The sequence below is a fragment of the Hyperoodon ampullatus genome (assembly GCF_949752795.1).
Source record: "Hyperoodon ampullatus genome assembly, chromosome: 5".
NCBI lineage: Eukaryota > Metazoa > Chordata > Mammalia > Artiodactyla > Ziphiidae > Hyperoodon > Hyperoodon ampullatus.
The window spans coordinates 9,053,847-9,155,346 of record NC_136918.1 but is presented as its reverse complement, the minus strand read 5'-3'; the positions used below and the strand labels follow the sequence as shown (position 1 = coordinate 9,155,346).

At 39.7% G+C, this 101,500-nt stretch overlaps 1 protein-coding gene across 1 annotated transcript; it reads left to right on the top strand.

The window, feature by feature from the left end:
- Nucleotides 1-8,093: 8,093 nt before the first annotated feature.
- GK5 (glycerol kinase 5) lies at nucleotides 8,094-94,287 on the top strand (the record flags this gene model as incomplete). Its single annotated transcript, XM_079704142.1, has 17 exons — nucleotides 8,094-8,255; nucleotides 18,225-18,318; nucleotides 20,042-20,117; nucleotides 48,126-48,219; nucleotides 53,123-53,254; nucleotides 61,388-61,463; nucleotides 62,033-62,094; nucleotides 62,557-62,630; nucleotides 62,835-62,895; nucleotides 64,262-64,388; nucleotides 65,690-65,794; nucleotides 76,895-76,989; nucleotides 83,239-83,342; nucleotides 84,206-84,265; nucleotides 84,631-84,764; nucleotides 88,502-88,838; nucleotides 94,148-94,287. 16 exons carry the CDS (start codon nucleotides 8,094-8,096, stop codon nucleotides 88,648-88,650), a joined length of 1,605 nt encoding a protein of 534 aa, XP_079560268.1. The 3' UTR covers nucleotides 88,651-88,838; nucleotides 94,148-94,287.
- Nucleotides 94,288-101,500: the final 7,213 nt, after the last annotated feature.

Sequence of the window (101,500 nt, the reverse complement as noted above, 5' to 3'; positions counted from 1 at the left end):
TAGACTTCTTCCAAGTGCTAAATAGGGGGACAGAAAACATGTAAACAAGGATAAAATTTATTTAGTCTAGAAAAATGAGTGCAACTAAGCTTTATACCAAAATCTCTTTTAAGAAAATAAGAGGTTCCTTGGCCTAAAGGAAAATTTATCTGGAGAATTGCCTTAGGGATGAGAAACAGGGCAAGAAAAAATGGACTCCTCTTTTGATCTCAGGAATCAGGGTGCACACTTGTTTCATTTAACATATTGGTACTAAATCAGGGAGAGGAAGGTCATAGTGACATATTTAGGTTGTTTGATGAACCCAAATTTTTGTGTTATAAAAATGTCAATCAATAAATCAATAAATGTAGAAAGAATGATGAAATGAAAAAAAATCACAATTTGGCAACCATCTTAATAATTGATTAAGGCAAGAATCATCAATAGATGCTAAAATTATTGGGTGAAATTTTGAAGAGTGATAGGATATTTACATAGTCTCAAAGTATCTCCCTATAAGACATTTATTAACTACAAAAAGAATTATAATATCTGCACAATGAAGAAATCTGGCTGACACCACCTTAATCAAGTGACCAACAGACATCATACTGAACTAATAGATACCACATACCTCCTAAGATGATGTACTGAGAAGCAGGGCTGGTACTCGGTTGAGGCAAGCAAGGCATTTGTAGCTTACCCTGTACCAGCTGAGAATGAATATCTCCTTAAATTTTGTGCACTGGGTACCTCCTATGCCTTATCCAAGGCCCAGCCCTGCTAAGAAGAGCACGTTGCTTTTGCGCTGTTCTGGCCCAAGGTGCATAACCACCTGAATCTAATTAAGAAGAAACATCAGTCAAACTTAAAATGAAGGACATTCTACAAAATGAGTAGCCTGTACTTTTCAAAAATGTCATTGTCACTAAAGACAAAGTGAGCAATGGTGCTAAGTGAAAGGAGACTAAGAAACATGACACTGAATGCAACACACAATCTGGGATTTTCTTTTTCTGTAAGAGACACTGTTGTGACAATCAGTGAAATCTGAATAAGAATTCTAGATTAGCTAACAGGATTGTGTATGATGATTATACAAGAGAATATACTTGTTTTTAGGAAGTTGTGACTCAAGTATTTTGGAGCAAATGGGTTCATGCCAGCAACTTACTTTCAAATGGTTCAGAAAAACATACAGGTAAATAGATAAATAGAAAAAGATAAACTTAATGTGGTAAAATGTTAGTGTTTGGGAAATCTGGGTAAAGGGTATATAGCAATTCTTTGTGCTACCTTGTAACTTTTCTGTAAGTCTGAAACTGTGTCAAAATAATTTTTTAAATCAAATATCTAATAGGAGAAACTAGGGAGGCTAGGAGGAGGCAACGTGTACAAAGCAGTACATTTTCCAGAACTGAAGACCCAGGTCTTCAGTCTGAAGGATAACCTAAAAAGAAGACCACACCTGTGAAGACCAGAACACGGAATCTGAATAGAAAATCTTAAAGGCAGGTGAGAGAAAAGACAAGAGTACCCACAAAAGAGTGAGAATTAGACTGGCAGCAGACTTCTCATTAGTAATTACAGCTAGAAGCCAATGGAACAATATTTTCAAAGTGCAAAAGGAAAAGCTGTAAACTTGTATTCTCTACCATGTCAAACTATCTTTTAAAAGTGAAGATATATGTGTAGATATTCAAAAACTGAGGAAGTTCACTCCCCAAGGATCCTCACTGAAAAGAACTACTTACTTGTATCATCTGAGAGAAAGGAAACTGGCTTAGAAAGATGGAAATTGAATGAGATAGGAAAGGCAATGCTGGGAAAATAAATTGATCTACATGTTGCTAAATCTAAATACAGAGACTTAGAGAGACAGAGAGATGTGCACATTCTCAGCTGAGCTCAAATAAGATGACATTCTGCCTTCTTCTTTCAGCCTTCATACTGTAAACAGATGTCCTTTCTACTGTCTATTTAGTGCCACATTTTTCACATGCTTGTGCTTTTTGTTGGTGATTTTGTGTTTAAAATGGCCCCGGCATAGTACCGAAATTCTCTGAAGTGTTTCTAAGCCCAGGAAGGGCACGATGTGCCCTGCAGGGAGAATACATGTGTTAGATAAGCTTTACTCAGGCATAAATTATAGCGCTGTCAGCTCTAAGTTCAATGTTGATGAATCAACAATATATATTAAGTAACATGTCTTTAAATAGAAACACATATTGAACAAGGTTATGTACTGATCAGTCGTTGGAAATGTGACCAGAGGCTGCAGGAGCCTAACCCTATATTTCCTCCAGCAGAAATGATTCGGTATTTGCCAATTGTGTTGGCCATAACTTTATAGAACAATAACTACTGCAAATAATGAGAGTCAACTGTAATTCTTTTTCAGTTAACTTAAAATCTACTGTTTTTTTATGGCTCTTTATTTCTAGTTTCTTTACTTTGTGTTCTGAATTAATTAGATTTTATTCTGAGTTTTATCTCCTTTATAGTTAAAGGATCTATCTTATTAATAAAGCATAATAGAGATTATTAAGGCACATTATCTAGAGCTACAATTTGTGAAATGCAACCTGTAGTAACTGTATTTCAAAACAGGGCTTTTCCTTCCTTGACAGGATAAAATGTAATCTTGCCAACTGAATGTTCTCATTGCTTAGAATCACTTCAAGTGGTGTGGATTTACTCAAAACATATAAAGGAACCAGAAATTGTCAAGCTATTACACTTAGCTTTATGTAAGCATGTCATTTGGTGAAAACCCCAAGTCCACAATCTGGCCCACATGTCACGAGGACCAAGCTCATTTACAGTCAGTCTGGAACGGGCAACTTCTTTTTGGGATGGGTTGCATCTAAAATTACTGAGATCAATCTGCTAAATTCAAGAGTTCTGAGTTACGTATGCAGATGACATCACCTGATGCTCATAGTAAAGGATTCAGAGTACTGTGTGCAAAAGGGACATTTTAGAGTGATGGAGATATTTTCTATATTAATGGTGGTGGTGATGGTTTCAGGGCTGCACATGTTTGTCAGAAGTCATAAAACTGTGCATCTCAATAAGTGTGACTTCAAGAAAAGAATTCTGTGGGATCTGGGGAAAAAATAATGCCAACAGGGGCTAAGCAATATGTAGGGAGATGTTTCCTTCTTTATTCTGGCTTATTCTTAGCCAAAAGGCTGAGACAGAAATCTTTATTTTTGAAAACTTACCTCAAATCTAGTAACAGCTACGTTTCTACATTTTCTTCCACAGTACCATTCTTTATTTGGGATTTAAAATTGCCTTCTACAAAAATTCAAAATTTTTCCTCAAAAAACAAAGTTTTATTTGTATCCATGAATTCAAAAGTGTTTTCAGCCATTCTCTAATGTGGTTTAAATCTTAACTCACAGAACTCATTCATTTGAGACTTTATAATGTCCCTAGTTGAATAAAGGCTTCTGACCACAAGTGACACAGGATGATTGGGATGAGGAGGGAGGTAGAATGCTCCTTTTAAGTCATGGCCTCTCTTCAGAACTTTCCAGCTACTGGGTGTTCACAAACATGAGAAACCTGAGAAACCACATAAGGCGTCTTCCCCTCCCACAATGTATACAGACAGGTGAGTGAAGGAAAAGATTTCCTGTCACTTAATCCACTTCAGGAGGGGAGAAGTTAAGACACGGAGCAATGAGCCAGCTCATGTTTCTGACACTGGATGCCTCAGAAGGGCATGGAGATGGGCAAATACCTGGGCAGGTGTGGCAGGTGTGGCTCTGGAAAGGACCCCAGCGGAACAATGGTGAGAAATGGGCAGGGTCTGGATCTTAAGTTGGCCCGGATGGAGGAGGCCAGGGCTTATACCATGATTACTCAGAGCTGTGTAGGCAGGACAGACTTCATCAGCTGATGACAGCATTCAGGGGGTTCCGAATGGTGAATTGGGGACGATGTTACCCAGAGTGCAATGCTGACAGCATTCCAGACACCACACTGGGATCCAGAGAGGAAGTCCTGGCTTTGAGGACTATACAACGGTGGGAAGGACTATGGTTTTTGGGTTTTTTTGAATTTTTATTGGCGTAGAGTCGATTTACAATGTTGTGCTAGTTTCAGGTGTACAGTAATGTGAATCATTCATACATATACATATATCCACCCTTTTTTTAAAGATTTTTTTCCCATATAGGTCATTATAGAGTACTGAGTAGAGCTCCCTGTGCTGTACAGTAGGTCCTTATTGGTTATCTATTTTATATATATAGTAGTGTGTATATGTCAATCCCAATCTCTCAATTTATCCCTCACCTGCCCGCTTTCCCTCCTGGTGGGAGGATTACGGTTCTGTGGGAATCGAAGCTTGTACAATTTGGAGGGCCCACTTTAGGAAAATAATGCAAAAAGAATCCACTTTTGCAAATGCCATAAAGCACAGGACGCTGAACAGTTTGCTAGGGCTCTGCTCAGGGCCTCGGTAGGGGCCCATGCAAAGTGGGGGACATGAAGACATACTACGGTAAGTCTACCCCTGTGTTGAGGCCAGGGCTGCAGATGCAGTCAGGAGTGGAGGTACAGAGCAGGAAGCCAAAGAGGGAGTCCAACCCAAGTTTGGCTGAGCTCATGGAATAAGGGTGAAGAGAAAGGATGTGGTTTGACGCTCACGTGGGGATCTGGGGCTCAGTCCTGATGTTCCAGGCGCCAGGCTCAGGGCAGGCAGCCTGACCTCCCTTCCACATCAGAAGGGCTGCATCGGTGGTCAGATGACAACAAGCCCAGATGAAAGCAGACGTTAGGAAGGGTTCACTGCCCTCTGGTCCTGCAGCCACGTCAGGCAGAAGGTAAGGTCTGATAAGGACTTGCAAACATTAACTTGTTTGTTCATTTAGTCATTCAGCAGTTACTTTGTGCCTCTTGGAGGAAAAATGACTAAGGCCCTGTTTCTGTCCTCAGGGAGCTCACTGTCTAAAAGCAGTGTCTGACACCTAAACATGAAGTAGCCAGCATCCCAAAGGAAGTCACCTGTGGACCCCAAGAGTCTCTGAGTGGTGAGGAGGACTGTTCTGGTTTTAGCATCGAAAGTCCTGTGTTTCAAGAAATTCCTCAGTCCCTGGCAAATAGGGACAGTTGGTCACCCTAGGAGGGAAGGACAGTGATTTGTTTCCTTGGAGGGAGGAGGGCATCGAGTGAGGTCCCTGGACTCAGCCTTGAAGCACCATCCATTTCCCTTCAGGGAGTCCCAGGGAATGCTGGCCTCACACGCTTTCTGATCCAGCCCTGAGTAACTGCATCCACGTTTCTCAAGAGCCTGGGAGGCTGGTGCAAGTTGTAATTCTGGGCCTGCTGCCAGAGGAGAAAGTGTAAGGGGAGACAGTGGTGGGGAATGAGCCTGAAAGAAAGCCTCAGTGGCCACCTCTGGGCCAAGCCCAGAATCTGAGGGGAGGCAGCAGCCAAGCCAGAGGCGGACCAAGGCCATCAGGTGATGGAGCTCAGAGCAGCAGTGGCCTCTGAATCAAGAACAATGAACCGACCCACTAGCAAAGGGACTTTCCGAGTTTCTGAGCTCTGTGCCCCGAAGCCACTTGCTCCTTTCCCTGAGGGCGGAGCAGGGTGAGAGGTGCTAGCAGAGAACAATGAAGGAGGAGGAAACACAGTATCCCTTTGTTCCCCCAGGCCTCTCCTAGGCAACAGTCTGTCCAGGTTAGGGAATTCACTCTGGATTTTTAATCTGAGATCTTCATGTTTAGTTTATCCCACACCCACCTGAAACCTCATGCCAAGTATTGTGTATGTAAGCATGTTCTTGGGAAGACAGCATCATCAGGATCTCAAAGTTGTTCAAGATCAGAAACAGATGAAAAAAACACTAGACTAAGTGTTGCTAAGCTCCCTGTTTTCACAGTCTATGATTCTTTGATAATACTCAAGATCACTTGATGCAGATATATAAAAAGAATCACAAAAGAAGTTACTGTAGGTGTCCAAGAAGCCCAAGAATTATCACTTTGGGAAATATGCTAAATGTTCATATCAGGAATACAAAACAGCTTTCTCTCTTGTGAAAGGGGACCTGTGATGGTTAATTTTATGTGTCAACTTGACTAAGCTAGTGGGCACACTGTGAAGGTGCCCAGCTGTTTGGGCAAGCACCAGTCTAGATGCTGCTGTGAGATATTTTTTAGATGTGATTAACATTTAAATCAATAGACCTTGAGTAAAGCAAATGACCCTTCACAATGTTGGTGGGCCGCATCCAATCAGTTGAAGGCCTTAAGAGCAAAGATCGAGGTTTCCCAAAGAAGAATTCTCCTTAAGATTGCAATATAGGAACCCTGCCTGCGTTCCCAGCCTACTGCCCAGCAGAATGTAGACTCAGACTGTAACATCAACTCTTACCTGAATTTCTAGACTTCCAGCCTTCCCTAGAGATTTCTGGGACTTGCCAGCCCTCACGAGCATGTGAGCCAATTCCTTAAAATAAATCTCAATCTCTATCCTATTGGTTCTCTTTCTCTGGAGAACTCTGGTCAGACTACATGACCCATTAGTCATTTATTTCAAAATTACAATACTGGGGATTAACATAGTATATATGACTCACCAAAATGGTCACCACTGGTGAAGGCAGTCCTGGGGCCATTTGGAACAAATGAGTACTATTAGAGAGGAACGGGGTACAAAGATTAAACACAAAAACAAAAAACATACTCTTCCAGGTGCTTGTTCCAAGTTTCAAGTAATATGGCCAAAGAACCATTGGCCACAGGCCGTTGGTCAAATGGGCTGAAAGCAAGTGGGTTAACATGACAATTTGTTCAAAAGAACGATTTGGCTCAAAATGAATATCCCTTGCTTTTTTTTCCCCTTACTTTTTAATTGATATACCACTCTGCACTGTGAAACTTTTTCACAAAGAGCACATATCCATGTTACTTTCATAATTTTACAAAAAGAAGACATTGAATATTTTCAGACACTGTTTTTTTTGTTTTTTGGGGGCGGGGGGAGTGGTTCGCGGGCCTCTCCCCTTGTGAAGCACAGGCTCTGGACGCGCAGGCTCAGCGGCTAAGGCTCACGGGCCCAGCTGCTTCGCGGCACGTGGGATCTTCCCAGACCAGGGCACGAACCCGCGTCCGCTGCATCGGCAGGCCAACTCTCAACCACTGCGCCACCAGAGAAGCCCCAGACACTGGTTTTTTTTGGAGTGCTGGTGTGGTGATGGTGGAAAGGTGGCTGAAGCAGGCATTAACGCCTCTGCACTCCCCGCCTATAAGGACCACCCCATGGGAATCCCCCTGGGCTCGAGGCTGGTGACCAGAGCTGCAGGAAACTCTAAATTTCCGCAGGTCTCCTTCCTGTCCCGTGCGTGGAAGAGCCCACGCTCTTTGGGCAAGAGTGAAAGGTAAAGGGCCCTTGAGGGACTTTCATGTTCCTGAAAAGGCAGTCGTTGGGGTGGAGCTTGATGGTAAAAACAGCCACCCCTGGCTTTGTCCCTTCTTCCCCACCAGAGGGCTGGGGAATGTCCAACTCATTTGAGTGTTTATTTCATTTAGCAAGTATTTTTTGATGTGTATTATATGTGCAAACCTGACCAGGTTTTCTGAGGACAGAAGTCTTGGGGGAAAACCCTCAGTTTATTAATGAATACCTTCGGCGGAATTTTGAATTTCTTTTCAGGTCACTTTATTTTTCTTAATAGAGATTCATAATATGTAATTGGGTTGAAAGAAATGCAGGCACTGCCGCAGGGTGCGTGGAGTTAGAAGGGAAATCACGAAAATTACGGGCCAGGGCAACGCTGAGAGCCGCCGGTGTTAGGAGAACCGGGCGGAACGGGTGACCCGGGACTCCAGGGACCCACCACCTTCCTGCTCGCCTCCACGCGCCCCACAATGCCGCCGGGACCGCGCTCGCTCCTGCAAAGGGTTCCTGCGCAGCCGTGACGTCACGGCGTCGGGGCGGGGCCCGATGCGGGGGCGGGGCCGTTCCCGGATCTCGCGGAGGGGGCGGGCCGGGGGCGGTGGCCCGGCGGGGAGCGCTCAGCCTCTGAGGTACGGGCGTTTAGAGCGCTCCCGCTCGGCTGGAGGCAGGTGCGGAGAGGCTTGGGGGTCGGGATGCCAGGGCCGCCCACAGTCCTGGAGCAGACGCGCCCCGAGCAGAGCGCGCCGGACCCGCGGCGCGCAGGCTTCGTTCTGGGGCTGGACGTGGGCAGCTCGGTGATTCGCTGCCACGTCTATGACCGCGCGGCGCGGATCCGCGGCTCCAGCGCTCAGAAGGTGACCGAGGAGCTGGCGTCGGGGCAGCGGGTCTGGGTCGCGCGGGGCACCCGGGATCGGGTCGCGGGGGGGCGAGAGGGCGGGACCTCCTCATCCGGCTTGGACGCAGCCACCTGGAGCACCGCGGGCCCTCCGACCTGAGCGGCGCGCCGAGACCGGCCAAGTCCCCGCATTCCGTCCCCGGGCAGGGTTGAAACCTGTGCGCCCTTCCTGTCCCGGCTGAAGACAGCAGGGGCTCGGTTTGTGACCTGGGGCCGCTCACTCCCTTCCGCTCACCTGAGGATTCGCCTCTCTGGCCTCACCTGGGTGGGACTGCGGTGACTCCCGGGGCAGGGCAGGGCAGGGCAGGCTGGCTGCGCGTATCCAGTCAGAGGGTGCTTTGTGACTTGCTTGGTTTCTCCTGTACTTCCTTGATAGGCGTCCAACCCTGTCTTTATTTACATTTAGGATTTTCAAATCTTGATGGAATTTAAGTTTATGTTCGTAATTCAGTTATCATCATTAACTGCTTCTCAAAGTGCTGAGCAACTGATTCCCAGAGATATGAGAAGTATTGGACAAGCTTTGAAGGCTGTGTTGTCATTACTTTTCTCATTTCCATCTTTGACAATTCATGAAAGTATCTTTTTTCTGGTTTGAGAAACCTATCAAGTCATTAGTTGTTATTAGTAAAGCAACTAACAGATTGGTATTCTTCTGTTCTCGTTTTAATGAAGTGTTGATTTCCACACAGTTGACAGCATGCCAAAAATAATGTTGACTCCATGTGATGTTTCTTATTTACTCTCCTTTCCAATACCAACATCTTTTTATGTTGGCGGTGTTGGGGGAACAGGAGCTATTAGTTACCTGACCCATTCCCAGCAGCACTGGACTCCCTCATTTGCTTGGTTCCCACCCTTTTCCCCATCCCCTTAGAAGTGTTTTTCAGCCGCAGGGGTTGCCCAGGAGCAGGTCCAGCCAAAAGACTGCTTTGAGCGTTTGTTTTCAGGACTTCCTCATTCTGGTTTCAGGACCAGGACAGGGAGCTGGGACTAGAGCAGCTCCCTGGTCCCTCTTCTGTTCACCTCTGCAGGAGCACTGCCCACCACCCACACACCCCATTCCTAAACCCACCCGAAAGGACAGCTGAAAGGCGGATTCTGCCCTTCAGCGACTATGTTCTCCGTATCTTTTTATGAGTCTTTATCAGAACACGATGATACTTTACACACAGTCTCCCTTAAAATTCTAGACACAAAGTACTTTTGTTTTAAGCAGTGATTTTTTTTCAAAGAAGTTGAAGTGTTTGAAACCGAAGGGATGCAGAAATTGTTAGAAGATCAAGTTTCACAGCTGCTATATAATTTGGGGGGAATCATTTTTTTAGAAATGAGGTAAGAATCTCAAAGATGAATCAAGATTGCTGTGAGCAGCATTAGACTAGAATGGTTTGGTCAGACTCAAAACTGTGGCAAAGGTGTCTAGAAAGGTATGTGAGTAAATAAAAATACAAAAATTCCTTGCCCTCAAAGGATGAAGCGCTATGTCTTAAATTAGGAGTTGAAAGCAGTGCCTCTCAACCTGTGATAGGAGTTTACAGCAGTGCTTCGGAAAGTGTGGCTCCCAGCTGCTGGGGTTGAGAGAGAGAAACTAAGATTTAGAAACTTGTGTAGCAACTTGGCAGAGTCATTTTATGTCTGTTGACCTCAATAATAAAACATTTGGGATTTTACTTTGTATGTTCTTTTTTCCTAGAAAGTTGTTTTAATTGTGTCTTAAAAATTGTTGGTTCACAATGAATTACAAATCAGAAAAAAACCCAAACAACAACTGGTCCTTTACTTCAGATGGCTTGAGTTCTTTGGGAAGAATGGTCTTGTTGGTCTACACTGCTTCTTAGCACCAAGATTATTACTTCGTGAGTACAGAATAACTGAATTGCATTTAATCAAAGTATTAGGAAATCAGTTTGCTTCATGGGACTCTATGGATTAGACACAGAACTTGTGTTTATTTACTCAAGTGAAAATCACACCTCTGCTAAATTATGTTGGAAAGAATATATAATAGTAACCTAAATGTCTTAGTATAGGATTTGATTGATATTGCTAAATAAATAGCTTAAAAAGGAGAGAAAGAAGAACTGAACAGATCACCCTTTAGAGATAAGAACAAAATAGGCTTTGTTGGTCTTTTAATTAAAATTGAAATCCCAAACAGGAACCTTTACATTAGAAGGCTAGTACTAGGTCTCTCAGAAGACTTTAATTTTATCTCTTATGGCATTCATTTTTTAATAGCAGAGGCACATTTTTAGCCTTTTTCTATAAGTTGTATTTAAAAAAAATCTTTCTATGGACTCTTAAATATTGGCGTTATATACTAGAGTAGTATTCACAGTTAGAAATCCCACATGTGAATATTTGATATTTTTAGTTTTTCAAAATGAAGAAAGTTCATCATGTTCCCCATTGAAACATCATGCCATTGTGAGAAACTGTAAAAGATGATAACATCTTGGTTGGAAGAACAGGACAGAAAGGCCACTCCAAAGAAAACAGTGGAGTCTCCAATACTGTGTACCCTCTGGACATTGTTGAAAAGCACTGGTTGTTGTCTTCTTGTCTTTTGTTTTTAATCAACAAAACACGTTTTCTTCTTGGCTTTGATTATATTCTTGATCTAATTTCGGTTTGGTCTTCTAAACTATTGTGACATGTTTAGGGATGGTGAGCTGTCTGGGTTGGTGGAGTTGGGGGAAGGGACCCTGAAGTGCCACAGACCCTGGTTTGTAGGCTTGACGCGATGATGGCCACGTTGAGTTTTTTGGTGTGAGGAAGTGTTTATTGCAGTTGAGCCATTACAGTCTGTGGTCATGAAAGTATTGCATGGAAAGGACAGAAATGTTGTTTGATAGAAGGGGAATAGATTTTGTTAAATCTGTTTGTTTCTAATGAGTTCACTGGGAATAATAGATTCTTTTTTCATATCATCCCCATGTCACCCTCATGCTCCCCACATTGTCACTGTTTTCTCACAGTTCTTTTTTTTTCTCTCTATTTTGGCCTTTTCTTATGTGTCAGAGGTTTTCCTTAAATGGTGATCTTTGGTTGGTTATCTGTTCATATTTTCAGTACTATGTCTTACTTTTCTCAGCTATATCTGGTACTTGCAAGTAAAGAACTTCCCTGGTTCAACCCCTCCAGAGAGTAAATCTCACACCTTCTGCCCGGTTAGGGAGGGGCAGCGGATCTGGCTGGACAAGGAGACCTGAGGATCCTTAGAAAGACTGAATCGATCCTCTGTTCAGCCCCATCTGGCCTCCCAGCCTTCTGAGGTACCTCTAATTTTCAGGGCTCTATCCTAGAATCTGCCAGGGGTTGAAGAGAGATGGTATAATCTGAGGAGCTACTGCGGTATCCAGTTTTCTCTCCTGTGCTTAGCCCTGTATAGTAAGTCCCCTACATACGAACCTTCAAATTGCGAACTTTCAAAGATGTGAACATGCGTTCGCATGTCCAGTCACATAAGTTAGTCCACGTGTCTGGTGTACATTGTCACTTGTGTACATCCTCTACAAGTGGTTGTGCTTTTGTGTACTTTACAGTACTGTACAAGCCCAAGTAGTACAGTATCTTTATTTCTTGCTTCTTTATTTCGGAAGTAAGTGTAAAAGCAGCGGTTATGTAGCGGTTACTGCTGAAGAACTGAAGAGATTCACAACGCAGGAAATGGCAAGGGGATTTTCTTTATTTGAGGAGGCACTGTTAGTTTTTGAGGCACAAGACCCGAACATAGAATGGGACGCAAAGGTTGCAGCTGTCGTTGAGAATGCAGTCCAGTGCTACCGGGTCACCTATGACGAGAAAAAAAGAGCTACTACCCAGACATCACGGGATCGTTTTTTCAAGAGAGTAGATAGAATTGAATCCAGCGAGGAACCAGAGCCTGTGCCATCAACGTCAAACGTGAGTGAAATTGCAGCTTGCCCTCCGTCTCCTATGGCTGACGATCCTTCAGCTCTACCGTCTCCCACCTCCTCTCCCTCTTCCAGTCAGTAACTCTTCTTGCCTGTTCACTTGATACCAGCCCCTGTATGCCAGCTGTTGTGCTGTACTACTGTACTTTTCACGCTACCATACTGTAAGATTAAAAATGTTTTCTTTATTTTTTGTGTTTGTTTTTCATGTATTATTTCTGTGAAAAGTATTATAAACCTATTACAGTACAGTACTATATAGCCGATTGTGTTAGTAGGATACCTAGGCTAACTTTGTTGGACTTCCTTTTTTTTTTTTTTTTTTACAACTTTATTGGAGTATAATTGCTTCACAATGGTGTATTAGTTTCTGCTTTATAACAAAGTGAATCAGTCATACATATACATACGTTCCCATATCCCTTCCCTCTTGCGTCTCCCTCCCTCCCACCCTCCCTATCCCACCCCTCCAGGCGGTCACAAAGCACCCAGCTGATCTCCCTGTGCTATGCGGCTGCTTCCCACTAGCTATCTGTTTTACATTTGGTAGTGTATATATGTCCATGCCGCTCTTTCACTTTGTCACAGCTTACCCTTCCCCCTCCCCATATCCTCAAGTCCATTCTCTAGTAGGTCTGTGTCTTTATTCCTGTCTTACCCCTATGTTCTTCATGACATTTTTTTTTTCTTAAATTCCATATATATGTGTCAGCATACAGTATTTGTCTTTCTCTTTCTGACTTACTTCACTCTGTATGACAGACTCTAGGTCTATCCACCTCATTACAAATAGCTCAATTTCATTTCTTTTTATGGCTGAGTAATATTCCATTGTATATATGTGCCACATCTTCTTTACCCATTCATCGGATGATGGGCACTTAGGTTGTTTCCATCTCTGGGCTATTGTAAATAGGGCTACAATGAACATTTTGGTACATGACTCTTTTTGAATTATGGTTTTCTCAGGGTATATGCCCAGTAGTGGGATTGCTGGGTCATATGGTAGTTCTATTTGTAGTTTTTTAAGGAACCTCCATACTGTTCTCCATAGTGGCTGTACCACTTCACGTTCCCACCAGCAGTGCAAGAGTGTTCCCTTTTCTCCACTTTCAAACAAATTGGACTTAACAACACACTCTCGGAACGGAACTGTTTCATGTGTAGGGGACTTACTGTACCCACTAACTGATCGTATTAAAAACATTCGTTAAAACCTGGTCTGAGCTTCCTTGCTCTCTTCTTGCATAAATCTTTTTCATGTTTTTATTTTAATGGAGTCTTGAGAGGAATTGGAGATAAAACGCTTATGTTCAAGCCATCATTTTAACTTGAAGCCATAGATTCTTTTTATTGTATTTTTTAAATTAGCGTATGGTAAAGTTGACTTTTTTTTTTTTTTCGGTATGTGGGCCTCTCACTGCTGTGGCCTCTCCCGTTGCGGAGCACAGGCTCCGGACGCACAGGCTCAGCAGCCATGGCTCACGGGCCCAGCTGCTCCGCGGCATGTGGGATCTTCCCGGACCGGGGCATGAACCCGTGTGCCCTGCATCGGCAGGCAGACTCTTAACCACTGCGCCACCAGGGAAGCCCTAAAGTTGACTTTTTTGGTGAATAAGTCTTGTGAGTTTTAGCACATATGTAGAAGTAACCCAGAAACTCCCTTGTGCTAGCCCTTTGTAGTCGGACCCTCCTCCCACACCTAATCTCTGAAAACCACTGATCTGTTTCCCATGACTATAGTTTTTTGTCTTTCTGAGAATGTCATATAAGAGGAATAATACAGTAAGTAGCCTTTGGAGATGAGCTTTCTTCAGCAGAATGCCTTTGAGATTCATCCATATTGTGTGTATCAATAGTTCATTCTTTTTTATTTCTGAGTAGTAATCCATTGTGTGGATGTACCATTTTCATTCACCTGTTGAAGTACATTCGGGTTGTTTCCAGTTTCTGATGATTTTGGATAGAGCTGCTATAAACATTTGTGTACAGATTTTAATGTGAATGTAAGTTTTCATTTCTCTGGGTTAAATACCTAGGGGTGGGATTGTTGGGTCACATGGTAAGTAAGTATTTAACCTAACAAGAAATTGCCAAATTCCAGAGTGCCTCTACCATTTTGCATTCCCACCAGCAATGTATATGAGTTCTGTTTGTTCTTTACCAACACTTGATGTTGTTAGTAATTTTTATTTTAGGCATCCTAATAGATATAGTGATATCTCATTGTGGTTTTGATTTGCAATTTGCTTAATTGCTAATGATGCTGAGTATTTCCATGTGCATATTTTCTGTCTGTGTATCTTCTTTGATAAAGTGCCTGTTCAGGTCTTTTGGCCATTTTTTAATTGAGTTGTTTTCTTACTGTTGAGTTTTGAGATTTTAAAAATATCTTCTGGATATAAATCTTGTGTTGAATACGTGATTTGCAGATATTTTCAACCGGTCTGTACTTGGTCTTTTCATCTTCTTAACAATATCTTTTGCAGAGCGAACATTTTAAATTTTGATGAAGCTCATTTTTTGAGTATTTTTGTTCATGAATTGTACTTTTGGTGTCATGTCTAAGAACTCTTCACCTAACCCCAAGTCACAAAGATTTTCTGCTGTGATTTCCTCTAAGCATTTTACAGTTTTACATTTTACATTTAGATCTATGATCCATTTTGAGTTAGTTTTTTGTGTAAGACATGAGGTATACGTTGAGGTTAATTTTTTTGCGTGTGGATGTCTGTTTCAACTCTTGAAAAAGCTGTCTTTTCCCCATTGAATTGCCTTGTATATTTGTCAAAAATCAATTAGCCATACTTATGTGGGTCTATTTCTGGATTCTCTTCTGTTTCATTGGTCTGTTTGCTATTTTTATGATTACACTATTTTGATTAATGATTACACTATTTTGATTACTATGGCTTTATAGTAAGTCTTGAAATTGCGTAGTGTGATTCCTCCAATCTTTTTCAACATTGTTTTGGCTATTTTAGTTCTTTTGCCTTTCCATATACATTTTAGAATCATCATATCTATATCTATTAAAAATCCTAGGATTTTGATATGGAATTGTGGATGGAAATTCTTTTAGCACTCTAAAGATGTTGAGCCACTTCCTCCAGGCCTTCATGGTTCTGATGAGAAAGTCCACAGTCATTCGAATCATTATTCTGTGTATGTAATCTGTCTGGTTGCTTTCAATTTTGTTTTGTTTTGTTTTCAGTTTTTAGCACTTGAATTATGCTGGATCTGGCTGTGTAGTGCTTTGGACTTATCCTGGTAGGAGTTTTCTAAGCTTCTTAAATATTTAGATTTTAAATCTTTCACTGAGCTTGGGAATTTTTTGCAGTATTACTTCCCTGAAGTAATTTTTTTCTGCACTGAACTCTTTCTTTTCTTCTTTGGGGCCTCTGGTGACATAAACATTGTCCCAGAGATCCCTGAGACTTTATTATTTTTTTCTTTCTGTTGTTCAGATTAGAGAATTTCTATTGATCTACCCTTAAGCTTACTGACTTTCTTCTCTTATCTCCATTCTACTATTGAGCGCATCCAGTATGTTTTTTATTTTAATTATTTCATTTTTCTTTTTTTAATTGATTTTTTTCCGGCTTTATTGAGGTATGATTGCCAAATAAAAGTTGTATATATTTAAGGTATATAAATTGCTGTTTTGGTATACGTATACATTGTTAATTAAATAACATAATGTTAATTACTCATCATGAGTATACAGATGAGGTACTCATCATCTCACATGGTTACCATTTGTGTGTTTGTGTGTGTGGGTGTAGAGAACACTTGAGAACTACTCTCTTAGCAAATTTCAAGTGTATAATACATTATTATTAACTCTAGTCACCATGGTGTACATTAGGTCTCTAGACCTTATTCATCTTATAACTGAAAGTTTGTATCCATTTCCCCCACTCCCCTAATAATTGTATTTTTTAATCCTGAAGTTGTTAGAATTTCTTTTTTCTTTTGTTTTTTTTGGCCATGCTGCTCAGCTTGTGGGATCTTAGTTCCCCGACCAGGGATTGAACCTGGGCCTTGGCAGTGAAAGCACCAAGTCCTAACCACTGGACTGTCAGAGAATTACCAAAATTTTGTTTTTCTTCATGTCTTTTATTTCTTTGCTGAGACTTTCTATCTTGTTTCAAAAGAATTCACCCTTACTTCTTGGAGCATTTTTATAATAGCTGCTTTAAAGTCTTTATCAGATATCTGTGTTATGTTGGTATTGGTGTCTATTATCTTTTCCCATGTAAGCTGAGATTTTTCTGATTCTTAATATACCTTGTAATTTTGGATTATATACTGGGCATTTTGATTATCATGTTATAAGACTCTGGGTCTTGTATAAAGTTTATGACAAATGTTGATATTTTTCTTTTAGTAGGCAGTTAATGCAGCTGTGTTCAGTCTACAAATGCTGACCAGCCTTCCCTGGACTTTGGTTTCAATGTTAATTCTGTTTTTAAGATCTTGGAGGTACTATTTGGATCTGCCCTGTGTAGTATGTGCCACCTAGAGGTCAGTCTGGGACCTGGGCAGTGGTCTATTTTTTCAGTTCTGCTTTTAACATCGTTGCTATGCTGTCTGGTATTATATTCATATACGTGCAGCTTCCAGGTGAGCCTAGGAATTCATCCACAGCTTTCTGGAGTAGCTTTCCCAAGCTCTTTCCTCTCTGAGATCTTCCTGGGATTTTTGGTTCCCTGAGCCTCCCCCTTTTGGGTCCTCTTGCCAGAAGCTGGAGCTTTCATTATCCCATTCTGCTGGATACTTCCTATGTCCACACCTGAGGCTAGGCATCAGGAGCACACAGAGAGAAAAAAGCCATGGGGGGTTCACCTTACCCTCTTGGGCCCCCAGCTCCTCTGATTAGAGAGGAAGTTTTACCTCCCTCAGTATTTTGGGTGCTTGTGGTTACTGCTGCAGCCACCACGATGGGATAGCCAGGATATAAAAGTATGGAGGTGGGGGGGATAAAAAAAAAAGTGAGGGATTTCTTGCATTCCCTCTGAGTGTTAGCAAAAACTCTACAGGTGTTTTCACTGCACCCTGATACCCACTTCTGGTTTTCAGGCTGTCTTGAGTCCAGGCCAGGGGGTACCAGAAGAAAAGTGGGAAACTCACCACCAGTTCAGTGATATTCTAATTCTTATCTTCTTCCCCAGTCTGCCTGCCACCGCATACTTTTTGCAGTCCACAGGTAGCTGCTCCATGCATTCTGTCCAGGTTTTATATCTGTGTTCAGTGGGAAAGAGGGGGTGGGGTGTGCTTACTCCATCATAGCTTGAAACAGAACTCAGTACTTTATTTGCTAATTTAAGGTTTTTTTTTTAGTTTGACTTTTTTTTAAATTACAAAAACAACACATCTTCATTGTAGAAAACCTGAAAAATAAAGGTAAACTTAGAAAATAAAATAAAGCTAAAATCTTCTGTAAACTTATGAACTGAAGAAAACTGTTATTTTGGTGTACCCTTTTTTATTTCGTGTATGTATTTTTTAAATTAATTAATTAATTTATTTTTGGCTGCATTGGGTCTTTGTTGCTGCGCGTGGGCTTTCTCTAGTTGTGGCGAGCAGGGGCTACTCTTCACTGCAGTGCACGGGCTCCTCATTGTGGTGGCTTCTCTTGTTGCGGAGCATGGACTCTAGGTGCGTGGGCTTCAGTAGTTGTGGCACGGAGGCTCAGTAGTTGTGGCTCGCGGGTTCTAAAGCTCAGGCTCAGTAGTTGTGGCACAAGGGCTTAGTTGCTCTGCAGCATATGGGATCTTCCTGGACCAGGGCTCAAACCCGTGTCCCCTGCATTGGCAGGCAGATTCTTAACCACTGAGTTACCAGGGAAGTCCCTATATATGTATTTTTTCCATGTTAACAATAAAAATGAATTAGGTAATAAATAAAATCTTGTTTTAAGTTATTTTAACCAGTAACCTTAAGACCCAGATGCTATTGACTTGATCTAATGTTGTTTATACTAAATCTTCTCTTTCCCTAAATAGGTAAAAAGTCTTCATCCTCAAGCTGGCTGGGTTGAAATTGATCCTGATTTTCTCTGGCTTCAGTTTGTTGCTGTAATAAAAGAATCTGTCAAAGGTAATTGGATTTATAGAAGTAAAGATAGGCAGTAAATATGTCTTGTGTGTAATAAAGAGTTTTCCTCAGGCGTCTGTAGAATTTTGTGGGTTTCCTAAGTTATACATACAATATTTTATTGGGGTCACAGTTTCCCAGCAGTTTGGGGGGGGACATTTGTGGTTCACACTGAACCACTTTGTCAAGGAAAGGTAACAGCAGCTCTGTCCTCTGCTTTAACTCTTTTTGAGCTGCAGTATTAAAGTCTCACCTTCCCTCTTGGTTCCCTGTTGTAGCTAGTGCCGATTTGATTTCCTGTTGTGTTTAAAATACCAGAGGGTTATAAACAAAGTTACAACACTCAGTTCCTGCTCTCAGGAGTTTACAACTGAGTTACCTTTATTGTAAAATAAGTTTTTGTTTTGTTTTTCCTGAGCAGCTTCTTAATGCAAAGTGCTCTCCTGGCACAGCCAGGGTCTGAAATCTTAGCTCCTTAAGAACATTTGCAGTGCAACCTTCTTTAAGAATATGGCGAAAGAGGACTTGTAAATTTGAAAAGGTCTTTTACTTCATTTTTCTGACTGAATTGCTTCTCCTTCTCACCTTTCTGGTTTGAAGTATTTCAAAACCTATAAAAAAGAGTTCAGAGAATACTACATTGAACAGCGTGTACTTTCTCCTAGATTCATATGTGTTTTACAGTGTTTACATTACCATCCTCTACAAACTTTTTTTCTTGTTCGCTGACCAAAGTGAGAGTTGGTTGTGATGTAATAACCTGTCATCTCTAAATACTTCATCATTACCTCCAAAGATAAGGAGTATTCTCAAATGGAAACACAATGCAGTTATCACACAGGAAATTTAACATTAACCCAGTGATATTTTCTAATACTTGGTCCTCAATATTCCCCTCTTATCTCAGTCTTGAGTAACTTTTTTTTCAATCCAGAATCCAACCAGAGATAAGGCATTGCCTTTAGCAGTCAGTCTGTTTAGTCTCCTTTAATCTAGACCATGTTCTTCATTACACTGAGAGTTTTCAAAACTACGGAACAGTTAAATAGACTGTCCTGCATTTGGAGGTTGTCAGATTATTTACTTATGATCAGGTTAGGTTAAATATTTTTGGAAGGAGTACTGAAAAAGGGGGTGATGTGTCTTCCTCATTGCTCAAATTGAAGTTGTCCCTAAGTTGCTTAGTGGGATAAATTGCTTTTTTAAAAGAATATCATGAAAACACTTGAGCTGCTGTATTTTAAGAAATTTGGACCTTCCAAAAATCCAAGTTTTTATTTGCATTCTAGCATCTGTTTGTGTGGAAAATAAGATCTGTGCTTCAATATTTACACTACTTTCCCTGAGGACTTTCTCTTGTTGCCATCAACCAGCTTCTATTGTGGCTGATCTTTGCTTAAATTAAGATCCAATTTTTTAGTATCAATATTATCAAGAAGAAAATACAATCTGACTTACTTTAAGTAGTGTTTGTTTTTTTCTAATCTTTAAAGCAAAAAGGCCATTTTATTATTATTAGATTATAACCTTTTTTCCCTTTAAGTAAAAAAATACTAGAAAATCATCCTGGTAATGCTTTATTTATTAGCTCCAATTGTGTTATTAAAATGCTAAACCCAGTTGTTTTTCTTAAAGATTATATTAAATGATTTCTTTTCCATATGATAATATTATAAAGAAAAACTTCCTGGGCTTTTAAATGTATCTTTTCTATCTTTATTTTTAGCTGCAGGACTACAGATGAATCAAATTGTCGGTCTTGGCATCTCAACACAGAGAGCAACTTTTATTACGTGGGACAAGTAAGTGCATTGTGCAATAAGAACTCTAATGCTAGGTTCATACCACGGTGAACACATTGCTGAGAAACCTGTTTGGGTAGTTTTAAATTTGTGAAGTAAGAACAGTTTTGCTTGGTTAAGAGGGATGAAAGTGGACCTACTTTCTGGCTTAATTAAATATGCTCGCTGCCAACATTGTTCTCAACGGTGAAAAACTGAAACCATTTCCACTAATATCAGGAACAAGACAATGTTGCCCACTCTCACCACTATTATTCAACATAGTTTTGGAAGTTTTAGCCACAGCAATCAGAGAGGAAAAAGAAATAAAAGGAATCCAAATTGGAAAAGAAGAAGTAAAGCTGTCACTGTCTGCAGCTGACATGATACTATACATAGAGAATCCAAAAGATGCTACCAGAAAACTACTAGAGCTAATCAATGAATTTGGTAAAGTAGCAGGATACAAAATTAATGCACAGAAATCTCTTGCATTCCTATACACTAATGATGAAAAACCTGAAAGAGAAATTAAGGAAACACTTGTATTTACCATTGCAACAAAAATAATAAAATACCTAGGAATAAACCTACCTAAGGAGAAAAAAGACCTCTATGCAGAAAACTATAAGATACTGATGAAAGAAATTAAAGATGATACAAACAGATGGAGAGATATACCATGTTCTTGGATTGGAAGAACCAACATTGTGAAAATGACTCTACTACCTAAAGCAATCTACAGATTCAATGCAACCCCTATCAAACTACCACTGGCATTTTTCACAGAACTAGAACAAAAAATTTCACAATTTATATGGAAACACAAAAGACCCCGAAGCCAAAACAATCTTGAGAAAGAAAAACAGAGCTGGAGGAATCAGGCTCCCTGACTACAGACTATACTACAAAGCTATAGTAATCAAGACAGTATGGCACTGGCACAAAAACAGAAATATAGATCAATGGAACAGGATAGAAAGCCCAGAGATAAACCCACGCACATATGGTCACCTTATTTTCGATAAAGGAGGCAAGAATATACAATGGAGAAAAGACAGTCTCTTCAATAAGTGGTGCTGGGAAAACTGGACTTCTATATATAAAAGAATGAAATTAGGGTTTCCCTGGTGGCTGCAGGTTGAGAGTCCACCTGCCGATGCAGGGGACACGGGTTCGTGCCCTGGTCCAGGAAGATCCCATGTGCCGCAGAGCGGCTGGGCCCGTGAGCCATGGCTGCTGCGCCTGTGCATCTGGAGCCTATGCTCCGCAACAGGAGAGGCCACAGCAGTGAGAGGCCTGCATACTGCAAAAAAACAAAAACAACCAAAAAATGAAATTAGAACACTCCCTAACACCATACACAAAAATGAACTCAAAATGGATTAAAGACCTAAATGTAAGGCCAGACACTATAAATGTAAGGCAGAACACTCTGTGACATAAATCACAGCCACATCCTTTCTGACCCACCTCCTAGAGAAATGGAAATAAAAACAAAAATAAACAAATGGGATCTAATGAAACTTAAAAGCTTTTGCACAGCAAAGGAAACTATAAACAAGGCAAAAAGACAACCTTCAGAATGGGAGAAAATATTTGCAAATGAAGCAACTGACAGAGGATTAATCTCCAAAATTTACAAGCAGCTCATGCAGGTAAATATCAAAAAAAAAAAAAACCCAATCCAAAAATGGGCAGAAGACCTAAATAGACATTTCTCCAAAGAAGATATACAGATTGCCAACAAAGTCATGAAAGGATGCTCAACATCACTAATCATTAGAGAAATGCAAATCAAAACTACAATGAGGTATCACCTCACACCAGTCAGAATGGCTATCATCAAAAAACCTACAAACAATAAATTCTGGAGAGGGTGTGGAGAAAAGGGAACCCTTTTGCACTGTTGGTGGGAATGTAAATTGATACAGCCACTATGGAGAACAGTATGGAGGTTCCTTAAAAAACTAAAAATAGAACTACCATATGACCCAGCAATCCCACTACTGGGCATATACCCTGAAAAAACCATAATTCAAAAAGAGTCATGTACCACAATGTTCATTGCAGCTCTACTTACAATAGCCAGGACATGGAAGCCACCTAAGTGTCCATTGATAGATGAATGGATAAAGAAGATGTGGCACATATATACAATGGAATATTACTCAGCCATGAAAAGAAACGAATTGAGTTATTTGTAGTGAGGTGGATGGACCTAGAGTCTGTCATACAGTGTGAAGTAAGTCAAAAAGGGAAAAACAAATACCATATGCCACCACATATATATGGAATCTAAAAAAATATATGTTCTGAAGAACCTTGGGACAGGACAGGAATAAAGACGCAGACTTAGAGAATGGACTTGAGGACATGGGGAGGGGGAAGGGTAAGCTGGGACGAAGTGAGAGAGTGGCATGGACACATATACACTACCAAATGTAAAATAGATAGCTAGTGGGAAGCAGCTGCATAGCACAGGGAGATCAGCTCAGTACTTCGTGACCACCCAGAAGGGTGGGATAGGGAGGGTGGGAGGGAGATGCAAGAGGGAGGAGATATGGGTATATATGTAGATGTATAGCTGATTCACTTTGTTATAAAGCAGAAACTAACACACCATTGTAAAACAATTATATTCCAATGAAGATGTTAAAAAAAAAAAGCTCGCTGCATGTCAGCTGGGCCTAACTTATATAAAGTAATAGTAGTAAAGACTGTTGCTTTCATTAAAATTCAAATAAGCATGGATTGAAGATCTGTAAAATTAGTTTATACCTAAAAAGATTCAGGAGAACCTGACAAATTTCAGAAACACAAGACTATATAATATGATTTATATTTTCAGTCTACTCCAAATTTAATACTGAGGTACCTACAGCATATGAGGTATGTATGGATTAAACACAATAATAATACCATAATGGCTACCATATAGTGATTACCTGTGATACTTCCTTCAGGTTCCAGTATCCTTACAACAAACCTGTTATTTAGTTGTTAAGTGTATTTTTACAGAGAAAGAAACTGAGACTCAGAGAAATAAGGAAGTTATTCAAGGTCACTCAGTTAATAAATCAAGCCAAGATTCCAAATTATCTTTTTGATCCCAAAGAATATGCTCTTTCCACTACCCCCATATTGCGTTCAACAGGTGTTTCTTGTCTTAAAAACAATAACAACAGAAATGCTGTAAAATGTTTCTCTGTTACAAAGCCCTAGATTCCAAAGGGCACCTTGAGCTTGGGGCAGTGGGGAAGAAAAGTGGTGGATGTAGGGGGTAAGGGTGAATTCATGCGGACTTGGCCTTTAATTCAGTGTTAGGAAAGCGGAAGAAATTTAAATTTTCCAGTATTTGACTGGGTGGGATCAAGATGGTGGAGTAGGTAGACCCTGAGCTCACCTCCCTCCACAAACACATCAAGACTACAACGACATATAGAGCAGCTCTCTCTGAGAACAGCCTGAAGACTAGCAGAATGGCTCTTCTACAACCAAGGTTATTAAGGAAAGTGGAGTCTGGTAGGAAGGAAGGAGAAGTGATCTAATCGGGACCCACACCCCTAGTGGGTGGACCAGAAGAGGAGGGGATATCATAGGCTTGGGCATCCTCCCTAAGGATCAAGGGGTTTGAGCCCCATATTGGGCATCCTAGCCCTGAGGTCAAGCACAAGGAAGATAAGCCCACTTGGTTTGAAAACCAGTGGGGCTTATCATAGAGCCATAGAAACTGAGACTCCAGTTTTGAAGAGTGTACACAGACTTGCCTGCTCCCAGTCCCAGTGCAGAAGCAGCAGATTGAAAACAACTCATGCTCTGTCCGTCCTTCCAGGAGTGCCCCAGCACACCTCCCAGCCCCACCTGCTCTAGTGCTGTTCCCAACCAAGGCAGTAAAAACCATTGCACCAGGGAGAAGCTGAGCTAGCTCACATTTGCAGCTCTCCAGCCCCTCGGGCCCCAGCCCTGCCTCTGACCAAAGTGGAGACCGCTATCACACTTGGGAGAAGTGGCACTAGCTCAGATTTGCAACTCCAGCCCCTTTGGCTCTGGCCCTGCTCTAAGCCTGGGAGAAGCCCCAGCTCACACCTGGCTCCAGTTCTAACTCTTCCTACTCTAGCCCCATGCCCTGCTAAGGTGGCAGCTGCCAGTGCACCCCAGGTGAAGACATGGTTAGTGCTCACTTCAGGTCCAGCTCTCCCACCAAAACCACTGGGCACATACAGAATGCATGGGGATGCTCCCACACAAGGACATGCCTTTAAGACTGGGATAGGTAACTGTTTCACCTAATTTCATAGAGACAAAAAGAGAAAGTCAAACAAAGAAGACAAATGACTATGTTCCAAACAAAAGAATAAGTAGAAACCCCAGAAAAAAAAAAAAACCCTAATGAAACAGAGGTAAGTAATTTACTTGATAAAGAACTTAAAACAATAGTAATAACAATGCTCACTGAACTCGGGAAAAGAATAGAGGAACACAGTAAGAACTTTAACAAAGAACTAGAAAATATAAAAAAGAACCAATCAGAGCTGAAGAATATAATAATTGAAATGAAAAATTCACTAGAAGGAATTACCAGCAGATTAGGTAATACGGAGGAATGCATAAGTGACCTGGAAGACAAAATAGTGGAAATCACATGATCAGAACAGCAAAAAGAAAAAAAACTTTTTTTAAGTATAGTTTAAGGGATCTGTAGGATAACATCAAGCATACTAATATTCACATTACAGGGGTCCCAGAAGGAGATGAGAGAAAGGGGCAGAAAACATATTTGATGAGATTATGGCTGAACCCTGACCTGAAGAAGGAAACAGATACCCAGGTCCAGAAGCACAGAGAGTCCCAAAGAAGATGAACCCAAACAGACCCACATGAAGACATATCATAATTGAAATGGCAAATGTTAAAGAGAGAATTCTAAAGGCAGTAAGAGAAAAACAAAGAGTCACATACAAAGGAACTCCCATAAGGCTACCAGCTGATTTTTCAGCAGAAACTTTGCAGGCCAAAAGGGAGTGGCACGATATACTTAAAGTGCTGAAAAGGAAAAACCTACAACCTAGGATACTCTACCCAACAAAGTCAAAGTGTTTCCCAGACAAGCAAAAACTAAGAGTTCATCACTACTAAACTGGCCTTACAAGAAATGTTAAAGGGTCTTCTTTAAGTGAAAAAGAAAGACCTATAACAAAAAATAAGAAAATATTTATTTGAAGGAAAGAAATCTCACTGGTATATGTAAATATATTGTAAAGGCAGTTGATCAACCACTTAAGTAAGCTACTATGAAAGTTAAAAGACAAAATTGTAAAATCAACCATTAATCAACTATAACTACAATAAACAGTTAAGGGATATTCATAAAAATGTAAACTATGACACCAAAACATAAAATGTTGGGGGGGGCTTAGTAAAAAAAAGTAGGGCTTTTAGAATGTGTTTGAACTTAAATGACTATCATTCTAAAACAAGTAGATATATTTATGTATATGAACCTGATGATAACTGCAAATCAAAAACCTACAGTAGATACACAAAAAGCAAAGAGAAAGGAACCCAAACATAATACTTAAAAAGTTATCAGATTGCCAACAAAGTCATGAAAGGATGCTCAACATCACTAATCATTAGAGAAATGCAAATCAAAACTACAATGAGGTATCACCTCACACCAGTCAGAATGGCCATCATCAAAAAAATCTGCAAACAATAAATGCTAAAGAGGGTGTGGAGAAAAGGGAACCCTTTTGCACTGTTGGTGGGAATGTAAATTGATACAGCCACTATGGAGAACAGTATGGAGGTTCCTTAAAAAACTACAAGTAGAACTACCATATGACCCAGCAATCCCACTACTGGGCATATACCCTGAGAAAACCATAATTCAAAAAGAGACATGTACCAAAATGTTCATAGCAGCCCTATTTACAATAGCCCAGAGATGGAAACAACCTAAGTGCCCATCATCGGATGAATGGGTAAAGAAGATGTGGCACATATATACAATGGAATATTACTCAGCCATAAAAAGAAATGAAATTGAGCTATTTGTAATGAGGTGGATGGACCTAGAGTCTGTCATACAGAGTGAAGTAAGTCAGAAAGAGAAAGACAAATACTGTATGCTGACACATATATATGGAATTTAAGAAAAAAAATGTCATGAAGAACATAGGGGTAAGACAGGAATAAAGACACAGACCTACTAGAGAATGGACTTGAGGATATGGGGAGGGGGAAGGGTAAGCTGTGACAAAGTGAAAGAGCGGCATGGACATATATACACTACCAAACGTAAGGTAGATAGCTAGTGGGAAGCAGCGGCATAGCACAGGGAGATCAGCTCGGTGCTTTGTGACCGCCTGGAGGGGTGGGATAGGGAGGGTGGGAGGGAGACGCAAAAGGGAGGGGATATGGGAACATATGTATATGTATAACTGATTAAATTTGTTATAAAGCAAAATAAATAAATAAATTTAAAAAAAAAGTTATCAAACCCAAAGAGAAGAGATTAAAAGAAGAAAAGAACAAAGAAATACAAAAACAACCAGAAAACAAGTAACAAAATGTCAGTAGATACATACCTATTAATCACCACTTCTAATGTAAATAGACTAAATGCTCCAATCAAAAGACATAGGGTAGCTGATTAGATTAAAAAACCAAGATCCATGTATATGCTGCCTACAGGACACTCACTTCAGAGCTAAAGACACACCCATTGATATTGAATGGATTAAAAAAGATATTTCATGCAAATGGAAATGAAAAGCTGGGGTAGCAGTACTCATATCAGACAAAATAGAATTTAAAACAAAATCTATAACAAAAGACAATTTAAGACATTAAATAATGATAAAGGGTTCAATCCAAGAAGAGGATATTAGACTTGTTAACATGTATGCACCCAATATATAAAGTAAATATTAACAGACATAAAGGAAGAAATTGATAGTAATACAATAATAATAGGGGATTTTAATTACCCCAATCACATTAATGAATAGATCATCCAGACAGAAAATCAATAAGGAAACATTGGCTTTAAATGACATTTTAGACCAGATGGACTTAATAGATATCTGTAGAATATTACATTCTAAACCAGCAGAATACACATTCTTCTCAAGTGCACATGGAACATTCTCCAGGATAGATCACATGCTAGGCCACAAAAGAAGTCTCAGTAAATTTACAAAGATTGAAGTTAAATCCAGCATCTTTTCTGACCACAGCAGTGTGAAACTAGAAATCAATAGTAAGAAGAAAACTGGTAAAAGCACAAACAAGTGGAGACTGAAAACATACTATAAAAAAGCCATTAGGTCAACAAAGAAATTAAAGAAGAAGTCAAAAAAATACCTTGGGATGAATGAAAATAGAAACACAACGTCCAAAATCTATGGGACACAACAAAAACATTTCTAAGAGGGCAGTTTACAGTAATAGAAGCCTATCTCAAGAAAAAAGAAAAATCTCAAATAAACAACCTAACTTTCCCTCTAAAGGAATTAGAAAAAGAAGAACAAGCAAAGTCCAAAGTCAGTAGAAGGAAAAAAATAATAAAGATCAGAGTGGAAATAAATAAAATAGAGACCAAAAAACAACAGAAAAGATAAATGAAACTAAGAGCTGTTTTTTTGAAAAGATAAACAAAATTGATAAACTTTAGCCAGACTCATTAAGAAAAAGAGAGTGCTCAAATTTAAAACATAAGTAATGAAAGAGAAGTTACAACTGATAGAAGTTACAACTGATATCACAGAAATACAATCATAAGAGAATAATGCAAACAGTAATTTGCTAACAAATTGGACAACCTAGAATAAGTGGATAAATTCCGAGAAACATACAGTTTTCCAAGACTGAATCAGGAAGAAACAGAAAATCTGAATAGATTGATTATTAGTATTGAAATTGAATCAGTAATCAAAAGACTCCCAACACACAAAAGTCTGGGACTGGATGACTTCACAGGGGAATTCTACCAAACATTTAAAGAAGCGTTAATATGTATGCTTCTCAAACTGTTTCAAAAAATTAAAGAGGTGGACTTCCCTGGTGGCGCAGTGGTTAAGAATCCACCTGCCAATGCAGGGGACATGGTTTTAGCCCTGGTCCAGGAAGATCCCACATGCCACAGAGCAACTAAGCCTGTGCACCACAACTACTGAGCCTGCGTCTAGAGCCTGCGAGCCACAACTACTGAGCCTGTGTGCCACAACGACTGAAGCCCACACGCCTAGAGCCTGTGCTCTGCAACAAGAGAAGCCACCACAATGAAAAGCCTATGCACTGCAACGAAGAGTAGCCCCTGCTCGCTGCAACTAGAGAAAGTCTGCATGCAGCAATGAAGACCCAATGCAGCCATAAATAAATGAATAAACAAACAGACAAACAAATAAATAAATAGAGGAGAGAACACTTCCCACCTCATTCTATGAGGCCAGCATTACCCTGATACCAAAATCAGATAAAGATACTACCAAAAAAATTCACAGGCCCATATAGCTGATGAAATAGATGTAAGAATCCTCAACAAAATATTAGCAAACCAAATTCAACAATATGTAAAAAGGATCATACATCATGATCAAGTGGGATTTATTCCTGGGATGTGAGGATGGTTCAATATCTGCAAGTCAATTAACATGATACACCACAGATACACCACATTAACATAACCAAGGATAAAAATCACATGATCATCTCAATAGATGCAGAAAAAACATTTGGCAAAATTCAATATCCATTCGTGATAAAAACTGTCAACAAAGTTGGCATAAAAGGAACAAACCTCAACATAATAAAGGCCATCTGACAAACCCACAGCTGGCATCATACTCAGTGGTGAAAAGCTGGAAGTATTTCCTTTAAGATCAGGAACAAGATGAGGATGCCCACTCTTCCCACTTCTACTTAATATAGTATTGGAAGTCCTAGCCATGGCAATCAGACAAGAAAAAGAAATAAAAGACATTCAAATTGAAAGGGAAGAAGTAAAACTACCACTGTTTGCAGATGACATGATACTATATAAGGAAAACCTTGGACTCCACCAAAAAAAACTACTAGAATAAATGAATTCAGTAAAGTTGCAGGATACAAGATTAATATAAAGAAATTTGTTGCATTTCTGTACACTAATAACAAAAGAAATGAATCCCATTTATAAATGAAAAAGAATAAAATATCTAGGAATAAATTTAATGAAGGAGGTGAAAGACACATACTCTGAAACCTATAAGACATAGATGAAGGACATTGAAGAAGATAGAAATAAATGGAAATATATCCCATGTTCATGGGTTAGGAGAATTAGCATTATTAAAATATCCATACTACCCAAAGCAATCTACAGATCTAATGCAATACCTATCAAAATACCCATGACATTTTCACAGAACTAGAACAAATAATCCTAAAATTGGTATGGAACCACAAAAGACCCTAAATAGTAAAGCAGTCTTGAGAAAAAAGCACAAGGTTGGAGGTATCTCTGCTCTCTGACTTCAGACTATACCACAGAGCTAAAGTAATCAAAACAGTGTGGTATCAGCACAAAAACAGATACATAGATCAATGGAACAGAATAGAGAGCCCAGAAATAAACCCACGCACACATGGTCAATTAATCTATGGCAAAGGAGGCAAGAATATATAATTTTTAAAAAAGACTTCAATAAGTGGTATTGGGAAAACTGGACCAGCTACACATAAAAGAATGAAATTAGAACATTTTCTCACACTATTTACAAAAATAAACTCAAGATGAATTAAAGACCTAAGTGTAAGACCTGAAATCATAAAACTAGAAGAAAACATAGGTACTACACTTTTTTTTTTTTTTTTTTTTTTGCGGTACGCGGGCCTCTCACTGTTGTGGCCTCTCCCGCTGCGGAGCACAGGCTCCGGACGCGCAGGCTCAGCGGCCATGGCTCACGGGCCCAGCTGCTCCGCGGCATGTGGGATCTTCCCGGACCGGGGCACGAACCCCTGTCCCCTGCATCGGCAGGCGGACTCTCAACCACTGCGCCACCAGGGAAGCCCGGTACTACACTTTTTGACATTGGTCCTAGCTATATTTCTTTGGCTTTATCTCCTTAGGCAAGGGGAATAAAAGCAAAAATAAACAAATGGGACATAATCAAACTCAAAAGCTCTTGTACAGCAAAGGAAACCATCAACAAAACAAAAAGCGAACCTACCAAATGGGAGAAGATATTTGCAAATGATACATCTGGTAAGGGTTTACTATCCAAAATATATAAAGAACTCATACAACCCAATATGAAAAAAAAAGCCAACCCAATTTAAAAAGGGCAGAGAATCTGAACAGACATTTTTCCAAAGAAGACATACAGATGGCCAAAAGGCACATGAAAAGATGCTCAACATCACTTATCATCAGGGAAATACATTTCAGAACCACAATGAGATATCACCTCATACCTATTAGAATGGCTATTATCAAAAAGAAAAAAAATAACAAATGTTGGCAAGGATGTGGAGAAAAGGGAACCCTTGTGCACTGTTGGTGGGAATGTAAATTGGTGCAGCCACTATGGAAATCAGTATGGAAGTCCCTCAAGAAATTAAAAATAGAACTACCATATGATTTAGCTGTTCCACTCCTGGGTATTTATCTGATGAAAACACTAATTTGAAAAGATATATTCACCTCAGTGTTTATAGCAGCATTATTTACAATGGCCAAGACATGGAAGCAACCTAGGTGTCCATCAATAGATAGAAGGATAAAGAAGATGTGTTATATATATAGAAACATAGGACTATATATATGTGTGTGTGTGTATATATATATATATATATAGGACTATTACTCAGCCATAAAAAAGGATGAAATTTTGCCATTTGCAACAACATGGATGGACTTGGAGGGTATTATGCTTGGTGAAATAAGTCAGACAGAGAAAGATAAATACTGCATTTCACTTAATATGCAGAACAAATGAAACATATACAAACAAATGAACAAATATAACAAAACAGAAACAGGCTTACCGATACTGAGAACAAACTAGTGGTTACCAGAGGGGAGAGGTGTCAGGGTTGGGCCAAGATAGGTGAAGGAGATGAAGTGCTACAAAATACCAGGTGTAAAATAAATAGGTTACAAGGATGTTATGTACAGCACAGGGGATATAGACAATATTTTATATCTTTCTATGGCATATATTTTATAAAAATATTGAATTACTATGTTGTACACCCAAAACTAATATAATATTGTAAGTCAACTATACTTCAGTTAAAAAAATTAGTTTAATTTAAAAAATTAACTTACCACTATTTCTGGTCTTGATGTTTGGGAGGACGTGAAAGAAATTATAGAGAATATAAGAGGAGGAATGAGCTAGGTGGTGATGAGGGTGCATAGAAGGAAACATGATGAAGTGTTTGGTTTGGGACATGTGAATATGGAGATATCCCACAGGTTTAGGCAGGCATGGTTCGTTTCCTCCAGAGAGGTACTCTTCCTTTTTCTTGTTTTGTTTTGTTTTGTTGTTGTGTTTTGTTTTGTTTTTTTTTTGGCTACACCGTGGGACGTATGGGACCTTAGTTCCCCAACCAGGGATGGAACCCACACCCCGTGCATTGGAAGCACAGAGTCTTAACAACTGGACCACCAGGGATGTCCCTAGGTACTCTTTTTTTTTTTTTTTTCAGCTGCATTGGGTCTTTGTTGCTGTGCACAGGCTTTCTCTAGTTGTGGCGAGTGGGGGCTGCTCTTTGTTGCGGTGCGCGGGCTTCTCATCGCAGTGGCTTTTCTTGTTGTGGAGCTCAGGCTCTGGGCATGTGGGCTTCAGTAGTTGTAGCATGCAGGCTCAGTAGTTGTGGTGCATGAGCTCAGTTGCTGTGGGATCTTCCTGGACCAGGGATCGAATCCGTGTCCCCTGCATAGGCAGGTGTTCTTTTTTTTTGCGGCACGCGGACCTCTCACTGTTGTGGCCTCTCCCGTTACAGAGCACAGGCTCCGGATGCGCAGGCTCAGCGGCCATGGCTCATGGGCCCAGCTGCTCCGCGGCATGTGGGATCCTCCCGGACTGGGGCACGAACCCGTGTCCCCTGCATCGGCAGGCGGACTCTCAACCACTGCGCCACCAGGGAAGCCCGGCAGGTGGATTCTTAACCACTGCACCACCAGAGAAGTCCTCTTGCTCATTGTTGAGAGAAAAAGAGAGACAGATTTGACCCTGTGGAACAACCTATTGTTCATCCAGCGCCAGCCAGTGCCTCCTCTTCCCAGCTCATTGTTTTTTCCTCCAGCATCCATGGTGCATTCTGTCATCATGGCCGTAGAAACTTTGTTTTCCTTAGAATTGCTGTTAGGATGTCTAAAACTTTGAACTTTCTTTTTTTTTTTTTGCGGTACGTGGGCCTCTCACTGTTGTGGCCTCTCGCGGGCCTCTCACTGTTGTGGCCTCTCCCGTTGTGGAGCACAGGCTCCGGACGCGCAGGCTCAGTGGCCATGGCTCACGGGCCCAGCTGCTCCGTGGCATGTGGGATCCTCCCGGACCAGGGCACGAACCCGTGTCCCCTGCATTAGCAGGTGGACTCTCAACCACTGTGCCACCAGGGAAGCCTTGAACTTTCTTTTTATTTTTCTCCTCATTCCCCACACCCCTCAGATGCCAAAAAGCTCCTTTTGTTTGTTTGTTTTTATTTCTATTACTCAAGGAGGTGAGTCAAAAAGATCTTGCTGTGATTTATGTCAAAGAGTGTTCTTCCTGTGTTTTCCTCTAAGAGTTTTATAGTGTCCGGTCTTACATTTAGGTCTTTAATCCATTTTCAGTTTACTTTTGTGTATGGTGTTAGGGAGTGTTCTAATTTCATTCTTTTACGTGTACCTGTCCAGTTTTCCCAGCACCACTTATTGAAGAGACTCTTTTCTCCATTGTATATCCCTGCCTCCTTTGTCATAGATGAGTTGATCATAGATGCATGGCTTTATCTCTGGACTTTTTATCCTGTTCCTTTGATCTATATTTCTGGTTTTGTGCCAGTACCATATTGTTTTGATTACTGTAACTTTGTAGTATGGTCTGAAGTCAGCGAGTCTGACTCCTCCAAGTCCGTTTTTTTCCCTCAAGATTGCTTAGGCTATTCAAGGTCTTTTGTGCCTTCATACAAATTTTAAGATTTTTTTTGTTCTAGTTCTGTAAAAAATGCCATTGGTAATTTGATAAGGATTGCACTGATTCTGTAGATTGCTTTGGGTAGTATAGTCATTTTCACAATACTGATTCTTCCAATCCAAGAACGTGGTATATCTCTCCATCTGTTTGTGTCATCTTTGATTTCTTTCATCAGTGTCTTTTGATTTTCTGAGTACAGATCTTTTACCTCCTTAGGTAGGTTTATTCCTAGGTGTTTTATTCTTTTTGTTGCAATGGTGAATGGGATTGTTTTCTTAATTTCTCTTTCTGATCTTTCATTCTTGGTGTATAGGAATGCAAGAGATTTGTGTGCATTAATTCTGTATCCTGCAACTTTACCAAATTCATTGATTAGCTCTAGCAGTTTGCTGGTGGCATCTTTAGGATTTTCTATGTATAGTATCATGTCATCTGCAAACAGTGCAGTTTTACTTCTTTTTCAATTTGTGTTCCTTTTATTTCTTTTTCTTCTCTGATTGCCATGGCTAGGACTTCCAAAACTATGTTGAATAATAGTGGCGAGAGTGGACATCCTTGTCTTGTTCCTGATCTTAAAGGAAATGCTTTCAGTTTTTCACCATTGAGAATGATGTTTGCTGTGCGTTTGTCATATATGGCCTTTATTATGTTGAGGTAGGTTCCCTCTATGCCAATTTTCTGGAGAGTTTTTATCATAAATGGGTGTTGAAGTTTGTCAAAAGCTTTTCTGCATGTATTGAGATGATCATATGGTTTTTATTCTTCAGTTTGTTAATGTGGTGTATCACTTTGATTGATTTGCATATATTGAAGAATCTTTGCATCCCTGGGATAAATCCCAGTTGATCATGGTGTATGATCCTTTTAATGTATTGTTGGATTCTGTTTGCTAGTATTTTGTTGAGGATTTTTGCATCTATATTCATCAGTGATATTGATCTGTAATTTTCTTTTTTTGTAGTATCTTTGTCTTGTTTTGGTATCAGGGTGATGGTGACCTCATAGAATGAGTTTCGGAGTGTTCCTACCTCTGCAATTTTTTGGAAGAGTTTGAGAAGGATATGTTTTGGCTCTTTTCTAAATGTTTGATAGAATTCACCTGTGAAGCCATCTGGTCCTGGACTTTTGTTTGATGGAAGGTTTTTAATCACATTTTCAATTTCATTACTTGTGATTGGTCTGTTCATATTTTCTATTTCTTCCTGGTTCAGTCTTGGAAGGTTATACCTTTCTACAAATTTGTCCGTTTCTTCCAGGTCGTCCATTTTATTGGCACAGAGTTGCTTGTAGTAGTCTCTTAGGATGCTTTGTATTTCTGTGGTGTCTGTTGTTACTTCTTTTTCATTTCTAATTTTTTTTTATTGTAGTCCTCTCCCTCTTTTTCTTGATGAGTCTGGCTAAAGGTTTACCAATTTTGTTTATCTTCTCAAAGATTCTCAAAGAATCAGCTTTTAGTTTTATTGATCTTTGCTATTGTTTTCTTTGTTTCTATTTCATTTATTTCTGCTCTGATCTTTATGATTTCTTTCCTTCTACTAACTTTGGGTTTTGTTTGTTCTTCTTTCTCTAGTTGCTTTAGGCGTAAGGTTAGATTCTTTATTTGAGATTTTTCTTGTTTCTTGAGGTAGGATTGTATTGCTATAAACTTCCCTCTTAGAACTGCTTTTGTTGCACCCCATAGGTTTTGGATCGTTGTGTTTTTGTTGTGATTTTTCTCTGGGTATTTTTTGATTTGCTCTTGGATTTCTTTAGTGATCTCTTGGTTATTTAGTAATGTATTGTTTAACCTCCATGTGTTTGTGTTTTTTACATTTTTCCCCCTGTAATTGATTTCCAATCTTATAGTGTTGTGGTTGGAAAATACGCTTGATATGATTTCAGGTTTCTTAAATTTACCGAGGCTTGATTTGTGATCCAAGATGTGATCTATCCTGGAAAATGCTCCGTGTGCACTTGAGAAGAAAATGTAATCTGCTGTTTTTGGATGGAATGTCCAAGAAATATCAATTAAGTCTGTCTGGTCTATTGTGTCATTTAAAGCTTGTGTTTCCTTTAAAATTTTCTATCTGGATGATCTGTCCGTTGGTGTAAGTGAGGTGGTAAAATCCCCCACTATTATTGTGTTGCTGTCGATTTCCTCTTTTATAGCTGTTAGCATTTGCTTTATGCATTGAGGTGCTCCTATTTTGGGTCCATATATATTTATAATTGTTATATCTTCTTCTTGGATTGATCCCTTCATCATTATGTAGTGTCCTTCCTTCTATCTCATAATATTCTTTATTTTAAAGTCTATTTTATCTGATATGAGTATTGCTGCTCCAGCTTTCTTTTGATTTCCATTTGCATGGAATATCTTTTTCCATCTCCTCACTCTCGGTCTGTATGTGTCCCTAGGTCTGAAGTGGGTCTCTTGTAGACAGCATATATATGGATCTTGTTTTTGTATCCATTCAGCTAGCCTGTGTCTTTTGGTTGGAGCATTTAATCCATTCACATTTAAGGTAATTATCGATATGTATGTTCCTATGACCATTTTCTTAATTGTTTTGGGTTTGTTTTTGTAGGTCCTTTTCTTCTCTTGTGTTTCACACTTAGTGAAGTTCCTTTAGCATTTGTTTTAGGGTTGGTTTCATGGTGCTGAATTCTGTTAGCTTTTGTTTGTCTCTAAAGCTTTTGATTTCTCCGTCAAATCTGAATGAGATCCTTGCTGGGTAGCGTAATCTTGGTTGTAGGTTCTTCCCTTTCATCACTTTGAATACATCGTGCCACTCCCTTCTGGCTTGTAGAGTTTCTGCTGAGAAATCAGCTGTTAACCTTATGGGAGTTCCCTTGTATGTTGCCATTTTTCCCTTGTTGCTTTTAATAATTTTCTTTGTCTTTAATTTTTGTCAATTTGATTACTCTGTGTCTTGGTTTGTTTCTCCTTGGGTTTATCCTGCCTGGGACTCTCTGCGCTTCCTGGACTTGGGTGGCTGTTTCCTTTCCCGTGTTAGGAAAGTTTTCGACTATAATCTCTTCATATATTTTCTTGGGTCCTTTCTCTCTCTCTTCTCCTTCTGGGAACCCTATAAGGGGAATGTTGGTGCATTTAATATTGTCCCAGAGGTCTCTTAGGCTGTCTTCATTTCTTTTCATTCTTTTTTCTTTATTCTGTTCCGCAGCAGTTAATTCCACCATTCTGTCTTCCAGGTCACTTATCTGTTCTTCTACCCCAGTTATTCTGCTATTGAGTCCTTCTAGTGTATTTTTCATTTGAGTTATTGTATTGTTCATCTCTGTTTGTTTGTTCTTTAATTCTTCTATATCTTTGTTAAACATTTTTTGCATCTCCTCCATTCTTTTTCTGAGGTCCTGGATCATCTTCACTGTCATTATTCTGAATTCTTTTTCTGGAAGGTTGCCTATCTCCACTTCATTTAGTTGTTTTTGTGGGGTTTTATCTTGTTCTGGTACATAGTCCTTTGGCTTTTCATTTGTCTGCCTTTCTGTGAATGTCATTTTCATTTCACAGGCTGCAGGATTGTAGTCTGGAGAAAAAGGCTATCTAAGAGCCTTGTGCAAGCTTCCTGATGGGAGGGACTGGTGGTGGGTAGAGCTGGGTGTTGCTCTGGTAGGCAGAGCTCTGTAAAACTTTAATCTTCTGTCTGATGATGGATGGGGCTGAGTTCCCTTGCTGTTGGTTGTTTGGCCTGAGGTGACCCAGCACTGGAGCCTACAGGCTCTTTGGAGGGGCTAATGGCGGACTCAGGGAGGGCTCTCGCCAAGGAGTACTTCCCAGAACTTCTGCTGCCAGTGTCCTTGTCCCCGTGGTGAGCGACAGCCACCCCCTGCCTCTGCAGGAGACCCTCCAACACTAGTAGGTAGGTCTGGTTCAGTCTCCTATGGGGTCACTGCTCCTTCCCCTGGGTCCTGATGTGCACACTACTTTGTGTTTGCACTCCAAGAGTGGAGTCTCTGTTTCCCCCAGTCCTGACAAGGTCCTGCAATCAAATACCTCTAGCCTTCAAAGTCTGATTCTCTGGGAATTCCTCCTCCCATTGCTGGACCCCCAGGTTGGGAAGCCTGACGTGGGACTCAGAACCTTTAGTCCAGTGGGTGAACTTCTGTGGTATAATTGTTCTCCAGTTTGTGAGTCACCCACCCAGTGGTTATGGGATTTGATTTTATGGGGATTGCGCCCCTTGTACCATTTCATTGTGGCTTCTCCTTTTTCTTTGGATGTGGGGTATCTTTTTTGGTGCGTTCCAGTTTCTTCCTGTCGATGATTGTTCACCAGTTAGTTGTGATTCTGGTGCTCTCACAAGAGGGAGTGAGCACGTGTCCTTCTACTCTGCCATCTTCTGCCTATTCACCGAAACTCATTTTTTTTTAATTAACTCTTTTCAGTCCTTGAGTTTTCTTCATATGCTTCAGGTTAAAATTTTTTTCAACATATTTGATCAGTGGTTGTGTTTAGCCTGTTTTCTAAAACAACTGTAAATGATAACTCCTCCATTTTGGTTGTTTTAAATTCACTTTGTTCTTGGGCTTCCCTGGTGGCGCGGTGGTTGGGAGTCCGCCTCCCGATGCAAAGGACGCGGGTTTGTGCCCCGGTCTGGGAAGATCCCACATGCCGCGGAGCGGCTGGGCCCGTGAGCCATGGCCGCTGAGCCTGCGCGTCGGGAGCCTGTGCTCCGCAACGGCAGAGACCACAGCAGTGAGAGGCCTGCGTACCGCAAAAAATAAATAAATAAATAAATTCACTTTGTTCTAAAAAAAATCTGGAGTTGTTTTCTTTCTTCTGTCACTGTGTCTCTCAGGGAGGCTTCTGCCAACAACCTCAGATCAGGGTGTGCGCCAGTTAGTAGTATAAACCATGAGTCCCTGCACCGGGATACACTTGGTAACTGTTTGAGGGCTCATCGTGAGTAAGGCATTGTGCTAGTTGCTGAATTGAATATAAAGATGCATCAGAACAGCAGCCCTCCAGGAACTTACAGTCTCATAATGCAAGTATGTAAATTAGTCTGCATTCACTCAGCACCAAATATATCTTTTATTGTGGCACTTGCTACTTGTGTTAATGGTTCTTAGCAATTATTTATGGCACAAAATAGATGAAGAGCCAAGAATGGTACACTGTGTTAGACAGGTTTAAGACAGTTCCTTTACAATACTGCATTCTTGTTTTCCCTCTCTTTTTCCTTTTACTGTTGATAGAGCTAAAACAAACGTAAGTCACCACAAGTGAATGTTAAAACATGTGCTGTTACTTGAGATCAGCATTATATATCATCTTCTATCATGTTATGAGTTAATGATGCCACATTCACTTTGTGATCTTCTTCCCTCTTTGTTCTTCAGCTACACCAGCCTTTAACACATCATGCCCCATCCTGCCTTAGCACCTCTGGACATATAATACATTTTGTTGGGAACGTTCACCCTCCTTGTTTGTTCCTACTTATCCTTCGGAGCTCAGTTCTGTTGTCACTTTTCAAAGAAGGCTTTCCTGGCCTCCCAGACTAGGTAGAGTCTCCCCGTTTAGACACTCATGGTACCCTTTATTTCTCCTTCATAGGACTTGTTCCTTTTGTAAGTAAGCAACTGAGTAATTGATTATTTGTTTGACTTCCCTGGTAGAAAATATATTCATAAGGGCAACGATGCCATGTCTCTGTTCACAGCTGTATCCCCAGCTTCTGGCAGAAATTGCTGTATAAATATTTGATGAACCAGTGAAAAAATCAGATTTAAGTGTGTAAATAGATGCTGTTGTAGAATGGTTCCAAAGAATCATATATCAATAGATTTCATTTCTGACAAACCCAGTCTGGTAGTTCTCATTAGCAGAGCAGCGTTTATTCATTTATCAATCAAATACCTCTTTCGTATCTGGGCTACGTGGTGAGAATCTGAAAGTGAATTCACTGTTCCCTCAGGAGGCTCACAGTCTAGTGTTAGATACAGACGAGTACATAGTGAGGGTGCAGTTGACAGACGTCTGCTCTGCAGGACTGCTTTATACCTTAATGAGGGAGCCAGAGGGGGTGACCAAATAGCCTAGAAGTGGGAGTTAGGGAACGTTTCACAGAGCCAAGTCTCAAAGGATGAGTAGGAGTTCCCTTCGTGGAGAGAGCAAACCACTGGTAGAGGCGGGAGATGCAAGAGCATGGTGCGTCTGAAGCATCTAAAGGACTCTGGAGGGAGTTCCCTGGCGGCCCAGTGGTTAGGACTCTTTGCTTTCACTGCTGAGGACACGGTCCAGTCTCTCTTCGGGAAACTAAGATCCTGCAAGCTGTGCAGTGCAGCCAAAAAAACTAAAAATAAACAAGATAAAGGGCTCTGGAATTCAAGCAGTGACATCGGGAAGGCACCACACCCAAGTGTTCTCACTCCTTCCTGACTCTAACCTCATCCCTGACCAACCCTCCTGCTATGCTCTGTGCTGCAGCCACCCCGCGGCCTGCTTCTTGGACGCTCTCCACCGATTCCTGCCTTCGAGCTTCTTGCCTGCTGCTCCCCCTGCCTGGAGCTCTGTTACCCAAGATCTTCCCTTTCTCATCATTTGGAGCTCACCTCAAAGATCACTTCTTCTAAGGGACCTTCCCTGACCATTTTATTTACCTGTGACTTTACCATTTTATTTTCTTCCTATCACTCATCACTAAAATTTTTCATATCTAAAATCACTTCATATCTAAATTTTTTATTTACTTGTTTACACATGTTAAAAATTACATCTCTCCCATGGAAGTAAGAAGTTCCATGAGTGTTGGGACTTTTGTCTGCCCTGTCCTCACGGGGTCCTTCACACCGAGAACAGTACCTGGCACATAGTAGGCACTCAAGGCTTTGATTGCGATGAACCTGGAGAGGAAGGCAGGGGCCCAGACCAGAGAAGGCCATTGGTTGTTGTAAAGAGTTTACCCATTATAAGCAGTGGGAAACTCAAAAGCTGTTAAGCAGGAGAGCAGTGTGACCAAATTTATATTTTAGAAAGAGTATTCTTAAAGCAGCATGGACAGTGGGTTTGAGGGGAGTGAGGCAGAAACTGGAAGTCTCTTTGAAAGCTGTTGCTTATTCAGGTCTCTGATCTCATATCAAAAAGACACCTCAGGACTTCCCTGGTGGCGCAGTGGTTAAGAATCCGCCTGCCAATGCAGGGGACACGGGTCCAAGCCCGGGTCCAGGAAGATCCCACATGCCGCGGAGCAACTAAACCCGTGCACCACAACTACTGAGCCTGTGCTCTAGAGCCTGTGAGCCACAACTACTGAAACTACTGAGCCTGCGTGCTGCAACTACTGCAGCCCGTGCGCCTAGAGCCCGTGCTCCGCAACAAGAGAAGCCACCGCAACGAGGAGCCTGCGCACCACAACGAAGAAAGCCTGTGCACAGCAATGAAGACCCAACGCAGCCAAAAATAAATAAATAAATAAATAAATGTATTAAAAAAAAAAAAGTCACCTCGGGGACTTCCCTGGTGGTCCAGTGGTCCAGACTCTGCACTTACAGTGCAAGGGGCGCGGGTTCAATCCCTGGTTGGGGAAACTAAGATCCTGCGTGCCACGTGGCCAAAAAAAATAAATAAATAATAATAATAAGATAAAATACTTTAAAAAAATAAATGCTGTTAAAAAAAAAAAAAAACCTCACCCCCAGTTACTCTATTCCTTTACCATGCCAGTGTTTTCATAACATTGTCATTGTATGAAATAATATTTTTTATTAACTCATTTGTTTCTCACCCCCCATTAGAATGCAAGCTCCAGGGGCTTTAAGGGTTCTCTCTGAGGACTTAAGGTGAACCTCCCCCCTCCTCCCTCCCCCACCCCCTGCCAAGTTTTTGGCTGAAGCCCCTGAAGGATACCGTTGGCCTCAGGTGTGACACACTGGAGGCAGAGGAGCAGCAGGTTTGGTTAGACGTGTTGCATTTGAGATGGTGTGGGCAATCTTGGGAGGTATGAGGCAGGCCGCTATCGACGTGTGAGGGGATGGAACTTCAGTGAGAGGCTGGTCCTAGAGATGAGGATTGGGGGGCTCTATGAGTGTGGGTCAAACTGCTCTCAATAGAGAGCAGCTAGTTGAAAAGAGAAGGGGACCACGGATGCAGCCCCCAGCAAATACTAGCATGTACCTGGCCGTCAAAGGAAGAAAAATCTGCAGAGCAAACCAGGAAGATATGCTTAGAAAGGCAGGAGGAGAAACAGTACAGCGATACCATGGAAACTTAGGACACTGACAGTTCTAGGAGGGAGGAAGTGAGTGTCTGGAGCCAACATTGCAGAAAGGTCAAGTCAGATGGAAAAGGATCCTGTAAATCTGGGAACTAGAAATACATTGGTGGGAATTCCTTGGAGATCCAGTGGACTTGGCGCTTTCACTGCTGAGGGTGAGGGTTCAATCCCTGGTCGGGGAACTAAGATCCTGCAAGCCACTCGGCCAAAAAAAAAGAGAAAGCAATACTAAATAAATAAATAACTACATTGATGAACGTAGTGAATGTAATTTTCATGAATGATTGGGAATCTAAATTGCATTTGAATTGTATGTAGTTGAGATAGTAGAAAGTGATATGGAAACTCTGAGAGGGCTTAGTTGGGTGGGGAGGTATCATGGGTCAAAGATGGGGAGATTTAAGCAAGTTTAGAGAAGACAGTTGCAGGAATGTTTGCGAAATGAAGTGACAGAAGAGACAGGAAGGCATGGATAAAGAGAGTACAGGTGGAGGTGCCAGTCTTAGACTTGGAGAGGGAGAGCTTCTCCTCTGACCCAAGAGTGAGATGCACCATCGCTGTAGGTGTAGCTGGAGGAGTAGGGAGTTGAGGAAAGTCATTCCCTGTGTCCTTACTTCCCTTGAGAAACAGGAGGCAAGTGGTGGCCTAGGGCTTGAGAAATCTAGTGAAAAGTTAGGCGTGCCATTGGTGGGGAATGGAGAGGAAACTAATTAGGGACAAGAGAGAGACTTTCGTCATTTTAAGTGACTTTGAGAGGGCAGACAAGCTTGTATCTCATAAGTATGGTACCAATTCACAAGGCTATGGGACTTTCCTCCAACTCCTCTCAATGGTTCTGACATTGAAAGTGAACCCAGAAGAAAGTTAGATTAATCCCAGATTAGGTATTGAAAAGGTACATAGTTAACTTGTAAGTCAAGGGATAGAGAGTGACATCACCAAAATAGTGGGGTGGGAAGCTATAGGGGTTGGTCCCTCCACCAAAGCAACTGTTGAATTGGAGAGATTGGAATAAGCTCTTTCAGAACTCTGGAACCTGATCCGACCTTATAACAGCTAGGGGACTGCTGGATAAAGGTAGAGGCTGCTATCCTTGGGTAAGAGAGGACATGTGCAAACCAGCCACCAGCCTCCATTCTTCAGCCCTATTGCACATGGGAAAGCGGCCCACATTCCAGGAATGAGGGCTGAGAACTTTGTCCTACCAAAATGTGGGCCTATGTACTTTGGTAGATTTTGCAATGCCCTGCAGAATTGGCACAGATGCTTACCTAGGTTCTGGCCGTCTCAGCTGCAGTTGCTTCCTTTGGCAGCGTCTATTGGAAGATTTAAAGGGCCAGTATCTTTTGGGGGTTTGCGAGGCCACACATTTTAGAAAATGTTTGTCAGATCACTAGCCGATCACAGAGAAGACGTAACAGATGTTTCAGAAACTTCAGCGACCACACACCAACAAGGAATACATACTTTGCCAAAGTGGTTTGGAAAAGTCACAAACTGACAGCTCCAGCCCTCAGCCAGGAAGAAATGGCAATCCCTGAGGAGTGGGAAAACCAGATTTCTAGAGTTATTACACTTATTTTCAAAGGAATAAAACTTTAAAAAATCTCACTTGCCTGAGTTAAGTAATTAGTCAACTTAAGGAATGTTTGAATTTATCTGTTAAAAACTGAAATTATACATTAAGGTATAATATTACACATTATAAAAACTGTATAAAACCATATGGTTCAGGATTCATGCCTTTCCTTAAAACCTTTTCAACTCCCTTAATTACTCTGTCTTTCCTGTAAACAGCACCTCCCAGTATTCAGCCTCACAAGTTATTAAAGCAAGGTGCATTTTTATACCTTAATCTAACAAAAAGAAAAATCAATGTGTGTGAGATTATGGCAGATTTGTTTCACTCATGCATTACTCTCATATTCTATAATATATTCATGTTTGCTTTCATCTAAAGTTAATGTCTCCAAATACTTATTAAGGAAAACTGTTGTTCCAAACACTGCCCATGCACCATCTGGAAGGGGCAGCCTAGCTGAGAAGGCATTTAACTGTGGGCATTAAAAGTGTTAAAACAATCAATATGCAATATTGATTATAAGAGCAAATATTGCAGGTTTCATCACATTTGAGGAGCTGGAAAATTGTCTTACTCTTTGACTTAGTAATCTCACATTTAGGAGCAAAGGAGATTTGGGGGAAATAACTCAACAGCAGTGCCTCAAAACGTAACCTTTGGAAATAGGATCATTGCAGATGTAATTATTTAAATTAGGATGAGATCATAATGCAGGATGAGGTGGACTCCTCATCAAATATGACTGGTTTCCTCATATGAAGACTGCCATGTGAAGACAGACACAGGGAGAACACCATGTGAAGAAGGAAAGATTGCTGCAAACTACCAGATCCTCCCAGGCAAGGGAGGATCCCCTTACAGGTTTCAGAGGGAGGATGGCCCTGCTAACACCATGATTTTGGACTTCTAGCCTCCAGAACCGTGAGACAATACATTGCTATTGTTTTAGTCACCCAATTTGTGACCTTTGTTATGTCAATCCAAGGAAACTAATACGGTGGTTACTTGGTTTTAAACCAGGAAGGCATGACCAGACAATAGGGAAAGAACAGTCTCTTCAACAAATAATGCTGAGAAAACTGGACATCCACTTGCAAAAGGAAGAAGTTGGACTCTTACCATATACCACATACAAAAATTAACTAAAAAAAATGGATCAAACACTAACTTTAAAACAGAAAACTATAAAACTCTTAGAAGAAAACAGAGGAAATCTTCATTACTGTGGATTTAGCAATGACTTTTTTTTAAATTTATTCATTTATTTTATTTTTGGCTGCGTCGGGTCTTCATTGCTGCCCCATGGGCTTTCTCTAGTTGCGGCAAGTGGAGGCTACTCTTCATTGCAGTGTATGGGCTTCTCATTGCTGTGGCTTCTCATTGCAGAGCACGGGCTTGAGGAGCACAGGCTTCGGTAGTTGTGGCTCATGGGCTCAAAGAGCGCAGGCTCAGTAGTTGTGGCTTGCGGGCTCCAGAGCACAGGCTCAATAGTTGTGGCTCATGGGCCCAGCTGCTCAGTGGCATGTGGCATCCTCCCAGACCAGGGCTCGAACCTGCGTCTCCCACACTGGCAGGCAGATTCCCAACCACTGCGCCACCAGGGAAGCCCCAGCAATGACTTCTTAAATGACATCAAAAGTACAGCTAACAGGGTCTTCCCTGGCAGTCCAGTGGTTGGGATTTTGCACTTCCAAAGAAGGGGGCGCGGGTTCAATCCCTGGTCGGGGAACTAAGATTCCGCATGCCACATGGCCAAAATAAGATTTAAAAAAAAAAAAGAAAAAGTGCAGCTAACAAATGAAAAAAATAGGTAAGTTGAATTTTATCAAAATTAAAAACTTTTGTGCATCAAAGAATACTATCAAGATATTTTCATCTATTTACGATGAGTAATTTTTCTTTAATTTTCTTAACTATTGGAACTGTCCAAAGTAGAAACTGAGAAGAGCCCTAAATTTAATACAGAATAATAAGAAATAAAGTCATGCTGAAATTATTTTGACATAATGTATAATTTGCATTTTAAAAATGTCTGAGGGCTTCCCTGGTGGCGCAGTGGTAGAGAATCAACACAGGTTCGAGCCCCAGTTCGGGAAGATCCCACATGCTGCGGAGCAGCTAAGCCCGTGCGCCACAACTGCTGAGCCTGCGCTCTGGAGCCCGCAAGCCACAACTACTGAGCCCACGTGCGTGGAGCCCGTGCTCCACAACAAGAGAAGCCACCGCAGTGAGAAGCCTGTGCACCGCAACAAAGAGTAGACCCCACTTGTTGCAACTAGAGAAAGCCCGCGCACAGCAACGAAGACCCAACGCAGCCAAAAATAATTAAATAAAAATAAATAAATAAATTTATTAAAAAATAACAATAGGAGAATCACTTCTCTGATTTGTAGTAACGATGATCGTGATCGTTTGGATCACTAAAGGAAAAAGATGTACCATGTTCATGATGTATGTGAATGCTGTGATCCCATTAATAAAGGTGAAAAACAGAAAGAAAAAAAAAGGACACTTTAAAGTAAGTGAAAACTCATAAAATGGGAGAAAACATTTGCAAATCATATATTTGATAAAGAATTAATATCCAGAGAATATAAATAACTGACAGCTCAGCAACAAAGCCTAAACCTAATTCATAAATGGACAAAGGGTTTAAATAATATTCAAATGGTCAAATAGCACATGAAAAGATGCTCAATATCATTAGTCATTGGGGAAATGCAAATCAAAACCACAATGACATACCACTTCACATCTCCCAGGATGGCTATAATTTTTAAAATGTAAACTAATAAGTGTTGGTGAGGATATGGAGAAATTGGAACTCTTACATACTGGTTGCTGGAATGTCAAATGGTGCAGCCGCTGTGGAAAACGGTTTGGCAGTTCCTCAGAAACTAAACATAGGGGACTTCCCTGGTGGCACAGTGGTTGAGAGTCCGCCTGCCAATGCAGGGGACACGGGTTTGAACCCTGGTCCGGGAAGATCCTACATGCCACGGAGCAACTAAGCCCGTGCACCACAACTGCTGAGCCCACGTGCTGCAACTACTGAAGCCCATGAGCCTAGAGCCCGTGCTCCGCGACAAGAGAAGCCACTGCAATGAGAAGCCCTCGCACCACGGCAAAGAGTAGCCCCTGCTCTCCACAACTAGAGAAAGCCCACGTGCAGCAGTGAAGACCCAACGCAGCGAAAAATAAGTAAATAAAAAAGAAACTAAACACAGAATTATCATATGACCCAGCAATTCTAATCCTAGGTATATACCCAAAGGAATTGAAAACAGGGACTCAGATATTTGTACAGCAGTGTTTATAGCAGCATTATTTACAGTAAGAAGAGGGTGGAAACAGCCCAAGTGTTTGGAAATAGTGCTGATGGTTACACAACATTAATGCCACTGTACTGTGCACTTACAAATGGTAGAAATGGTAAATTTTATGTTATATTTTACCACAATTTAAAAAAGAGAGAGTCGAGGGATAGAGAGTGTGTGAAGGCAAGTTATTTAAAGTGATAGACCATGTAAGTAAGCCTAGTAGGAAAGTAAGCCTAGGAGGGGTTGGTAAGAAGGAAGGGGAATGTTTGAGGGATTAAAGGATGCAGTAAGTCTGAAGGGAAGGTACTTAGGGAGTAAGATTGAGAGAACTGAAATAATAGCAAGAAGTATTGACTGATATATTAGAATGTTAGGATTTCTTTTTGGTTTTTTTTTTGGTTAATTTGCCTTATTTATTTATTTTTTAGCAAATTGGGATTGCAATATATGTAGAGTTTTTATCCTGATTTTTTTTCCCTTTAATATTATACTGTGGGCATTTCCCTGCCATTAACCTGTTGTTTTGTGTGTTTTGGGTGTATAGCAAAGTGATAGAATTTCGTGGTAGAATGTTTCCAGGTGATAGAGTTGAGGATGTGACCATGGGTGAGGATTGCTTTAAAAGAGTGGGAAATGACAGTCTTGGGAATTGAACGTGGTCACAGTCACATAGGAGGAGGCCTGGAGGGAGCACAGAAGGCCAGCCTGGGCTGGATGTTGAAGCTGAGTGGATGGCAGTGGTTGGTTTGTAGGAGCCTCAAAGGAAAAAGGGTTTATTTCTACTCTGTTTCTTAGTGCTGTGCTTTTATTGTAGTATTGACCCAGAGTTTGTTGAATTTCTTTTTTTTTGGACTAATTTTGGGAAGCCTGGGTAGGTTGCCAGTCAGGGGCTGAACCAGTGCTAAAGGTGAGAGGTATAAAACAGGCTCAGCGGTTTCCCTGGTGGTGCAGTGGTTAAAAATCGGCCTGCCAATGCAGGGGACACAGCTTTGAGCCCTGGTCCGGGAAGATCCCACATGCCACGGAGCAACTAAGCCCGTGCACCACAACTACTGAGCCTGGGCTCTAGACCCCACGAACCACAACTACTGAGCCTGCATGCCACAACTACTGAAGCCCGCATGCCACAACTACTGAAGCCCATGCACCTAGAGCCCGTGCTCTGCAAAAAGAGAAGCCATCACAATGAGAAGCCCGTGCACTGCAACGAAGAATAGCCCCGACTTGCTGCAACTAGAGAAAGCCCATGTACAGCAACAAAGACCCAACGCAGCCAAAAATTCATAAACTTATAAAGAAAAAAAAACAGGCTCAGGCTACATTTTAGCTGTTCTGTAGGTACAGAAGTTTTTATCTGATTGTGTATATTAAGATAAGTACAATGAAAAGAGAAAGTATTGGCTTCTTTACCTTGCTTTTAAAATTGTATAAACAAGTCTTTGAAGGCTTTTCATCAGTTTTGTTTTTGGAAGTGTATACATTGTAATGCTTCAAAAAGAATATTTTTGGGATAGAATCTGATCTAAAATTTTATACTGTACATCACATAATTGTTACAAAGTGTGTTCAGTTTATCAAATCAAAGAGAAGAAGGCATTCAGAAAGCCCCAGTTAATTAAATTGTATGTTGAAATTACAGTTTGGCTTCTAATTTTGTTTTCTCTTGTGACAGATTTTTATATAATATAGTCTCTGATTTATATTGAGTCTCAAAATACTGTTTCCATTTTTCTTAGGAAAACGGGAAAGCATTTCCACAACTTCATTAGTTGGCAAGACCTAAGAGCTATTGAACTTGTAAAATCTTGGAATGGTTCTCTTTTAATGAAGGTAATCTTTTTCTTATGTTCAGTGATTTGGATGTTACTGTTTTTTTCCTGTAAATGTCCTTTAGCCGTAGGCAGAATTGTATCATCTACTGATGATGTCTAAGGACATTAAGCAGAGAATACACACATGCACACTCCCCACCCCAGTGAAATTTAATAGCAGTCACCCAAGAGTGTGCTGGTGGACCGAAGTCCTTAACAGCTACACCTCAGGAACTGCTGAGGAGGTTTGGGGTGGATCAGAGGTTCACAAGTGAGTGAGAATTCATTTCCATTCCTGGAGAAATCAAAAAAATATGGACTATGTCCAGAAAAGATACAGACTATGTCCAGATTTTATCATCTCTTGCTATAAAAATGGTTAATGGGTGTTGAGATAGATAACTAGCTGACTGCCACAAGCTTTCACCATGCTGCCTGGCAAATGATGATGCTGATGACTACAGTGACAGCAGTAGTAGCATCTCACTCCAAAGTGTGAGACTACCGAGTTAAAGAGCGAGACAATTTTCCAGCTCCTCAAATATGTTGAAACCTGCAATATTTGGTCTTACAATCAATATTGCATATTGATTGTTTTAATGCTTCTAATGCTGCACAGTTAAATGCCTTCTCAGTTAGGCTGCCCCTACGAGGTGGTACATGGGGAGTGTCTGGAGCATCAGTTTTCCTTGATAAGTGTTCGGAGACATTGATTTTATATGAAAACAAACTTGAATACATTATAGAATATGACAGCAATGCATGAGTGAAACAAATCTGCCATAGGCTCACCCACAATGATTTTTTTTGTTAGTTTAATATATAAAAAAGCACCTTGCTTTAATAACTTGTGAGGCTGAATACTGAGAGGTGCTGTTTATGGGAAAGATAGAGTAAGAGAGTTGAAAGTGGTTGTAAGGAAATATTGTGAACTTTGAATGATATAATTTAAAATTATACTATTTATAATGTGCAGTGTTATACTTTAATATATAATTTTAGTTTTTAATAGGTCCAGTCATTAGATGTTCCTTACGTTAGTCAGTGAGGTGTTTAATAAAACTTTTATTCCTTTTAAAATAAATTGTGAAAACATTTATTTCTGTAGTATAAGCCCCAGATCTCAAATCGTGATGAAAAACTGACATCAAGCACAAAACTGAGCATTTAAAGCACTTGTCTGCTTGATATTGAACAGGTATATGATATAAGTTTTGGCCTCTCTTAGCAGAGAAATGCACACAAACAGACTCATGGAGTTTAGCACACAAAATTGCAGAGCTGGTCCTGCCAGTGAACCCTACCCTATAATCATCCTTTTCCAGATGCTTATGGTCTGTTGACTCAGGTTCTTGGAAATGTTTAGGGAGGGTGTGCCAGAGCGGGCACCAAGGTCGTGCGTTTAGCCAAGGCTACCCGCAGGCAAAGTGGTGAAGTAATCGGGGCGTGGTGGCCATCTCCTGGCACCACAGTTTCCTCCAGTCACGCCACGCACCCATGCTTCCTCTCACTGTTCCGATTCTTGCCTGTCGGTTGCTAAGGCTTCTTTTTGCTTTTAGCATAGAAGTCCCTACTCCTTACCAGAGTGTGACCCTGTCTCCAGCTCTGACCCCTTCCCAGACCCCTCTCACCCTGAAGTTGCTAAGGATTAGGCTCCAGCTTTGCCAGCCCTCAAGCCCTTTCTTACCTGAAGGCCCTCGTATCTGCAAGGGGCTCTCTCTGCCACCATGGCTGGATCCTTCTCATCCTTCAGGGCCCAGCCTCACCACCACCTCCTCTGTGGGAGCCCTTCTCTGCCATCCTATTCATAGTAGCGCTCCTCACCCCACCCCCCAGTCCGATCTCTATTACTGTCCTTTATCTCTTTCACAGCACTCATCAAATTTCAGAGACTCTGAGATGTACATTTCTTAATTGAAGTTTTAATTGAGGTCATTGTAGATTCACATGCAGTTGGAAGAAATAATAGAGACCCCTTACAGGCTTTGCAGTTTCTCCCAGTGGTAACATTTTACAAAACTATAGCATAATGTTACAACCAGGATATTGACATTAATATAATCCATAGATCTTATTCAGATTTCCCCAGTTTTACTTGTACTCACTTCCGTCTGTAGGTATGTGTATGTGTTTTAGTTTCTGTACAGTTTTTTCCCATATGTTCACGTATCTGTCACCGCAAGGATGATGAACAGACGCGGAACTGTTCCATCACTACAAGGATCCCTCCCTCATGTTGCTTTTCATAACCACATCCACCGCTCTCCTGTGTACCTCCACCCCCCCATCCCTAGCTCCTTGCAACCACGAATCTGTCTTCCATTACACATTTTTCTCATTTCAAAAATGTTATATATGTGGAATCATGCAGCATAAAACATGTTTTTTTTTTTTTTTTTTTTTTTTTTTGTGGTACGTGGGCCTCTCACTGTTGTGGCCTCTCCCATTGCGGAGCACAGGCTCCAGACACGCAGGCTCAGTGGCCATGGCTCACGGGCCCAGCCGCTCCGCGGCATGTGGGATCCTCCCGGACCGGGGCACGAACCCATGTCCCCTGCATCGGCAGGCGGACTCTCAACCACTGCGCCACCAGGGAAGCCCATAAAACATGTTTTTGATTTGCTTTTTTCACTTAGTATGATTCTCTGGAGAATGCAGGTTGTTACATGTATCAATAGCTTGTTTCTTCTGTATTGCTGAGTTGTATTCAGTGGTACAGATGTACCACCTGTTGAAGGACATCTGTGCTAATTCCAGTTTGGGACTATGACAAATAAAGCTGTTATGAACATTTGTTTATGGAATTTCATGTGAACATAAGTTTTCATTTCTCTGAGATAAATACCCCAAGAGGATGACTGCTAGGTTATAGGGTAACTGCATGTTTTATTTTGTAAGAAACTGCCATACTTTTTCCCCAAGTGGCTGTACCATTTGCATTCCCACCAGCAATGTATGAGTTATAAGACATAACGTTTTTTTTTCCAATTTTGAAAAGGATGATTTTTAACTAGGACACATTTTTTAATCATCAGGGTTTTTTTTGGTTATTTTAACCATAAATTATATCTTACAATTATGTCATAATTTAACTAGCAGGACTTTTTTCTTTTTTGTTAGTACGTTAAATAGTGGTTCATCTTACAACCAGTGTCTTCTTAGATTATCTCATTTATTGATTTGCTTACGTATTTGTCTGTCTCTTCCCACTAGACTGTAAATTTCAAGAAGGCAGGGATTCTGCCTCTTGTTCACTCTGTTTTCTCAGGACCTAGCGTACTTCTTGGTACATGGAAGGTACTCAATAAATATTTGTTAAATATATGAACAAAAGTGTTCCTCGTTCATATGTTGACTAAAAGTGCAGGTATTAGAACTCTTAGTACTTTTTGTGTGCCCCCGCCAAAGTATCTGCATTTTAACAGAAGATCCCTGAAGGATCCTAAATCTAAGTTTTTATACGGAAAAGTATAGTTGCTTATGGAAGAAGAACTCATTTCAGTTCGAGATGTTTCGTAACATATAACACATCAGAAGAAGGATTCTGGGTGTTCACCTTAAATACTTTAACATAGTCTTATATTTAATAAGTAATGTAAAATATAAGGAAGTGCAGAAGGTTTGAGTACTGAACAGGGTGAAAAGGAGGGTACAGACTTTCAGTTATAACGATGAATAAGGTCTGGGGATCTAATGCCTAATATGGTGACTAGTTCATAATCCTGTATCGTATAACGGAAATTTGCTGAGGGAACAGAGCATAAATGTTCTCACCAAAAAGAAAAAAAGGTGAAAAAATTAAAATGAGCCTCATTGTTCAAAAAACAAAAAAGGACAAAACTGAAATGTAGAGAGAACTGAGTCTACACATTTCTTGATTGATGCATTATGCTAAAAATGAAAGAAAAATAAATTTATTTCTATTTTAAATAAATAAACCAAAATCTTTCCATTTATTTTGGGGAGGGGTGGGAATAATAGGAAAAAATGCATAAAGTAGGTAAATTCTCTATAAATGAATGTTTTGTAAAACATCAGTTTCAGAAGTTGAATTGTCCATCTGCATCCTTCTAGTTAGGTAGCAGGATAAGGGTTTATTTTCTTGTTGTTTTTTGGGTGTTTTTTAGTACGTCTTACAAACCTTAAAACTCAATGCTAGTTTTCTGTATAAGGCTTTTTTTTTTTTTCAGTTAAAGGTTTTGCATACGAAGAAGTAAATTGAAAACTGTATGTTTCATCTTCAATCATTAGATAAATATAAATAGTATTAAATAAAATCTCTTATCCCAGATTTTAAGCACTTAGTGTGTAGGGGAGCTTCCCTTCTGGGTTAATACTAACTTGATTAAAAATATATTTCTAATAGAAAAATAGCCTTCTCCCTTGACTCTCTACCTTTATTTCCATAGTTAAAAATAGGTAAAGAGGTAGAAAATAGTTTTGTTTTGTTTTTTTTGCGGTACGTGGGCCTCTCACTGTTGTGGCCTCTCCCGTTGCGGAGCACAGGCTCCGGACGCGCAGGCTCAGCGGCCAATGGCTCACGGGCCCAGCCGCTCCGCGGCATGTGGGATCCTCCCGGACCGGGGCACGAACCCGTGTCCCCTGCATCGGCAGGCGGACTCTCAACCACTGCGCCACCAGGGAAGCCCAAAAATAAGTTATTTTTAAAAGACTTTTATAAGTACTTGAACCTCTAGTGTTTGCTAAAGAAGTTCATAGCAGGTGTGTCACATTTTGTATTTTAGAATGCAAATTGTCCTCTTAGGGTGCTTTGCTTGATCTCCTTAAGTGCTGAGAACACTTTATAAGTAGTGAAATAAATTGTTTGCTATTGGGTTTGTTTGCATGTTTATGAAATTTAATATAGAAACATCAAACACCATTAAATGCATTTTCCTAAAATATCTTTTTTTTTAAAATAGCTCATACACAGCTCCTGCCGAATGCTGTACTTTTTCACTAGAAGTAAACGATTTTTAGCAGCCAGTTTGTTCACTTTCACAACCCAGCATGTTTCTTTGAGATTGGCCTGGATTTTGCAGAACCTGACTGAGGTAAGGAAAGAGTGTGTTTGTGTGTGTGTGCGTGCGTGTGTGTGTGTGTCTAGATTATAGGGATGAAAAAAATGCAAGGAATAAAGATAATAATTTGATTATTTGAGGGAAAATTAAGTGTCCACCACATTGGGATGGAAGACAAGGAATCCTTACTCAGTTTGTTTTTTTAAACCTTTTTATTGTGAGTCATGGCACATATAAAAAAGTGAACAAAACGAAAATGTACCACTCAGTGATATTTTGTGGAGCAAATATCTGTGTAACACTACTCAAATCAAGAACTAGAACACTGTGGCACTATGTATTACATTTTCTTTCCACTTTTACAATTTACATGTTTATTCCAAATATTCCAAAATATTTTTGAATTTTGTAAATGGAATCATACAGTGCTTATTCTTTTGTGTCTGACTCCTTTTGCTTAACATTATATTTGTGAAATATGCCCAAATTGTATGTAAATTAATTTCCTTATATTTTCATTGCTATTTAGTGTTCAGTATATGATTTTACATAGTTTATCCATTTATCCCTTTTGTTCATGTACATTTGAGTTATTTCCAAATGTACATTTTGGGCCATTATGAATAATGCTATGTAAATGCATTTCTGCTGTATGGGAATGGAATTTTTAGGGCATGAATGTGTATATATATTTTCACCTTTAGTGGATAATATCAAACATTTTTCCACAGTTTTTGACAATTTATACACCCCTCATCAGTGAAGGAGGAATTTATAATTTCATTTACCATCATAATTGATATTATCAGTCTTTTTAATTTTAGTCATTTTGTGGATAGGTAGTGATATTTCATTGTGGTTTTAGACTGGATAAAAAAGCAAAATCAAACTATATGCTGTCTTATGGGAGACATTCTTTAGATTCAAAAATACAAATCAGTTAAAAGTAAGTGGATGGAATCTATGAAACGGAAACAGACTCACAGACATAGAGAAGACAGGCTTGTGGTTGCCAAGGGGGAGGGGGAGGGGGGAGGGAAGGATTGAGTGGTTGGGATTAGCACATGCAAACTAGTATATACAGGATGGATAAACAGCAAGGTCCTACTGTATGGTGCAGAGAACTATATTCAGTATCCTGTGATAAACCATAATGGAAAAGAATATGAAAGAGAATGTATATATATGTATATAGAATCACTTGGCTGTACAGCAGAAATTAACACAACATTGTAAATCAACTATACTTCAATAAAATATTTTTTTAAAAAGCAAATGAATGGAAAAGATTTCCATGCAAACAGCAACCACAAGCTAAGTGACTATCTAATATCAGACAAAACAAACTTTAAAAACAAACAAAAAATGTTACTAGAGAAAAAGAAGGGCATTTCATAATAAGAAGAAGTCAATCCATCAGAAATATATAACAATTGGGACTTCCCTGGCATTCCAGTGGTTAAGACTCCACACTTCCACTGCAGGGGGCACAGGTTCCATCCCTGGTCGGGGAAGATCCTGCATGCTGAGCTGCGCAACCAAAAAATATATATATAATAATAATGCACATAATAACAGTGCTCCAAAATACAGGAAGCAAAAACAGACAGAACTGAAGGTGTAAATAAACAGTTCATCAGTGGTAGTTAGAACAACTAGAGAGAAGATCAACAAGGAAATAGAAAACTTGAACAGCATAACCCAACTAGACCTAATAGACACTTATGGAAAACTAATAACAGCAGAATATACATCCTTCTTAAGTGCACATGGAACCTGCTCCAGGATAGAACATATGCTACACCATAATACAAGTCTCAATAAATTTAAAAGGACTGAAATTGTACAAAGTATTCCTATGACTACAAAGGAATGAAATTAGAAATAAGTAGCAGAAAGAAATTTGGGAAGTTCAAAAATATGTGGAAATTAAACAAAGCACTTTTTTTTTTTTTAATTTTTTTTTTTTTTAAATTTTTTTTTGCGGTACGCGGGCCTCTCACTGTTGTGGCCTCTCCCGTTGCAGAGCACAGGCTCTGGACGTGCAGGCTCAGTGGCCATGGCTCACGGGCCTAGCCACTCTGCAGCATGTGGGATCTTCCCAGACCGGGGCACGAACCTGTGTCCCCTGCATCGGCAGGCGGACTCTCAACCACTGCGCCACCAGGGAAGCCCAACAAAGCACTTTTAAATAATCAATGGGTAAAAGAAGAAGTATCAAGAGAAATTAGAAAAATTTTGAGATGAATGAAAATGAAAACACAGTATACTACGATATGATGTAGCAAGAGTAGTCTTTACAGGGATATTTAGAACAAGACTATATTACATAGAGAGACTACATGAAAACAAATCTAATATTCTCCCTTAAGACACTGGAAAAAGGTGAGCAAACTAAACCCAAAGCAGGCAGAAGGAAAGTAATATAAAGGCTAGAATGAAAATTAATGAAACAGAGAATAGAAAAATAGTTGAAAAATTCAACAAAACCAAAAGTTGGTTTGAAAAGATTAGCTAGACTGACAACGAGAAAAAAAAGAGAGAGAAAGATCCAAATAACTGAAATTATGAATGAAAGAGGGAACATTAATTCCAGCTTCACAGAAGTACAGAGCTCTATTAAGCAATACTATGAACAAGTGTATGCCAAATTAGATAACTTAGATAAAATGGAAAACTTCCCAGAAATGCACAGACTACCCAAACTGACTCAAGAAGACATATACAGGCGGAATAAATCTTTTGTCCTTTAAAAAAATTAGTACATGTTAATTTTAGAGGAGTTTTAGGTTTACAGAAACATTGAGCAGAAAGTACAGAGTTCCCATATTCCCCCCAACACGGTTTTCCTGTTATTAACATCTTGCATTAATATGCTACATTTGTTGCAATTGATGAATCAGCAGTAACACATTATTATAAAATATTATTAATGTAATGTATCTGTGATTACAGTATCATACAAAATAGTTTCACTGACTAAAAATCCCCTGCACTTCATTTATTCATCCCTCTCCTCTTACCCCTTAACCCCTGGCAACCACCAATTTTTTTTTTTAACCGTCTGTGTATAGTTTTGCCTTTTCCAGAATGTTGTATAGTTAGAATCATACAGAATGTAGCCTTCTCAGACTGGCTTCTTTCACTTAACAATATGCATTAAAGGTTTCTCCATGTCTTTTTGTGGTTTGATAGCTTATTTCTTTTTACCACTAATTAGTATTTCGTTGTGTAGATGTATCACAGTGTGTTTATCCAGTCAGCTATTGAAGGGTATCTTATTGCTTCCAGTTTTGGGCAATTATGAATAAAGCTGCTATAAACATTTGTGTGGAGGTTTTTGTATGAACATAAATTTTCACCTCGTTTGGGTAAATACCTAGGTATGTGATTGCTGGATCATACGGTAAGACTATGTTTAGCTTTGTAAGAAACTGCCAAATTGTCTTCCAAAGTGGTTGTACCATTTTGCATTTCTACCAACAATGAATGGGAGTTGCTTCACATCCTTGCTAATATTTGATGTCAGTTTTGGATTTTAGCCATTCTGATAGGTGTGACGTAGTATCTCATTGGTTTAATGCAATTCCCTAATACAGGGGTCCCTAACCACTGGTACTGGTCGTCGGTCTGTTAGGAACGGGGCTGCACAGCAGGAGTGAGTGGTGGGCAAGCGAGCGAAGCTTCATCTGCTGCTCCCCATCGCTCGCATTACCGCCTGAACCTCCCCCCGCCGCCGTCCATGGAAAAGTTGTCTTCCGTGAAACCGGTGTCTGGTGCCAAAAAAGTTGGGGACCCGCTGCTCTAATAGCACATGATGTAGAAATGTGACTGTACTCGCCTTTCTTTTCCTTTGCATTGACAAGGACCTCCAGGATATACTGACTAGAAGCGATGACTACAAACATCCTTTTCTCATTCCTGATCTTGGAACAAAAGCTTTCAACATTTCACATTTAGTATAAATTTCTTTAGCTATCCTTTATCAAATTAAGGAAATTCTCTACTTTTCCTAGTTTGCCAAGACATTTTGTTAGGACTTTATTAAACACATTTTCTGCACTTATTATCTAGGTGTGACAACCTGTTTGGGGTTTGTAGAGCGTCTTTAGTATAAATTTAGTATAAATTTCTTTAGCTATCCTTTATCAAATTAAGGAAATTCTCTACTTTTCCTAGTTTGCCAAGACATTTTGTTAGGACTTTATCAAACACGTTTTTCTGTGCTTATTATCTAGGTGTGACAACCTGTTTGGGGTTTGTGGGGCGTCTTAAATTCATTGTTTGATATCTGTTGTTGATTTGGAAATTTTCTCAGCCATTATCTTCAAATATAAATTTCTGCTGCGTTCTGCTTATCTTCTTTCCTTCTGAAAATCTGATTACATGTATGTTAGACCTTTTGACTAAATCCTTTTTGTCTCTCACTCTACCTTACATATTTTCTATTCTTTGGTCTCTGTGGACTTTATTCAGGATATTTTCTTCTAACCTGTCTTCCAAATCTCTTATCTCTTTGTTTCTAATGTGCTATTATGAAAACCCATCCATTAAGTTCTGAATTTTTTTAGTTCTAGAATTTCACTTGCTGTCCCCACATAATTAGCATGGTATTTTAAAAGTCCATGGCTATTAATTCCAATATCTATAGCTCCTATGGACTGTCTCTTTCTCTTCCCCCCACCCCCTGCAATGTTCTCTTGTTTCCTTGTATGCCTGGTTACTTAATTGGTTTTTAAAAAAAATTTAAGCCACTTTATTGAGGTATGATTATTGGCATACAAATAGCTATGCATATTTAATACATACAACTTGATGAGTTTGGTGAACCTGGCTACTTGTTTTTATGTATGTGTGTGTATATATATACATATATATGTGTGTGTGTGTGTGTGTGTGTGTGTGTATATATATATATGAACTAGACATTGTATTTGTGAGCTTGTGTGTAGAAATTACGAGAGCCTTAACATATGTTGCTCTGGATAGGATCTATGTATGCGTCTGCCATTCTTCTGTGCACCAGCATTATCTCAATCCAATTTAATGATTGAGATGGTTCAAAGCTGAGTTGGAGTTCCTATAAGAGCCCATCCTTCTAGTTTACCCTTTCTCCGAGGGTAGAGCCATTTGGAGTCTTAACCCAATGGGCAGAGGATTGCCCTTGGTCCTCCAACCTTAGCAAGCCCTGATACCTACTCTGTGTCCATCTAGCCTCACAAGGGCCTACTACCTATCAATCAGAGGGCCTGGCTCTCAAATATTTTTTTAAAATAAATTTATTTTATTTATTTATTTTTGGTTGCATTGGGTCTTTGTTGCTGTGCACGGGCTTTCTCTGGTTGCAGCGAGCGGGGACTACTCTTCATTGTAGTGCGTGGGCTTCTCATTGCGGTGGCTTCTCTTGTTGTGGAGCATGGGCTCTAGGAGCGCAGGCTTCAGTAGTTGTGGCACCCAGGCTCAGTAGCTGTGGCACATGGGCTTAGTTGCTCCGCAGCATGTGGGATCTTCCCGGACCAGGGCTTGAGCCTGTGTCCCCTGAATTGGCAGGCAGATTCTTAACCACTGCGCCACCAGGGCAGCCCTCAAGTATTTTTTGAATGAGCAAGTGAACTTACTACCTGGCACGCATTATTGCTACTTGCTGAAATACAGATTAACCTTTGTCTAATCTGAAACAAATTTTAGAATCACAATTTCTAAATTTAAGAAGAGTTTGAAATCTAATAATATTACCTTAAGTACTCCATATTTAAGTGGTATAGTACTTGACTCTTCAAAATACTTGTTATAAGTAATCTACAGATGACTTCTTTTTTTGGAACTCATGTCATCTGTCTTCATTTTTTTTGTTTGTTTGTTTTGTTTTGCGGTACGCGGGCCTCTCACTGTTGTGGCCTCTCCCGTTGCGGAGCACAGGCTCCGGACGCGCAGGCACAGCGGCCATGGCTCACAGGCCCAGCTGCTCCGCAGCATGTGGCATCTTCCCGGACCGGGGCACGAACCCGTGTCCCCTGCATCGGCAGGCGGACTCTCAACCACTGCGCCACCAGGGAAGCCCATGTCTTCATTTTATTGATCCTTTCTACTGTTAAAGTATGATTCATTCTTAAATGTCTCCATTTGCTGTTTTTTTAAATCTCATTTATTTAGCATGCTTTATTTTTTTAACATCTTTATTGGAATATAATTGCTTTACAGTGTTGTGTTAGTTTCTACTGTATAACAAAGGGAATCAACTATATGCATACGTATATCCCCATATCCCCTCCCTCTTGCCTCTCCCTCCCAGTCTCCTTATCCCACCCCTCTAGGTGGTCGCAAAGCACCGAGCTGATCTCCCTGTGCTATGCGGCTGCTTCCCAGTAGCTATCTATTTTACATTTGGTAGTGTATGTATGTCAGTGCTGCTCTCTTACTTCGTCCCAGCTTACCCTTCCCCCTCCCCGTGTCCTCAAGTCCATTGTCTGCGTCTGTGTCTTTATTGCTGTCCTGCCCCTATGTTCATCAGAACCGTGTCTTTATTCCTGTCCTGCCCCTATGTTCATCAGAACCATTTTTTTTAGATTTCACATATAGGTGTTAGCATGTGGTATTTGTTTTTCTCTTTCTGACTTACTTCACTCTGTATGACAGACTCTAGGTTCATCCACCTCACTACAAATGACTCAATTTCGTTTCTTTTTATGGCTGAGTAATATTCCATTGTATATATGTGCACATCTTCTTTATCCATTCATCTGTCGATGGACATTTAAGTTGCTTCCATGTCCTGGCTATTGTAAATAGAGCTGCAGTGAACACTGTGGTACATGACTCTTTTTGAATTATGGTTTTCTCGGGGTATATGCCCAGTAGTGGGATTGCTGGGTCATATGGTAGTTCTATTTTTAGTTTTTTAGGAACCTCCATACTGTTCTCCGTAGTGGCTGTATCAATTTACATTCCAACCAACAGTGCAAGAGGGTTCCGTTTTCTCCATGCCCTCTCCAGCATTTATTGCTTGTAGATTTTTTGATGATGGCCATTCTGATAGGTGTGAGGTGATATCTCATTGTAGTTTTGATTTGCATTTCTCTAATGATTAGTGATGTTGAGCATCTTTTCATGTGTTTTTTGGCAGTCTGTATATCTTCTTTGGAGAAATGTCTATTTAGGTCTTCTGCCCATTTTTCGATTGGGTTGTTTGTTTTTTTTATATTGAGCTGCTTGTATATTTTGGCAATTAATCCTTTGTCAGTTACTTTGTTTGCAAATATTTTCTCCAATTTTTTTTAACATGTGCTATATGAAAGGAACCCTCCTAGGTGCTGGGGTTATAAATGCAATCTAGTTCCTGCTCTTAAGGAGCTTAGGGAAGTAATGATGCTGTGAGATAATGGCTATATGGAAGTTGCCCGTGTGGTACTGGGTTAGGCACACCCAAGAAATGCTAGTCTTGAAGGACAAATAGGAGCTGAAGAGGTGATCAAGTAGGATTTGCAGAATTGTTTTCCAGTAAGTTAATGATATCTTTACAAGCATGCCAATTTCTCTATTAGCTAGTTTAAAGAGGTTTTGATTCTTTTGTTTCCTTTGGCAGATTTTTCTGTGACATTCCAGCTAAGTAATATTTTAGGCTTTAAAGGCCGTGAGGATTCTGTCACAAACAGTCTGCCACTGTAGCATGAAAGTAGCCATAAATAATACATAAATAAATGAGCATGGCTGTGTTCCAGTAAAACTTTATTTAAGGACATGGAAATTTGAGTTTCATATACTTCTCATGTGTCACAAGGTATTCTTTCTGTTCTTTTAACCACTATGAAATTACAAAAACGTTCTTAACTTGAGGTACAGACAACAGGTTGGATTTGACCTGTGAGCCATACTGTGCCATCCCATTTTAGACTTTCTATATTTAGACATATTTGTATATCTAAACTAAAAAAGAGATACATTTTGTTTTTTTATCACAAAAGTAAACATTCTTGGTGTAAAACTAAAGCCTTTCATACCCTATAGTAATTGCTTAGAACCATTGGGGGTAAATTCTAGAAATTATTTCTCTATGTATATATTAATTTTTATAAAAAATGGGATTATATTGTATTTAGTGGTTGGCACTTAGTCATGCACTTAATAATTTAGCCTTTTGAATTGCTTTTGTGCTGTTGTATTTTCAAGGTGCGAAAGGCAATTGAAGAAGAAAATTGCTGCTTTGGGACTATTGATACCTGGTTGTTACATAAGCTCACAAAAGGTAAAGATGATTTGATAGATCTGTATCTCAAGTAAGTGGAATTTGACTGACAGAAATGATTTATCTGAAAAAAGTGCAAGTTTAAAACTTTTTCCCCCATATCCCAGACATACTGTTTCTTTGGTACTGTAGTAACTTCATATTATACTAAAGCTAGATTAATTTCAGATTTATTCTAAGAGGAGGGTGATTTTAAAATTGTGATGAAACCTCAAACATAAGACCGAGGAACAGTCATAATTTCTAGAGTGGTAAGACTTGAGTTCAATTCCTAATTTGCCACTTTGCAACTATACCTATAGTATAGCTATAGGTAATCACGTTGCTTCTCTGAGCCCCTTTCCACATCTTTAAACTGGGAATCATGGTATGGAAATGTGCCTGAAAGTGCTTTTGCAAAGTATAAAATTTCAAAAAGGTTTAGTGGGGAATTGCTTTGGAGACTTTGCACTGGAAATACACATTTTGGAATGAATTTGAGGGCAGACAAAGGTTGATACTATAGACTAGGGATAGGTGTTGATTTATACTACCTGATAATAAATAAATCGTTTCCAATATAAATTTAGGTTCTGAATTTGCCACAGATTTTTCAAATGCCAGTACAACTGGACTTTTTGACCCATATGAGGTAAAGTTTTTTTCCCTACTTTTTTTTTGAATATATTTATTTTATTTATTTTACTTTTGGCTGCATTGGGTCTTCATTGCTGCGCACGGGCTTTCTCTAGTTGTGTCGAGCGGGGGCTACTCTTCGTTGCGGTGTGCGGGCTTCTCATTGCGGTGGCTTCTCTTGTTATGAAGCTTGGGCTCTAGGCGTGTGGGCTCTAGGCGCGCGCGGGCTTCAGGAGTTGTGCACGTGGGCTCAGAAGTAGTGGCTCGCAGGCTCTAGAGCACAGGCTCAGTAGTTGTGGTGCATGGGCTTAGATGATCCTGGCATGTGGGGTCTTCCCGGAGAGCTCGAACCCGTGTCCCCTGCATTGGCAGGTAGATTCTTAACCACTGAGCCACAGGAAAGCCCCTTCCCTTGTTTTTGAATCACCAATTTTTCTGTAATTTAGCTTGGATTCTGATGACATGTTTCTGTGCTCAGATGTGTTGGAGTAAGCTCATCACCTCCCTGCTTTCAATCCCGCTCTCTCTGCTGCCTCCCGTGAAGGATACAAGGTAATAATGAAAATCAGACATAGAAACCAGCAAAACTGTCCCTGAATTCACCTGGCCTGTGTAGGGAAAAGCGTCTTATTACATGTTTGAGGTGCTTGTATGTTCATTATGTAACTTTTTGGCCTACACTAAAAACAATTTGCTGAATTTTAGAATTAATATTTCTAGAGCTATAACTTACTTTTTCACCAATTTTATTTGAAGCCACAATTTTGGATCAGTGGATGAAGAGATATTTGGTGTGCCTATACCAGTAGTGGCCTTGGTAAGTAGAAAACTTGAGGGCTTCTCCTTGTATAGTATAAACTAAATGAATGTATATGAATAGTTAGGATTAGATTTAAGAAACAAAAGAGGTCCTTGCAGAATAAAGTTAAAGTATCTTTTTTCTTTTTAACTTAAAGGGCTCTCAATATAATAAGAAAGGGGACCTGTGGGCCAGTGTTCTATCATGGAAATACTTTATAACCTTTTCTGACTTCTCTATATATAGTTTTTCAGAAAACTGTGTTAAATTTTTAAAAAATGTTGTATTTTGAGTAATGTGTGGCTTGTATTTAATACTCTGAGACAAAAAACCGTGGTGGGGCCAATGCTTAGTTTATATATGATATAGGATAATGATAAACCGTGATAGGGCAAGTAAAGTAAAGAAGAAATATATTTACATTTTATAAAATCCTTCATCAGCATCTACTTAGCTGGTGAAGAATTTGTGGATGAGTGAAAAATTAGCTGTTTCTGATTTTTGAGGTTTCTTTCTTGATTATAGAAACTCAGATCTTGCCTTTAATTTCCTGTAACAGCTTAAACAGGAGGTATAGAGCATCTGTCCCTAGATGGACAGTCACTATGGTAGGTGGAGAAATCAAGTGAGGGGAGGGGAATTAAATTCTCAAGTTACAAATTCCTGGAGAGGATCAGTCTTATTCAACTCAGGGTAGGCTCAGGTTTAGATTAAGTTATGGCTAGAAGACATAGATTAGTGAGAAAGCATTCTTCAGATGAGTTTTGGTCCTTAAAATATTGCTGTATATATATCTACATGTAGTTACATTAACAAAATGTTATAGGGAAATCCCTGGTGGTCTAGTGGTTAGGATTTGGCATTTTCACTGTCATGGCCTGGGTTCAATTCCTGGTTGGGGAGCTGAGATCCTGCAAGCAGTGTGATGTGAAAAAAAAAAAGTTATAATTTTTTTTAACAAAAATGTATGTTTGGGAAATGTATAGTTTTAACCTACATCTACTTATACACCTAAAGAGAGAAATTTGTGTGACCAGTTATTTTGACTAATGAATGAAAATGCTTGCAAGTTGCAAATGAACAATCTTAGTTGTTTTTTTCTGGACAAATTTTATTCTGACTTTTATTTCTAAGATTATTCTTATGATACTTAAAAGTGATGAAGTAGGTAGACTGCTGAAAATTCCCGAGACACGTTAGTTATCCCCATAACGTTAGTCCTAGAGAGACTCCTATAATATAGTTGTTGCTCTCTGTTTCCTTTTTTTTAAGGGAAAGGAAATAACGTGGTGAACCATGAGAATACAATAAGTAAGACAGTGGGATACAGTGAAATGGAACACTGCTAAGTGCCCAAGGTCTTATATTTGAATGTTTTTGGCAGGTTGCTGACCAGCAGTCAGCCATGTTTGGAGAATGCTGCTTCCAGACAGGAGATGTGAAGTTAACCATGGGAACTGGGACATTTTTGGATATTAATACTGGAAATAACCCTCAACAGAGTGTTGGAGGTAGGTAGTTAGAATTTATCCTATTTATTAATAAAATATCCCTTCTTTTTTACTTGTTTAACTTTTGTGACACTATTTTCTTATTTTATATTAAGGATATTGTCTAATATTTTTCATTATTCTTCTTAGAGAAAGTTAATCCCCATTTCCCTTTTTTCTTAAATTAAAAGCACTAAAAAATGAGAAAGATTTTAGGGAAAAGTTCAGAAAGACTAGGGTATTTTGGTCAGCTTTCCAAATATTTACCTATAATACATGTTATATTTGTTGAAAACATCTTTCTAGGCCTCTAAAATTTCTTTTATGTGTTAGAATTTCTTCTTTTTGTGATACTTTTTGGTGGTGGTACTTCTCAACTAGTGACCCATGCATATTTAGGGTTTTAATGACAATTGCTAAGAATTTACTCTCTAATGGAGGAAATCCTGGAATGCACAAACCAAGAAATTTAGATTGTGTAACTACACCCAGGAGAGCTTGGGGCTCTTAGTCTGAGCTCTGGTCTCCTAACATGGTTACTAAGAGGTGGATTTAAAAATGTTTTTCTTGCCTTTCGTCCCCCCTAAAGTTCTTCCTTTTTCCCTAACTGGGAAAATGAAAGCTGGAAAAATGATCATTATAAAAATTAAATTAAATGAAAAAAAAAAAACAACAACAGAAGAATGATCATTGTTTCTATTTAGGAATGTTGTTTAGAAACTACAGATAGGGGACTTCCCTGGCAGTCCAGTGGTTAAGACTTCGCCTTCTAATGCAGGAGATGCGGGTTCAATCCCTGGTCAGGGAGCTAAGATCCCACATGCCTTGGGACCACAAAACCAAAACATAAAACAGAAGCAATATTGTAACAAATTCAATAAAGGGTTAAAAAAAAATTAGAAACTACAGATAAATGCAATAGCATGGTTAGTTGTCTGACAAACCAATCTCATAATAACCTTTAATTTCTCAATTAAAATAGTTTCTGTGTTTCTAGAGACATAGATATGCTTGTAGCTACTAAAAGCTAATATTTATTGTTCTTTTTCTATGCCAGGCACTGCCCTAAGTCCTTTTTCAGTTTATTCTCACAGAAGCTCTCTGAGGTAGACCACTTTACAGTCGAGGAAACTGAGACTAAGAAACTAGAAACTTGTAAGACCACAGCTAGAAAGTGAGAGAGGGCTGGGATTTGAACTCAGGCAGTCTGACTCCACAGGCATGTTGCTAGTTTTTGAGATAATCAAATTGTTCCACTGTAGACATCTTTGTAATGAATTCACTATTTATTGTGTGACTTATATTGTTTATTTGTTTTTAAGGCTTTTATCCATTAATTGGGTGGAAGATTGGGCAAGAAGTGGTGTGCTTAGCTGAAGGCAATGCAGCAGACACCGGTACTGCCATACAGTGGGCTCAACAGTTAGGTGAGTCGTCTGTTTCAACAGATTTCATAGGCCAGACATAACTCAGGAAAGCCACAGGATCGCAGATCAGCACTGATGGATGATTCAAATGAAACGAAATAAAATGACGCACTAGAAGAAAATACAGGATGTTATTTTTATGACATTGGGATGGTAAAAGGCTAGGCATTAAAGCCAGATACCATAAAGAAAAAGAATAATAGATGTTAAGTATAGAAAACATTAGAACGTGTAGGGAGAGATGCTGTAGCAAAATTGAAAGACAAACTGGTAAGGACAATTTGTAGCATATGTTAGAAAAATTTTAAAAGATGACCAAAAAATTGGACAAAAGGAGAGGAATAGGTATTTTATAAATCAAGTGACTGTTAAAATATGCTGTTTAAATTCAATAATCAAAGAAATACACATTTAAAAATTGATGTCTCCTATGATTGTCAGAAATTAATTAGTTCTACAATGCTCAGTATTGATGGAAACGTAGAGAGAAAAGTATTCTTGTTTTCCATTGGGATGAATGTTAATTAGTATGGCCTTTCTGGAGGGCAATTAGGCAACATGTATCATTTTATAGAGTACAGACCCTTGGCCCTCAGGTCTATTCTTTGTTTCCTAAGAAAATAATCATACAGGTGTGCAAAGACATGTGTACATACATGGGTGTTTAACACGGCAATTGGAAATAAGTTCCTGTCTAATACTAAAGCATTAAGTAAGTAAATGTCAGTATGTCCATATAGTGGAACGCTGTACAAATAACACAAATACTGTAGTCACAAATAACCATGTAGTTGCACATCTTATTGACATGCAACACTGTCTGTGATACATTAAGGAAGGGATGAAGCAGTCGCAGAACAGCCTGTATGAATATTTTTTGCTTTTTTGTAAAAAAAAAGCTTTTTGAGATATAATTCACATGCCAAATAATTCACTTACTTAAGGTGTACAATTCGGTATTTTTTAGTATTTTCACAGGGTTGTGTAGCCATCACCACAGTCTAATTTTAGAATATTTTTGTTCTCCATAAAAGAAACCCCCTACCCACTGGCGGTGACTCCCTGTTCTATCCCCCAGCCCTAAGCTACCACTAATCGACTTTCTGTCTCTATGGATTTGCCTATTCTGGACGTTTCATATGGATGGAATCAAACAATATGTGGTCTTTTGTGACTGGCTTCTTTCACTCAGCATGTAATGTTTTCAAGGTTCACCCATGTTGTAGCATGTATCATTACTTCATTTCTTTTCATTGCTGAATAATTTTCCACCATATGGATGAACGAGCATTTATCCATTCAACAGTTGATGGCCATCTGGGTTGTTTCCACTTTTTGGCTATTGTGAATAATGAAGAGCCTATATATTATATAACCATATTTAATGCATACAGTATGTAGTGTTATATACCAAAGCATTAACAATAGTTATCTCTGATAACTATTAAATTATGAGGGGCTCTGCTATCTATTTTGCTGATTTGAACTAAACCAATTTGTTTAAAGACAAAGATAATTCTGTTGGCAGAAAACATACACTTAAGGAGGAAAATGCCAATCCATTTCTTCCTTTCTCTCTCTTTCTCTATAAGCCTGCACCTGAATTATCAGCATAAGATTACTCATTAACAACAGCAACAAACTGTTTATTTGGAAGCTTTTTATCACTTAAAAGTCTCTTCTTCCTTAAATGTACTTCTTTTAATTTTTTGGACATGTATCTTTAGTCACCTCAGAATTATCAGAAATAGAAAATATAGGTTACCTATTTCTTCTCTTTTAGTTATACCTTTTATTAATTTTACTCCTCCCCCCCAAAAAAAAGTGCAAAGAAAAAGCAGAATAATTTCACATTCCTCATTAAAAAAAAATCATTCCCAAGTTCCTTTAACATCATGTGCACATTATCAGGGGGAATCATTTCCACTGCTTTGCTGGGTTGGCGCTCATTCACTGTGATTCTCAAGTGAGGAAAACTCTTTTCTGGGGGATGGAGCTAAATGGCCCTGACCTAGAAAAGCAGTGTGATTTCCAGTGGACGCATAAGCCCTTCCTAAAGACCAGTCCCATCTATGGCAGGAAGCAGGACCATTTGTCTGACTGGAGAGAGAGAGAATTCAGAGTTGAATTATTTACTTAAAAATTTCAATCGTTGGCAGAGCTAAACATTACTGGTATACATCTGTCTGAAATGTAAAAAAAAGTTGACCTTTATTTGAATATATCTCTTTCTGTTCTGAGAATTCACTTTAATGAGTATATCGAGAAAATAACTGAATTATGTTCAGGAGAAACACAGTGCATAAGAGCCTGAGTGACCCTGTCATTTCCTTGAAGATGTGTATTCTGAGCATTTATGTCTGTGTGACATGCTGGGTTTGTTCCCCTCTGAATGGTGGCTTCCTCCTACCCCTTTACTGGGTTGAATGCCTCAGTCGAGCTCAGGCACAAAAGCTCTTTTAAGACACTTTCATCTTGACTTTCAGATTTATTTTCTTAATCTTTTTCACACAGGCCAATTCTCTCACTGTTTTCCCCCTTGAGTCCCTATGGGATCATCTCTTTTGCCTTTCCATCTGGTCCATCTCGGCTCCCCTTCGCTCTTTGTTCTCTATTTTGCTATCTCAACCTTAGAAATATTTCTGTCTTCCAGCTTTTATTCAGTTAACAAGTAATTAAGTGCTAAGTACAAACCTGGACCTGTACATGCTAGGAGACACCAGTGGCTAAGACAGTCACTCCCTGCCCTCACGGAGGTTATAGTCTAGCAGGAAAGATGTATATTAAATGAATAATTGAAAAAAACAAAAGAAATTAGTGTTAAGTACCAGGAAAGAGATGTAGAGGTAGAATCAGTGATCTCTTTCTAAAGGGAGGGCTTTGTCTGGTCTGGGGAATCGGAGGGCTTCTTTAAAGAAGTCATGTTTCAGGCTTCCCTGGTGGTGTAGTGGTTAAGAATCTGCCTGCCAATGCAGGGGAGACGGGTTCGAGCCCTGGCCCGGGAAGATCCCACATGCCGCGGAGCAACTAAGCCCATGCTCCACAACTACTGAGCCTGTACTCTAGAGCTCGTGTGCCACAACTACTGAGCCCAAGTGCCACAACTATGGAGCCCACGTGTCACAACTACTGAAGCCCGCGTGCCTAGAGCCCGTGCTCCGCAACAAGTGAAGCCCCTGCAATGAGAAGCCCGCGCACGGCAATGAAGAGTAGCCCCCGCTTGCCGCAACCAGAGAAAGCCCGTGCACAGCAACAAAGACCCAATGCCAAAAACAATAAACAAATTAAATAAATAAATAATTTATTTTTAAAAAAGTCATCTGCAACTAAAGAAAGAAAGAAAGAAAGAAGTCGTGGGCTTCCCTGGTGGCGCAGTGGCTGTGAGTCCGCCTGCCGATGCAGGGGACACGGGTTCGTGCCCCGGTCCGGGAGGATGCCACATGCCGCGGAGTGGCTGGGCCCTGAGCCATGGCCACTGAGCTTGCGCGTCCGGAGCCTGTGCTCCGCAACGGGAGAGGCCACAACAGTGAGAGACCCGCGTACCGCAGAAAAAAAAAAAAAAAAAAAGAAGTCGTGTTTTAGCTAGGACTGAAGGAAGAACAAGTGGTTGGACAGATGGGAGAAGCACTTGGTCAAGGAGCAGCCCAAGCAGAGAGGACCAGTGAAGAAGGCCCTGAGCGGGGAGAAGCATGGCCTATTTAAGGAACTGAAAGAATGCCCTATTTCTTTTCTACAACTGAGAGAGTTCACACCTCTGTTGTCCTCCGGTAACGTGGGTCAGGGGACATCTTTTCCCTAGCAATTCCACGTTTAATTGCTACATGTCACATCTGCCTGCTCCAGGCAAGCCCCATCAGACTCCCAGTATACATTTTAAATTACCCAGGACTCTTGTTTACTAGAAATAAAGGAAACTGGTTTCTTCTCTCTGGGTCTCTTCTGAAGAGAGATAACGGCCTCTCTCATTAGAGGAGATGAGATAAACATTCTCTCATCTAGGAACTAATTAGGTGGTGGTGAATTGTTACATGTTATTGCTAGTAAGTAGGGTCTTTGTTCATGGTCTTGCATCCCTCTTGCTTCCTGCTAGGATGACACACAGTAAGATAAATATGGCTGCAGCTGGAGTGGACCCCAGCCATGAATGAAGCCTTGAGTTGTCAAGGAGACTGTGCAGGCCCAGGGTCTGTAGAGGGCACCAGCTGAGTGTTATTGGTGAAAATACCAGAGTCTGGTGAGGACCCTGTAGATGTTCTCTATGGATCGAGCCTGCTGAGCCAAGAGAAAATCCCCTCAGATGTGGAGAAGAAAAAGCTGGGCCTCCCCACTCCTGGGAGAACCTGATAACAGTGGACGTCAGTACTGATTGGTCTGAATTGCTCCTCTTCCAGGCTAAGTGGAGAAGCCTAATCTTTCTCATACTTTGAGAAACCCGAGAGCCAAGGGTATTCATTTCCTTACCTCTCACTGCCTGCCAACCCCATAAGCCTGACCTGAAGGAGAGCACAAAGCATTCAAGAACATCCAGTACCTTGAAGGAGGGTGCCCAAGTTCGATAAAGCACAACAGGTGGCTCCCACAGAGGCAGATGTCATGGAGGAAACAGAAGATTAAAATAACAACAACAGTGGGCTTCCCTGGTGGTGCAGTGGTTAAGAATCCTCCTGCCAGTGCAGGGGACACGGTTCGATCCCTGGTCCAGGAAGATCCCACATGCCACAGAGCAGCTAAGCCTGTGTGTCACAACTACTGAGGCTGCGCTCCACAACAAGAGAAGCCACTGCAGTAAGAAGCCCACGCACTGCAATGAAGAGTAGCCCCCGCTCGCTGCAACTAGAGAAAGCCCGTGCTCAGCAACGAAGACCCAACGCAGCCAAAAATAAATAAATACATAAACTTATTAAAAAATATAACAACAACAAAAATAAAACAGTAAATGGATAAAAGAAAATATTGCAAAGAAATGTTGGGAACAAATAAAGAATTTCAAAGGACAAAAACCGTGATATATAATATCTAAAGAAATTAATAAAATATAAAATGGACAGTGCTGAAAACCCAAGTAGGGATCAGGAAGAATTTAACAACAAAAAGGAAAAAACAGAAAATAAAGCTGAAAGGTAAGAGATATAGAGGAAAGATCAGAGGAAAGAAATATGTGACTAATTGTCTCTTTTCTGGAATATGAAATGGAATTATGAAAATGTAAAAATTGAAGAGATAATTGAAAATAAATGTCCCTGAACTGAAGAAAGACCTAAGTTTTCAGAGTGAAATGGCTTTACCAAGTTTTAAAAAGTCGCACACTAAGACAGTCATATGTAGATGAATTGTCTGAATCCCAAGAATAAAGGAAAGAGTCGAGACAGGAAGAATAGTTGATTTATAAAGAGAAGAGAATCAGACCGGCCTGGAAGTTAGTTGTAAAATTTTGAAAGTGGAACAACATCTACCCATTACAGAGAAAAAAGAACTGGGAGCCAATATTCCAGGGTCCGGCTAAGACGTCATTCAGATTAAGTGCAAAAGGTACATTTCTTGGCCATGCAGTCTATACTTTCTGAAGAAATTACCCAAAATGAGCTAGAACAAAGATCTCAAAATGGAGAAAGCAAAGGATACAAATAAAGTGTTTTCCAAATAAAAATATATTTTTTTCCTGGTAGTAGGCCATACTTCTCTTTGTTCTATTTTATTTGAGCTGCTCTTAAACCAAACTGATTTAAGTTTTCTTACTGTAATGTAAACACTTTATTTCCATACATTAAGAACATAGTTTTGGATATCCTTTTAAGAGATTGAAATGATCTTAACACTAAAAAGAGCCCCTAATTAAGCCGGGCTTAAAGATTTTATGTGTGTGCATGCTTGCTCTACAAAAGAAAGTAATGTTCCTGTCCAATGTTTCAAAATGGTATTCTTTTTTTTTTCCTTCCCATAAATGCTTTTAATTCTGTGATGTGTAATTTATGGGGCAAATTATTGGTCAAGAATAGACAACAGAGTGTTTTCTCTTCTTCATTCTTCTTCCTGTTCATTTATGTTTTTATTTCAAGTCTGTGTAAATCTCTTTTCACACACACACACACACACAGAACCAAATCCTTTTCTCAATCCCTTTTCACACACACACACACACACACACACACACACACACACAGAACCAAATCCTTTTCTCAGTGCCATACTTAGACAAGCAAGAGTGGAACATCTCAGCCTGTTATGTAATACAGTTAGAAATGAATAGTAAAAACAGTATTTAAATGGTACTTAGCCACATGGAGATTTGAAATGTCTTTTCTTAAGTAGCATAAGGCCAAGGAAAACATTTGAAACACAATTTAATAGTGTCCAGAAAATAAAGAAAATGACTATAATTCTGTAAAAATCAGTACTTAGATGAAAGTGATGAATGCTTATTAATATGCAAATAAAGAGAAGCATTTAAAATTTCCAAGCCAAAAATGATAAAGGTATGCAAATCATAAAAGGTAGATTGATCAACTAAATCTCTCTTAAACATATCTGAGTTACCCTATATACGTTTCAGTGAGTTTATATATGTATATGTAGGGGGTGGAGAAAGAGAGAAGAGAAAATGAGAACTGTTTTAACTTTTTGTTTTGAAATAATTTCAAACTTGTAAAAATAGTACAAAAATTCTTGTATATCCTTTATCCCAGATTTGCCATGTTTCAACATTTTGCCATAATTGCTTTACCTATCTATTATCCACCCATCCATCTATCCATCCAATATGCTATAGGATAGATAAATATCTATATAATTTTCTGAGCTCTTTGATAATAGCTTGCATGCATCTTACTTCTTTCCCTGTAGTATTTCACTATGTATTTCCTAAGAACAAGAATATTCTCTCACATAGCTAAAGTATGGTTATTAACTTCAGAAAATTTAACAGTGGGTACAATACTTTCGTCAGATGTCCCAATCCTGTCCTTCATGGCAATTTTTTTCCAATACGGGATCCAGTTCAGGATTGCTTATTGTATAATTTCCTTTAATCTAGAACAGTTTCATCAACTTTTCTGTTTCTCATGCCATTGACATTTTTGAAGAATATAAGTTAGTTATTTTATAGAATGTCCCTCAATTTGGGTGTTTCATGTCTAGATCCAGGTTATATAGTTTGGACTGAAATTATACATAAGTGATAATGTGTCTTTCTCAGAATACATACCTGGAGATGCAAAGTGCCTCTTACTCCTGTTTTGGTTCTGTCAGTTTTGTTCAAATGCATAAGATATTTTCCGATTTCTCCATTGTATAATTACCATTTTTTGGTAATAAATAATATGTGGCGAGATACTTTTGAGATTAGCTAGATAACCCTTTTCTCACCAAACTTCCCCCATCCCCTAAATTTAGCTTTCATTGATGATTCCTACCTGGATCAGTCTTCACTCTGATAGTTGCAAAATGGTGCTTTCTAACTCCATTTTCCCTCTGTTTATTAGTTAGCATTCTGTTATATAAGGAAGAGCTTACCCTTCTCCTCTGTTAATTTATTATTGGTATGAACTCATGGTTTCTTATTTTATTCAGCAGGTTATAATTTTTACAGTTCTTATTATTTTTTTTCATGCTCAAATAGCCCCAGATTTGGCCAGTGAAAACCTCTTTAGACTGGCTTCTATGTCTTCGAAGTGTCTATCTGTATTATTTTTGAGCACTTTCTTAATTTCTGGCACAAGATGGTTTTAAGCTCATCTTGTGTTTTTTGTATCCCTGCCCTGGAATTAGCCACTTTTCCAATGAGCCCTGCCTCCTTTTAGTGGGAAATGGTATTTAAAAACAATGAGGGACTTCCCTGGTGTGTAGTGGTTGAGAATCTGCCTGCTGATGCAGGGGACATGGGTTTAAGCCCTGGTCCGGGAAGATCCCACATGCTGCGGAGCAACTAAGCCCATGTGCCGCAACTATTGAGCCTGCGCTCTAGAGCCTGAGAGCCACAACTACTGAGCCCGCATGCCACAACTGCTGAAGCCCGCATGCCTAGAGCCCAAACTCTGCAACAAGAGAAGCCACCGCAATGAGAAACCCGCGAACCGCAAGGAAGAATAGCCCCCGCTCCCTTCAACTAGAGAAAGCCCGTGCTCAGCAACTAAGACCCAACAACAAAGACCCAGTGCAGCCAAAAATAAATACATAAATAAATAAATTTATTAAAAAAATAAAAACAATGACTGGGGGAATTCCCAGGTGGTCCAGTGGTTAGGACTCCATACTTTTACTGCTGAGGGCTCAGGTTCAATCCCTGGTTGGGGAACTAAGATCCCACAAGCTATGCAGTGCAGCCAATAAATAAACGTACAATTTGATAAATTTAAAAAAATTAAAAAACATATAAGAACAATGACTGGAATGCCTTTGTAGCAGAGCTGGAAATGTGTGTGTGTGTGTGTGTGTGTGTGTGTGTGTGTGTGTGTGAGAAGGGTCCCTGTTCTATATTTTTGTCTCCCTTTTTTCCACGTCGAGAACCCTGGCTCCCAACAACATTAATATTATGTACTTGTTTGCTCAATCTTAAAATATACACCAAAGAGTTTGACTTACTAGACCCATACCACTCCAACAAACAATGTTCAAGGGTTTTTTTTTTTTTTCTTTATATTAAGGGTATATGGTCCAAGCATGCTATTCAAATTACCTGGATTAATTCTTTTTCTTCTCCCTTCAGTGAGTTTATTAATTTGAAAAGAACTGGGTTCATTTGTTTCTGTTACCATTCATTTTTAGTTTTTTTCCCTCTGCATCCTTTTTAAAAACATTTTTTTGATGTGGAATTTTAACATGATTTCCAAGTCAAATTCATAAAAGAAGGAGCAGCTGACTCCCTCTCCTCTCCCTTCACCCTGTCTTCCTACCTCTTGTAGATAATCACGACATTTGTTTTTGGTCTATCCTTCCTATTTGTTTTTGCAAAAACATGAAGATACAATGTTTTTTCTCTCTCATTCAGGTAGAATGAAAAAACATTCAAAAAACAAAAAAACAGGATCATTTCCCCACTCTCTGTCCTGTGGAGACCCCTGACTCCCACTCCTCAGACCAAAAAGAGGGGCTTCTTCAGAAGCTCTTCATATTTGTACCTGGTGTACAGACCCAAGTTTCAGGTTTCAGGCTGTCCCTGATTCTAGGACAGGAGATATCAGAGAAAATAAAAAACAGGAAGCTCACTGCTGGTTTGGTGGTACTCAGAGTTCCTCGGTTGGACCGCTAGCTTATTCTTTTGAGTCCTCAGATAGCTTCCTGTGTATTCCATCCAGGACTCTTGGTTGCATTCACTGGGAGAGACAGAGTGAAGTCCTCCTACTCCACAGGACTTTCCATTAATCAGCTCATTTGTGAGCATTTTAGGTAGAAGATTATTTAGAGAAATGCTTCAAGCAAGCACAGAACAACCAGTAAAGAATGTGGACAAACTAGATTTTCTTCCCCCTGTTTCTTTGTCTGTTACCAAAAACTTTCCTCAAACCAGCCATCTAGTATGTTTTCCACATCTTGGTTGAAAAATTTAGACATTTGGACATGATTTCTTCAAAGTATAGATTTTAAGAGCAGTGTTTTCTTTCTTAGTATATTAGTTTTTGAAGTGCTGTCTATTTTGACGTGTTATCGGACATTTTGAACAAATGAATGTAACTTATGGATCTGATAACTGTCATTTTGAGTAAAATTTGTAATAATTATTGAGCGATCCTCATTAACCATAGTTTTATCATAGGTGTTCCTTAAACGTCTTGTCTTTAATCAATTCTTCATTATAAGAATAACGAAACATATAAGAAAATAAAACCAACTTAAGTATTACTGTGTAAGGCCAGCAATATTTATTATGACCAATTCCTGATCTTTTGCATCTGATCTATGCTGTCAGTCTCACATGCTTATTCAGGAGTCACATTACAAACAAGGGTATCCAAATGGCCAATGAAAAGGATTTCAACTTCATTAGTCAACAGAGAAATACAAAATCAAGCTATTGTGCAATACCACCGAAGAGTGAAAATGAAAACCATAGACAGTATCAATTGTTAACAAGAATATGGGATAACTGGAACTCTCATAGGCCTGGCAAGAGCCTTAAATTGGTAAAACCACTTTGGAAAAGGATTCAGCAATATCTGCTAAAGCTAGTCCTGAATGTGAAGATCCTAGGACCAGCAATTCCATCCCTTGGTATATAACAAACGGAAATATGTACATATGCTTACCAAAAAGAAGGTACATGAGTGTTCAAAGTGGCCTATTTATATTAGCCCCAAACTGGAAACTACCCATATGCATATCAGCTGTAGAATAATTGAATGAATTGTGTATGGTGAGAATGGAATACTATACAGGCATGAGAATGAATGAAGTACAACTACTTGTAACAAAAGGAATCTCACAAACATGATGTTGAGCAAAAGAAGTTGGTATCTTGACCTAGGTGTTGGTTTCCTGGGCGTATTCACACTGTGAAAATTCATCCAGCTGTACACTTAGCATTTGTGCATCTTCCTATATGTATACTTCAATAAAAAAGTATACTAAATAAATTAGATCTTGATTTTTTGTTTGTTTTATAAAGATTGACTTTTAGTGTATCTGTGTGTTACTGGCCCTTTACTGAACTCCTTAGATGGAATAGTTTTTCATAGTTAATAGTTTTGACTCTCTTGGTTGTTATAGGTAGATGATCTTTCCATCAGAAAACTAGAATGGGTGTAATCTTTAGGAGAACAAAGTTTTTAATGCCAAAAAACAGATAGAATTGATTCTTAAACAGCCCAATTATCTTTAAAGGAAAAAAGTAAGGCCTGCTATACCCAGAGCCCATCTAAGAGGGTCTTCTGTCTCCCTTGTCCTTTCCATGGGCCATAAACCTCTGCAGTGGGAGAACCCAGATAGCACTAGAGCAGATTGCCTTTGTGTTGACCCTTTTAAGTGAGCGACCTCTCACATTATATTCGTAATAAATGCTGATGCAGGTGAATACTAGTCATATAACATGATTCTGTTTGTCCCTCCCCAACCCCTTCGTTTTGTTTTAGGGTTTTGTTGTTGTTTGTTTGTTTGTTTTTGTTTTTGCAGATCTGTTCACAGATGCTGCTGAAACTGAAAAAATGGCCAAAAGTTTGGAAGATTCTGAAGGAGTTTATTTTGTTCCATCTTTTAGTGGATTGCAGGTATTTTTTTTTAAGTTAATGGCAATTACAAACATTTCCCTCTTCGTACTCACACCTAATATTATGTATCTGAAAATGTGGGCACTGAACAGAACTGAGGTGAAAGGTACTTTCTAGGGCTGAGAAGTTGTGTTTTGACCTAGCATGAATTCCACGAGAGGGCAGGGCAAATTCTGCTGACTTCTGCTCAGAACTCCATCTCTGTGAAAACTAAAAGTTAGCAGGTTTATTATAGAACTTTTACATAAGACCCATGGTTACTTTATCATGACCAAAAATAGCCATTTACCAGTGGGGGAAAATAGATCAGCATTCTTTAGTTAGAGGAGGTGTACCATTGAGAATTAGAAAAATAATGTTAAGGTATATGTTATACCTTATTTTTTTCAGTTTTATAAGTTTCATTAATTTTTTTTTTTTTTTTTGGCTGCATCAGGTCTTCGTTGCTACGTGCAGGCTTTCTCTAGTTGCAGCGAGCGGGGACTACGCTTTGTTGTGGTGCATGGGCTTCGCATTGCTGTGGCTTCTCTTGCTGCGGAGAATGGGCTCTAGGCGCATGGGTTTCGGTAGTTGCAGCACGCAGGCTCAGTAGTTGTGGTGTGTGGGCTCTAGGGTGTGCGGGCTTCAGTAGTTGTTGCTCATGGGCTCATTAGTTGTGGCGCACGGGCTTAGTTGCTCCACGGCATGTGGGATCTTCCCAGACCAGAGATCAAACTCGTGTCCCCTGCATTGGCAGGCGGATTCTTAACCACTGTGCCACCAGGCAAGTCCCTAACGTTTTAAAAAAACATCAGAATTTCTTTTGGTTAACTGTTATGATGTGGGATGTTGGTTACCTTGCCTAACTAAAAAGTGAACTCAGTAAAATACTTGATTTTGTAATATTTAACTTCATATTTAATTGAAAGATCTGTTGATACTACCTTTAATTTTAGCATAGTGTTACAAAGACTTTTAGAAACTGTTTTCAAGTATATTATTATAAACAAAATTCCTTTTTGGGGGAATAATTAGTCCTTTAATACTCCTCTAAATATTTCTTTCTTTCAAAAAATAAAATTTCCCTTTCTTCTAGTCCATGCATACTCAAGCAATCAGTTACAAAAAATCCACAATTTAAAAGTTTGGATAATACAATGTAGAACCTGGTGAAAAGGAGTTAGATCAGGGTGGTTTTAAATCCCTAAAAATACCATATTTTCAAACTAGATTTTTAAATGAGCATTATTTTAATATCTGTAATAATTTCCTTCTATATACTTTATCATAAAGGACTAAAAGTTTATAAACTACATAAAGAGGTTGCATTGCATCCTCTTCAGAGTGATGTGAGGCACCTAAATAGCATCCATGATAGGACAGATAATGAAGAATATTTGTCTGATTGAGGTTTAAGGAGGAAGGTTGGATGAATAGTTGTCATCAGCAAAGGGAGGGTTTAATTAGGTTACTGTGGATTCTTCCCTTTTTGAAAAATGTGCTGGGGGACCTAGTTGTGACTCTGTCTTGGCAACTCTAACTTCTCTACCAGTTCATATGCCTGTAAAAATAATGTAAACTATGTGATTAAAAAAACCAAAGTATCGCTAAAGTCCAAAAGATTAGACAACACTATCACAGATGTGATTTTAATTTCATGTTGCCAACAAAATGTCCCTGTCCTGCCATGGTTGCAACCTGGCAATATGTTGAAGTGAGTGGGGTGGGGAAGGACCGCAGGCTCGTTATTTCCTGACGTAAAATGAAACTCCTCATTGGAAACCAAAAGTTAATTCAAACAACAATAGTGTGTTGATACTAAGCTGTTCAGAAAATAGTGGGGAGATCACCTGTAAGTTGCCAACGTCAACAACTGGAGAAAATGCGGGCTAGGAGAATGGACGGAAGGAAGGGTCAAGTATCTGTGATCCTGCCTCTAATTTTAGAATATTGGTACAGCTGCAGGTAACGGGGGGGGGCAGGATGTTGAAGGCTCCTAATAGCCTCAGGGGCGTCAGCTGAGAAAGGGGCATTGCAGGAACTTCGAGGACAGGGGGAACTTGTGGGGCAGCCACTGCAGGGAATGGGCTGGAGCATGGGGCTGTACACAGAGTGGCATCAACTGGTGCAGCTATTGTGGCTTTGTCTAGGTTTGGGGAGGGGCATGCTAGAGCAGAGCATCCCTCACAGGTATCGCAGGCAAGAATCAGTGGTCATGTACCTGATGTGAAAGTTACCGTGATGTTGGCCATACATAGTAGGATGGACAGGACCGTGAGTCAAGTGCCAGTCTTCAGTGGATGAGGAGTCGTGCTCCAGTGAAGGTTCTTGGGTTTGCAAGAAACACGCTTGCTTGAGCACCTCCCTCTCTTCCCCTGCCCCCCCCAAGAGGAGCTGGCTGTTCACACACTCCTGAGCACCAGGATTGGAAAGGAGTTGGCAACTGACGTAGCAGGTCTCAATGTTCTTCTCTGTGGTTTCTGCCTCTCTGTGGCTCTGCTTTTCCCTTCTCCTTACCAGCTTTGCTCTGTACCCTTTCTTCCTCATAGCTTCTGTTTAACTGTCATTCTTTTCCTTATACTTTCTGCCTTTTCACAGTTCGGATATAAACACAACAACCTTTTTGCATCTTGCGCATCCTTTTCGCTTCAGTTCCCTCTGAAGCGCTTCCTCGTTCAGATTCCAGGGGAGGTAATCTGATTGGGCCACCTTGTCTTTTCAAGCCTTGGACAGACTTGTGCTCACCCCCTGCAGTTGTGGTGGCAGCAGTAGGACTAGGGCATGAAACATGGCTGCTTTAGACAAGGATTCAAGCAGTTTGCTGAGAACCCCTCCCCCTGTAATTCCCCCTCTGGTTCTGTGCGTGACTGGACATCTGAGCCATGGAAATGTAAAGGGATATAAAGCACAATATTGATGCAGACCTAAGCAAACACGGGGGAGGCGACGTGTCTGCTGACAGCAGATGCATGGTGGCTGACGGTGGTCATGGGAGGCTAGAACAGTCCTTCTGGTCCTTGTGTATGGAAGCCTGTGGACCTTCCACTGCATAGCTGCAGCTGAAGCCATTTGCCCAGCACAGAGCCAGGCTCGTTATAGCAACCAACTACAAAATCAGTGGAAGGCACGTCTCAGAGTTAAGAGTTAGAGGAGTTTATTGACAACAGAAGGAAAAGTTGAAAAGGCATAGTAAAAGAGTTATGAAGAAAGTGAGTAATAGCGGGAAGGCTTTGAGTAAGAAATGACAATTAAAATACAAATGATAGTGGCAGCTAACCTGTGAATACTCGCTATGTCTCAGGCACTGTCCTAAATTCATTACACGCGTCGTCTCATTTAATCCTCAGTCACTCAACAAGGTAGCAGATACTCTTATCATCCCATTCTGAAGCTGAGGAAGCTGAGGTTTGGAGCTGTTCTATCACTTGCGCAGTGTCACACAGCTAGTGAGTGACAGAGCTGGCTTTAGGACTCCGGAGTCCAGGTTCTTAACCGCTCTGCTGTTTCCTGGGAGAGCATAAAGTATTCTGACAGCAGGAATTCATAACTGGAGCCAGAGGAACTTACTTTTAGGGTCTAGGTTGACAAGGACAAGAGGCATGGTGGCCTTAACCATTGTGCGAGTCCCCAGCAGATTAGGCTGAGGTTCCAGTGGGGACAAGGCAGGTAGTCTGTGCCCTGGGCAGGAGTCTGCTGGTTTTGCTTAGAGAGCCACACACAACTTTGCTGAGTCCTGCTGTTCTGGAAAGCTCACTTGATGGGCCTGGAAGTGATAGATTGGAGGTGTGGCTGGAGGCTGTCTGCCCTGGCAAGATGTGACCAGGCCCTTAAAAGTACCTTGCCAGTGTTTTTCCTACTTTATCATCCCAAAGAGAGACTCAGTTGGACTAACAAATGCAGGGACGTTGTAACCTATTAAGAAATTTTTAGGTTTCTATGGAATTTATAACCCCTCAAGTTGGCCTATTACTAACAGTAAATTATGTTCATAGCTATTTGTACAAAAGTGCTTTCAGGCCAATTATGCCAGGATTTTATGTGGTATATTGGAAGAAGTAATTTTTACGCAGAAAAAAACCATAGCAAGGGAATTCCCTGGCAGTCCAATGGTTAGGACTCAGCTCTTTCACTGCCGGGGCCCAGGTTCCATCCCTGGTTGGGACCTGAGACCCTGCAAGGCAAGCGGCACAGCCATAAAAAACACAAAAAACCCATCACATACTACTAGGGACTAATTGAACTGGCTGAGTCTGACCCATCTTTGTCATACAGTATTACATCACTTGGTATATAGACAAGCTTTACTATATAACTTAGCTTTTACTGAGTGAATCACCAAAAGATGTTTTAATAAGTTTGAAAAATTCTCTTTCAAAATAAATTTGAAAGATAAGATTACAAGGAGGAAAATCATGGCTATGATAAAGATAAGATGTAATATAGAATTTCTTCATTTAAGGCATTAGGAAAAGTATTATTTGTTCATGGATTCAACAAATGCGTATTGATGCCCTGTGTGGGGCTAGGTGCAGTGCTAGGCCCTGGAGACACACCGTGAGCACATCAGATGAGTTTCTGCCTGTGATGCTAACAGTGTAGCACAGAAGATGGAGTTTCAACAATCACACAAATATATGTGATTATAAACTGGCACATGATATGATGGGAAGTTACAAGGTTCCATAAAAATGGATAGTGGGGAACCTGACCTAGTTTCTGGGATTCGAAGTTTTCCCAGAGGAAGCTGAGCCAAAATTTGGAAGGGGAGTAGGATTAACTAGGAGGAGGTGTGGGAGAAAGTTTTCCGGGTAAAGATGGTATGTCAAGCTCTGAAGCTAGAAGGTGCTTCTGGGGGCCATCATTTCCTGACAACACTAGCCTGTCCCTCTGTCATGACCTTGCGTAGGTGTGTTGGGACTCTTCTGTCTGTTTCCTTGTGAGATGGCAAGGTCTGACAGGGATCTTTGTGTTTCATCTTTGTGTCCTAGAATCGTCTTGCATTTCTGGCTACACAAAGATGAATACAAACTTCATCTGATGAATACATAATTCCAGCTCAAGATTATGCCTTTTAAAGGCAGATGTTAGGCAGAGTCATTTCTTTTCTTTTCTTTTCTTTTAAATCTACAGCTCTATGTTCTGTTTTTTTATATAAACATTTATTTATTTATTTATTTATTTATGGCTGCATTGGGTCTTCGTTGCTGCGCGTGGGCTTTCTCTAGTTGTGGCGAGCGGGGGCTTCTCTTGTTGCAGAGCACGGGCTCTAGGTGTGCAGGCTTCAGTAGTTGTGGCACTCAGGCTTCAGTAGTTGTGGCTTGCAGGCTCTAGAGCGCGGGCTCAGTAGTTGTGGTACATGGGCTTAGTTGCTCCGCGGCATGTGGGATCTTCCCGGACCAGGGCTTGAGCCTGTGTCCCCTGCATGGGCAGGTGTATTCTTTAGTGTTACTGCCTAATATCATAAATGACCCAGCCTAGGACTTCCCCGGTGGCACAGTGGTTAAGAATCCGCGTGCGCCACAACTACTAAGCCTGTGCTCTAGAGCCCGCAAGCCACAACTACTGAAGTCCGCACACCTAGAAGCCCTTGCTCTGCAACAAGAGAAGCCACTGCAATGAGAAGCCCGTGCACCATGAGGAAGAGTAGCCCCTGCTCGCCGCAACTAGAGAAAGCCCGTGCACAGCAAAGAAGACCCAATGCAGCCAAAAATAAATAAATAAAATATATAAATTAAAAGAAAAAACACTATTTAAGCTAAGAAATAGAGTTTACTTTGAAAGTCTGACAACATATTGGGTGTAAGTTATGACACTGGAAAACACATTTTTTTGCATTGTAGGTTTTTTATCTTCAGTCTAACTTAATATCCTCAATAAACCACTCTACGTAGTAAACAATTTCAGTGTAAACACTTTACAGTTGGAGAAAAGGGAAAATACTGGCACTGCTTTTCATTTTCCTCATATATCAAGCTAAGCATTTCATAATCTATTACTCTGGGCTTCAGTCCCTTTTCTTGGTACAGGTGCAAACAGAAGATCCAGCCCATAAGTCTAATATCTGTGACTCATCCTTGCTTAAGTCCTATCAAAAGGTTATTTGAATAGTTAACATCATTTTGGGACTATCATTTATGTTAAAACTATTTATCTCTAAATGAGCATTCTTTTTTTTCTAACATGGCTATGTTTTTATTGTATAATATACCTTCAAGTCTATAGATATAATTTAGAGCAGTAATAATATATTCTTACTGTCTTTTACTTCAGGCTCCATTAAATGACCCCTGTGCATGTGCCTCTTTTATGGGTTTGAAGTCTTCCACCAATAAATACCACCTTGTACGAGCAATATTGGAGTCAATAGCTTTCAGGTACCAGAACCTGCCCAAAACTCCCCCCTCCCCATACAGTATTGCTATTCCCTTTTATTAATTTCTACTAAACTAAATTTTAAAATTTCTTAATTTTAACTGTTTATACCTTTAGTTTAATTCATACTGTATATGATATAATCTATTCTTATTACTAATTTTTTTGCATCTCTTTTTTTTGACATTTAATAGTACCAGTACCACTTAGATTTGATATCTGAAAATTGAATGATTTTTAAAATATCCAATTTATTAAGCATAAAAGATTCAAAATTTGGACTTTCAAAATCTTTCATTTCTTTATTCATGAAGGAGAATTCTAACTAATAATGCTTCTGTTATACTCAAAGATTGACTCATCTAAATTATTCTTTATGTATATTTCCTTTGGTCTTTTTGTTACGGGGCAGGTGTAGCTCATTAAAATTAAGACCACAGCTGTCATGAATGGAACAAATGGAACATTTGTAATGTTTAAAATAACATTTTCTCTGATTACAAAATCATTATTTTTATATTTGATTTCTGTTAGATGCTATTTATGGTGTGTCATCCATACCTATTAAATGGATGCTTGCTTTAAATTTTTATTTGCAGGAAGGGTAATAGATTAAATTTAGTTCTGAAATAAAAATTATGTTCTTTTGCATCAAAGTGAAAAACAGAAGGCCCTGAACCTCTTGTTTACTTGACCATCTGTTATTGACATCCAGTTAGCCTAATATATTTCTTTAGTGTTTTCTTTTGCATATTTTATAAATATCATGTAAATAAAACCACAGTTATTATTCTAGATTGGAAAAAACCAGAGAATTATTATGATATGAACTGCCTCTAAACAGTTTTCTTGTTTTTTTAACTAGAAACAAACAGTTATATGAGGTGATGCAGAAAGAGATCCACATTCCTGTAAGAAAAATCCGGTAGGTAAACTTTGTTTCTAATAGATTTAATTAGAAATTAGAAGTTAAGTGGTAGCGGCTGTTGGCATTTTCATGATTATGATTATTCAGGATTTCAAAAAGAACTTATGCGTACCTTCTCTGCAACAAAATTCTTGGTCATAGGAATTTGGAGAGGAAGGAAAGCTAATTTTGGATTTAAGGAGAATATAACCCAATATGGAACCTGAGAGGATCTTAGCACCCATATGTGTATTGTAAGAATCTTTAAACTTTAAAAATAAAATCAAGGATCTAAAAAAAATGTGTGGCTTTTTAAAAAAGAATTAATAATGTATTTATGCTTTTGTTACAGTAATTTATCTCCAATATCTTTCTCCCCACAGAGCAGATGGAGGAGTTTGTAAGAACAGTTTTGTCATGCAGATGACTTCAGACCTGATTAACGAGACGATAGACAGACCTGTCCACGTTGATATGTCCTGCGTAGGTGCAGCTTCTCTAGCTGGCCTTGCTGTTGGTATGTGTGGGTTTTATTAAAACGAGAGCTGTCTTGCAAAACCATTTCTTACAGATAGGATTTCTCCTCCCAGATCACAAAATTATAGATCGAGAGGGTCTGGAAAGCCTTGGTGTCCATTAGACCTCATACACATATGCACATCACTCACAAAGTGCTCCCGTGATCTCTTCTGTGGGTGGGCCTGGTTGCACCTCTTCCCTCCTTGGTGCTCTCCTTCAGTCAGAAGAATGAGGCCAGGAAAGCGAATTCTCAACTGCTCTGGTCTTTAGCAAGGGAATGTCTCTGGGTAAACTTCCTGATTAGATAAGCTTGTCTTTGGCATTAGAAACCACTCCACTCTTTCATTTAGTGAACATTTGTTGAGCACCTGCTTCATGACAGTCGCTGCTGGGAATAATAGAGTTTAAATGATGGAGTCCCTGCTATGGGAGCCTCCAGTGGGAGCAGTCAAGCAAGTCAATCCATTATTATTCTTGTGTGATAAGCCCAGCGAACAGCCACAGTATCAAGCAATTGGTGTAGGCTTTCCCAGAGGCGACAACATATAGTTCAATTTTGAAGGGGTTAGCAGACAACCAGGTGAGGAGAGAATAGAGGTGAGTGGTCCAGTAGAGAAGGCAGCTCGTGCAAAGGTACTGGTCCGTTATGGTGCTGATAGGATGAGAGCAAGAGGGGAGGCTGGAGAGGTACATAGAGGTCCAGTCACGGTGGCCTCTTCCTATAGAGGAGATTGGACTTGATCTTGAATGCATTGGAGAGCCACTGAACAATTTTAAGCAGAAGGACATGGTTAGATCTGCATTTGAACACATCACTTTGGCAATTAGTGTTTTCACTAATTAGCTGGGAGGAGTAAAGAACAGACATGGGGAGGCTAATTAGAGGGCTCTTTAGGAGCAGGATGATGCTTGGGACACGGGGAGTGTTTTCCTGTGTTCCTATATGGAAGGGAGGAGTGTTTGTACAAAACAGGATATCTTACACTTAAAAGTTTAGGCTATTATTTAGCAATTAAAGTTATGCACCCAAAAAGCATCAAATCTTGGTAACTTCACCTTATACTTTATTCTACTAAAAATATGTTAACTTTGAATAAAATTGAAACAATCACTTTCATTTGTTCATTGATTGGTGTTTGATTAATTCAAGTTGAAGAAAATAACTTCCCCTTAAATAGTCATTCCCGTTTACAAATTTAAGTTACTTTGTATATTTCAACTCTTAAGTATAATATAGCTGATGTTATTTTTAATAATTTCACATGACTAATTGAGCAAACTTAGAACTATAACAAGGAAATTTCTCCAGTACTTAAACAACTCTTGAAAAATGAATAAATTAAGCTTATCATTACAGTAAGCCAAATGCTCATAAGCATTCCAGTACTGTTTATAAAGTTAATCAAATTGATCTACACTTAACACCTTATAAAGCTAAATATGTCAAATTCTCTTGAACATTTAATACACTTTAAATAACAAACACATGCAAGTTATTCTTACATATAACATAGTGGCTTGAGTTGTATCTACTTCATTTTATCTGTATTTAATTTCAAAACTTTTCAATACAAAGATACTTCACTAACTACAGGGAACAGTTTTACCTTCTCAGAGAATCTGAAATTTCTGGTTGGATTACTTCTCTCTCAGAAATATGAGACATGGGGCTTCCCTGGTGGCGCAGTGGTTGAGAGTCCGCCTGCCGATGCAGGGGACGTGGGTTCGTGCCCCGGTCCGGGAAGATCCCACATGCCACGGAGCGGCTGGGCCCATGAGCCATGGCCGCTGAGCCTGCACGTCCAGAGCCTGTGCTCCACAACGGGAGAGGCCACAACAGTGAGAGACCCGCGTACCGCAAAAAAAAAAAAAAGAGAGAGACATGAAGGCTATGCAAATTCTCTGTATTTTCAAAATTCACCCAGAAAGTGGGTCTGTTCAATACACATTTAATAAAGTGACTTTTAAGAGTATGTATGCCATTAAGTGTAAATAATAAATTCTGGAAATAAGAATTTTAAGAACATACTTATTTTCATGACTAGATTTATCTAATTGTAGTATACTAATAAAGATTATTAGTCTTTTAATAACTTCCATAAAATAATTAATATCTTTAAATATAAACAGTCTAAAACGCTGACTTTGTAAATAGAATGTGGCCTGATGGAAAATTTTAAAAGAAAGAATTTTATGTGTCAGCTTTATTGGTAAGAGAAAAATGTACTTCTTGAAGACTTGTCAACTATGTTAATACTTCAGAGTAAGTAAGATGTACCAAGTTTATTAACAAGGGATCGCTACCATTTTAGACTATGTATGATCATAGTTATAGTATGTTTTCTTGCTGCTTTTTATTATAAATCACATGATCCTCTTTGTAAAGAACAATATATGCCAGAACTACAAGATTATCTTGAACTGGAATTTAAAAACCTTGTATGAAATGCAATAGTTTGAAAAAGAAACTATTTTTTATATTAATCCCCAACTTTGAATTTTATGCATATCCTGAGGAGTTGACTCTTACCTCAAGATACATGACAAAAATCTTAACTTGGGGGATTCCCTGGAGGTCCAGTGGTTAGGACTCTGTGCTTTCACTGCTGTGGGACCGGGTTCATTCCCTGGTCGGGTGACTAATATACTGCATGAGTTGCAGAGTGTCGCCAAAAAAAAGAAAAACCTTAATTTATCATTGTTTTGCTTTGGTTTTTTTAATAAATAAATAAATTTATTTATTTATTTATTGGCTGCGTTGGGTCTTAGTTGCTGCACACGGGCTTTCTCTAGTTCTGGTGAGCGGGGGCCACTCTTCGTTGCGATGTGCGTGCTTCTCATTGCGGTGGCTTCTCTTGTTGTGGAGAGTGGGCTCTAGGCACGCGGGCTTCACTAGTTGTGACATGTGGTCTCAGTAGTTGTGGCTCACAGGCTTAGTTGCTCCACGACATGTGGGATCTTCCTGGACCAGAGCTCGAACCCGTGTCCCCTGCATTGGCAGGTGGACTCTTAACCACTGCACCACCAGGGAAGCCCTATCATTGTTTTTTTAAATTGTATAAAAGGAAAGTATATTATTTCTTTCTTTTCTTTTTTTTTTTGTTTTTAGATGTTACGGGTAGGAGTTTATTAATTTATTTATTTTTGCTGTGTTGCGTCTTTGTTTCTGTGCGAGGGCTTTCTCTAGTTGTGGCAAGCGGGGGCCAGTCATGATCGCGGTGCGTGGGCCTCTCACTATTGCGGCCTCTCTTGTTGCGGAGCACAGGCTCCAGACGCGCAGGCTCAGTAGTTGTGGTTCACGGGCCTAGTTGCTCTGCGGCACGTGGGATCCTCCCAGACCAGGGCTCGAACCCGTGTCCCCTGCATTAGCAGGCAGATTCTCAACCACTGCGCCACCAGGGAAGCCCCTACTCTTTCTTACTTGGGTTTTTTTTTTTTTTTCTTAAGAGCTAGTCATGAAATTAAATGATGGCAGGATGTGGTTGCTCTAGAAATGATTTGGTGCTCTTCCACACAGAAATAAAGCTGCTAGTTAGAAACCAAAAGATTTTAAAATCCTGATGTATTTATTCCCAGGGATAGTCAATCTAACCAAGCTCAGAGCAACAAAATGTTTTGAATTGTGTTTTAAAGTAATAACTGTTCACCTGTGCACCAGTTCACATAGGTTTGTGGATAAACTTTATGGACTTATTATTTGCCTTAAAACTTGAGAGTAAATTTTTTCATCTATAGGGTTTTGGACTGACAAGGAGGAACTAAAGAAACTGAGGCAAAGTGAAATAGTTTTCAAGCCACAGAAGAAATGGCAAGAATATGAAAAGAATATGGGAAACTGGGTCAAAGCAGTGAAACGCTCCATGAACTGGTATAACAAGACATAGCACTAACGGAATGACTGAAACCACGCATGGCTGGTTGCTGTGATGTGCAGATGAGACAAAGCTCAGGGACAACAATGTGACCATGAATGAGAGGCGAAGACTGGAGCTGAGCTCTGCAACCCGAGAGAAAAAGCACTGCTGTTTTGAAAACAAAACAAAACCCCTCACTGAAAAAATTCTAAACCTTGGTAAGATTGTAAGGCAACAATACCTCAGAACTTTTAAATCTTCTGTTTTGTAGCAAATTCCAAAGGACACTAGCCATTTCCAACCATGTTTTGACAGTCACGGGTCCTCCTCCTGTTTGTACTGGGCCAATATGAACATAATTGTTTACTATCTGAGTTAATAGTCCCGGGCATAATTGTTTACTAACTGAGTTAATAGTTCCGGGTCAAGCAGTGTTCGTGTTTTGTTCCAAAATGATGTGAAAAGTGTTCCCTTAATTCTTTAAAATGAAGTGGGCTATTTGAAGTCCATATAGCTAAAAAGAAAGAATAACCAAGAAAATGTGGAATTTTGAAACATTAATATTTTTATTTAAAGCCATAATTGTTCAGTGTTATATCCAAATATGAGCTCAATATGTCTCTCTTAGATAGGTTCATTTGGTAGTCAATTCTTTCCTTTATTGGGTTTAAAGACACTGCCTTAATTTTTCCTTGTTTAACCAAAATCTGAGCTTTCTTTATATATTGAAAAACACTGAACAAAATCATTTTAGTTAATAAAACCAAAAAGGGTATTGATTCATAAGGAATAGGAGAATACTTTCCTTCTCAGATAGCATTTCTTTCAAAAATTTCTGGGTAAAGTATAAAATCTCACTTTTTACAAAATACACGTAGTAAATATAAATCTTGCCTTTCTTCTCCTCTTCTCTATCCTTCTTACTTGTTGAGATGCTGGTGTAAACGTCTTTTGTTTTCATTAAGTGCCTAGTTGACAGAGCTTAATTTGAAGAAAGTGCCCTAATTTATTGCTGACTTAAGAATTGCCCTCATTGGGGTATTTTGCTTGTCCAGGTATCTTTCTTATTTTTGTCCAATCTACTCATCTCTCTGAGATTTGTGCAGTGAGGTAGCTGTCAGAGGGGATGGGATTGTAGTCATGCTAGTGACTGCCCCTCAGCCACTGAGCCAGAGATCCACAGAGAGGAACAGCAAGAGTCCTACATTTTCAAACTCACTTGATAGAAACAAGGTAGAGTAAGGTAGGAGGTAAGAGTTGCGAGTAGCTTCAGGCCCGATGTAAAATTGTCCTAAGGCAAGTTGACCACCTTCCAACATGTTCTCATGTTATTTGCCCCTCCCTGTTTTTGGGCTAGGTTCCTTTTAGATTTGCAGCAATAATGTATTTATTTCCCTCTTGGTCAGGCTTTATCATATCACATAAAGTCCTACTGTTATAGAGCTCACTGTTAAATAATAATGTAATTAAAGAAGTGACTGTTATAGGGAAGTGTGCTGTTACTATCATGTATGTCCATTTCAGAGACAGGTAATAGATATTAGACTTGGAAATATTTTTGTTAAGTCAAGGTGTTTTGTTTACTGTAATAAGTCAGATCCCCTTACGTAGATAATTTCTTACTCTTCTTTTCATTCTTTCTGTTATTCACATCCTTTTTTACAAAGTTTAGTGGCCAATTAAAAGCTTTCTTATCAAAGACATATGAAAGCCACTCTGTTTTACTATACCTTATAGAGTCTGCTTCTCAGTGGGTATGGTGTCCATAGGAAATAGTTGTCTTTTTGTATTAGGATATACTGAATTGTGATATTCTTAATACCTAAACATTTGTTAGTTCATTCATTTTCCACATTGTTCTTTCTCATCATGAAACCACAAAATAAAGGAGAAATATCTTTTAGATAATGTGGAAAAATAACTTTGAATATCTTTCTACTGGAATTGAGCATCTCCTCAAAAATCAGTGGCTAATTTTTTCTTCCATTAGTTTAGAAGTTAATCTTCTATTTTTAATATGTCTGGCCTTTTTTTTAGTAACACAGTTTACTAAATCTTTTGTCAGATTTGACCTAAATCAGAAACATGACCACATTTGCTTTTGTGGTTGTAGAAAGTGTTGATTATTAGAATCAACTGAGCAAAAAATTGTCCTTTCAAGTTTATTTTTCATATGTGTGCTAATAATTGAAGTTAAAAAAATTTCTATGCTAATATTTCTCAGCATGTTTTATTTCCTCACTATGGGTCTATCAGGTAATTTTAGGAGATCTGTAGCTCTCTTATCAAGGAGGAGAATCTTCCTGTACAATCCTTCCTAATGGGGTACTAAATGCTTTTATACTATAGACTTACTGATTTTAAAACTTTTTTTATATCCAACCATGACATGGTTTCTCAACCTCAGCATCATTGACATTTGAGGACAGATAGTTCTTTGTTTTGGGGTGCTATGTATCATAGGATGTTTACCAGATCCCTGACCTTTACCCACTAGCATCCATCTACTTAATGATGGCAAAATGTCTCCAAACATTGCTAAATGTCCCCTGGGAGACAAAATCACCCCCCAGTTGAGAACCAGTGATGTAGACTGTTGGAAGAAAATTGAGGACTCAGTGAATGTAGAGTGTCTGTCGTACTCCTTTTCTCTCTGCTTCATTTTTACCTTAGGAAATGGTTGTTAGCAAAAAGAAGTAGTAGTATCTTAAAATAAATAGCGTTTCTGCTTTGCTGGTTAATGAGGTGGGGAAAAAATGTCATGCTGTAATTGTCTTCTGCTGTTTTTATCCACCTACCCTCACCCCCATGTCTGCATTCTCTGTGGTCTTAATGAGTGAGTTTATGACTTCAGCCTGGGATTAATGTAGTCTCCAGATCATCTTTGATTTGATCTGCCTTTTTGTTTCCTTTTCGTCTCTGAACAAAGGAGACGATCACTCTTTTATCTGCCTCTGCGCAAGCCTCCACCAAACTAGAAGTTCCCTGAAAGCAGGAAACGTGTCTGCTTCCACAGAACTTAACTCCGTGCCTTCATATTTGTGGGATGAATTTTTACTGTGGGTTTGTAAGTGCAACTTGTTTTGCATATACATTTTGTCCCTGATGTTACACATGTTTATTGATAGGGAACAGCTTCTATTTGTTACAGTCAAATATGTTTTGTTGGATTAAGAAGGACTACTTTGTTATGAGAACTAGAATCCTCATACGGTTTATTTTTAAAGTCTTTGTATATTTATATATTTGCATATCTATTTGTGTAGAGATACACATCCATAAATACACATATTAACTTTCGAAGGTACAACTGAAGCCTTTCTCTTCACAGGTTTTGTGTATTTGACTGCAGATGACTAACAGATTGAATCTTAGGAACGCCAAACACTCTCACGTTAGAGGGAAGAAACTTCAGAAATACCCCCTTTTGCAAGGCACTTATACTGAGGACCAGTCTTTAATTAAAAAAATAATCTATCCCAGGAGTTTGGCAGTAATTTTTAAATTCTTTGAGGTGAGACATAGCTGGACCCTGGGGCTCCTCAACTTTAAGTGATTCTAATCATCCCAGAGATAGCCTAGAAGGCTTTAATCTATCCCAGAGGATTCTGAATCCCTTTGGGAAATTTATATCATGTTTCTCAATTAAAATTAAAAGCCCAAAACACACCCTGGATCTATCTGGTCCCAGAGTCCTCATCTTGCATACTCAAATCCAGGTCATCTGGTTCAAACCAGCCTAAAGGGGTAACTCCAAAGACGTCAAATAGGCCATCAAGAATCACATTGTTTTTTAAAGTTTTGGATCCTCATAGCTGTAAGTACTTTGGCACCAGCATCTACTGTGAGTCACTGGTTGTTTTGTCACCATATTCCCATGGGACCTTTGCCCCTAGAAGGATGCAGGAATGATCATGGGAATGGGAATGATAGAGGCAGGAACCTGCAGAATCAGATGTTTTGGAAATTCTCTGTTATTCTATTTCCATTGTCTTTCCCCCCACTTTACATTACATTTGGTTTATTGAAATAAAATGGATGTGTCTGTATAGATACCTATATTATGTAGGAAATAAATGATAAGGTTTCCAGTTTAAATGAGCCATATCTTTACAAGAAACTGCCAAACTGTTTTCCAGAATAGCTGTACCATTTTACATTCCCACCAGCAATGTATGAGTGATCCACTTTCTCCACGTTGTCACCAGCATTTGATGTTGTCACCATTTTTTACGTTAGTCCACTGTGATAAGTGTGTGGTTTTCTCATTGTGGATTGAATTTGCATTTCCCTAATTAATAATGATGTTGAACATCTTTTCATGTGCTCTTTTGTGATCTGTTTATCCTCTAGTGAAATGTCTGTCCATATCTTTTGTCCATTTGCTAATTAGGTTGTTTGCTAAAGGAGCCATATCCTTAAAGGAATATCCTTTTTAAAAACTTAAAAAAAAAATCAGTCCAGTGACTTAAGAAGTCATTAAGTAGCATTTTCAAATCCCTCTGGGCAAAATGTATATAGCATTTGAACATGACTTTGTAATGTACTGAGCAGAAGAGCTCTTGTATTTCTTACATACTTATTATGTAGTGTGGTACTAACACTGTATAATAGCAAAAAAGTTTCAAAGACACCTTTACTTAGAATGTTAAGTAAAGTGTACCAATACATGTTTTGTACATAGGTATCATAATCCTAAAAATATTTTTTATTTAAAATAAGCTGATTTGTGTAAATATGTCAGAATGATTTTGTGGAAAATTAATTCAAAATTTTCCTATTTGTGCAAGACAGTTAATATAGATTCCAATTTGTATGCATCAGTAAATTTATAATTTTATTTCTCTCATGTTCTTTATGAATTTCATAGTTTTATTAAATGGTCATTGAGAACATCATAAATCATTGTTAAAATCTATAGATAAAATCAAGGATGCAGAATAAAAGGAATCTTTTTCATGTGTATGGGAATTTTCCCATTACCTTTTTGTCTACTTTAACTTTTGGATTTATTTTTAAATTTTACCTGGAAATTCTTATTTAATACCATTTCCTGTTTTGGTTTCTGCACATTAAGAATGTCACAGAGAAATAAGCATATGTTAACTTCGGTTGTAACTCAAGATAAATTTGGGCTTGTGTTTCCCTTTTAACTGGAAGAAGAAAAAAATGAGGCTTAATATGGTTAGAGAAGAAAGGTTTTCTGTAACCCTGCCTCTTTAGATCCTGTTTAGGCTTATTCTACATTCTGCATTCTTGCACAGAGGAAATTACTAGAGATGAGAGTTAATTCTTTGTAGTGGAAAAAAGATGATACAATCTATTGTGAAAATATACTGTATATTTAAATGTTTAGAAAAATTTTAAATAACTGGAGGAAACATACTTTCAAATGCTAATGTGACGGAATTAACCTAGCAGCTGTTAAAATCCATTATGAAAATTATCATTAAAATTATTTGGGAAATTATAACGAAACAGCGAGTGATCTCTACATATTGTGTATTAAAGCCTTTTTTTTTTTTAGTGTTTCTCTGTTCATTGCTTCACATCCGCACACATAAATAGCGACATCCCGATGATGATGGCAGAGGATTCAGTCGGACAATCTGGATTCCATTCCCTGGCCAAAGGGGAGCCCATGGTTCATTCTGTAGGAGGGAATTTGAAGGATAATAAACATTCAATTATTTGAAGAAAGGAAGGGGTATGGTTTTTATTTTATTGTTGTTCAAAGTCATATTAGTCTAATGAGGAGGACAAGGAAGGGGCAGGTATGTGGAGCTGACTTTTCTGAAATGTATGTGACTATAAATTGTATTAAATGTTATAAAATTATTTTTAGGGAATTCGCTGGCAGGCCAGCGGTTAGGACTCCGTGCTTTCACTGCCAAGGGCCCGGGTTCGATCCCTGGTCGGGGAACTAAGATCCCACAAGCCGTGCAGCGTGGCCAAAAATATACATATATATATATCTGTGTGTATATATGTATATATGTGTGTATATATATGTATATATGTATATATACGTATATATGTGTATATATATATATATATGTAAAGAATCTGGCTATGTAAAAGAAATTGTAGGAAAAAAATGAATGAGGGTGATAGGGACTAATAGTGGATTCTTTGCTATTTAGAAACAACCCACTAGGATGTGGAGATTGTAAGGCAAATACCTTAGATTTACTAAATTACCCCTCCCTTTTCCCTACCACTTGGGCAAGGTTATTAGCCACCAGATCCCAGGGGATTCTCATATTCTTTAACCCAGCCCACAGGGTTGTCCTGTCTCTCCCAGAAGGTCCTGTCTCTGTCAGCATCCCAGTTTCATCACCAAACTCTGTCAAGAACTGAGAAGAGTTTGAAGTTTTTCTGTACTTGGAAGCTAACGAGTTAGCCTCCCACAGCTCCATGGATACTGGCAGCAGATATGAGGCTCCTGGGTCAGAGACTAAAGACTTTATTACTCATGACATAGAAAACATCATAATCTTCATATTTGCATTGGTTTCCTTTGCCTCTTAACTCCTTTGTGGATTGTCCAGGTTGATGCTGTGCGCACAGTGGGTTTGCAGTACAGCTGAGCAATCTCGAGCTTAGGAAACTTGAGTCTTTTGTAATGGGCTGCAAGTAAGTGTGCCTGATGCTTGCTCCAGAGGAAATAATTTTTATTGTATTGGACAGGAAACAAAACTGCCCTCTACTCTGGAGGGAGACACTACCTCTATTTTACAACAGAGGCCTCAGTACCTCTGCTTACCAGGCAAGCAGAAACAAGAAAGCCGTGTAGGATTGCCTGCCAACAATAAATTCATTATCTTAATTGTGGGAATAGTTTCATGGGTATATACATATGTCAAAACTCATCAAGTTACTCACTTTATGCATAGTTTATTGGGTGTCAGTTTCACCGTAATACAATAGGAGGGAACAAGTCTTGCTACTCAGATATGTTGTTGGGACCAGTAGCCTCCGTGTCACCAGAGTACTTTTCAGAAGAGCAGAACTTCAGGCTTCATTCCAGATGTACTGAAACAGAATCTGTGTTTTAATAAGATCCACCAGTATTTAGTTTTATTTATTTATTTATTTATTTATTTATTTATTTATTTATTTATTGCGGTACACGGGCCTCTCACTGCCGTGGCCTCTCCCACTGTGGAGCACAGGCTCCGGACGCGCAGGCTCAGCGGCCATGGCTCACGGGGCCCAGCCGCTCCGCGGCATGTGGGATCTTCCCGGACCGGGGCACAAAGCCGTGTCCCCTGCATCGGCAGGTGGACTCTCAACCACTGCACCACCAGGGAAGCCCTAGTTTTTTTTTTTTTAATTGAAATATAGTTGATTTCCAGTATTTAGCTTTTTAGCTTTTTATTTTGAAATAATTTTAGACTTAAAGAGAAGTTGTAAAAGTATTACATAGAGTTCTCCTTTCCCCCAGCTTCTCCTAATTAACATGTCACTTACATAACCATAATATAACTACTCAAAACGGGAAATTCACATTCATACAGTAGTATAAACTAATCCACAAGCCTTACTTGAATTTTGTCAGTTTTCCAACTCTTGTCCTTTTTCTGGTCCAGAATTCAATCCAGGATCCCACGTTGCATTTAATTTTCACGTCTTCTTACTCTCCTCCAATCTGTGATAGTTCCCTAGTCTGTCTTTCTTTCATGACCTTAACATTTTTTAAGAAGACTGGCAGTTATTTTATAGAATGTCCCTCAATTTGGGTTGGCCTGATATTTTCTTGTGATTAGGTTAAAGTTCTGAATTTTTGTTAGAAACCTGCAGAAGTGATGTCTGCGGCCTTAATGCATTCTATCAGGAAGACATCAATATGTCTTATTATTGTTGTTAACCTTGATCCTTTGATTAAAGGGGTGCCTGCCAGGTTTTTCCATTGTAAACGTACTATTTTCCCCTTTGTAGTTAAGTATCTTGTGAGGAAATAACTTTTTTTTTTAAATTTTTGTTGGAGTATAGTTGCTTTACAATGTTGTGTTAGTTTCTGCTGTACAGCAAAGTGAATCATTTATACATATAAATATATCCACTCTTTTTTAGATTCTATTCCCATACAGGTCATTGCAGAGTACTGAATAGAGTTCCCTGTGCTATACAGTAGGTTCTCATTAGTTATCTATTTTATGTATAGTAGTGTATATATATCAGTCCCAATCTTCCAATTCATCCCACCCAGGAGATACTTTTAGACCATGTAAATATCCTGTTTCCCATCACACTTTCACTCACTAGTTTTTAGCATCCCCGGATGCTTCCTGTCTGCAACAGTCATTTCTGTAATATTTGCCTAATAATGGTGATTTTCTATTTCCATTATGTCTTTACATTTATTCATGAAATTCTACTGTAAGGAAGAGTTGTTGCCTGTCCTCCATTTATTATCCAATTATTTATATCAGTATTGGTCATCTCTTGCCCCACTTCACATCCTCTTAGCCCACTTTTTTTTTTTTTGCAGTACGCGGGCCTCTCACTGTTATGGCTTCTCCCGTTGCGGAACACAGGCTCCAGACGCACAGGCTCAGCGGCCATGGCTCACGGGCCCAGCCACTCCGCGGCATGTGGGATCTTCCAGGACCGGGGTACGAACCTGTGTACCCTGCATCAGCAGGCGGACTCTCAACCACTGCGCCACCAGGGAAGCCCTTAACCCACTTTTTGATTCCAGTTGTAGCAACCAGCTGCCCAGGTGTAACCTGACAGCATCTTACTTTACCATATCTCTGGTTTTATGAGCTGGGATTTCTCTGCCTCCCAGCTTGGAATACTCATTTGAACTCATTCTGTCATTTTTCACCCATGGTCAAGCCTGGAATGCTAGAGAGTTGACACCATATGGGTAATGTTTAAACAATGGGGACAGGAGCCACTGTGTAAATATGCTCCTCTGTATTAGTTAGCAGATGTAATAGTTTGCATCTGCTAATCCCAACCTCCCATTCCATCCCTCCCCCATCCCCCTCCCCCTTGGCAAAAGCAAGTCTGTTCTCTATGTCTGTGAATCTGTTTCTGTTTCGTAGATAAGTTCATTTGTGTCATATTTTAGATACCACATATAATTGATGTCATATGATTTTTGTCTTTCTCTCTGACTTCCTTCACTTAGTACGATAATCTCTAGGTCCATCCATGTTGCTCCAAATGGCATTATTTCGTTCTTTTTTATGGCTGAGTGATATTCCATTGTATATATGTACCACATCTTCTTTATCCATTCTCCTGTCAATGGACATTTAGGTTGTTTCCATGTCTTGGCTATTGTAAATAAGTGCTGCTATGAACATAGGGGTGCATGTATCTTCTTGAATTATAGTTTTGTCTGGATATATGCCCAAGAGTGGGACTGCTAGATCATATTATCATTATTTCTTATACCTCACATATAATTTATATTTTTAGGATAAATAAGATATTTATCTTAAAATAATTTTAGGTTTGATATTAAGAAAAGTTTACTTCTATTAATGGTGACTGTGTAATCTTTCCACTGCCTGAACAAAGTCATTCCAGAAATGAATTGAGGAGAAAGCTGTGTCCCTCACTGAGGAAATTCCAAGGCTTTGATTCCACTCTGCAGTTTAATGTGACTAAACTGCACATAATAGGACTGTCTCTGGAAGACAAGGCCTTGCTATAACACATTTTTCACTTAAGTGTTATTTCTTTTGTCTGTCACTGGATAGATTGGGTGTGAAATCAGGATGCTTTTTATAAAGTCATCTGCAGGATTTCCCTGGTGGTGCAGTGGTTAAGAATCCACCTGCCAGTGCAGGGGACACGGGTTTGAGCCCTGGTCCGGGAGACCCCACATGCCACGGAGCAGCTAAGCCCCCGTGCCACAACCAATGAGCCCGCATGTCACAACTACTGAAGCCTGCACGCCTAGAGCCTGTGCTTCACAACAAGAGAAGTCACCTTAATGAGAAGCCCGTGCACCACAGCGAAGAGTAGCCCCTGCTCACCACAACTAGAGAAAGCCCGTGTGCAGCAACGAAGACCCAACGCAGCCAAAAATAAATAAATAATAAATTTATATTTTAAAAAGTCACCTGCAACTACAAAAGTCTAGACAACTGTGGATTTTTGGGAATGGTAAATAGGTGTCTCTAAGGTCCTTGTCACTCAAACTGTGGTGTTTGGTGAAGCAGCACCAGCCCCAGTTGGGAGTTTGTTGGAAATGCAGACTCTACCCCACTCTGAGGTGGGGTACCTCAGACCTGCTGATCTAGAGTCTGAATTTTAATAAGATGTCTAAGTGACTCCTGGGCACATTAAAGTTTGAGAGACATCGGTCCAGGAGCACTATAGCTACGCCTCTAGAAAGCAGCATCCAGCTTCAGGAGAGGGGCAGCACAGGGAAATTCCTCAGGTTTAACTCTAGCAGATCTGTCTCTTTCATGGCCATCTGTTGCCCCGCATATACAAGTAGAGACTTTATTTATGCTCGGCTCCTCTTTCCAACGTGCTAGGCTGTGGCACTCTCATCCATTCAATAAAAACTTACTGAGCTTCCCTCAAGCACCGAGGAGAACGTAGTGAATAGAATGGCGTAGATCTGAATCGCAGGGAGCTTACAGTCTAACAGGACACAGGTACTAAATGAGTAATCACAAGTTTGATGAACGTTAGAAAGACAAACAATTGTATGGGCAAAGAGCTGGAGATGGGGAGTCAGAGGAAGCTTTTCTGGAGAGAGTGTTGTTTCAGCTTAGATGAGAAGGCATGTGTAGATGAGGTGTGGATGAACTGGGGGATTGTTCTAAGCACAAGGAACACCCATGAACGAAGCTCTTTGGACATTTATGTGGGTATTTCCAATGCCTTGCACTGTTGGTGGCATACAATAAGTGCTTAATAAGTGTTTGCCAAATCAGTAAGTGTTCTGTTGTGTTTCAAACATCTACTCTCTTGCTTTGGAGATAGTGGAAGCTTTATTTTCCTTTTCAAAGGAAATCAGATCTTTTAATGGGGAAATGAGAAGGAAGAGAGAAAGCTGACTGTTGTGCAAATTGCTAAATTGGAACTGTGAGTGGGAATGAAAAATTGATTTACATGAATTTTCCTCCCTGAAGCAACTTGACAATTTATTCTGTTCTGGGGAATTTTCAGTTTTTGGCTTGAAAACCAAGCTGTTCCTTATTCTGAATTTCTTGGCCTGCTGTGAAACTAGCATTTTGTGTCTTTTACAGCATACCCTGATTAGGTCATGGAAATTCACAGCTAGATCAAACCAGTATATGGAAAATTTGAAACTTGCACTGCCCATTTTACTTCAAGGCGTTGGAAGGTGTTACGAAACATTGACTTTTAAATCATTCTTTTCAAAAGCACTATTATCAAATGATCATAATAATCACCATCATTTATTGAACACTTACTATATGTATTACATAGCAAAATCCTCATATTAACTCTACGAGTCATATGAAAATTGCCAAATATTAACAATTTCATGTGGTTTAACTTAATATTATCTTCCGACTCTCACCTTAAAAATGTACAAAGAGGTTAGAGAATCCCTGACTGCCATGGCTTTACTCCAAAATTTAGCACTGAGTTGTCTTCATAGATAAAGAGATTCCGAGGTACAGTTCCTTAATAACATCCACTGCTTCTCCCTCCCCCATTAGCCCAAGCACAGCTCTGCATCTACTTCTACTTGGACAGTTTACACTTTGACCTGAGGTGGTTATCAATCCATCTCTCCTGATAGACTGAGCTCCTTGAGGATGGAGTTTTCGTCTGTTTTCCTCATTTTTGTATCTTTGTGCTTACGATGTTTGAAAAGTATTTAAGTTGAAACCACAAAATTTCTGTGGAAACTAAATAAATCTTATTGATTTGTTATTGAAAAATGCAAGGTAATGACTCCATTGGGGCTTTTGCATTTTAGAATGAGTCCAAGGAGACTGCATTCAGCATTCTTGACCACCTAGGACTTTATCTACGTACAGTTATGCAGAAATTATCTCTCCACTCCACCCCAGAGAAAGGTCCAAAGGTGCTTTCTCACCTCCCCCAGTTCCCTTAGGTATTTATTTAAATGGCGCCTTTCCTGCTGCCTTCACTGAGCACTCTATTTAAGACAAGTCATCCCTCAAACACCTTCTCTGCTACATATTTCCCCCAAAGCATGTCCCAGCCTGTAACATAGCTTATATTTTGCTTATTTCTTTTGCATATTGTCCTTCCCACCCCACTAAAATGTAAGCTCACACATGGTTTTCAGATAGGCACAAAATGTATTAATACTGAACTAAATGGACTGGTATTTGGGGGGTGGGAGCCGCGATTTTCTCTTCAGCTTCCACGTGACATGGTGACCTGGCCCGGTTTGGATCTTACTTGCCTGTGTACTGAAGAAGCCACATGCCCAGCGGTCTCTAACCCCTGTCTGAATAATTTACCGCATACTCGTCCCCACACGTGGCCTCAATCACTCGTCCCCATGCCCCTCCATGCTGCTGCCCCGGAGGTGACCCATCAAGTGACTGGGGACGGAGTTGTGCTTGGGAACTAGGGATGACCTAGTTCCTCCTTTTCTAAGAGAGATGGGGGTTTTCCTGCTTGGGGCCGGGGGGATGGGAGTGGATGGAAAAGTCAAGATTCCCACCCAAGGCGGGGGAAGGGGCGGGGAAGGGCGTGTCTATAAATTTTAGGCCTCAGGCCTGTAGCCTGCCCCGGAGGCGGCTGGGGAGCCGCGCTGGCGAGATTCCTGCGGGGGACCCACTGAGAATCTCCAGTGGACAACCCAGGGACCCCGCAGGAAGCCTGACGCCCCGCGGCTACACCTCGCGGCCCCCTCCTCTCTTTGGGAAGCCTCGGGGCGGGGTTTGTTTACTCC